Source organism: Pseudoliparis swirei, chromosome 18 (assembly GCF_029220125.1).
Source record: "Pseudoliparis swirei isolate HS2019 ecotype Mariana Trench chromosome 18, NWPU_hadal_v1, whole genome shotgun sequence".
Taxonomy (NCBI): Eukaryota; Metazoa; Chordata; class Actinopteri; order Perciformes; family Liparidae; genus Pseudoliparis; species Pseudoliparis swirei.
The window spans coordinates 17,861,907-18,002,424 of record NC_079405.1 but is presented as its reverse complement, the minus strand read 5'-3'; the positions used below and the strand labels follow the sequence as shown (position 1 = coordinate 18,002,424).

The following is a 140,518-nucleotide window of genomic DNA, read 5'->3' as shown; positions in this document are numbered from 1 at the left end:
TTTATCATAAAGTTTGAAGGAAACTAGAAACAAAACACAGTCAGTCAATAATACAACCATTGTTTTTGTTCACTTCCTCAGATCTTCCAGATCATCCAGCTCATCATATTTATTCATTAATGGTTACATGTACATGAAATGCAGTTGCACTTTATATAAAAAACTGCTGTTTGTAATAAATACGTTACATTTGAGCTTGTCGCGTGGCAGTCCTTTCTCCAGCACTGAGAAGTAACAGGACACATCGCGAAGAAAGACCCCACCTGAAGATAAAGAAACACAGAATCAACCAGTTGACCAAATTGGAAACCTTTGTTAGATTACTGAGATTTAAAAACATGACTGCAAAGTGTTTCCTCTAACACCATGGATCTTATTGTTGTATGTAAAAAGAGATCAGGCTTTCAGATAGCGTTACCTCCTCTGGGCAGAGGGCTCTTGCTGGACGCAACATGCTCCACATGTTGAAAATAGTGAAAAAGACGTTGGCAGAAATCTGCAGGGAAGTCATCCACCTCTAGGTAGGTCTTGAGAAAAAGACAGAACCCCTCTGCATCCACATACTATAGAAAGAAATTAAACTCATTGTCGGGAAACTCAAGGTTAAATGTCATTTCAAGATGCTTCCCTCACAATTGATTGGAAAGAAAACGATTACATTTGGGGAACCAAGGAAAAAAGAGACTAATTAATTAATTCCATATAACTGGTAAGTATGTGCAAAAATGTATTTGTAAAAGTAAACTTAAATGAAAAAAAATGGAAATAACTACCCTGTTAAATAATAGCGAGACATGTATTATTGATCTGTTGCATGACTCACCTCTCCAAGGCTGTGCTGGACCAGCCGACCACCAGGTTGAAACTCCTTAATCACATCTTTCACCCGAAGACTGCTGTCTGCAAAGAGAACATCAGGAAGTGGATTCAAAATCAAAGAGGACATGAACAAATAATACAATTATTTCCAATTTTTTTCAGATATTAATTAGTTTCGAACCAGACCAATAAAAAGAAAAATCCTGTAAAACTGGGAGCAGAGAATCTTAGTAACTAGCTCTTTGTCTATTTACCATTTGTCCCTCACATTAATCACAAAGCTACTGAGAGATACAACGGGAAACAAACAGGAGTTCATCACGAATTGTGGACATAAACATACTGTTTGTATATACATTCATTCTGCGCTATGCTGGTGGAGAGGAGCGGGTGTATTATCCTTTCAGTGCCCCCCCCCCCCCCCTACACACACACACGCACACACTAAAAGCCTACATACCCATTTAATTTCATCCAAAGCCTCTGTACAGCGGAATATTTGTAGCTTTTTTGCTTCTTATATTTGATTGTGTATTAGCTTGACGTGTGTTGCATAAGCGTGCACCTATTATTTCAGTTTTTGTGTTGACGCTGAATGGTCCTTAGAGGAGCTATACGGAACAGTTTTGTTTTGAGGAACTTTCTCTATCATTTATTTCAACACCGATGTCTAGTGACAGCTGCTGCTTTCACTCTCTGAACATTGATTGACCTCTCAAAGGACAGATTCTCAAGTTGGAAAGTTGGAAACTCATTAAAGTAGGGCGACTATGGTTCAGTGGGAAGCAGGTCCGTCTTTCAATCAGCAGGTTGGAGGTTCAATCCCCGCCCTAGTCGATGTGTCCTTGAGCAAGACACTTAACCCCGAGTTGCTCGCTGTAGCTGCGTCTACGGTGTATACATGTAACAGGATTGTAAGTCGCTTTGGATAAAAGCGTCAGCTAAAATGTCATGTAATGGAATAAAAGTAATTCAGTGATCAATCAGATATAAGAGAAGTCTGCACACCTGATTCAATCAGGACACACTTGTGTCTCCTCTCTCAGGATGTGTTCTGTATTTTGCACACAGGGACGGATATTCTAGAACGATTTTTGTGCTTTTGTTTCTCTTGTCTTTGCTTTTTTCCTCTACCTTCACTCATCACAGATATATGCATTGTTTTTCTCACAACTTCTGTGTTGTATAAACCTTTCAGATATTTTTACTTAAAAATAATAACACCATGCTGTTAAAATAGTAGCCAGCCTGTAGCACAACTGCTAGGTTTGTTTGCTTTATAACAAACAACATCATTAATAAGCTCTTAATATGTTTTTTATCCAAATATTAATATTAATTTGCAAAGTCAAATAAATGTATATTTATTTCTGAACTGTAGTGGAGTTGAAGTAGAAAGTTGCCCAAAAATGAAAGACTCAAGTTGAGGGTGGAGCAGGTCGAAGTGAGCAGAGGCGCATGTTTTGCGGTCTGCTGTGTGTGTGAATAAAATGTCGTTCAACAAAACCTCTTGGTGCCTGGCTGATCCTTGGAGCCTTTGGGGGAAACCCACGGGTAGTGGCCCGGAAGCTGCTACAGTGGAGCCCAACGTGGGGCCCCCTGGAATAATGCTCCTGGAAGGGATGCAGTCAGATCCGGAAGAGGAGCTGTTGGACAGCTTGGGGCAGATGCTGGCCCGTATAGAGGAGATGCGGCGGGCAGAGGCGGAGGAGAACCGCCGGTTCCTCAAGGCCCTCCTGGACCCGCCGGCGCTGTGGCTGAACCCCGTTCCCCAGGACCCGTCGGAGCTGCCGACGCCCGAGTTCCAGGACCCGTCGGAGTGGCCGACCTCCGAGCCCCAGGAGCCGTCGGAGCTGCCGACCTCCGAGCCCCAGGACCCGTCGGAGCTGCCGACCTCCGAGCCCCAGGAGCCGTCGAAGAGGCCGACCTCCGAGGTCCAGGACCCGTCGGAGCTGCCGACCTCCGAGCCCCAGGAGCCGTCGAAGAGGCCGACCTCCGAGGTCCAGGACCCGTCGGAGCCCCAGTACCCGTCGGAGCTGCCGACCTCCGAGGCCCAGGAGCCGTCGGAGCTGCCGACCCCCGAGAACCAGGACCCGTCGGAGCTGCCGACCCCCGAGGTCCAGGACCCGTCGGAGCTGCCGACCCCGGTTTCCCACGTCTCGTCGGCGCTACCGACAACCCTTGTTCCCTGGGACCCGTCGGTGGAAGGCCGACCCCGGGCCCCGGCGGCGGCGCCAGCAACCCCGGCTCTGTCTCCATCCCGGCCGGTCCCAGCGCCCCGTTCCCCGTCCCGGCGGGCTTCAGCTCCCTGTCCCCCCGTCCCGGTCGACCCCAGAGCCCCCACGTCCGGAGCCCGGTCCCCCAGAGCCCCCACGTCAGGAGCCCGGTCCCCCAGAGCCCCCTCCTGCCGAGCAAGCTCTCATGGGGGGGGGAGGGAGAGTAGGTTAGGCCGGATGGAGCCCCAGCCTAAATCGGGTGGTGGGGAGTGTGGCAGCTGTCTCTAATTTGGCCTCGGCTGCTGGTGATTGGCAATCAGTCAGCAGCCGAGGCCGCCCTCATAAAAGCTCCCAGTTGAGGGTGGAGCAGGTCGAAGTGAGCAGAGGCGCATGTTTTGCGGTCTGCTATGTGTGTGAATAAAATGTTGTTCAACAAAACCTCTTGGTGCCTGGCTGATCCTTGGAGCCTTTGGGGGAAACCCACGGGTAGTGGCCCGGAAGCTGCTACACATATGTTATGTGCCAATTACATGTTGATGTCGTTTTAATCCTAGTCATCAAAGTATATCTAGCTGTCAGATAAATGCAGTGCAGTAAAAAGTCAAACATTTCACAACACAACACAAGTAGATATTTTCATAACATGGAAACAATTCACTGTGTGCACTTAGTTACATTTCACCAATGGAAATAAGTATTCTTTATATACACGTATGAAGTCATAAGTAAATATAAAGGCAGTTGTACACAATTATAAATATTTATTGATTTCCAAAGACAGATTGTGTTGCTTGTCCCTCTCCCAAACCAAGGAATGAGAAAACTACCTCCTCTGCTGGTCTATGTATGTTCTATGTGCAGCATTGACATGCCTGTATTATTAATAACTGTTGAAATAAAGTTAAGTGAGAAGATGCCACTTACATTCCATATAATGCTCCAGCTGGATTAATTCCACGGGAGTCAGAGACCCTTCTGTGTCGTCAGACGAGGCCATGTTGACAGAGCTGACAGAGCAAAGAGAATTCAATGACAGGGTGTCACGGAGATGACATGCAGGAGAACAACACTAGGACAACCTTTTAACCTCAAGAGAGGCTGCAGAAACAAGGAGGTACTCTTTTGTTTAGTAGGTGTGTCACAATAACTGGTTTGACGCCATTCCTTGGGTTGCAAACAGTGAGTAAACACGACGGTGTGTGAAGACAGTGATCAACCACAGTGTCTGGTTCTAGATATGTAGACAGTCTGGGGCTTCAAGTTCACGAATCCTAAAATCAGAACCAATAAAACTCACTGTAGCACATTCAATACATAAGTTGTGTCATGCTGATTTTTAGTGACACCCTGATAATCATGGACATGTCAACCGTTTGTGACAAGATCTGACAAGACGAGGATTTGCCCACACGGTATGTTGACTAATACCATAATAACAAGCTCTATTGTGAAGGCTGCCTTCATACTGTATGACTGTCACCAGCAGAAAATACACCAGCCTTTAGAAATATGAATTGTACTGGTAGCCTACATGTGTCTACTTATCTTCTCTGCACAAGTCTCTTATCTCACATAAAAAGCACTGTCAGCTCAATCAAAAGTACTGTACACCGAGGCAATTCACAAAACGTCAAGTAAGGCCAATCTTTTAAGGGGCAGGTTTGGGCTCTTATTTGAGGTAGCCCATCTGAGTGAGTGACGAGCACGACTTGTTGCTCTCTAGATGCTGCACAGGTGTTCAGCCATCCACACAAGATAAGGGCAGAACACTAATAAAGGCTCCTTACCGTAATTATGTTCACCTCGGACCTCAGCAGAGCTAAATCAAAAGCGTCCCAAACTCGGAGCTTCACAACACGAACTTTGATATGCAAGTTGACGGCAGCTGGCGCTCGTGGGGAAAAGTCAGTCGCGGTATTAGCGGATAGAAAGGATTAAGAAGGAGGAGCTACTCGTGACATAATTACAGGTAGTGGTGCCGTCACGCGTGTGTACGCACTCAAAGAAACGTAATAGCCACGCACACGCTCGTGCGCATGTGTCAACAAGTTAACACACTTTCTAAATGCTTTAAGCCTCAAAATGAGGTCCATGTTCTCTGGTTTTCCGCGTTAACGGACCGAAAGAGCATATTTAGATGATTTCAATATTATATACTAACTCATAAATAATTATAATTATAATTATAACAATAACAATAATGCATTTTATTTATTTTCATTCAAAAAGAATATCAGTTCTACAGAGCCAGTAAAAACAAAATATAATAGCTAAATAGCTGGCAGTGATTTAACACAAAGTAAAAAATGCTTTCCTGAATAAAAAGGTGTTTAGGCTCGTCTTAAAAGAGTCCAGTGTCTGTGTTGCCCTCACGTGGTCAGAGAGGCGTAGCCTATGGCCTGACCGTCAAAGGTGAGATGAATTATGAAGGATAACTGAATCTTGTGTGGAGTGCCAACAAGGATGGCTTCGGGTTTGCTCCTGTTTAACTGGAGAAAGTTGTTGCTCATCCATGCGGTGGGACATGACATGGCTGCAGTGGGCTTTGGGGCAGTTTTGAAAGTAGTAGATAAAGATGTGTCGTCAGCATAACAGTGGAAGGACATATATGTTTGCTGATGACACGACCGAGGGGGAGCATGCACATAATGAAGAGGATGGGCCGATGACCAACCCTTGCAGAACACCACAGGAGACAGAGAGCAGTCTGGACTTGCATCTTCCCAGTGAGACATAATCAGTCCTGCCAAAAAGGTAGGACTGAAACCACTTGAGTGCAGAGTCTGAAAGTCCAATGGTGGTGTGGAGGCACTCTAGGAGGAGAGAGTGATCCACTATTTCAAATGCAGCAGTCAGATCCAGGAGGATGAGGAGTGAGGGAGATCCTGCATCGGTCGTCATTCGTCACCTTGAGTAAAGCTGTTTCAGTGCTGTGGGCTGAACGAAAACCTGACTGACATTTGTCAAACAAGTTGTTGTGTTTGAAGTGGTCCTGAAGTTGAGAAGCAACTACTTTCTCTAACACCATGGACAGGAAGGCCAGGTTGGAGAAAGGCCTGTAATTGGCTAGAACCTCCAGGTCCAGGGTGGGCTTCTTGAGAAGGGGACGATTGAGGGCAACCTTGAGAGGTGGGACACAGCCAGACTGAAGGGAAAGGTTAACAACCTTGATTATGAGAGGACTGATTGGCAGGGTAAAAAAAGCTTACAGACGAGGCCGTAACATTTTAAATTAACTGTCATGTTGCCAATTGCCATTATTTTATATCAAATTATCAAGACAAGAGACTGTAAATTGTGGGGAAAAGATGTAAAGAGGGAACAGAGTCATTCAATTCAATTCAATTCAGTTTATTTGTATAGCCCAATTTCACAAATTACAAATTTGTCTCAGAGTGCTTTACAATCTGTACACATGGACATCCCTGTCCAAAAACCTCACATAGGATCAGGAAAAACTCTCAAATAACCCTTCAGGGGGAAAAAGTCATGCAAATATGCAGGACCAGGAGTATGAATAAATAGACCAATCATTTGGACTCAATGAAATGGACACTTTATTTGCATATATGCATATAATAATGTAATTGCAATACATTGTGGTATATATCAAATTAAATATGTGCTAGTAATTGCGTAATAATATTTCAACTGTGCATCTATAGAGCAAAGTAATGTCCCAAAATGACGTGAAATATGTAAAGTGATCACCTGAAATTATGTTTTTCCTTTTATATAACATGTGAAAATGATTTACATTTGACATAGGATCTGGAAATCACATATCATGTTTATTTATCACATGTGAAATGTGTTTATTGTCAACTCCCGTCGACTTACTGTTTACAGTCTTCTTCAGGAAGTAAGTAGGGTTTTGACATTATGTTTAATTACTGTAGCTGCGTAAAAATACCTTCCAGACATGTTATAATGATGTGTAAAAAAATACTCTTACACAAACATTTCTTATTTCCTCCTTTAAAAAATCCCAAATTACATATATTCACATTCACATACCTCCAGGATCTACGAAAAAGGCCATTATTTGTTTAAAAAAAGATTTAACAAAAAAATGCAAATTAAGTTCAAGTAGCCTACTGGACTCAAGGTGTCGCCTATACTTCATGTGCATTTGAGGTTTTAGATTTCACAATTGCGTAATGGACCACGATATGCTACCAAGCTTTAGTTGGGATTTCACCCATCATGCTTTTACACGTAGCGTTATGTCTTGAACTCAGATTTAAGATGAGCATTAACACGACTCCCTTCAGCAGATTCATTTGAAAACAGCTTTATAGTGTTAAACTCTGTGCATACAGTGTTTTTCACAGTGAGCTAAAAAATCCAAGTTATGTGAAAACAAGCAAAACCAAATGTTATAATAAGAGGGGGCTTTGCCTTTAACATGACAAGAAGTCCTTCAAGTGCTAAGAATGCAATCATAATAGATGCTGAGCTCACAAGTCAACGGATCCATCATTACAATTGAGTAAACTTCATCTGTTGATGACCGTAAATTGTTACGTCAAACTTCGGTTTCCAAAGGTCAAGAACCGAGGCGGTAGGCGGCGGTAGAGGGCTTCAGTTACAATTAACAGCCGCAGTAAATAAGTAGATGAAGAAGCTCTTCACGCAGGTGTTTACGTTTTCCCACTTCCGTAGCTGCCTAAAGCGGAATAACGTTACTAATCCAACGTTAAATTCCGAAATTTGAGAAGAACCCCACGGTCACGTTTCTCTTTTTTTTAAATAAGCATGAGAGATGCCTGACAGATAAGTGTGATCAGGTCGTGTTGTGTCCGCTGCAGCGCTGTATCGCGAGCGTTCCTCGTCTTTCGTCGCAGGCAAAGCTAAAGCTAAAGCTAGCGGTGTTGGTAGCTGGTCAGCGGCAGTTGGCATACTTTAATAAAAACACCTGATCCGCATTTTATCCAGCGTTAATTATATATACATATATCAAACAAGGCAGTCATGGCCACTCGGCGTCTGACCGATGCCTTCTTGTTAATGCGGAACAATTCAATCCAAAACCGGCAGATATTGGCTGAGCAAGTGAGTACATACGACCCCCGCCTGAGTACACGTAGCAATGCTGCGGTGAGTGGTCTGCATCGTTTTGACATTTTACTGTGTGTGTCATATAGCCAGTCAGCTAGTCAGCGTTACTAGATTCATGTGAGTGCTGTTAGGAGATGCTCGTCGTTACGAGGATTTATACGCCGATAGTGATTCACCTCGGGACTCAGTGCTTTATCTGGCTCAGGGGGGTGATGGAGGATTGGAAAGGGGGGTGCAGGCAATATTGTTAAGCTGCTAACAGCTTAATGTCTACAGCACACGTAAACAATGAAAATTAAAGCTATGTTTTACTTGGTATTCCCCATTTCTAAGGTAAAAGATACGTCTGTAAAGTGTAATGGTGTAGATAAGGTGATGTGCATGTGCTATGGTTACTACATAGACATTTGACCTAATCTAGATGTAAGTGTGCCTGTAACTTGTAATTCATTGTTCCGCTTGAATATAGCTGGTGTTCTTCAATACTTATTAACTTATTAATATGTATGACACAAACTCAAGCTGTGGAAGAATCCTGGAAACTACCGCTTGTCATTCAGAAATACAAATAATCATTGAGTTGTCTATCTTTAGCGGATAGATTATGAAAATGTATGACATTGACAAAGAAACTATTTAATGTTGCTCAAATCTGTCCAAATACCCAATCCATGTTATAAAGCAGAGAGCTAGGGCTGATACAAATCCAGCAGATATGATCAGCGCACCCCTATATAACATATTGTCATTATTTGCATGTGCACTGTCATTCCCATTGTGGTTTGTAATACTACGAATCACACGGTAGTCAAGGCTGTGTCCGCAACACATTTTTGAAGCGTGAGAATGAACAGTTTACAGCTCTCTAGTGTTTGTGCTGGAGTTCACCGAACGTCTCTCGTAGAAGACTCGAGACGTACGGTGAGCTGTGCATACTGCCGGGTGCAGGATGAACAGCAAGCAGCTGCAGTGTGTGCATGACCATTCACACTCAGTTGAGAAAATGTTAACCAGTTGGATGCTCCCTGAGGTAGATGTATTACTGAAAACCTGTACACCCATAGTCACTAAACACAAGGATGGCCCACCAGGTTAGGATACATTTCCCAAAATATGCTGCTGAATTTCACCCACTGAACTTGACTTCCTCTAACCTTCATTTATTTATCCTCTGGTCAAATGTCTTTCATCTGCCTTTTGCTGATGGCTTTGAGAGGCTGATCGTTCACTGACACAAACACACCGACAGAGTGGAGAGCTTTTATATGGCTGTGGCTCCTGGACAGACATTGTCCGTAGTGCAATGTGTATGAGACAGTGTGAAGGTTGGGGTTTTACCTCAGAGCGATAAGTAAGTGGGCACAGAGATGGGAAATCCAATAGTAATGCTGTGGCCTGGCCCTCCAGAGCTGGGAAAAGTGCAGGACGGTGCAACTGCGATGTTCATCAGATTCACTGTCTGTAATTTCTCCAACTGAGAGAAAAACACTTTACTGATTCATTAGTCAGTCACCTGCATCTTTACTTGAGCTACGTCAGTAAATGACGCAGTTATTGTGGACCAGCCCAGCCATTTGGTTATGGCGGGAGCTTCTTGGCTCAAGGATTGATTGTTCAGGTCTTTTATGGTGAAAAACTTTAGTGGCTTTCGACCAATCGGTCTCCATCATGATGATATACTTTTCTACAAGCCATTGACAGCTAAAGAACTATTAAGTTCTTTAGCTGTCAATGGCTTGTAGAAAAGTACATTCTTAAGAGTATGGTAAAAGATCTCTACAGATCCTAGAATAGAGCTGTAATTACAAGAACATCTGTCTCCTGTGTCATGTAGCTCAAATGAAGATCAAGAAATGTGACATGAACAATGATGTTTGTAGTCTAATATCTTACTTACAGTTAAATAACTGACTGTTTAGTTTATGTTTGGGATTATTGTCCCTGTGTATTATATGTCCATCCGTGTTGCAAACTTCTAATTTCATGGAGAATATGTTGTTGTTATTATTATTATGTTGGTATTATAAGTGTCCAAATTATGAATTCATTACTGATGTTTTTTTAAGCAGAGGGAAAACCTGAAGAAAAGCAGCAGTTTGTTATAGTTGTCCAGCAGTATGTTACACTCGTTTAATTTTACAGTAGTGCAATCATGCTGCGTATACATATCCACAGACTGATCAACTAAAACTATTTAGTTTGCCATTAGAAAGTGCAGTCCGCTTGCTGAAGCAGTTTTAAAATAACTGACTTTTGCCATTAGGCGACTCAAACAAGACACATGAGACATAATGATCTAAAACAAGGCAGTGTCTTTTAAATGTATCATGGCATATTAACTTCAAGCTCATTTTAATTTTATGTTGAAGGTGATCAGCCATTCTCTCTTTTTTCTCTCTCTCTCTCTTTTATTCTTGCTGCTTCTTTCATCTAATGTTTAAAGTGGAATTATTGTGCAACTGGTTTCTGGATAAATAATAATAATACATTTATTTTATAAGGCGCCTTTCAAGGCACTCAAGGTCGCCGTACAACACATTAAAAACAGTTAAGACAACCGGAGAGCAGCGGCAGCTAAACGCGCCAGCGTTCACTCCCGGAAGTGACGTAAAGGATGAAAGATTACAGCACAACATGAGGGCAGAGAGGAGAGGAAGTAGGATTTATCTTTGCGTTTGCATTCTAGTTTTATACTTATGCACAAACACGCACATGCTTGGATTTTATTTTAACGGCCCTGCTGTACAGACATCATCAGTCTCATTCAAATTAATTACATATTTGGTTGGTGAATATTCACTTTAGATTTTTTCCAGGGCTCACTTTCTGTTATTTTTGTCTTCTCTCCGTTTCTTCTTCATCTATTGGATGGGACCAATCTGCTGTCTGCCGATCCCATTAGGAGCTTGATGAGGTAATGTTTATTCCCTGTGTGTATAAAGTACATAAGATGCATTCAATGCTTCTCCATCGTCATGATCATGTTGACTTATGTTTTAATCAAAAAATATGTTTGTTTTAAGATGGCTGATGATCGAATGGCCTTGGTGTCAGGAATTAGTCTGGATCCTGAAGCAGCCATTGGAGTGACAAAGAAACTGTCCCCTAAATGGATAGAGGGGATTGATGAGGTGAAACAAACGCATGGGGTTATTATATAAATATAAAGACCTATCTGTAAAAGTTTGACCAATACAAATAAAATATTTCTATTTATTGGTACAAAAGCTCTCAAATGCAGCTGTTATAATCCTGTAATCTTAAACTGGTGAAGTCACAGTTTAACCATTGGATTTCTCCTTATAGATCCAGTATGAAATTACACGGGTTCGGCAAAAGATGAAGGATTTGGCCGTATTCCATGACAAGCATATGAATCGACCCACACTTGATGACAGTAGTGAGGAAGAGCATGCCATAGAAATCACTACTCAGGAGATTACACAGGTACAATCATTTACCAGTTTAGTTAATATAGATGATGTATATTTTTATAGCTAAAACATGTTTTTACTTGAGCACAAAGTCAGAAGAGGGTATGGTATTGAATCTTGACCTACTATGCTCTGATAGTTTAAGGGATTGAATGCAATCTATATCTGACAATATTGAATGTTAAAATGAAACATGGAGTTTGTTTCTGTTCGCTCACAAAGTTTCTGTTCTTTGCAGATGTTTCATCGATGCCAGCGAGCTGTGACGGGCTTGCAGTCTTGTTGTGGTCACTGTACCGAGCAGGAGGAGAGGCTATTGAGAAACGTGATCTCATCCCTGGCACAGAGCCTGCAGGAGCTGTCCACCAATTTCAGGCACACACAGTCCGGCTACCTTAAGCGTAAGGACTGCAGTGAAGCTGGGACTCGCCTTCTTGAATTCTTAATATCACTGTTGCTTTTCATCACTCAGGTCTCTTTTATCTTATCTTTAAGATATTTGCATGCCATCTAAACATCATGTCATTTATTTTTATCCCAGGTATGAAGAATCGTGAGGAGCGATCAAAGCACTTTTTTGACTCTGGACCATTAATGGAAGCGGATGAAGAATTGGGTGTATATGACAAGGTGACCAGCTTTTAAAAAATCCATCACCATTTCTTTTGGCTCAGGCGTCATATTATATATATATATATATAGTGTGTGTGTGCGTATTACAATAAAGAAAGCACAACTTCATCTTTTTATAAACTTGATTATAGACGAGAAAACAAACGCAGTTTCGATGTGCACTACTTGTTGTTGCAGGTTCCACTGAGTTATGTACATTTTTATTTAACTTTTGGACATACTGTAATACATTTTCATTTTTTAGTCACATATTAATCCCTACTTGAAGACAGGACAGGAGGATATCTACCAACACATACCAGTGAAATTGGAAAATGAATCAAATGACTCGTGTTCCATCAAAAAATAAAAATAAAGTTAAGTCCATTGACTTATTCACTTAAACCCATCGCTGAACATTTTCAAGGGCAGCGGGTGCTGTGCAGGTTGATGTGCAGGTTGATATCTGTTTGCCTTTGCTATCAAGGTTGCGTGGTAAAATCTACGGAGTGGAATAATTACTTGTTTTTCTTTTACATTTTGACATCAAATAAAAATTTATCTGTACTTTGGTCTGAAGTAGTGTAAACCGGTACATGTGTTGTTGCTTTTGGAGTAATAATCAATAACCTACTTATTATTTTTCACTGCAGGGTTTCACAGACGATCAGCTGATGCTGGTTGGCCAGAACAGTGTCATGGTGGAAGAACGAGAGAAGGAGATCCGACAGATAGTGCAGTCCATCTCAGATCTGAATGAGATTTTCAGGGACTTGGCTGGAATGGTGGTGGAACAGGTATTTGAGTCGGTCCTGACACGCTTAACCCTCCTGTTACCTTAGGGTCAATTTGACCCCATTCAATGTTTAATGTCGGTGTTCTTTCGGGTCAATTTGACCCCAGGCTGTTTTTCACTGTCTCAAACATATAAGAAATATCAACTTTTTTATATATTTAAAGGGCTATTTAGGTAGTCAACAAACAAACATAAAGTACCTCACACTTAAACTTGGAAAACAATATTAATTCTAATAATTTTCTGGAGGTTTTAATTTCTGGGGTCAAATTGACCCCAATGGTAAAATATGTCAGTAAATATAAAGGTAACAGGAGGGTTAAACAATGAATGGGGTCAAATTGACCCTAAGGTAACAGGAGGGTTAAGACATTGTTAGTTGGACTCTATTCATAATTATGGCATAAGTCTAGTCACTTGGGTTCCCAAGAAAAAAGTTCTGGTCTTTCACATAAAAGCGTGTGGTTGTTAGTGAGTTACCCTAATGTCTCCAAAATGTAAAGTATCCTTTTATATTTTATACATTTTATATGTTGCATTTGTATCAACACAGCGTGATTGAGTGATTTAGTTTTGTGGCAGTTCTACACCAAACAACTAACATGCATTCCTCTTGTTTGAAATGAAGACTCTACAACTGAAATGTTCCTCTGCTAACAAAAGTCCCTCCTCTTCTCCATCTAGGGCACCGTTCTTGACAGAATTGACTTCAACGTGGAGCAGGCTTGTGTGAAAACGGATGATGGACTTAAACAGTTACAAAAGGTAACGCAACAAAACGCAGCTTTCAGCATGCTACAAGACACAATTATGTTATGACTCAATTTGTTGCACGATGATAAGCAACTGAATGGTTTGCCTTTTTTATTAATTAAATTGAAAAGCAAATGAAATGCAATGTCTTACTTTTTATTTGTTCTTTTTCTTCTTTGCAGGCAGAACAGTATCAGAAGAAAAACAGAAAGATGCTGGTCATTTTGATTCTCACAGTCATAGTTATTGTTCTTATTTTTATTCTTTTTGGAACAAAGTTTTAACTATGCATTCCTCCGGCGTTTGTTTTCTGTGTTTGTTGTGCATCTGTGTGGACATATTCTACCCCAAACAAAGCTGTCTGCCTTTTCATACCAGGAAACGTTGATAATAATTCCTCGTCTCTTTGCAGGTGCACTTTGGGCAGCTTGGAGATATTTTGTGGTTGATTTTGATGAAAGAAAGAAACAATCAACAATCCATCTGAACTGTGGCTATTTCATCAAGTGACTGGTGCCCAAATGGCCAAGACTCTGTCGAACCCCACTATGTTGACATATGTATTTGTCTTAAAGGAAACACGCTGTGTGGTGTATACAAATGGACTAGCAATGTCTAAATGCTAAAGCGGCGTTTTCTGCTTGAACTCAAAGCATGAATTGTGCCGTTTGTTGTGACAATGCATAATTTCTGCCCAGTATCATTGCAAACATGATATTTCTGTGAGGAAGATGTGACAAGAACGAATGTTTCTAAAAGACAAATATGCAGTAGATCTCATTTCACTGCAAATTGATTTTCATTCCTACATTACATCTGTCTCGGCTCAGTATTTTATCTTGAGAGGCTAAAATAAAGTGTTTTGTATTGGGACAGTACCAAATATGATTAGAATTGTGATTTAGTACCAAAAATATTCCTTTGGTGTCAGGACCACGGTTTCTTTTTTTTATCCCATTACTGCACAATTCCAAAACAATATTGAAATCATTGTTAATCCATTGTCCGCCTCAGGAGGTGGTAGACAGCCATGGACCTTCTCCAATTCATCCTGTAATTTTAAAATCATAACTGTGTCACACCGTATGCACTTTTCCTGAAGTGCTCAATTCAAAACACTTAATTGTTTGTTTGTATGGTCCTTGTTTAAAGTGCTACCTTTTTTAACTCTTGCAGTTTGCACATATTGAGGCCTGAGTGGGGAGGGGGGGGTTAAGTTAAGGATGTAATACTACTTTCATTTGTATGATGAAAATAATTATTTATTTTTCAATAGCTTCAAATAATCAAGAGGTCTGGAGGTGTTCCGTCTCTGGTTGAATGACTGTATATTGAGTTGAGTGTGTCTGTGCTCTCGACCCAACAGTTATTATCGACTGAGAAAACTGTTACGTAATCCAACACTAGCAGACGTATGAAGACATTATTTTTCTTTTCAAATTGAACACATTACTTTTTTTTTGTCTGTTGGAAATTTCATGTTCTTGTGTTCTATAAAGACTGACGAGCAGAAATCAAGAGCTTTATTTAACATATCTGTACTCGACTCTACACTTTATATAGCTGTTAAATCATCTTTGTCATTGATGTAAAGTTGTGTGAAAAATATTTATGTCTTTGTGCTTACATTTTGTTTTCCCAACGGGTGAGGAGACCAACTTATTTTCTTCTGTTTTTAAATAAACCTGGAACATGATGGTGTTTTGTGTTTTAGATTGTATCATTGATGCATAGATACAGATGAAACATTTTATTTTAAATTATACAAGTTATTTTTCCAATTGTTTATGTGCATTACCTATTAAGCAGAATTGGAAAACATTTCACAGTTTCTGCTTCACACATCTTTTAGCCATTAAATATGGTTTTGTTTTAGACTGATACAGAGAAATTAAGCAATTTGAGGATATCCACTTGGATTAATGTGATTCACATTTTTCAATTGACCAAGTAAATAATTGGTAGATTCACTGTACATTATCTTTAGTTGCCGGTTTACTTAAAAGTGAGAACATAAGATACCGTTCTGAGAGCCTCTTTTATCACTCAAATCAGCAATATGAGATAAAAGGTTTTTATAAAGTTTTATACAACTCTTCTTTGTCAAAATATGTTAGTCATGCTACATATTGCAGACTGCACCACACTGTTAAAAGATGCAAATTGTCAATACTGAAACGTAATTGAAGTTAGAATTGTGTTTCCTTCCCTTCTCTAAAGAGTATTTTTCCAAATATTTAAAGGTTTTCACAATTATATCAATAAAAATGACATTTTTAGCACATTTTTAAGTTAAATTGATACCATTCATAACAATCTAAATTCTATATTTCTTTGTACAATGCATAATACTGATCATATTGATTCCAGAGTTGATGATTGATAACATTGGACATACATTAAACCAATCAGTATCATAACATGTTAGTTAATATACTTTACTGCCTGTGACTGCACTCGGTTGTGACCACAGTATTTTGTTTGCCAGATTGGATCATATTTCCTCAACCTTAACTCATAACATACCTTAGGTTAACAATATAAGAAAAACAAATGTGTTGTGGTCAATAGAATTATTTTATTTTTGAAGACATAACAATTGTTCATCAAGAACCATTTGGAAACGGACAGGGGGCCTCTCTGGTGCAGGAGCAGGTGAGCACTCTGGTGGATCGTGCCAGGCGTATTGCAGATTATTTGATGAAGGCCCAGTGTACCTTTGATGGTGGTCCGCTCTTTTGGAAGCAGTGTGCTTACTCTGTTGGTCTTCCTCCACGTAAAGGAGCTTGACCTCTCTCCTCTTCTCTCTACTTATGGATGAATTTTCATCTCTCCATTGCACATTATTAACTCTGCTTCCTCCCCGGAGTCTTTGTGACTCATAGGGTCCATTGGACCTGGCTGGGTCTGATGCCATGGCCCTGCTGATGCCCCGCCCACTCCTCCTCTCTACCTCCATCTGCCTGATGGATCATGCAGGTCTGGATCGTGGTCCATGCCTACTACCAACTATTCATACACTCTGTCATACTCATTCACTGTGTTGTACCTCTGTAATGTTTCCTACTGTACACATGACATCTATTACTTCTGTCCATCCGGGGAGAGGGATCCTCCTCTGTTGCTCTCCTGAAGTTTCTTCCCTTTTTTTTCTGTGAAAGGGTTTTTGGGGACTTTTTCCTGATCCGATGTGAGTTCCTGGGAAAGGGATGTCTGCCAGTTTTGTTTATTTTGTGTCTGTTTTTGTATGTTGTCCTCTGACTGGTTCAAAGTAGGCGGGGCTCTGTTGGAACAAGGTGTCTTTACATCCTGCATGCACCAATGAGGGTTCAGCAACATTATATTTAAATGTGATGACATCTTTGGGATTGCTTGCCAATTGTATGTTCCTAGGCTGTTGTCCATCAAATTGGATCAAACCACACCCACACAATCCTGATGAAGCAGATTAATTTAGTTTAATTGATACACTTTTTAAATGTTTTTTGTTCTTGCTAATATTGTCATGACATTTGTTTTTTATGTTTATGTTTTTGTGGCCTTTAAGTCAAAGTAACACCAGACCTCCCTCCACACAAGGTGATGGAGTCTGTCACACTTTTATTTACCAGCAGCTTCAAAGCTTAGAACAATGCAAAAACGGATGTTCTCAGTGATCATGGATGCCGTCATTGTGGATTCATTCACATTTCTGTTTTCTGTGCATTCAGCTCAATCTGGACAGACGCAAATTAGTAAACAAAGTTCAACCCCTGCCCAACTATTCTGTCAACATCAACATATTGCCCTCCATGCAGCCTGCTGTCTGTACGTACTTCATCCCCTCTCTCCTGCTCTCTGCTGATGTACAGACTTTCTGTTCAGAGAAGGAAAGCCTGTTTGTTACGCTGGAGAGTTTCAAAGAAAGGGAGACAACCCGTCCGCTGCCCGTCTCTCCCTCTGCTACAGTTCAGCCGACAAAACAACAGATCCATATCTCAGTGTAGAGCCTGGCTGCCATCACGCCGGGTGTCACGGGTGTCATGCAAAGTGCAGATCACTCATTTTGTGGTCATTCAGGATTATTATTTATAATTATAAGTTAGTGGCGATGTTGACCTGGGTGCCTTATGAGATGATAGGAAACCAGTCAATTCCAAAATGTTACAGTTGACTGTCTCTTTCTTAACTAAATTGTTTGTTTTATACATGTGGAAAACATGTCAAAAAACGTTACATTTGTTTGTATGACTGTAAAGAGGAATGATGCAGCTCAAGATGTTCATTCTAAAAACTGCTAAAAAATTCCTCATTGGTATTTGGACATGTTGACTGGACGAGAGGAGGATGGGCTACAGTGACAGGGGAGTGTGTGTGTGGGGGGGGGGGGGAGGGAGTGGGAGGGGGACTGACAACTATGGTCCTTTTAAAAGAAGTTGTCAAGTTGTGACTTCGTTAGACCTCACATCACCTCATGAGCAGCAAGGACTATAATCTGAAAAGGTATGTTTTATCTAAATTGCAGGTAAGATTTTTTTATATATATATATATATATATACTGTGTATATATAGCATTATATTCAACGCTAAAATATGCTTTTGAGTCTCGATCTTATGCATGTTAAGAACATAGTGATCGTTAAATATATGATCCTTTTTATGTTTCATCCAGAAGATGGAGTTCTGGTCCGAGAATCAGGGACAGTCACCTCTATACTCCAAATTTGGTACTGTTCCTGGGAGAAACTGTACACATAGGTGAGTCCAGTGCTATTTGAATCACTGTAAGCATGAGATGACAGTGTGTTGCCTTCTTTTTGCTTGTTTGATAAACTTATTTCAGTTCTTGGACATCAGCATGGTACCATAGTGATGCAATACAAAGATGCTAAAAGAAGCAACTTGTCATGAGTAGATCTTTTTCAACACATACAAATATTAAATGTGATGTCAAAAATGTTTTTAACATATTTTTCATTTCTCCCCCAGCTACCATGACAGACATCAGGTACCTCATTCCCCACTGTACTATGGCGAGCAGCAGGATCAAGCCAGGGAGTCCAGATACTGGAGTGTACCAGGATCAAGGACAGGAGGGGCTCCACAGGAGTACACTAACTGGACAGACCAAGAGCCGGCCGCCCCTTCTTCCTCTCACTTCCCTTTTATTCTAGACCGTCACAAGCAGCACCAGGACCCAGGAGACAGAGAGTGGACAGCAGCTCAGAGTGCAGCGAGAGAATATGAGAGGGGCTTTCTGAGGGAGCGGTGGCAGAGGAGGTGGGACCACTCTGGTCCTGTCCGCTACAGGGACGTTTCTGCTAAGAGGAGCGACAGCAGCTATCGCGAGCTGGAGGCTTGGGCAGCTCGATACAGTCATTCACTTCCGAGGAGGAGACGTATAGAGGCAGAGTTGAGGGGCGCCTCTCAGGGGCTGCTGGAGAGCGGCTGGCCTCCAGAGAGGGACAGCAGGAGTGGAACAGATCCTCGACTGGCAGCGCTGCAACAGGTCAGACAATCTGCAAGCATCAGAGAATCAGGACTGGGGTGTGCTAGAGGAGGCAGGCAGCAAGCTCCGACCAATTATCCATCACAAACTCCTGCCACTGACACCAGCCACATGCTGGACATGAAAGAAAAGTCTGACTACCAACGGAGGATGTTCAGCCAACCTCCTGGCTATATTGCTCCCCCTCCCTATGAGAGCCCACATAAAGGCTCACCTGTACTGCACCACTGTGACACCAGCTGGGAGCAGAAAGGTAAGAGACAAACCAACTGGTCACAGCCCAAACTGAGAAATCAGGGTGTGTCTGCAGATCTGTGCGATCACAAAAAAGGAGAGAAAGAGGAGTTTACAAAACCAGATGGGAACCGAAAAGGCTTCCTATCGCTTGAAAGACTAACGCACAGACGACAGGAAACAGATGCTTTACAGGGAAGTATACCTTTTAGTATCCAGGAAAAACACATAGAGCGTGAGGGTGTGTTGTATGAGCAACAGCCACAAGTGTTACAAACAGTTGAGAATAAAAAGATAAATGAGGAACTGTCCCCCAAAGTCATTGAAGGAAGGGAGTTCAGAAAGTCAGGTGGAATGACCATATTCTGCTTGGTGTCTCGAATAGCAGACACCACAGAGACGCCATCTCTGCCACCTAGTACTTTACAAACAAACACAGTATTAGGAGGTTTTACGATATGTCTAAGGGGCAGTAGTGGCTTTAATCAAAGTCACAAACTTGCAGATGAGGTAGATTTCAGAGCACCAACACTCACAGAACCGCAAAATGCTTCTCATGGGAGGAACGTCAAAGCCAAAGAGAAGGAAACAACAACCTGCATAGAAAGTGAGATGTTTAAGGTTAATTTATCAGAAACGGCAGAGACTGATATTGTGTCCCCAGAAAAGGTAAATACAAGTAATGCTGATTCTACAACCAGAATGGTTGCTCAGCCAGTGCATGCAGTGGCTGTGAAATATCCTCTGTGGAGGGAGCCGAGTATTACAAGCAGGGCTGAAACTGAGAGTTTGAAAGCGAACAGCGAGGAAGGAGAATCAGATGTTCTGCAAGACCAAGAAATAAAAAATCACTCAATTGAAGTTGAAGTAAGAAGACTGGACATCAAGCCAGACACAGAATCTAAGGACAATATGGGTCTTCTGGTTATCAACACAACCTGTGTTGTTGTTAAAATGGAGCTGATTCCATCTCTCAAGAAAGAGCATGTTCACTATTTACACACCAAACACAGTCAACTTGATACTCAGACGACGGTCTCTCCTGAGTGTGTCCAATCAAACAGTCTGAATCAGGAAGAGACCACTGACCAAAACACAGAAACAGACCCCCAACGCATTCATGAAAAGCCTGAGACCAAACTAGACTCAGATCTTATGGAGAAAAAGGCACACGAGGGACAAAGTGAAATCTCTTCCTGCTGCATGTCCTCATCTCCAGTTTCTGAAAGGGAAATGTTGGAGGAGCGAGCTGAACGGATCCTAGGAATCCATCTGCATGACTGCATCGCTAAGCAGCAACCTGAAGATGCAGCGTCACTTCTGGACTGGGAGGTTGAACCCGCTCCAATCAAAGATAACGACATTGAGGATGCATTTGAACAAATGCAAGAGGACACAAGCAACGAGGAGCAATTACAGAGTCAGGTAGAGGTTGGCCAAACTGAGAATGCTGTGTGTTTGCAAGAGAATGACGAGACCAAAGATCATGCGGCAAATGAAGGTGGTGGGGATGTTGCAGTACATCAGGATCACGTGTCTAATATGTCTGAAGAGAAAGACATTGTCTCTCAACTCAAAACTGACATAAAAACTTCACCTGAACTAGAAATAAATGAACATCCTCTGCTCAAACCCGCCAGTGAAGAGGGTTCAACTGAGCAGGAAGAAAATGATACTTCGTCTCACCACTCCCAGTGTCTCAGTCCACCAACCAATCTTTCGGATTCTTCTTCATTGTCACCTTCCCTTGCCCTTTGTGGCTGGCCCTCGGGTTCTGACCGTACGCCTCTCTTGCACATCTCAGAATCAAACAAAGAGGAAAGTCCTGATACAGAGTTGATTGCCCTCAATTCTGCAGAAAACGTGGCTCCTCACCTTGAGACCTCATCTCTGCCTCACACCCCACCACTTCTTCATTCTGGATCAACACCCTCCACCCTCCATACAGACCAATCCCCAAGGCATTCTTCTCTTGATTTTATTGTTGTTGAGGACCATGATGAAGAGGGTGAAACATCACATGTAATAAACAATGAGATCAGTGAAGCCTTTGCCAAAGACATGACAGAGGAGCGGGTGTCGGGTGCAAGTGGCCAACCAGACAATGCTGCTTGTGTAAAAAAGAACAATGTCACTGATGAGCAACACACAAAAGAAGCCGATAAGGATCCCATAGACCACACTATGGAAAAGACTCTTAATATAGAAGATGCCAAAGAGGTTGACATTTTGCAGCAACAATATGAATGTGTCCAAGCAGAGGAAGTTGCTTGTGTAAAAGAGAGCTATGTGATGGTAGAGCAGGGACCAAAAGAAGACAAAGAGGATCCTTCAGATTTTTTGGAACAGACAATATCTCAAGAAAAGGTGTCCGACACTCAAACTCAAACAGGGGTCAACAATCTGCAGCAACAATATGATAATGAAGAAGAGACTTTCATGACTGAGAAGCAATCAAAAAAAGGAGCTGATGAGGACCAGCAACTATCCACAGACACTCAAACTCAAAGAGACAAAGACATTTTGCAGGACATTGAACCTCAGACAGAACTCTCTCACTCATCTCCTCCCTCATCGTCAGAATCAGACTGCGAGGTGTTTCAATCACCTTTGGATGTGCTCTCACCCTGTGACCTTTCTTTTCCTCCACACATCTAACGAGTCAGAGGCAGAGTTTGTTTCTCTTCTGCCCTCAGCCAGTCCCGCAGCTCTAAATCCTGAAGCTGATCCTGCTGCTGGCATCCATGAAACAGACCCTTTTTTTATTTACCTGGACTCTTGTGAGGAATCCTTTCAGTTCCCATCTTCCTCTTGCACTGATTCTCCCCCAGTCCTACCTTCCAGCTCTTCAACTCCTCCTCCTCAAGAGGAAGGTGGAGATGTTGACCCTGAATTAGACCTCAAAGAAGAGCCCCAGTATCCCATGGCCCTGTGGGATGCGGTGAATCGCATTCGGAAACATACAGCGCCAGACTCTGAGAATGAAGAGGAGGAAGTGAGTGAGCTGTGGGATCCAGAGAGTGTAGGGGAGGGCATGCGCTGTCTGGGTGTGGTTGCAGGCATGGATTCTGAGAAGATAGTCTTTGATGGAGCAGGACAACGTGCAGTTTCAACAGAAGAAAGTGTTGAGGATGATGAGTTTGGACAAATCCAGGAGGATTCATGTGATGAAGAGCCAGGCGGACATACTAAAGAAGACACACTGTCCTGCAGCAGCACCAGCAGCCACGGCTCTGGGGACACCATTATTGTTGCAGACGAGGGCGAGGTTGAGGAAACGCAACCTGGACAGAAAAGTATGGCAGGGAACGACGAGGAGTTTCAGACGGAGGGTGAGCGTTGCTGCGATGCTGAAGTAAAAGATGAAACTGCAGGAGAGGGAGATAGTGATGGAGACGAGAGCGTCACACACGTGTCTAGTCAGAGGGAGGACTGTCAGGTGGAGGCGACGAATAAAACAAGGGCAGCGAAAATGGCGGAAACAGAGAGAGAAGAAAACGAGCAGGTTGATTTCATGCCCTCAGCGGTCTCAGAAACACTGATTGAAAGTGAGTCAACTGGATAAACATTGTTCCAATTCATGTGATTAAATATTTATCAAATGCATACACTGTACATTGGTATTGTGCCTAATAATGCGCTGATAATTAATGTATTTTATAGTTTCAGCGTTATCTTGGAGCTTTTATTTTTAATGGATAAGAAATAATACATTTACTGTTGATATCGAAATGCGGCATCAGGGAAATCTTTAAATATTTTGTTGTAAAGCAGACCTTGTCATAACTTTTCCCCAAATATTTCCACTGTTTTCAGAGAGGTTAAGGGAAACAATAGGCTGTGAAATCATGGAAGAGGTTATAATAAAGAAATCATTATTGGGAGTGATTTCATGGTGTAGTGATATTTTTTACAAAAAACTAATTAATTATTCTGCATTTTAAGTAAATAAAATAATGGATTGCATTGACAACATGCTGTGGAAAGTTGGAAGGTTGTTTTGTTATCTGCTCTTTACGAATGTCAAGAATGAACTTTCACTCTTTACGAATGTCAAGAATGAACTTTCACTGATAACACAAGTCCTTAAGAAAAATCTACTGAGGAAGATTACGTTTTTCAACTGAACTCTAGTGATGATTGAGATGTTAAAAAAGTCTTTTAAACTTCTTTTGCTATGCAGTTTTTAAATTACGTGATGCTTTTTCCACCTAAAATTCAATATTTTCTTTTTTTGTCCGGCAGACCATTATTCTAAATACAAATATTACTTAATAAATGATCAGCTACTGTATGTGTCCTCTCCTCTCAAAGAAAGCCATTTGACAACAGAGCCCTTTGAATATTTGCGTAACATTACTCAAACATAATTGGTGTCAAAAATGCAAAAAATGAATAAAAAACAATGGGTCAGAAACATCATAAAGGTGTAACTCATTGCCGGTTTTGATTATCTGTCAGCTTGGTGTGGGACTTGTTAGTCAAACATCTGAATGTACTGGAATGACGTATTTTAGTGATCATTCTGATTTATCTCTATTGAATAAAGACAAAAAAATAACTGAGGATTTATTTATAAAAAAGGAAATATCAGAAAAATATTCATGCGAGAATTTTTTTTCTTACATAAAACAATTAATCATACCAAAAATACTTTAATTCTAAATCAGCAGTACAGCATGAGGACTTTACAACCAAGTATGCTTCTTTAATCAGACTCAACTATCATATTGTGGATGACAGTGCCCTCAAGTGGTGTTCAATTCAATTCAGTTTATTTGTATAGCCCAATTTCACAAAATACAAATTTGTCTCGGAGTGCTTTACAATCTGTACACATAGACATCCCTGCCCCAAAACCTCACATCGAATCAGGAAAAACTCCCAAATAACCCTTCAGGGGGAAAAAAGGGAAGAAACCTTCAGGAGAGCAACAGAGGAGGATCCCTCTCCAGGATGGACAGATGCAATAGATGTAATGTGTACAGGACAGATTTAGAGTTAAAATACATTCAATGAATATGACAGAGTGTATGAATAGTTCATAGTAGGCATATTCCACTGGAGTTCAGTTTTACTAGACGGACTAAAACTGAACTTTACTCTTGACGCTCAAAAGTAAAAACAAAATGCTTTAATCAAAACCATAAGTCCACGGGATCGCAGATGTAATATTTATTGAAAAGTAGAGTAGTCATTTGCCTACTCTTGAAGCTATCAACTATTGTTATATCTTAGATATAAAGCTATTTTCTGCTCAGGGTCAGCAGGGCAGCATGGAGGGAAAGTAGACCTTTTCGGGAACAATGAGTTGACATTTACCCAAACACGTCAGCCTATTTACAATTAAAAAATGTGTTAGACCAAAAGGAGTCTTTCGGAGTGTTGTAAAGTGTAGATGCTGCTTAAGTCTTCAAAGTTAAGCTTCAATTCATACTTTTAGACAAGGCAGTGGTTGGAGAATTGTTCAGAACTTTAGAAAGATTCTTCTGTCCTTACATTTTTTGGCTTTGCTTTAAATTCAATTCATCAACACACCGTTTTCTAAACTGCAATTCATCTTTACATTAAGAGTAACAATACCACAGGGCTAATGGGGAAACAGGATCAATGTTTGAAGAGTGCAACGTTACATTTGTTCAGCAATAAAGGCATCCGTCACCACAACATGGAAACTAATTCCACTCAAATCATCTTCATTTCTGATCTTACATAATGTGTTTTTAATTTTTACCTAATGAAATATTCAACCAGAACAAATTATTCCTGTTAACTTAGACAGTTAAATACAAAGTGGTGATCATTACAAACTAAAAATAGAACTGAAAGTATAATTATGCATCAAATTGCTTTCATTGGTGAGCGGGCAGTGTGGTGATCCATTCACTATGAATAAAAACCACTAATGACATCACTGGCTTTGAGAAAGACGATATCAATGCAACTTAAAATGGACTTAAGGACCATGTGACCACATTTAAACCTGATCTCTGTGAACTGTGTCTTAAATTAGAATGTTGACTGTGTATACACAATTAATCCTGTAAGAAATCCTGTACACACTGAGAAGTTTAACTTTTTTTACAGTTTCCATTTTATATGAAGAGCAATTTAAGGCTTTTATATGACACGCAGAATATTGAGAAAAAAAATAACTTACAGTATATAAACAAGTGACAAGATAGTCCAAAGAGATGCAGCTAAACTGGGAAACGGGTCCTTAAATTGTCAGAGATCACAGGAACAAGAAGTATCTTCAGGGGGATTTTCTATTATCTTACATAATAATTTGTATACATCTCTTATTACTGCCATGGCGAACCCGATGATAAAGAGACAACTGAAAACAGTACACTCCGGCTGAGAAGAGACAGCAGCCGTGGCGAGATGATATCAAAGTTCATCGTGGGACATTTTCAGAGCGTGGTCACAGAGGTCTGCAGGGCACACAGAATAAGTAAACAATTAATTGAAATACAGTCGCTGGAAGGAAACAACATAACATAAATGTGTAATAGCGTGTACGACTTTAAAATACATTCTGCATGTTGAGTATTAAACACACCTGTCCTCTTGCTGCAGAGTTTGTCTTTGACATTTTCTGTCTCATGAGCGAAGAATTCAATGACTTCATCTTCATGCTGCTCAACAGTTGTTTCACACTGCAGGAATACGTTTGGAAAAATAAGATTACAAGCTGCACACATCACTGATTGTTTTACATATTTTGGCTGTGGGTTGCATAAAAAAACCCATAAGATTGAATAATAATAGCAGGACAATGCAAACATATAATGGTGCATTTAAGATTAATTTGTTGATAAATTCTACTTACTGCAAATTGTAAACTGCCTGTAACTCTGGAATCCAGCGTGGCCTCTGAGAGGTCCATGGCCTCACCACTCCGAGGCCTTATCCTAATGTAGGATTTCCTGTCTGTGGAAGAATCTGTGCTCTCGCCGTAGTCCCCCATCCTCTCACACACAGTCTCCATCAGCTCAAGAAGGTTTCCCTCTGAGCGAGCCAAAGGAACCTGGTGCCATCCGAGGTCATAAAAATCTCTCTTACCAAATGTAGTAATAATTACAACAGTCAGGTGACATATGAGTGCCCTTGTCTGATTTATGTATCTCTACTCTCGCAATCTAAAGCTAAATAAAAGTTATTCACACCATAGTATACGGTGTCAGACACTATTCAATTAGCACTCAAAACATACTGAGGTTTGATATTAAGCCCGCATTGTGGCCATCTGGCTGTAAATTAGTATCAGAAACAGGGCTGCTGTATGATTAATGTGAAATATATTTTCTCAATTAACAAAGAATCTGTTTGGTCTATAAAACATTAGAATCAGTGGAAAATACCCATCGCTATATCAATGTCCTAGACCTAGAGCACAGGGGTCATTACCAACTGTCTTTTGTGGTTCAATAAACAGGCCAAAACCCAAACATATTCTGTTTACTATCATTACAAAAAAAAACTTCCGAGAAGCTGAAAAAAATCGATAAATAAAGAAGGAAACGCATGTGCATCACTACTTCATTGTGCACTATAGTGTAGAAGTGGGGCTGAACGTGTTATGACGTAGCTGTACTGCTGCCGGCTCACCTCTCGAATGGACTGGCTGCCGTCTGGGTTAATCCGGAAGGATCCCGTCTGAGTCATTTTCTTTAGGTCTATTTGGGAGATGGCCCATTCCATCTCATCGACCAGAGCCCTGCACGCTGCAAGGAGCAGAGGGAGAAGACACGTGTGCATCAGGACGTCCTTCGTCCCCTGGCCAGAGAGTGAGGCTGACAGACACACACACACATACCTCCACATCTGATGTCCTGTCCTTGTCGGGCGGCCTGACTGACGCTCAGGAGGAGACACACAACCACACGCGACGTGAGCAGGACGGCCGCTTCCCTCATCTTGCATCTGAACACAGATTTCAACACAACACAGAACATCAACCGGCAAAAGAAACACTCAAGTGACTGTAGAAGAAGTTCAGCCAACATATCATTTATGTACAACTAGCGCGAACCAGAGAAAGATTCCCGCGCAATAACACACATTGTCACCTTCATCATCCAACTTACACGTTTCTGGCAGTGTCTTCCGAGTCCACCTTTACCTTATTACACGCTGTTCCATCGCTTTCAGTGGAATGTGGTGACGTATGCAACGGAGCTGCTGGACAGGATGGAGGCCGCGCTCCAGACAGCGCCCTCACGTGGCCCGGAAGATGCAGCGCGCTCAGTTGTAACGTTACCACGGCAACCTCGCAGCTCAGCAGAGACATTTTGCCGGTTTTTCGCGTTATCGACTGAACATGTGTGTGCATCCGTAACACAGGGCTCTCAAGTTTTGAAGACAGGCAAGAGCGACATTTCCATCAGCACCCCCCCCCCCTCTGATTGGCTATTGTGTAGCCCATTTCTTTTTTTTGATTGGCTGATAAATGGCACCTCACAGCAGAACTCCAGGGGAGCGCTTGATTCCTCCACGGTGAGGGCAGCGCGGCCAGCTCATGTTGGCGCGCTGCGGCACATTAAAACATTAAATAGCCGAGTTTTTTTCAGCGTGAGAAATACGTGTGGCGGGAGTGCGTGACTTAAGACCGAAATGCGTGAGTCTCACGCTCAATGCGTGACACTTGAGAGCCCTGCGTAACATATTACATGTAATTGGTTTTACACTTTAGATGACAATTATGTGCAGAACCCTTTAAAAACAGGCTATAAACTCGGAATAAACTGATTGCCCGAGTGAGTTTTGAAAGTCAGACAATACTGATAGAAATTAGTCCAACATGTGGGCTGTGATGCTCATTGTCATTGGAGCTGTCCGATCAGAGGGACCCAGCAGTAGGACAAGCAACGGTGTACAATGTCTGGATCCTGAACCTGAAGTAGATACATGATTCATTTTGATTTAATATATTGAAAAAATCTTGTTGTGAAATATCAAAAAGTGAAGAAATGCATATTAGATGGTAGGATGGATAACACAATACAGTCCACCAGCTCTAATAACCACTACTGAGAAAACTACTTGGAACACATTCTCAAAGTCAACAGCATAATAGCATAAATACATTCATTAAAACACTGTTGTTAGAAAGTAAAAGTATTTTTTCTTTTTATTGAAAAAAGGCAATAATATAATCCACTATCTCAAAAGATCTTTATAAATGATACCCAAAATACACTTCAGGAAGGAATGTCTTCCTTTTCACTAAATAAACTAATAGAGATTCAGAAACAACCAAAATTCATAAAAGTATTTTTACTTTTTATATTCAACAAGAAAAAAGAAAAAAAACAGATGGCAAATCATATAAACAACAGATATGGTGAACAAAGAAAAGCAGAAAATCAAATACTGTATCATACTGTTAAATTAAATACAATAAAACAATGGACACAATTTATATAATTTACAATGAAGCACATTGTCAGTTTCCTTCCTGGCAATGGAGCAAGAACCATTTTTTTATGGCAATCAGACACTTGACAGTGCAACACATTATGCAGTAATCAATAAAACATATGGTATAACTGTGGACATTACGTTTTCTATACATTTCACAATAAGCTATTTTATAAAATGGCCAGACTTACATTCTTTGACCAAATGCATGTGCCCTGCAGAGAGATATGTTCACTGAATGTTAAGTCCTCCAAACATCATTGTTTGATTTTCTGCTGTGTCAATGCTGCTCCAATATGTAAAAAATCCATCAGAGTGGCCCACTTCTTTTGTAATAAAGGGCTGGTTTTTTTCTTGTTTTTCCAACAGGGAAATTACTTATTAGGTCTTTTTCACATATGTATAGAACATTATTAGTCTTACAGAAAGTTTGTTGGCAAATGTAGAATACAATGGCAATAAGAAAACAAATTTGAAAACATATTAGACTGTCAAAGCTACGGTCAGCCTCTCTACACCTCAACCCTAACACACATATTCTTATGATTGTGATGGTTTTACTTGTGTCCTACAGTTGTGTACAGCAATGTGTGATTATTGTATTGATTTATAATTGTTTTTGATTGGAACATGTGCTCGAGACCCAAGAACATAGGCACAATGGTGGAGGCACTGCGGTCGTCTGCACAGTAATTATAACATACAAGTGCAGTTCAGTGTTTGGTCAAGGAAAAGGTGGTTTATTTATCAGCCCAAACCAGCAGTCCACAATCATAACTCTAAAGTGTTTTAATTATGTATTCTATTGTTTGACATTAATAATAATGTTCCGTCTATTTTTTTCTTCTGCTTTTTACATAGAATACTTATCTTATTTTCTAAAAAATAAAAGTTTTTGAAAAGTTAGTAAAGTGCACAAAAAGAAAGTCTGTCACCATTAGAGGCATTTTTATATTAGCACTCTATTGCAATCTTGTCCATATTTTGTACAGTAACAAACTCTCATGAAACTATTGGTACACCAAAGTCAAGTAACAAAAAGTATCTTGTCAAGACACAAGGAACACTGAGATACAATTAACATGACCAATGCTGCTACTCATGATGCAACACATCCCTTCTCATATTTAGCGTCTACTGTATCTCCCATATTAGCACCATATAGCCAACTCTTTCTGTAACGTTATGCACTTTTGCACACATCACACCCTCACGGAAATTTGGCTTAATAAAAAGAAAAAGGTTGACGACATATCCCCCAAAAGCTGAAGTTAAAGAAAATATATGTTTTAAACCAACCAGACATTTTAAAAAAAACAATAAACTACACAAATAAGAATTAAACAAAATGGCCTCAGCTTGACTGAGGACATTTTGAAGAAGAAATAGATACCAATAGAAGATACCAAATTATTAGATTCTAATATGTGAGAACCAATAAATAAGTCGCCTGCGACTGCCTCCAACTATCTTAAAGGGAGTGTCTGCTGCCAGTGTCTTTGTGAGAGACTACCACCAAGTAGTGGGGACTTAATTCAATATTAAATTTTTTTTATGACTGGCCCTGAAAGGATACGGGAAAAAAGGTTGTACGACCATATCCAGCATGAAATGACATAGAACTGTCACTCCTTTATATAGTATAATGCACAGGTGTGACTAATGACACATACTTTCTTTATTTCTCAAGTGTCTAAATATATTTACTAGAACAATTTGTTATACTAATCTTAGCATCTAGATGATTTTTTATACATCACTTAGATGTATCTTATCTGAATATAAGATGGAATAAATGTCAGCTGTGCAGTCCAACAAATGCAAACAAATTATTCACATCATTTGTAGTTTAGTTTTTTTTTCTGAATAAAACATACAGCATTCACATCCAACTTTTTTCTTGTTCTCACTGAGGATGTGTGACAATGAAAAAATCTGATCAAGTGGCAGGCTGGTGACCATATCTTCCATATCTGTCTACGGCATCTTTCGTAAAGTACTGGCTGAAAACCGACATCTGAGTCTCTCAGAGCAAGACCCTGGCATCTCAATAACATGGACTAGTAAGTTAGTTATTGTGCGATTTCTGAATGGAAACAATAATATCATCACTATCGGGTTAAACATGATATATTGGACCTTGAGGGGAGATTGTTTTGCAAAAACTTCATGTCAACTGTCACAATAACATAATTATTTCAGGCATTTAACTATTATTTGCGTAAACATCATTTAGCCGAGGTTGCTGAGAAATTTGCGATGGAAAACATCAGTCATTCGATTAAACTTCGGTGTCTGTACCGCAAAGACACTTTAAAAAACCTGTTAGGCACAGAGAGGTGAATACAAACACATACTGGCCCAGCTTCAGTGGTCCCACGCTTCCGTCGGGTCATCAAGCCAACATTTCATCACAATGCCTCCTCCTAGCTCTCAACCAGAGTATCAGAATCCATGTCAGTCAGTAAGTAAATGTCTGTGTGCCGTGACATCTGAAAGAGAGCGAAGAGATGGAGGTTCGGTCAGTGAGGAGAGAGCTGCACACAAGAGGGTTGACTCAACATAGAAATCAGCTAAACATCATTTTCTCAATCATGAGGACAAAAATAAATGTCATGAATTTGCCAAATACTTCCCCATTCTGCTGACATGAAGAAAAAACAATAGGCCTCAGCGACTTGCGAGCTATATATGTGTTTATGACAACATGTACAAGGCAATCTGTGTTACTGCAGCTCTTTTTATATTACTCTACATAAAGAAACTGTATTCTTTTTTAAGGGAATATAAACCTAGAGAGTGCAGAGACACAGAATGACGAGTGGAGTATTATATTGCAATTTAAAAGAGACATGCAAAATGAAATATATAATATTTTTTAATAATAATAAAAAATCACAAGCTATGCTGTGTTTTGATCAGGGGTAAATAGGAAGCAATCAGGTCACAATTTTAATTTGATTTATTTTACAATTACAGAAGTCGCTCACCTTGATACTCTTCCAAACTCAACTTTCCTCATTTAATTCTGAAAAGTCCTGCATAAGAGCATTGCTATTGCCTGCCAAAATGTTTTGTAAAAAAAGCATTTGGCCCTTTGATTACTATACAATTAGCAGGTAGTACAGTAAGGCAAGTTATCAAGTGTAGTACTTTATTTACTACATCAACATCTTATGAACTGCCTCAAAACAGAAATCATTATCGTCTTTTAAAACTGCCATGAGAAAACCTCCATCCTCAGATCATTTTCTAGTTCTTTTTTTCAAATACAAGATTTGATTACCTCATAATATATTTAACATTATTAATGTATTAATATTATATGATTCAGTCCGTTATTTCTCTCTTAAAAGTAGAAAAAACATAACATAGTAATTGCTCTCTTGCAATTCAGACAGAAGACGCCAACAAATGTCCATATATCCATCGTTTCCTGTTTATTTTGAACACACAGGATGCTTTATCCAGTAGCAAGGACAAACGCTTATTCATTCAACCCCGAAGAGCATAAGAGAGATAACTTCAGTGAACACATAGACGTTTTCTCTGCAACAGTTCAAACGTGCTTGGACCATGCTTTTCATTCGTCAGTGAGGGGTTGATATGACACTTTATGACGTAACAGCCTGAAAACCTCGAGAGAAACTTCATGGACGCTTTTGAGAATTCTGACCCAGAGCATTGCACCTGCACCCGATCCACCCCACTAAAAGGTGAACTTTTAATACCGACCTTCTGAGCTCTTACTCGGATTAATTTCCACATCAATCAGCTGCTGTTCAACTTCTTATGTTTAACCATGTTCGACAGACTGATACAAGGCAGATTGTGTGTTAACTTTAGTCTAAGCTGAAAATCTACTACTGTCTTACACTAAATTATGAGTAATTTATTTTTCCTTTGAATTGGTTTATCAAATGTGTCAACTATTTAGCCTTTATTTTGAAGTAGGTCTGCAGTCCAACGAATTTGTTTTAAAAATGTAGAGTTTATATTATTGATATTTTTATTCTCAGTAAAAGAAACACTTAAAAAAGTAAAATATGTTGAGAGAACAAACAGTGCAAAGCTTTTTGATTCAGATCAGGAGGTCTTTAATTAATCAGTGCAGGGCACACTAGCTTCATTACAGATGTATTTGCACCAGAATAAGAAACACATATTGTCTATACAATTATTGCTTTAGAGGGTCGAAAGATAGATTACAGTAAGACCCTCTGAGATTTTGAGGGCCATAAGTAATTTTGTATTTGTTTTTTGTTCTCGTTTGGTTTCCAGTTCTCCTTTAAACACAGCTTTCTCATGACAACTACAATTATGATTATGTTAAGCTACCACATAAGAAGTTCCTTTCCTTCTGTGCAATAAGTCAAGTTTACTTTCAGAAATTATGTATTGCAATATGACCTTTATACTACAATAATTAATTATGAAGCTTTTAACCACAGGCAAACAATACTGAATAAAATGTGCGGTTCAAGGAAAGAATATGTAAATCAATCCTATGAATTAGTTCTTTGCACAATACTACAAACGTATCTTTCGTCATACTCATTTAAATCCACTGATGAGCTCACTTCAATGTTGATCAACCCGAGTCGCTGGTATCAGGAATACTTAAGCACTAAAAGAGGATGAGGCTGCAGTCATATTATGCTTCACTTCTTTGAACGAACTCTGTTCACTAGTGTCAACTAATATTTTAAAGCCAGACCAGGTGACTTCTCTGACAGACTTTTTTAGATAATAATGGTCCTCTACTCAAGACAGTTTCAATCAAATTTGATCTTACGATTCATTGCTTGTGTTGATGAAAAGAAAAATCCTTCATTACAGACTTGGTTATATGGAATATGGACTTGTACAGAACAAAGAGAGAACTGGGACATGACAAATACAGTATTATGCATAATACTGAAACTTGCCACTTTAGCTTCTGAGACATATTAGACAGCAATCAGCAATTATATTACATAAGAAAATCCAGTGAATTAAACTGCTACAGAGACGGTACACTTAAATGAGGTAATGGATTGTGTCGAGTGCAAATCAGAACAGAATGAGCATCGTCTCCTTCCACCAGGGCGTTATCTGGTGGAACAATGTAAGGGGACCTGATGCAGCATTAGTATTATTAGCATTAGTGTGCATCTTGGGGAACACAGGAAAGAATCAGGAAAAGAAGATAACAAAGATTATTACTTTTGTTAGATACTTAGGTCAGCTGTATGGTAAAAATATGAGATACATCAAACAGTTACAAACCGGATAAGTTCAACAGCACAAAGGAAATGCAAAAGCCTTTATTATTGCGCTGAAAAAGTGGGATCATTTATATCTTTATGTGCTGCTCTGCTTCTCCCACACTCAATTTCCCATTAACCAACTTGTAGTCTTGTTAGATTATGTCTAATAACATTAACATTCCCTTTCTCGACGACCAAAGTATGTGAATTGGGAATGTGTTTGTACAAAGATGCAATGAAAAAACAAGCTGAACTGCTAGTTGTTCTAGTCTAGCTAAAACTTTATAAAAATTGTAGAAAATCTTAGAGATAGACAATGTTGCACAGACCACTCATATCAGAGTATGTCACTTTCTAAGCAGAGTAGGTTATAGTTGTTGTGTTTGAAGATTCTAACAATTACTGATTTAATACTGATTTATATTTGCTTAGAAGTCTTTTCAATCATCCAACAATGGTCTTGAATTTGCTGTGCTAGGGAACTATCAATTTGGTTTACTGGATATACCATAGAACCAAATGATGATACCCAGCCCAACATAACATCAACAGAAAAATGTTTTTTCATCATCCTATATGATCTATAAAAGTATTGCTTGTGTACAGGGCTCAAAGTCTCCATGAGGAAAGAGGAATGCTGGTGGTTACTGTCCTGTTCGGCTCTAGGAGTCGTACTCAGACTGCTCCTCTATGAACACAGCAGGTGGATTGCTTACCCTGCTACCAAAGTCCAGGCAGGATACCCCCAAGGCAACCAAACAATGCCACACCTGTAACCGAAAGAGGAGAGAGAAGTCAAGACACAACACGGTTTGTTCACACTTTTTTTAACCAGGGTTAAGTGTACTATAAATACATCTTTTGTGCAGCAAGAGCAATACATCCATATACAGCTGTAAATTACATAAGATTCATACTCTTAGTAACCAGGACTATAGTTCCTCAAATAAAAATGCTCTGCATTAAAAAGGTTAAAAATGTCAAAGCAATAAACCCCAAAGAAAGTCTGAGAAGTGAATGTAAAGTTGCAGTAATCCGACTCACCAGGTAGCCTATGAAGGACAGATAGGCCACGGAGAGCAGGGCAGCGAACACGTAGAACAGCACACTGTTCAGCGCCGTCACGTAAACCACCACAAAGTACATGTTGATCGCACAAACCACCAGGATGACGATGCCTCCGGAAATCTTCCACACCCTAAAGAAACAGGCAGTTTATTTAGACCATTCGGAAATATTATTTTCAGAAATGAAAAGTCTCCTGGAAATACTTTCTTCGAACAGTAACACTAGCTGGGTAAATTCCTACTTTGCATAGCTCAAGCTTGGAATCAGGTAAAAATAAACTTGTCTTTAACAGTCACACCCATGACATTGTGCAAACAAGTTGCTTTTTATTCATCAATGAATATTCAAACAGACTTTTATCAAAACAAATACACCAGCTGGCTGTCAAACTGAAAGAGATTTACATGTTTCACTTCTTCACTTTCGAGCTGATCTGACTTGGACCCTAAGACACATCCTGAAAATACAGAGTATGGAATTAATGATATAATAAAAGGTCTACGTTTCACTCACATTCCGTTTGCAAAGTCGTTCATTATGGATGTCAGACTGGTGAAGGTCAGAATTGGGATCAAAGCAAAGGGAAGCTGTTGAACAGAAAGAGAAGGCATGGTGAATATTTCTACAATATTTTGCCCAACACGTTAAAGATTTTCTTCACCGTATGAATAGCGAGGGCGTAAAAAAAAAAAAATTCTCCTGACCTGCATGCTTTGAAGCACATTGAGGAAGTCATTCATCCCCGTCAGATGTTCAACGTCCTGAAAAATGGCTACCAGCAGTGTAGGTGTGATGGCGATGGAGCGAGTCAGAAGCACACGGGCAAAGCGGGACCACCGGAGGTTCAGGAAACCCTTTGCAAATCCAAAAGTAAAAACATGAGCATACACTCATTAAAGCACACCCCTTTATTAAAACCCATTTCCTGCTATACAAACAATAGGCACTCTTACCTCCATGACAAACTGCCCAGAGTAAGTGCCTGTCATCGTGGAACTCTGTCCAGCTGCCAGGATCCCGAGCGCCCAGATGTAGAGGGCTGCAGGGCCAAAGAAACAGCCCAGGACCACTCCCTGAACACGCAGACATTCAAAAATTATCAATCACACATGTATCCATCATCATTTGACAGAGACTTGATTCATTTAAGTTCACATTTGTGTTTTCTTCATTTATATTTTGTGGCAATGAGCCCCCATCACCCATGATTTCTTCAATTCATCTGCCTGACTAAACCAATTCTTAGGACAGAGGGTGTTGACATTTACCGGAGTTTCCTCTTAGTTTCACATCTTGTATCTTTATCAACCTTTTTGAGTACATCATAACAGAAAACGCCTGCCTTCCCATGAGGTGACCCACCTCCAGTGTCCTGCTAGTGTGCAAGTTAGTTTAACAGAGGCGTGGCTTAATGAGATATAATCATTAATGTTATTAACTTCACCCGTTTGCTGTGACAAAAGTAACCTGTGCACAAATTCTTACAATAAATGAATATCATACAATATGTAAACTACACCAATTGTCACAATATCTTGTTTTTGATGCACATATTGCATCATTTTTTGGTAGCATAACATGTGTTGATTTATTGTATAATGAGAAAAAAGAAGAAAAAAATACTATAATGAATAGTATATAACAAACGTTACACAATAAGTACAACAAATGTATTATGAATTGGGAGACAGCTCAGTCCTATATTGATCTCCAGCATGTATGAATGACCATCATGTCACGTTGCACCTCACCGTGAAATGCTTTGAGAGGCTGATAAAGGATCAAGGACCCGCCCTTCCTCTCCTCGCTTCCTCCATTTGCAGCTTGTTCTTCGCGATTCTGAGATCCTTGGATGATGCTGTCTCCCCTGGTACTGCTCACCACACTCTCTCATCTGGGGGCTATGAGGGGGGGTGTGAGACTGCTGTTCATTGTATAAGTCTACATAGTCCACCATAGTCTGGCAGGGCAAGCTGATTGAGGGATTGAGCTGACTGAACACCCCCGTGTGCCCCCCCCTGATCCTGACCGCCAGGGCCACAGGTGCAGGGGGGTGGGGTGGGCACAACCAACTCACCCTGACCACAGATCCCCAGGGTTCAGCCCAGCCCCCCCCCCTACTCCTGTACACACATGTGGCCAGGTTCAGCTCAACACCATCATCAAGTTTGCGGATGACACACAGTGTGGTGGCCTGATCTCCGGCTGGACAAACACGGAAGGCCTCACCTGAGGAAGAATTGTCTGCCGTCACTCAAGGACAACAGCCTCCTCATGAATGTCACCAAAACTACCAAGCTGATTGTGACTTTAGAGAGGTTTTTAACACAACAGACTCAACACTGGGGATTAACGGATGGGACTGGTGAGGGTGGTGGGGAGGGTGGGGAGGGAGTCCATCAGTCCACATCTGACATGGATCAACAAACACAGACAAACACAGAGAAAGGAGGTGCAGCAGGCACCCCTACTCCTCTACCAAATCAGGCAGCTGAGGAATTTAGGAGCCTTCTCCTTCCTACCTTCTGTCCTTGAAGAGAGTCCTGTGGAAGCATCCAGCCTGGTTTGGCAACCGTCTGCTCACTGCTGAAGGTTGGACAGGAGAGAGTAGTAGTCGGCTACGCTGCACTATTGAACTACACTCCAACCCTGCAGGACTTTGTAACCAGGAGGGTAGAAACCAGAGCCGGCAGGATCATGAGGATCCTCACCACCAACAACAACAACCACACAGCTGCACTCAGGCAGGCGCCCGGCGCCCCGCCTGCAAGAACAGAGACAGAGAGAGAGAGAGCGAGTTTTCCTTTCTTCACTGTGAACAGGCCATGAACCCTGACCACCAGGACCCCCACCACACACCACAACTGCCCCTCTTAGGCACACACACACACACACTTGTAGTGTAAATATTGTAAATATGTTGTTGTGTTTTTGTGTGTAAATTGTACTTGTTGCCCTTGCACATTCTTCCTGCTGATGCTTGCTTTATTTTTCACTGCACACCCTGTGTGTGTATGTGACAAATAAAACATCTTGAATCTTGAATCTTGAAATGTCTGTAGATACATAAAAGTACTGTGTCCCTTTTCTGTGTGATCCGATTATATAAACGGTATAGAATTTGTACTATAAACACTAAAATAAATGTGCTGTGTCGCAATTGGGATATTTCCGTTTGTACACCTCTGTGTAGTACACTGTGTACACTATGTACTTACTAGCGGATACTCATAATGCACTGCATCCAGCCACACTCATCAGTGTGAACACATTCATTCACCAACAATATTAAGTATAGGTAGAGAAGAGCGTACATTGAGACACAGCAATGTTTCGACAAACGGGAAGTAATATTTCATCTAACGTCAATACAGCAGTGATTTATTGTTGTGGTGGTGATGACCAAACATACCCCTTTGTAGATGTCCACCTCCAGCGTGTCGTTGTTGAGAGGGAAGAGATGTGCGTGAGGGCTGCCGGTTGCATTGCACTGACTATTCTGCAACCAGGAACACAGACGCACGTTAAGTCACAAGTTGAGGCTCCGACACTTTGTGTCAACAGTAATAATCAAAAAACTATTATAGCACTGTGTTTCAGAATCAGCAGTAAAGAGAGAAATATTCTTAATGTTGCATACAAACCATTTCAATATTGGTTCTATTGAAGAAGGCCTGAGCAAAGATCGCTACGACAAAGACGTTGATGAGGAAGGAGATGAAGAGAGCAACAGTTGATTCAATGAAGTAGTACTTGTTGGCTTCCTTTACTTCGTTCTTATTTTTGCGATCAATATCCCGAGACTGGTAGATAAGGAAATAGACAGAAACACTCAACTTTCATAAAACACACACAATTTGCATTAAGAATGTTTTAAGATGACATTGATACCGCTGATCTTATGCTATAATGTATACTGTGTGTTAAACACAGACAAATATGCTTCAACCGTTCTAAATTATATCAGAAATTTGCATGGAACAACTTACAAAAACTATGTGATAAGTCAAAGGTTGTAAAATCTGAAAGAATTAACGTTTTAACAGTTTTGGGGATTGTGGCAAGGTCTAACTATTTTAACTATTTTCAAACAATTATGTTGATTATTGTTTAAAAAAAAGAACCTCTTCCCTAACCTGTATTATTCAATCTGTCAAATTACTTTTAACTCGACAAATTCTTGTCTCTCTGGGCAAAACAAATATTGCTCTCACCTTGACCAGCGCCGAGTGCAGGTAGATGTTGTGGGGCATGATGACGGCTCCGACGATCCCCACCGCCTGCTCCAGCTGCACAGGCCCACAGTCGGCACAGTAAGGTACAAACATCCCCTTCAGCAGCTCCGCTTGATTTGGCTTTACCAGCACATACTACGGACAAAAAACAGTCAAACATGTCATGGTGCCATAAGCGCTGTGGGAAAAATCAGCTGTCAACAAACACTTCATACTAATTATATTGGAAATTTTAGGAGACAGTTACCTCGTAACCAAAGCTGAGAGCCATAACAGTGATGAGAAAGCCAAATAAAGCTTCAAGTTTCCTCAGGCCTGCAAGGAGATAGAAATCAACACAGTATCAACACCGGGGTGCACAGTTTTCTTAAACATTGTCAAATAACAAGTGGAATATGGAGGATCAATACCATATTTGTCAAGAAAGAGGAACACAAATGTGTCTGTGATGGTGATCAGGACTCCTGCCCAAAGTGGAATACTGAAGGAGAAAGAGAGGAACTACAGTGACTCCTCACCGTTACAGAAATACACTCTGTAAATATCTCAAATGTTTGCAGTGGTGAAGAAAGTACCTGCCCATAGACAGAAGGTTGAGAGCTATGGCACAGCCAATGACCTCCTGCATGTCTGAGCCAATAATTGCCAGCTCCACCATCAGCCAAAGCATGACCCGAGGAACCTGAACAAGAAAATTAAGATTTAAGACACTATGGTCGAGTAGCAGATTGTATCAGTGAGCAGAGTTTAATCATCTCTTTATAAACTGAAACTTTACTCAATCCGATATATACTTCTCATTTTTCGACAAAATGTAGGAATATGAAGTAAAAAAATGTGCCGCTCTTCTTGACAATCTTATTTTGCATACAAGTCCCTTGCATAAGTAAGAAGAAAGGGGAAGATATGTGATATCAATGAGGAATGCTCACAGTTGGATATTGTCGGTTGCAGACTTCAGCCAAGTGCATCCCGGTGACGACCCCGAGGCGGGCAGCTAACCTCTGCAACAGCAGCCCAATAACGGTGGCTCCAAGGAGAATCCACAGGAGCTGAGACAGAACGATAAACATTAGTTAGATGTGCCAATTTCTTCCTCTACTTCAGCAGACACAATTACAATAGCTGCACTGCATACATGTTGGTCTCTTTCTGCTCCAAAGCCGACATATAAAACCTTCCTCAAATATGGAATGAAAAAAGCTCAAAACAGATGATGCTGTATAATCGTTAATGTTTTGTTCTTCATCAACAGCCAATATCTAGCAAAGTAAATTGGCACAACAAACATGTTTGGTTGGGAGGTCCACATAAACATTCCTATAGCTTTATATATCACCTTAAAGCCAGCTTTAGCTCCAGACTGCAGGTCAGACTCAATGTTCCCTGGATCCAAGTAAGCAATGCTCATCAGAAACCCTGGTCCAGTAAACGCCCAGAGTTTACGAAAACTGAACACCTGAATAGAGGAATACAATTAATTGTATTTTACTTCAAACAAACAAAATCTAAAACACGACAATGAGTAAAATCATTAAACTTATCAGTCAAAATTATAATCAAAGCTACATGTACAGGATTATATATGAACCAACATTTCTCCAATTGTGCTGCTTATGTTCTATGGAACAGTACCTGGCTGACGTTGCCAGGAATGACCACCTTATCTTCAAAGTATGTGGAAAAGGGTTCATCCTGCGCCACTGGTGAGGATGGAGGAGAGATGGAGCTGTACTGGTTTGTCTGGACTCCATTCTCCTCAGGGGAGTCCTCTAACAAAACCAGAGAAGAAAAACTATAATGAGTTATGAAAGAAGAGCAAGAGGAAAAACATACACTACCGTTCAAAAGTTTGGGATCACTTAGAAATGTCCTTATTTTTCAAAGAAAAGCATTGTTTTTTTCAATGAAGATAACATTAAATCAATCAGAAATACACACTATACATTGTTAATGTGGTAAATGACTATTCTAGGTGGAAACGTCTGGTTTCTAATGAAATATCTCCATAGGTGTATAGAGGCCCATTTCCATCAACTATCACTCCAGTGTTCTAATGGTACATTGTGTTTGCTAATCGCCTTAGAAGACTAATGGATGATTAGAAAACCCTTGAAAACCCTTGTGCAATTATGTTAGCACAGCTGAAAACTGTTTTGCTGATGAGAGAAGCTATAAAACTGGCCTTCCTTTAAGCTAGTTGATTATCTGGAGCATCACATTTATGGGCTCGATAAGACTCTCAAAATGGCCAGAAAAAAAGAAGTTTCCTGTGAAACTCGCCAGTCTATTCTTGTTCTTAGAAATGAAGGCTATTCCATGCGAGAAATTGCAAAGAAACTGAACATTTCCTACAGCGGTGTGTACGACTCCCTTCAGAGAACAGCACAAATGGGCTCTAACCAGAGCAGAAAGAGAAGTGGGAGGCCCCGGTGCACAACTCAGCAAGAAGACAAGTACATTAGAGTCTCTAGTTTGAGAAATAGACACCTCACAGGTCCTCAACTGGCAGCTTCTTTAAATGGTACAAAACGCCAGTGTCAACGTCGACAGTGAAGAGGCGACTCCGGGATGCTGGCCTTCTAGGCAGAGTGGCAAAGAAAAAGCCATATCTGAGACTGGCCAATAAAAAGAAAAGATTGGTATGGGCAAAAGAACACAGGCATTGGACAGAGGAAGATTGGAAAAAGGTGTTATGGACAGATGAATCCAAGTTTGAGGTGTTTGGATCACACAGAAGAACATTTGTGAGACACAGAACAGGTGAAAAGATGCTGGAAGAGTGCCTGACACCATCTGTCAAGCATGGTGGAGGTCATGTGATGGTCTGGGGCTGCTTTGGTGCTGGTAAAGTGGGAGATTTGTACCAGGTAAAAGGGATTTTAAATAAGGAAGGCTATCACTCCATTTTGCAACGCCATGCCATACCCTGTGGGCAGCGCTTGATTGGAGCCAATTTCCTCCTCCAACAGGACAATGACCCAAAGCACACCTCCAAATTGTGCAAGAACTATTTAGGGAAGAAGCAGGCAGCTGGTATGCTGTCTGTAATGGAGTGGCCAGCATAGTCACCAGATCTCAACCCCATTGAGCTGTTGTGGGAGCAGCTTGACCGTATGGTCCGCAAGAAGTGCCCATCAAGCCAATCCAACTTGTGGCAGGTGCTTCAGGAAGCGTGGGGTGAAATTTCAACAGATTACCTCAACAAATTAACAGCTAGAATGCCAAAGGTCTGCAATGCTGTAATTGCTGCAAAAGGAGCATTCTTTGACGAAAGCAAAATTTGAAGAAAAAAAATTAATACTTCAAATACAAATCATTATTTCTAACCTTGTCAATGTCTTGACTATATTTTCTATACATTTTGCAACTCATTTGATAAATAAAAGTGTGAGTTTTCATGGAAAACACGAAATTGTCTGGGTGATCCCAAACTTTTGAATGGTAGTGTATGTGTCGCTCCATCAGGTGCTAAATGCAGATACAGTCTGTCAGCAACTCAGATTTGGAGTTCTGATCATAATTCAGATTAGTTAGGAAAACATTTTTCATAGCAGTTTATTGCTGAGATTTGGGGAAGTGACGCAATCCCTACAACAACGTGCAGTTGACCATGCAACAGGATTTGAGTAATCCTATTTCATGGCTCCATCCATGTATGGGAGAACCTTAAGTAGCCCGATACCAAAAATAGAAGCAACATTTGCCCCATTAAACTTTTGGTCTCGTAAATAAAGAATCATTTCTAGACCTTTGCAGTGCTGCAAGACAAATACGTGTGTATTCAAGTGACAGTTGAACCAACACTCTGAACCCAACCCTAAACTCCAATTGTACAAAACTGTAAATATTTACTTAAAAACAAAGTGTAAGTGGGACCGGACAAAATAAGATTATCTTCATATTTAACAGAGATACAGCAGATGCATAAGGAATATCAAAATCTTTACCAATCAAAAATAAACCAAACAAGACATTTCAAGCTTCATTCATACATTTACAAAGAACAACTAAAGCTTTATTAATTTTTCTTTCTGATAAATGTTTAACCCAGTCTCTAAGACTTTTCTGTATAGGAGCTTGCAGCCATTTGTGGCAGTTTAATGACCAGAAGCAACAAATGGGAAGACCTCACTGGTGTTCAGCTAAAAGCAAGTCAACCTCAACTGCAAAACATTTATGGACTATGAAGTAAAGTAATAACCTGCAATTGTTTATCAGAACACAATAAAAGGAAAAGGATTACATACAAGAGACCATTACATATCTATATCATCTTTGTATTTATACCAGTAAACGATGTGTATTACTCACTGAGTTTAGACTTTTCATTCTTCCCTTCCTACATTTACAACTCACTGCTGGTCCCAAAGTCCACTGTTCCTTAACAATGATTCTGCTTCTATACAATTCAGTCTTAATTCACCCTTTTTGTGACTAGATGTCACAACATCAAGCCTGCATCCCGTTTCTAAGAATAACCCACAAGGAAAGAGAAGCACAAAATGCACACCTCGACAAACACTAGCCAAACTAATGCTTGCGGGGGTTGTCAATAAGACACAACCCCAAGAACAAATAATACGAAGAGTGACCTTTTGTGGCTTTTACCCTGTAACGATTCACACAAGCAGTAAAAAAGTTCACAAAAGAAGCAATGAGATTTAATAGCACTTAGATTCTCAAATAATTCCAGGGAATAAAGAAAATAAATCTTCCTTTTTAAAAATGTGTTTGTCAGAGTATGCATTGTTTAATAATGACACTGTGGTTACGTGCATTGAGAGAAAATGTACATTTCATATGTGTTTTTAACTGCTCAAACAAGAGTGTTTCACATTGGAGAACATGGCAGCTGTGTCTGCAACGTGATAATCATGTTTCTGTTATCTTAAGCAGTTACCTTCAAGGAGGTCTCCTTCTTGTTCGGCCGTCATCCCTGGGAATTTGATGGATAAATTTCAGCCTCCCTGAAATAAGACAACAACAGTTACATTATCTGAATTAAGCATAAAGACATGAATGTTGAGGGTAAAACAGTAATTATCTGGGAAGTGACGCTTTGCTTTCTGAAACAAACCAGCATTGAGCTGGAATTTGACAGAGCATGTCTGACAGATTTTTGTCGTCCTTTCCCCCAAAAAAACATAAAAATTGCGAAGTCACAAAAATGACAAAGTGACATTAACAGCATTGTGGAAGGTCACTAAATTAACGACAGAAACCTTGAGTTGACCATTTCCATCAGAGTTTCACTTCCACCACGTACATCCTTCCTCTCATAATATCATTAGTACCGGTACTTCTTGAATTTACCACCCAAAAGATGAAATGGAGTCCAGCCAGAATTTTTTTTTCTAACCCCATGTTCTGTGAGACGGAGAGCATAACCACTCAGAAAGCACGTGACTATGGATCATATGATACAAAGGGCATGCTGAGGCTGCAGACAGAGCAGCTTTCCCAACAGTCAGTTTCCATCAGAGTCCGACTTCCTTTAGTGCACAACTGAACATTTGAGCTGAGGTCCTTGAGCCGAGATTAGAATTTGCGCAATCTTAGAAATTAGCAAAATGTGATACATTTCTTGTATCGCGACCACAAATGATTATGTCAAAGGAATCTTTTTTACTAAAAAGGCAGGGATATTCTGATTTTTAAAAAAAGTGAACTGGCTTTTTTTTTCTATGAAAATGCTAAAAAAAAAGTTCATACATTGATCTGTATACTGCACTAAACCAAATTAATATATATATATATATATATTTATTTAGAATGATATTATTTTTGTACTTGTTGGCAGGACACTTCAGTTTTCTGCAAGTCTTAAGACACTCGCTTATTTGTCATGTGTCCTCGTGAGTTTTGTTGAGGCCTCCTTCTGTGGGTCTGGGCCAACGTGCCTCTCCTCCGTGGCTCCTTTCACCTGTTGAAACGGTGCTTCCTCTATACCTGCTGCAGCAAGCGGAAGCTGGACATAGCTTTGTATTTCTTTTGCTAACAGATCCAATTGTTTGTATTCTCATGCTCATTATTGCCAGCGACAGAGCCGTCACCTCGTCCATTTTAGTCTCCCTGCAGATTTTGGCCAGCTTTGCTTCTAGTGTTCCACTAGAAGCCCGGGGACTGGGGAGGACACACACAAACTAATCTCTGCTTGACGCTCAACGACTGACATATCTTTTTCATTATCCTGTTGTCAAAATTAATCACGCGACAAAATCAAGACTGTTTGGTGTCCTGGCTCCACACTGACATCAGGACAGCACAAAGTCTCTCCAGCTTCCGCCAAAAACTAAAAACACTGCTTTTCCGATTATATCTTAAATAAAAAATGATGAGCACTTAAGTGGCATTTACTTATGGTTTTACTTTCTTGAAGAAATGTTACCCTCTTGATTCTTGTTGTTCCGAGTTTGTACTCATGTTTGAATGCACTTATTGTTAGTGGCTTTGGACAAAAGCGTCAGCTAAATGACGTGTATTGTCATGTCAAACATGCGTCCCATTATCAGACAGGATTATTATAATTACTCCCCTGGTTAGACACTGAGCTACAGTTATAGCATCAGCTTTGGCTGCTGCAGGCTTCCACCCATCTGCTGACTGTCAATCACAACCAAAACATATTGTTTTGGTTGCCAGTCTGATTATGTCAATGAATTAAATATTGCATTAAAGTATCTCAAGATTTGATCTTGATGTGACAATAACAAACCAGCTATCTTCCTAAACTAGTACAAATTGTCCTACAGTGTAATACCGTTGAGATTTCAGCAGGCACACATGATGATGAAGGGCTGTTCAGCTTCATCAGTTTGCTCCAATCATTTTTCTCAACGTTATTCAAGTCTCAACAACTGTCCTTAATCTCCAAACAACCATGTGTCTCACACACACACCACCATAAACTAAACTCCAATAACAGTTTATTCCGCCAGCCTTGACACTCTGTTGCATGGATCAACATAAAGAAGTATTTAATCTTTTCTGTGAGGCCAGTGGATAGCAGGTTTACTCCAGTCCTGGATTATATATGCCTTTGAATGTCAGCACTAATCTTGCTCAACTCCATGGCGACCCTGTGCATGCGGTGAGAAGAGACATTTAGACCGTTTCCCAGCAGCTAAGAATGTGGTAAAACTGAATCTATATACTATTCTCAACATGAACTAATGACAGCACTAGCATCACAAAGTTCAGGTATTCAAACACATTTCATCAACTGCATGATTCACTTTAACTTTACCAAATGTTGTAAAGTTGGATTGGCCAAGATTGAACATGTAAATGAAAAAGTGGAAGTCCTTGTAAAAATAACTTAACTTTGTCATTCATTCATCTGCTTCCCCAAAAAGCCTGGGCCTCATGGGACACCATAGGGACCTAATCTGCACTGAACAGCTTTAATAATCACTAAATCTATGACAACTCCCAAACTGGCAAATTATCTAAAATGTTACACCCCTCCAAAGTATGGCCCTTGCAGGCTTTTATACTCCTCGTGAAAAAAAAAACTCGACAACCGTAACGCTAAAAGTTTAAATGGAAGAAAGACGATTCTAAATGTTAACCAAGAATCATATATGACAAAGTAGAATTTATTTACAAATATTCGTACTATTTTCAAATTTGGACTCAACAGCTCCAAAAAACACAAGACCCTCCAGGTCCAAGAGAACCCGGCTCTGTTCAACACAATAAACATTCAGCTGCTATGAAGGTTTAAAGAAAAGTCATCTCTGGCTTTGCAACACTAACTTTGACACACGAAACAAAACGTGGATTTTTACTTTGACTGGAACTACATAATACATTCTGTTCAAGGCTGGATTTTGCCATTAAGTGCAACACAAGGGTGTATTATCAGAATGCGGTCTGACCTCAGTGCAATTCATAATGTTGAAATCGTGAAAATACATTGAACATACTTGGTCACGTTAGTCAGGAGCTAACCAGAACGTGTGGCGTTTGACCTCTCGTCCTGATAGCTCACCATCTGGTGATGTGGCTGCAGTTGAACCAAGTCGCTTAAAAATAAACCAAGCCTGCCCGTTAATCAACCGCGTAGATATGTGAGCCAGCAGCCTCCATCACCTTCACACCCTCCCAAACAACCCGATGACATAAACCCGGTTTCACCAACACCGGCACAGACGAGCTACTGTTACTATATCAGTGCGATTGAGCTAATACGTTGCCATGAGTGTTAGCTGTTTGGTTGGATCAGCTGCCGTTGCCCTGATCAAAGTATGAAAACGTTCTTACCTGAGTGTACTTTACGGGAGGGTTGTGTTTGGACAAGTAGATCTGATTTTAAATTGACACCATGTGCGTAAACTTGAAAGTAGCTAAATAGCACATTGTCAAGCTAAATCCTGGCAAAGTCGTGTCTTTCCATGTCAACTGTAAGTTCCAGAAAAGTCAATGCGCATGTGCAGTAATATAACTGTTCTGATTGGTCATTGAGTTCTACACAGGGGAAATATATGCCCTGGATTCAGCCTGCCAGGTGGTGCTGGCGGTCTTTTTATTAAATAAGTGAACGATACAAACTGTAGCTCGTGTTAATATTTCAAATTAAACAGTGTACGCCTACTTGGATAGGGGTTCTTGCTTAGCTGTATTTATACAATGTATCCTTGCAGGATTAATAAAGTATATATTTATGTATCTATGTACCTATGTATTTATGTAGTTATGTATGTATGCATGTATGCATGTATGTATGTATGTATGTATGTATGTATGTATGTATGTATCTATCTATCTATCCATCTATCCATTTATTTTCCTATATGTGTTATCTATCTAATGTTACAATGACCACTTGTCCGATGGTCCATATTTGTATTTATACAAGGCTTATACATGTATGAGAACGACATGCTGCCAGATTCACAATACAGTTATATCTAGATTGTTTTAATAAACATGTAACGAAAAAAACAACGTAGAACAAGGACAAGTAAAACAAGGACAAATATTTGGCAACTTAAATGCACTCAAATCCCGTTTCTTTAACTCTTCTCGCGATATTCTGTTAACTGTGGTGTCCGGTAACTACACATTACAGCTCAGGAGCTAACTCGGCTCAAGCTAGGCTAACTAGCTGCTGCAGAGTGACATGTAGTCAACTTTACACTCCGTTTCAATGAGGGAGCTTCCAGAGTGATTGGGCCATGGAGTTAAGAAAGATCAAGGACCAGGTAGCAAATACAACTTAACGCTTGAACTACTTTTTAACACCGCTGGCTATTCATGTTTGCAAAATGTCGAGCAAAGTTTGCTACAAAGCTAACGTCAGTTAATGTTGCAAATTATTTGCCACGGAACACTATACGTGTAAGTTATATGTTCGATGTTTAAATGTAGTAATTCACCAGAGTTAGACCCCATCATTGGGCTCTCTGGTACATGAAGTCCAAACCCTCCAAACTTTTTGATCTTTGCATTGATCAACATTCCTCTTCTATAACTGTACGTTTGCATTACAATATATGTGAACACATTGTGCCTAGTCATTGCAACACTTTCTAAATATTCGTAATAAGTGCAGGATATTTGCATGATTTAAACAAGTAACGTTACGTTCAAGTTTTCCTGTTCTTAAGTCAAATAAATGTCGATGCAATAAACATGCGCTAGGTTGAATGTGGTGTCCTTATCTTTACTGAAGCAGATTGTATCATTCCAATTTATTTCTCAAGACAACATGAACATTTGCTCCCCCCTTCCCCTGAAATGCACAGAGAATAAATGTGTTAAAGCTACTAACTATTGTGGCAAGTGAGACCAACTTTTCTTGCAGTATTGTCACACGTTTAATGTTTAGAGCATAGTACACAGGACAAGTGTTGTCTCTCTTTATACTTTGACCTGGTCATATATTCTCTGGTTGCTCCTTTTAGTTAGTGACATGCATGTCATTGATTCAAAAGACAAAGGGTTGAAACCTTCTTATTACATCCAGTTGGGAAACATCTCCTTAGTCTAGTTAATCGGGCCAGGATTAATTCAGTCAAAGGTAACATGATCCTATTCAGCACGATCAAACATAGGGAGAGTTTGTATGATTACATTGTACACTCTTTACTCGGACATGTAAAACATGTTTGGCATCTCAGCAAAGGCGCAAATGTCTTTATGACAGTGGGTTTCAAGAAGTTTGCTGATGATGATGTTCAGTTAAAACTGTGTTTAATCGCTGATTCTATGGTTTTTGTTGCTGTATGCAAAGCTATTATCACAGAAAACATAATGACATGAATCTAATTTTGACATGCATTTGTTTCATGCTGCCTTTTGTCTGTCACGTCTCTCTTTCAGTCTCCATTGGTACAGGCTATATTTAGCCGAAATGCAGAAGAAGTGACATCTTTGTTGAACCAGGATGAAGATGTCAATTCACTGGTAATATTATCCCGCATTACCATTTTTGTATTTATTATTTTTTTAACTGCTAGTTAATTTAAATAAAGTTAAATAAAACAACCTTAATCAAACCTTTTGGGCAATAGTTGAAAAAAGATAAAAGTGCATGTTAACTGAGCACAATATAAGAACACATAATGAATGTAATGCAATATTACGCTAAAATATGTATAAGCTATAATATTATAAGCTAAAATATGTTTTTCTTTGCGCTCAGGACGAAGACCAAAGCACACCACTTCATGCTGCTGCCTATTTGGGCGATGTCCACTCAATGGACCTTCTTATTACTTCAGGTAGAAAACTCATTTATCTCACTTTGGAATATGTTGGATTAAGTGAAAAGCTTATCAATAGCTACATACCCTTGAGTTGTTGGTTTGTTTTTCTATTAATCAGCCTTTCTATTAATTATAACAATTAGTCAAGTACAGAGGAACTGAATGTTATCCAAACACTCTAAAACAAATGACTCGCTCTGCTTTTCCTTTCTGTTACAGGTGCGGATGTCAATGCTAAGGACCAGGGTTTGCTGACTCCTTTACATCGAGCAGCTGCCTCTCGAAATGAAGTATGCTTATATCTCACTTAGGAATAAGGGGTTTTCAAGGGACTTAACCACCAGATTGTAATGTTATGTTTGTCTGTGAATTTTGTGTTTTTCCTTAGAAAGCCGTTGAGCTGCTACTAATGCATAGTGCAAAGGTCAACACACAGGACAAGTACTGGCATACACCTTTACACATGGCAGCTGCTAAGTGGGCCACAGGCTGCGCTAAAGCTCTGATACCACATGTGTGCAGCCTGGATGTTGCTGACAGGTCAGGAAGGACACCTTTGCATTATGCAGGGCACAGCGGTCATGGAGAGGTAAAGTTGATAGCCAAAGACCTCTTCCTGATCTAAAGCTAAAATCAAACATATGTGTTTGATGCTAAAAGGAGGATTTATTTTTGTAGTATTATGGATAAAAGGAATTTGTCTGATAATATGTCACGTTTTTGCTCCCCTTTGTCGCCAAATTTTAACCAGAGCCCCGTTTTTGTGTTCACGGATGTTACGAGATTGTTGTCAAGATAAAATGACACAATCCATTGGACTATAGGTAGCGATAGAAGCGAGAAAAGCTGATAGACACTGGTTGATCCACTTATATTTCTGCAGATGGTGAACTTGCTCCTGAGCAAAGGTGCCAATGTGAGTGCCAAAGATGAGAAGGAAAGGCAGGCAATCCACTGGGCTGCATACCTTGGTGAGTGGCGTCATTTGTCTGAGAAACACAAATATATTATCAGTTTTTACCCAGAATGAAAAACTATAAAACATCAAATGTTATGCTTGTATTGGATATGAGGGATTGAACAAAAGACATATAATGCATGTGTAGATTGTGGTTGTGGGCTTAAAACAATAATGTTAGCATTGAGCATTACACCACGTGCAGAAATTCTTAATTTTTCACAAAAGATAAATAGGTTATTTTTCTGAGGAGCAAGAATTAAATATCCACCTTTGTTTACAGGGGATGTTTGTACCTTTGTCTGACTTGATGGGTCTGACCTCATTGCACATTTAATTGGTCAAGCAGTGAGTTTGATTTATATGGTTGAATCTTAAGTTAGCTCTAAAATAGATGCATTACCAAATTTATTTCTGTTAACAATATTTGATTGGCTTGGCTTATCAGCACAAACTCAGTCTATTTTCTTTAAGACTGGTCATTAACAAAACAAAGTCTGTTTATCGAAATTGTCTTGTATGCTAATTGTGGAGAGATTGCTGCGCTGTGCCTGCATGGTGGAGACATGTAGCAAATGTTCAGCTCTTTCAGGACATGTGGAGGTCGTGAAGCTGCTGGTGTCTCACAGTGCTGATGTGATGTGCAAAGACCAACGTGGTTACTCTCCGCTCCATGCTGCATCCGCCAGTGGACAGTTGGACGTGGTCAAATATCTATTGAGACTGGTGGTGGAGGTAAAGAGTCATATCACGATAAGAAAACTCAAATCAAAACAAATTATTACACCTGTCATGTATTTCCTGTACTGTCTGTTTTGGCTGCAAAGTATTAGTAGATTCTTTGTATCGCATTGTCTTTGCGTCAGTCGGAATCAAAATGTCAGGAAACACCCTGCTCAATGACAAAAACACAGCAGTCTGATTATACGTGGTTTGATATACGATTATACCTCAATGACAGGGTATCCTGCAGAGCTCCAGCCTTGGTTTCTTCTTGACCCTCGATCATGTCACTAATTATGCTGCAGCCTCATCAGGAATCAGATTTGTGCTGATTTTATCAACATCTGGTCACATAATACATCTCTACACTCACAGCTGAAGCTAATATAATCAAATAAAATATCCCTTTGAAAAAGCCACGTCTTTCATTTTTTCCTTATTTTTCAAAAGGATATCGCCAGGCATCATCGACAAAACCTCTTGACTCTTAACACGGATAATACACTTCAGTGTATACTCATTTGTTTTTCTCCTTTGTCTCTCAGATTGATGAACCAAACATTTTTGGGAATACAGCGCTCCACATGGCCTGTCACGCGGGGCAGGACGCTGTGGCCACTGAGCTCGTGAACAGTGGTGCCAACATCAATCAGCCCAATCACCACGGCAGCATGCCGCTGCACCTGTCTTCTGCCTCCTCCAGCGGGGTGCTGTGTCTCGAGCTGCTCATCAACAATGGCGCTGATGTCAACGTGCAGGTAAAGAGCTTGTTTTTTGGGGTGTATGTAAAAAGAACAATGAGAAGAAATCAGTTTGTTTTAACTATCAAAGTAATTGTTAGGATAAAATGAAAAATGTGCAGATTATCATAAATGATGTCATTCTTTTAATGAAACATGTTTACATTTTCTCTGTTTAACAGAATAAAGAAGGGAAGAGCCCTCTGCATATTGCTGCTATGTTCGGGCGCTTCACAGGCTCCCAGATTCTAATCCAAAATGGTAGCTCCACATTATAGTCTTGTAGCACATGATTGATTCTGAATAATAAAGTGGTGCCCTCCCATTATATTCTGATTTAAGGTATAAGAGCACATGCTCAATTCACTCAATCTGGTTTTCTTCTCCCTCTGTGCACAGGGGGGGAGATTGACTGTGCTGATATGTTTGGAAACACTCCTCTTCATGTTGCTGCCAGATATGGTCAGGAGTTGCTGATCAGCACTCTGCTGACAAACGGTGCAGATAAGACCACGTAAGACTGGCCAAACTAGTCATTTTGCAGTCACGTTGCAAAAGAAAAGCATTGATACGCAAACATGCAGACAGGATCCAGTAATATTCTGCTTCCTCTTGACAAAATATTTTTATGCAAACTCACTGTTGATACTTTAACATCCAAACCGACAAATTCCAAGTATTATCCAGAAAGCTGTATCCATCTCATCACACACTAAAGTAAATCATCTTTGTAATGATCTCTGTAGACAGGGGATTCACGGGATGCTTCCACTGCATTTGGCGACGCTTTACGGATTTCCAGACTGTTGTCGAAAGTTACTGTCCAATGGTGAGAATCTGTTTGAGGCATAAAGCTGTGTTCTGCAATTTATCCTCCACCCTTTTTAAAATGTCATAAATAAAACGACAAAAAATGTTTCCGCTTAACAAATTGTTATTTTTGCCCGTGTGTCGTTCAGGTCAGTTTTACATCATGCCGTCTCAGGTCCTGTCAGCTGGGGATGATATAAACATTTTAGACGACCACGGAAGGACCTGTCTGCATGCAGCTGCCTCTGGAGGGTGAGCGCACGCAACACGCAACACACACACAAGCACACACACACACACTTGCTGTTTAACTGTCAATAGATGTATAGTTAATTTGTGTCTTTCTTAATACAAATAATACATTGAATTTGATATGAAAAATGCAATAAAATTAGACGCTATACATTTCCCCCCAGCATTTTAAAAGTATTAAATGTTAAAATGCCATGTCTTTTCTTGAAACACTGCTGACTACTGTACTTATTTTCTCTCCTAACAGGAATGTTGACTGTCTGAACTTGCTGTTGAATAGTGCCGCTGCTGATCTGGATGCTAAAGATCATTTGGGAAGGTAAGCAGTGCTGAATACCTTGAACTCAGACATTAACTTGATTGTTACCTGATGACTCAGCTGTTCCCTGTTGCACCTTGCAGATCCCCTTTGCACTACGCCGCAGCTAACGGGAACAGCCAATGTACGATCTCATTGGTGAGAGCCGGCGCTGATGTCAATGAGCTGGATCTGACGGGCTGCAGCCCTCTGCACTTCGCTGCAGCTTCACACACCTTTTGTGGGTGAGAGAGCGTTTACTGTCATTTTCATTTCTTACTCATTTTACTTTGCAAGGAAAACATCCTGTGAACCGTGTTTTGTTTGTTTATCTTGAGTTCCTTCAAGACAGTTTTAAATGTATCAGTTTTTTTCCATTGCAGGGAAACCAACTCTGAGCCCGACTACTGTGATGAAAAGCAACAGGAAGCCTCTCTGTAAGACATTTATTTCGTATCATATCACACATATTTTAAATTCGAAAGTAGATGAACTTTTATCTTTTTCAATAGATGTGTTATGTTCTGCAAAAAGAGTGTAAAAGAGCAAACCAGAGATTTGAGATAAGAAAAAGTCACATCAATCTGTGCAACTATGAGATCAAATAAAAAGAATATCAGACCTGTATTAGGTTGGACGATGTAAACATTTGTAACTCTTTGGACACTTCATCGAACAAAAGCTTGATTTTAATATAACAACGCATTCAATTTATTTATTTTTTGGTATACTTGATATTTAACAACCAATACACACACTAATAATCCACAGAAGACCCGTGTTTCATTTAGCGGAACTCTTCAAGACATTGACAAATGAATGTTTATAAAAAAAACTTTTCTTTGATTAATTCTTATTGCTGGAAGAAGAATAAAAACCCAGACAGAATTCTTATTGTTTTGCTCTGTGTGTTCAGGTGTTTAGACTTCTTGCTTGACAACGGGGCAAACCCAACTCTGAAGAACAGTAAGGGTTACAGTGCGGTCCACTATGCAGCAGCTTATGGGAACAAACAGCACCTGGAACTGGTGAGTGGTTTCTTAGATTTTTTTTTTAGGTTTCTTTTAAATCAATTGCAGGATCGAACCAGTTTCAAATCTTTTTCTCTCTCACAGCTCCTGGAGATCTCGTTCAACTGTCTAGAAGAGGTTGAAAGTAATATTCCAGTCAGTCCTTTGCACTTAGCTGTGAGTAGCACATGATGGCAATTATTTCACTGAAAAAGACCTGACTTTTACATGATCACATGCCTTTGACTCTACTGTTATTCTTTCTGCTGTTCCAGGCGTATTATGGTCACTGTGAGGCACTGCGTTTACTTTGTGAGACATTAGTGAGCCTGGATTTGCGGGACATGGAAGGCAGAACTGCCCTCCATCTGGCTAGTCGGAGGGGTTTTGCCACATGTGTGGAGGCGCTGCTGAAGCATCAAGCCTCCTACACACTGAAGGAGCACACGCACAAGCGGACGGCTCTCCATGCTGCAGGTGTGTGTGTGTGTGTGCGTGTGGTGTGTGTGTGTGTGTGTGTGTGGGGGGGGGATCGTTATGGAATTTGTTCAAATATACAGTATACATTTGGTTTTAATGTGGTCTTGATGATTTTTGACGGACACTGTTATGATAATATACTATAATGTGTTATGATTGAGAAGTTGTTAATGTACATTTTACAATGATGTTATTACTTTCATCATCTATGTAATCTCTGAACTGACATTTTTGTTTTCACTGTTTTCCCGCTGTACAGCTGCTGAGGGCCAAATGGACTGTCTGCTGTTATTGGTCAGTGGGGAACAAAGTGCCGACATCATCGACAGTCCAGATACACAGGGACAGTGAGTCACATTTTATACTCTGATTTTGTTATTATCGGTTGATTAGGTAAACACCTGACATGTGCAGCATCTACATTTTAAAGCATTTAATTTAATTTGAGAATAAAACTATTCCTAAAAGTGTTATATTATCTTTTTAAAGTATTATAAAACAATGACTTAAGGTGCTGCTGATTACAGACATAGAGATGTGAGAGTCAAAGAGTGAACACCTAAATCACTGCAAGCTCAAATTCAAGCTCAAAGCATGAACATTTTGTTGGGTTTTTACCATAAAGTATGGTGCTTTAATGGTTGTATGTAATTACCTTAAATGTGGAGTCTGTGATTCTTGAGAAATATTGTTTATATTTGAACTCAACACCCAAGCAAATAAGTATAAAAGATTAGTTTTACTGCCGTGGCCTTTTGCCTGTTCAGTGTACAAGCTTGAGCGCTCCCTGTTGCTAATTGGCTTAATAAGAGTTTAATGAATTTGAATCACTCACTGCATTTTTGTCAACACATTTCTTCTAAAAGCTGCGAACATGTAATGCAGTCGGGTCACTCAACCCACCGAAACTCCAACCAATTTATATTTTGCTGACATCAGAGAATTATCTTCTGTTTTATTTTTGTCAAACGCAGGACGGCTCTCATGCTGGCAGCTCTGGGACGTCACACAGACTGTGTCCACATCCTGTTGGAGAAAGGAGCAACGGCAGATGCTGCAGACAAAAAGGGCTTCACTGCATTTCACAGAGCTGTAAGTACTTGCTGTACTGGCGTTTATGTTCCATGTCATTTTTTAACGGCACTTAATAATGTTAATGAGGGATATGCACCTTTCCAGAGTCCTGGATCTTCCAGATGTTTTTCTTTTCTTTTTTTCTCTCGACTCAAATCTTGTGTCTTCCTGCTGTAGGCCATTTTGGGCAGTGAGGACTGTGTATCTGCTCTGTTGGAACATGGGGCCTCTCCTCTGTGTAGAGATTCTAAGGGAAGGACCCCGCTGCACTTCGCAGCGTCCCGTGGACACACAAAGCTACTTCAAACGTTGCTAAAGGCTGCTATGAAAGCTGACCCTCTAGACTCCATATTGGACTTCAGAGGCTACACACCAACCCACTGGGCGGCCCACCACGGTGAGTTGTCAGGGAAATAGTTTATGTCGAATGTACTTGGGTCATTCTAAGAAATGACTTGTTTGATTGAGGAATGAATAGAGCAAGTATCCTGAATACAGATCAAACTTAACGGTAAAAAAACAAACATTTAGGCATGGATATTTATTATAGCTGCACCGGCGCAGTCTCTCAATAGTTTTTATCCATAGCATTATTTCAACTTTTTAATTATTTCTCTCAGTTTAGAGCTCCAACAAGGAACTTTCATTTGTGTTTATTTTGGTGGTCCCTGTGGACAAAAGCACTGAACTTTACTGGTAGAGGGCTGAAGCTACCACTTCCCCTTTCATTTCCCTGCTCAGTCCTGGTTCTGGTTCTCCCGCGCCTCCATTCCCTCCAGCGGGCCCAGCAATATACGGCCTGGGCCTCCGGCAGCATGGGGTTAGTGTTTGATCCCAGGAAGCAGGGGGTGAGCTCCAGGTCACGTCGTCACGAGCTGCTGCTGCTGGATCAGTTTCTGTCTCCTTTTGACCTGAAGGAGTAACTGATTAACCTTGCCGAAAATTGTTTCGTCTGAATCAAAACTCGTTGACGGTCATTAACAATGTTCACCATTACTATTGATGAATAGCCAGTCATCCTGCTGATGGACTCCATTGATTATGTAGGTCGTATAGTGGCCTTCATAACCAGTTAAAAGTTCCTTGTCGTAGCTTTACACACATGCCTGTATTGTTGACCACTTGTGTTGAGATACTGTATCATCATTTTACAAAAATCTTAACAATAAAAATGTGTCCATTTGTGTTGTGTGTCTGTAGGGCGTGAAGGATGTTTACACATTTTACTTGAAAACAAACTTTTTAGCAACCAGGAGGGGAATCTCTTCACCGCATTGCACTGTGCTCTGTGAGTACTGTAGTACAAGTCAATACATACATGTGTTTATTGTATGTTATAAAACAATACATGTAATGATTCGCGTGTCTTCTGTCGTATGCAGAGTTAATGGACATGATGTTGCTGCTGGACTTCTGGTGAAGACTGTCGGTCCAAAACTTGTTCACGTTAGCGATGCCAAAGGAAGGTGGGTTCTGTTCTGAGCTGTACTTATCATAACAGATCTAGTTCATGCAGCACTACAGGTATGAATCAGTCTAAGGATTTTGTACATTTTGAAGTTTTAGGTTTATTTTCAATTCAGATATGCATGTACACAAACATATTCAATCATATTCAGTTCATTTTGTATATCACAAAATTACAAATTTGCCTCAGAGGGCTCTACAATCTGTATGTGTACAGATTGTAGAGCATATGGCAGCATATCTAGGGGCTGGACCAGGGCAAACCTGATTCAGCCCTAACTATAAGCTCTGTCAAAGAGGAAAGTCTTAAGTTTACTCTTAAATGAGGTGACTGTGTCTGCCTCCCGGACTGAAATTGGAAGCTGGTTCCATAGAAGAGGAGCTTGATAACTGAAGGCTCTGGCTCCCATTCTACTTTTTAAGACTCTAGGAACTACAAGTAGTCCCGCATTTAGTGAGCGTAGCTCTCTAGTGGGGCAATATGGTACTACAAGCTCCTTAAGATATGATGGTGCATCACCAATCAAGGCTTTGTAGGTTAAGAGAAGAATTTTAAAAGTGATTCTTGATTTTACGGGGAGCCAGTGCAGAGCAGCTAGTGCAGGAGTGATGTGATCTCTTTTCTTAGTTTTAGTGAGAATACGAGCTGCAGCATTCTGGATCAACTGGAGGGACCTAAGAGATTTATTAGAGCAGCCTGCTAATAAGGAGTTGCAGTAATCCAGTCTCAAAGTAACGAACGCGTGAACCAATTTTTCTGCATCTTTTTGAGACGAGATGTTCCTGATTTTTGAAATATTACGTAGATGAAAGAATGCAGTCCTTGAGATTTGCTTTACGTGGGAGTTAAAGGACAAGTCCCGATCAAAGATAACGCCGAGATTCTTTACAGTGGTGTTGGATGCTAGGGCAATGCCGTCTACAGAAACCACATCACCAGATAATTGATCTCTGAGGTGTTCTGGGCCAAAGAAAATAACTTTAGTTTTGTCAGAGTTTAACATCAGGAAGTTGCAGGTCATATCAGTATGGAACTCAATCTCTTATTGAAGTCCATTTGATCCACACAAATTTATTTTTATGCAAATATTTTTTTTTAAAGGGTAATAATATTGTATGATATTTAAAACATAGTCATTAACAACGTATGTAATCCAAACAGCAAGTATACTCTGTAAAATGTGTGTAAACTTTGTGTAAACCTTTCTTATCTTGAAAGGGACAAGAAAGTTCTTTCATAGTTTGGAGAAAGATGTCCTTGAGCTGCATTTTCCTGTTTATGTTGTGTGTGTGCAGGACTGCGCTGCATGCAGCTGCTTATTCAGGAAATGTCGCTGGGCTCCAGCTGGTCCTGGCCCAGGGAGCAGAAGTCAATGCTGTGGATCATTGTGGATGCTCTGCTTTGATGGTTGCTGCTGACTATGGACAGACTATGGCTGTTGGTATGTGATTGAAATTCATGTGGTCCATGTCTTTTAAAATGTGTCACTGCTACCGACACCTGGCAAACCTTAAAAAAGAGAACATGTTCCATGTTTTCTGCAAGAGATACTAAACGTCCCCCTTTTAACCATCTTCCCCCTCTAATCATTTGTTTTCAAGACAATTTAAGACGATAATTTAAATGTGTCCTTTTTGGATAGGCAAACTGTTGTTGTGACTCTCATAGTCCACCCTCGTGAATACACCGAATAATTCTGTTTCCCTCTTGCACGGATTAAAAGTTGATAATGTTTGAAATCTAAAGGTACTTTTTCGATGTGAAAGGTGTCTTATCTTCTGCATTTCAGAGTTCTTGCTCCACAAAGCGAAGCCTGACCTGACCCTGGTGGATGTCAATACTAATACTGCCCTTCACTTGGCCTGCATCAAGGTCACGTACACAATCACATTTACTGTATGCTTTCAGTGGCAAGCATACAGTAAAGGAATGCTTGCCACTGCATTTCCTAACAGGAAATTACATTTCCAGGAAGATGTTCTAAGTGATAAAGTGCTTTAGCAATATTGTACAATGTGTTTTACTCTGCAGGGTCATGAGATGTGTGCCCTGTTGATCCTCGGAGAGACCAGTGACTCCTCCCTCATAAATGCGACAAACAGCACTCTGCAAATGTGAGTTGTCTAAAATGGCTTACCGGCCGTGCTGTTAGTTGAGAATACAAAATAATCAAAACTGTGAAATGTCGAAAATACTTGGATTGGATTTTATGAATAAGGAAAAGAACTAGTAAGGATTCAGAAGTTTCGTGTTATAGGACACATTAATTAGTCTGCATTTAAAGAATGTATTTTTGTGAGATGAACTGAATTTGTTGCTATATATATTATACAGCTTAAAAGGGCAGGCCATTGCAGTGTTTTATATCAGAACTTTTACCCAGAAAAAGGATTCAAAAAACGCTCTAATGTAAAAAATTTAAAATGAAAACTCGAAATGCATTTTTTAAGGTGATTTATTTTTTCAAATCTATTATTAAAACGAAATGCATTCTGATGATGACGGTGAATTTTCTAAAGTTATGACTGAATATCAATATTTTAAAAAGCCCCCTGATGTCAACGAGAACGTTTTCTATGTTTACAGTATCGACTCGCCTGCCATAGGCCCCAGGAACACTGCATGATATTTATTTTGATGGATTATTTAAAGACTTCCCTTTCTCTCTCATGCAGGCCCCTTCACATTGCAGCAAGGAAAGGCCTGGCAACTGTAGTGCAGGTGTTACTAAGCAGAGGGGCTGCAGTCATGGCATTAGATGAGGAAGGTAAGCAGGAATAATTATATTTCTATAACACAATACCAAAAGCGGTCCGTTTGCTGAGGGTCACTGTAGGATACTTGTTCCCTGTTGGCCCTCTGCAGGCCACACTCCGGCCCTGGCCTGTGCCCCAAACAAGAACGTGGCAGACTGCCTGGCGCTGATCCTCTCCACCATGAAGCCTTTACCACCCAGAGAGGCCGGCGCTGTTCCGGCCTCCCACTTCAACCCCATTCTGAAGAAGTATGGCATTTCATCCACCTGTGGGTCCAGCGGTAACCTGTGTCCCGCCTAAATCAAGGTGCCGCACTCGAGGGTACTGTGGGCCTGCGAGTGAAATTTCATCCCAGTGCAGCCCAAAGTGTCCACACATTATCACACATACATGTCTTCAGGAACATGTGTGGTCATGCATAGCTTCTTCTCTTGCACGTGGTGACAGTGTCATATGCAGCTGCATGCACACCATGTGCTTATGCAACAGCAGCTTCGATTGCTTCTTTGAGATCTAGTCTTACACACTTCTGATATTAGCAGGCTTTTTAGATTACTATCTTGATTTGAGCACACACATACTTATTTTAATGAAGTACTAACCATTGAAAAATAATGGAAGTTTGAACAAGCCTCTCCCCTCGAGCCCCGTCCGCTGTCAGTATTTGCTTAATTTCTCATTAACCGACAAAGCCTGAAATTATCAATGTTTGTCTTCAGCTGATGCAAGTGCAAGAATACTCGTATGATTGAGTGTTTGTTTTACATATATGTGTGTGTGTGTCTGTAGGAGCTATTTTGCATAATGGGCATTGCTTCTTAATATACTTGTTTTAAAATATCTAACGGGTGCTTTAAACCTTTTATGCAATTAATAAGACTCTATTTTTATATCCTGTCCAGAGTGTAGCCGACAGTTCACTGATATAAATAATCTTATTATTCAAAATATGTTTTTAAATGTTTTACATTTCAGTTTAGTAAATTCACAAGCATGTGTATCGTGGTAGTTATATAGTTTACAAAGTCTAGTATATATTATAGTTCTTGAAAATGGAGCTAACATTTGTATTATCTTGAATTTCCCAAATTCTTGAGAATCAACCTCAGGTCACGACGTACTGTACTGTGGGTGCAATAAAAATGACATTTTTAGCTGCATGGTTCATGACAAATATATAACAGTTGGATTATATTTCAGTTAAACTGATATGAATCACGCAGGAAGAAAAAGAACGTTCACTGAGCGTTAAAGTCTTTAGTAAATGTATCTTTTCACTACATCTGCAACTAAAGATTAATTACATTTTTCATAATTGTAACTTTTCATAATTATAACGTTTCAAATGTCCAAGCTGACTTATTTAAATTGATTGTTTTTTTCTGATCAGCAGTCGAAAACCCAAAGATATTTAATTTACATAGAAAATCCGTTATAGTTAAAAAGATAAATCCAGAATATATCAAATAAATGTTTTGCTTGATGAATTGGTAACATTTAAATTATTAAATGGTCAAGGAATATTTGTTGATCAACCAGTCAATTTTACTTCTGATGTCGCTGTAACGTTGACTGTGCATCAGAAACTGCTTCCATCTAATGCCACTAACGATCTCTGAGAAACACTAGAAAATAAAAGTGTCTAGTAAACATGTCACAGAATTTATGATTAAGAGAAAATAACTTGGCAACCCCCCCCCCCCCCCCGCCCTCCAAATAAAGTGTTTTTTAATCTTTTTTTTTTTTATGTGTACATTGGTACGAAGATGTCATTGCATCCCTCTTTTAAAATAAGGTTTTTATAAAGGAGGTGTGCGTTAAATGTTTGTATTTCCAATTTGAAATCTGTATCCACACAGACTGACATTTTCCCCCTTCTTAATTATTATTTTGTTCCTAGTAATGCCTGCTGTGTCCACTTAAAATGGCTTTAAACTTATTTGCACTCTGACATGAAAGTTTACAGTAAGATGTCCACCTTAGGTTTATGCAAATATGTAACATTTGCATTTTACAACTTTTGGCTGTAGAAGTATCAATAAACGCTAGAATCCAATTCAGTTTGAGTGTGTCGTTTCTTGTTTCATTTGGGTGAAATTACTGGGAGAAAATGGTTTCACATTTCTAAATACAAGTTTCAGTGACATTTCTTGAATAATGTTTTCCTTTAGGAATTGCTCTGTTGCAGCTTTTCATGTGAACAAACTGTCTTATGTATATTTTACTGAGATTTCAGGGTGTAACTCCCAACTTGAATACTCAATACTTCACATGAGAGAAAACAAATACATCACTACAATGAAAGGTTTTTTTGTAATGTATTTAAATTTCCCATTTGAGTGACATGAGTTTTTGCACTATGTTGATCTCAAGCAACACAACACTGCTAACCCACATCTTAACAACAGTCCTGCAGCTGTACAAGCAAATTACTGAACAACTTTTTTAATGCTTTCAAAAATCGCAGAAGTTAATTTTACACAATTGAGTTTGTCTAGCTGTGTTTAAATGCACTGATTGGACTTGATTAGGAAAGGCACACACCTGTCTATATAAGACCTCACAGCGCATGTCAGAGCCAATGAGAATCAAGAGGTCGAAGGAACTACTCAAGGAGCTCAAAGACAGAATTGTGGCAAGGAAATAAAATTTGAATTAGATTTTAGGAAGTGGCTGCAATGAAACAAAGAGTGAAAAATGTAAAGGGGTCTGAATACTTTCCGTACACACTGTATGTGATACTGAAGGAATGCACTGAAGCCAGCTGAAATAAAACACAACAAACCAGCATAGTGTAAACTAAGAAACTACTTTGATGATCCCCCCACCCCAACACCTGAGTTGGTATTTACAGTTACAATGTACAAATATGAAAAACAGCAAACAATGAAGGGTACAATTCAAATAACTAGAGGAATGACCCCGTTTGGATGCTTTACATTTAATGAAAAGTCAAACTAAATCCTCAGAATATTTGCTTGAATGAATATGTATTTCAACAATAAGTGTTTGTTTTGAATAATAGATTGTATTATTACAACTAATCAAACATTATTGATTTGGAGACCCCTGCCATTCCACATCATGTTAAGTGTGCACACAGTAAGATACAAGTAGTAGGCTACTGTCCAAGAGCCATGATTGCAGGATATTTGCATACAGTTGCATTAATATTACATGTAAATGTTCAAAGACAGAACGAGATGTGATATAATTTGTATTTTAATGAGGTAACGTTTATACAAAAATATTTTTTTTAAAGGAGAAAAGATGTATCGTGTAGTTCTGGCAGGTCGCCGATAGAAGCACCAGTGAACGACAGTGGCTCGCGCACTTCACCGTGCCGGTCTCACGCCGATAGCTGCCTGAATGACTGCCTGTCTGCCTGAATGACTGCCTGTCTGCCTGAATGACTGCCTGTCTGACTGTCTGATGGCAAAGATGGCGGACGTGGTGCTGGAGTTTAAGGCTTCAGCCGGTGACTCCGAGCCGCAGAGTCGCCCTGTCCTGATCGTCGGACAGCAGAGCAGCCTGCAGAAAGTCGGATGGAGCCAAGTGAAAGGAAAACTGCAGCCGGCCGTCAGCAAAGAGGTACGTATTGTGAATGATTAAATTCATGTTGTTAAGTGACAGCTGACGTTAAGCTAAGCTAACACCAGTAGCGCTAGCTAACGTTGAATGAATGTAACGTTCACCACTTGGGCACGTGAACTGGTTCCGGGTTTATGAGTCAATTCTGAAATAGTACCGAACTGAATTCACTTATTATGGTACAATGTATTGGTTCATTATTTATACTATTGGTGAGAGTTATTGTTTTGCCGTTCGATTAATTTAAAGTCTTAAACTCGGTGGCATCCAGTTCAAGTAACGTTAACTCTCATAAGTCGCACTGACGTGAATCAGACCAAACCACGGAAGGACAGTTGCATATTTATTAGGGTGCAGTTTTGTCCCCATTGACTGAAACTCAGGGGCCTTTAAAATGTGGGGCACTTTTTTAAACTTGTCAAATAACATTTAATCTTTGTTAAAAAAATAAAAATAGGCTTACAGTGTATGAGCAATTGTCATACAAATTGCAATAATAACACTATTAGGCAGTAGTCTACAAATTCAAAATCATTCAATTGTATTATTTCTTTTGGGTTATTTATTGTGATTACCTTTTTCTAAACAACTATTAACAATTATAACTTATTTCTTTGTTTTTTATAATTAAAAATTATATTTATTGATTTGTTTTGTGTACAGTACAGGCAATACAGATAGGACACACAAAGAACAAAAACAAAACGCTTTTAAATTATCATAGTTATTAGAGGAAATTATACACCTAGTGATATTACAGGCAAAATTATATTTCTTCGGGGCAGTTTTGCCCTTTGCCCTCGTGTATTTTCGACCCTGGACCAAACGCGACAGAGATATGGTTGTGCAAAGATGGCAGTCGCACTATAAAGAGGGACTTAAGAGACTCTGTGAGGTCAAGGAAAGGAAAGTGTTGCTGTTATTGCCAGAGCTTCTCAATATCCCCTGACAATCATTCACCAATTTGATTGTTCTTCCTGTCAGAATCTAGTTCGTCCACATGTTCAAAGGTCTTTTCCTCACATGAGCTGGTAATTGGGACATTGTCTGCAAACTTGGTGACACTTTGAAGAATCACATATTTAAAAATCCTCCTCGCATTGTCCACTCGCATTCCAGTTGCTTGTGGTCTGTCCAGATGTTGAGCATTCATCAAGAGTGAGAGCTCTCTACCTTCCACACACTAATCTATGGAGTGATTGCCCTGGATGTCTGCGGACGAGGCACAAATGACAGGACCTACCAGGAGTCTATGAGGATTTATTTTTGTTATCAAGAGGAATGTGTAAAACATTTTTAAAGTAGGTTCCGTCTTCAAAATTGGTTTAAAACAGACCCACATGCATTCTTCAAAGTCCAAGGTGATAAATTCAACTTGCTTTTATTGCCTGGCCAAAAGTCTTTAGTGCAATTAAATTCAGTATACCATCTCATAAGACGCACACAAAAAAGTCACTTATCAATTAGCCCGTTTTCTTCCATGTTTTCTCAGATCTGGCAGGCAGCCCTGAGTGCTTTGAACCCAAACCCCACGGACAGCTGCCCTCTGTACCTCAACCATGCTGTGGTGGCCGCCCTTCCTTCACGGGTCAGCAGGCACAACAGCCAGTCTTCTGCCCTCTTTGTGTCCCGTCTGGTCCAGTCCTGCCTTCCTGGAGGGAACAACCGCTGCATTGTGGTCAGTATCTTCCGTCTTAGTCGTTCTTGCTTGTAACACAACAGTTGTAAGATGTGGGGCATATTTCATTTTCCTTTCCACCTCCTTAAGGAGCCCTTTTAGATCAGGATACTATCCTGTCTATGACTCCTTCTGGGAGCCCTGTGGCCCTTGAATCTGGGTCATTAAGTAGAAAGACGTCTTGTGTGACCGAGTGGCTGATATGAGTGTTTCTTTCATCTCCAGATGGTGTGTGAGCGTTCAGACGTGTTTGCGTGCTCTTGTGCCATTGCCAGGACTTTCCCCATTTTCTCTCGCCGCTCTACATCTTTGCGCAGGGCTGAGAAGAAACACGTCACCGTGGAGATTGTGATTGTCGGGCAAGAGAGCAGTTCTCTTGGAGTCGCCGAACTTAAGGTATGCATCTATCATTTTCTTTTTAAAGCAATTTGTCAGTGCCTTGAAGACGCTACTTTGAAAAAGCATGTTTGTAAACATCTGTTGTTCATGTTGGCTGCAGTCGGCCATAGCTGAAAGCTTTTCTTCTGTTCAGTGTCTCTCCAACGCTGCTCATGGAGTGAGGTTGGCAGCTCGGATTGTGGACACACCATGCAATGAAATGAATACAGATCACTTCCTAGATGTAAGTGAAACTATTTATCTGTAACTGTTGTTGAATCTACTACGGTCACTTGGTTCCAGTTACTTTGCTGCAGCCCCCTCTCACAGAAAATCATTGTGGTTTCAGGAGATAACGGCTGTGGGCACTGATCTTGGAATAACTCCAGTGATCATTCGTGGAGAGGAGCTGAAAAAAAGAGGATTTGGAGGTACTGTGTCTGTAGATGACTCCCTTGTCTGTGATTATTTTGACAACTTGCCTTTTCAATAACTAATTCAGATTTACTGTATGCTGCCTTTTTTGATAATTTTTTGTTGTAAAAAAAAAAAAGCCTAAAGTCGTTTAAAACAAAAGCAGCTAAGTATGCTCAAAATGTTGATAACTTCATATGTTCCATTATCCATGCCGCTTATCCTATTTAGGGTCACGGGGCCGTTGGAGCCGATCATGACATTAGGTGACGGCAGGGTTCTCCCTGGACCGGTCGCCAGTTTATCACAGGGCACATGTGGAGACGAACAACATTTTACGCTCAAGTTCACACCTACGGGCAATTTTAGCGTCTCCAATTAAGCTGCACGTCTTTGGATTTTGTGAGCAAGCCGGAGAACCCGGAGGGAACCCACGCTTCCACGGGGAGAACTTCAGTTGTGCAACTGTTCATTTAAAAACTCAAACTCAAAAATATTTTGTGCCTAGATACATATTTACTACCACGTTTTTGTGGTTGATGTTCATATAGTGTTAAGAAGATAAAAATGAATTCTCTTTGCATAAGATAATTATGCTGAACTCCTAACTGATTTTATTACACTTTGCCTCAACATCTTCATTAAAGCCAGTGTAACTTTATCCTTGGAATTCAAATTATTTGTAAGATACTTATGTTCAATATTGGGGAAACTGGAGGTCTTCTATAGATATGTATATCCATAAAGATCCAAGAGATGACAAATCCTATGGTGCTTACAATGATGTATCTGTTTGCCCTCTCTGTACCTGGTCAGGTATTTATGGAGTTGGCAAGGCGGCCGAGCATCCTCCTGCATTAGTGGTGCTGAGCCACAAACCAGATGGTGCAACCCAAACCATTGCGTGGGTGGGCAAGGGCATCGTGTATGACACTGGAGGACTCAGCATCAAGGGGAAGGTATGCATCTCAAAATTTTTTTGTCATGGTCATGTCTTTGGGAAAATCACTCCAATAATGATCTAGTTCAATCAATCTGAGGATCATTCCTATGGTTTAGCTCTCCGCATGCAACTGAGATTAACATTAGATTTTGACTGCAGGTGTGTGTGAAAATGTGCTTTTGTCTTGTGTCTTATATAAGATTTGCAATGTAGGAGATATTGGGCACTAAAGCACATTCATACATGGTTTCATCAATTTATTGCACTTGTAAAGTGTGTTTTAGTCACTAAATCATGGTGTTATTTTCATTCAATTGTAAACTTTATTTTACAGCATGGTAATCTGCTTCACTCGAACAAACAAAAGCATTGTGCGCTCCAAAATGTGTTGTTGTGCCGCTCAATTTGATCATATAGACTGAAATAATTTTACGGCTTGAACCACACAACACCTTCCGTGTTCACCGGCAGTGCCACCACAGCACAAGATGTTCGGCCCCCTTCACTGTCCGCCTTCAAAATGCTGAACCCTTCAGTCGTCTTAGTGATCATCGAACATGCACGCCGCGACACCCCTGATCTGTTAATCTTTAAGCCTATTCACAGCAATCTGTTCACATGTTAACACGTAGTCGCCATTGCATGCACGTGTCATGCGAATAGAAAGACAGAGCTTACTTATTCTGCATGGAACCAGTATGTAAAGCTTTCTGGCTGTAAATACATAGACTCCTTGGTCACTCTGCAGGTCAATACGTTCTAGAGATGCAGCATCGGAGTGACATCAGAGATGAAATCTCCTTCAATCACATAAATACGTAAATATGTTTTAATTTATTTTATATCTAGACCTCAATGCCAGGGATGAAAAGAGACTGTGGTGGAGCTGCTGCCATTCTGGGAGCTTTCAGTGCTACTATTAAACAGGTGAGCTTTTGGATGAACCCCCCAGCAGCTGCCACCTCCGATTCTCTGCAGAAGAGTCGTTTGAATCCTACTCTCCTCTGTTTGCTCAAGGGCTTTAAGGATAACCTCCATGCAGTGTTTTGCCTCGCAGAGAATGCAGTTGGACCCACAGCCACACGACCTGATGACATCCACACTCTCTACTCTGGAAAGTGAGACTCTCTTTGATAATAATATTAATGTGTGCAACTGATTTTAATGTTCCATGCTAAATCAAAAGAAATGAAGGTGGGCAGTGGTATAAACAAACTAATGTCATTTGTGTGTCTTTATCCTCAGGACTGTGGAGATCAATAACACTGATGCAGAGGGCCGGCTGGTGCTGGCTGATGGAGTGGTGTATGCCAGCAAAGACCTGTCGGCTGATATTATTCTGGACATGGCCACACTGACGGGGGCACAGGTGGGTGACGGCCACTTAGAGACTGTTGTTAAACTGTTAATGGCAAATATGTACTGAAGTATAATTTTTTTCCGATAGAAATAGACTCAAAATATTGGCATGGTTTTATTATCAACATAGCCCCTGATGGGACCAGAACCAACTTGTCTTTGTATTTAAAACTTCTTTTTGTTTCCGTTGTCCAGGGGGTCTCCACGGGGAAGTACCACGCAGCAGTGATGACCAACAACGAGCAGTGGGAGGTTGCATGTGTGCGCGCCGGCCGCAGCAGCGGAGATCTCGCTCACCCTCTGGTCTACTGCCCTGAGCTGCACTTCAGCGAGTTCAACTCTGCCTTGGCTGACATGAAGAACTCTGTGGCAGTAAGTGACCAACTTTAAGTTCATCTAAACCAAATGCTTTAATAAGGCCTGCACGATATGTGGCAAATCAGCAATTTGCACTGATATTGTTGAATATGACTTGCGAATAATAAACAACTATCGAAGTGTCAGCTTGATTGTCCTTTAAGTTTTGAACCTGATTAGATATACATATTTTTGTATAGATGTATAACTAGGCAAAATGTTTCTTGAGCAGAAACACAACATTAGTTATTACAATAAGTCACTATATAAACTCTACATTACATTGCATCTATTCTTTGTGATGGTAGTTACATGAAAGCTCCTTAGTCTGCATTAAGACAGAAACACTGAATTACTTTATTACCTTGTCAACAGCAGCACATCCCTGTTCCATTCCTTCCCTTCCACCCTTCACTACTAGTAAGCAGTGTACACTTCACTGCTTCCTAGCTGGCACTAACGTCATTCAGAGTCTCCACGAAGAGGCGACTCGACCAAATTGCTCACAGTTTGAAACGGTTCGCCGAGCTAACGGCTCTGCTGGTCTCAAACCGTATTGGTGGAGCAAAGACTGCAAACGGAGCAGATTAAATTACCCATAGCCATTTTTTTCTTTCGCAGTGTGTTTATCACTCATGTATATATTGCAAGTGACGATGAAAGTGAGATTCATCGTTCAGCACTACATTTACTGACACTGACACTTGTTTTTTTACATTTTCCAATGTAATAGCTCTGTACTTTGCATCTCGCGTATCTTTTGCACATTGTGCTTGGTTCATTTAATGTCGGCACAGGCTTTTGCTCCAATGTACAGAGTTTCTTGTTTTGCTGAAGTTTTGATTTGTAGTAAATCTGCAAACAAATGGGCACCATATTTTGATTTGGGACGACAGCATCGTCTGTGAACTAGCACTTTGAAAAACTGCAACAGAAGGTAGTGTATAGATTACTACGTATTTCAAATAGGACTGATTTTATAATGTATTATTGGGGCTTGCTGATATTAATCATGCTTCTCTTGTTTTGGTAGGACCGTGAGAACGCCCAGAGCTCCTGTGCTGGCCTCTTCATTGGCTCCCACCTGGGCTTTGATTGGCCGGGTGTCTGGGTCCATGTTGACATGGCCTCTCCTGTCCATGCTGTGAGTAACTCTGGGTTTGGTGTTGCTGATGGATATTATGCAATCAGTTGGCACTCAGACTTTTTACCCTGGTGCCAATTATGTAATGACTTGATTTTAGTATTACATACTATAATAGTATAGCTATTTGCATACAAGAAATGCAACAGAAAGCATTACAATATGGAAAAAATAGACATGAAATGAACATAAAACAAGGAAGATGATATAAAAAATAAACCTACGTAATAAAATATAAATACAAATAAGATTGAATTAATAAAATTGCACAACACAAGATGGAAAATAAAACCCACTGAATGAAAAATAATCTAAAAATCGGTCCCCATATTTGCAGCTTTTGAAGGAAGAAAAAAAAAAGCAGCGTGACTGCTTTGTGACTCAATTACACCTCATATATACTTTTACAACTCTTTACAACTTTTCTGCAGGTGTCAGGATTGTGTCAGCTTCTCATGTAAAAAAAGTTGTAAAAAATCCGTTGCTGTGTCATGATCTTGTGGTTCAGCTCGTAAAAAATAGAGTTTAAAGTAATCACTTATGCTGTGCTGTGTGACCTAAACATACACATCTATCTATTCTTATCACCAGTTCATTGTTTTGTCTAAGAAATAATTCAACAAATTCCTTGTCGTAACATTTTTGAGGATTGTGTTTTAGACCGAACATTGTTTCACGTTTCAGTCACATTCATTTTGGATGACCGTTACCTTGAGAAGAGAACGGGTAGGGTTATGGCCATGCAGCTCAAATCTTATCCTTGTTTTCTGTGTTTGCAGGGAGAGCGTGCCACAGGATTTGGCGTTGCTCTGCTAATGGCGCTGTTTGGCCAGGCTTCAGACGACCCCATGCTGAACCAAGTGTCTCCTCTGGGCCAAGCCGCCAACATGTCGGGAGACCAGATGGAGCGTGACTGCAAGAGACGCAGACTGGTGTAGGAGACGCAGACTGGTGTAGGAGACGCAGCGGTTTACCTCCTGACCGCACCGCTGACAGACCGTTGAAGAAAGTGCTCATCCAGTTAGTTCAAGAGTTTTTAACTGTGATCCAACTTCCTGTGTTTGATAAATCCCACTGAATAAATCTGTCAATCAACAGAACCAGGTGTTTTGTATAATGTATTTGATAAACCGTAGTCACCATTGATTATTATGAAATATTTTGTATCTTTGATACATTATTGCAAACTAAGGCTTATAGCATACATGTTTGTGAAAAATACTGCATTGGGATCAGTAAAGCTCTTTTTGTTTTTTGTTGACCACTGCGCTTTGTTTACTTCTAGTTCGTCTAATTTCTGAACCAAACTTGTGTAAGTGCTTACTGGTAATGGTGTTCAATGTTGTCACATGAGTAATTGATAAGCACAAAATACATAAACAAGTTGTTGACCAAGTTCAAGTATTCGACAGAGTTCTGCTCATGTATGATGTTACGCCACCCTTGTGACAATCATCTATTCCTGCCATCTGACGTGTGAAGTGAAACGCTGACGAAGGTATCTGGAGTCGAGGGCTGTGGAGCAGTTCTTTGGAGACATCCACCTGCTGAGAGACTCAGTTAGAAAAGTGGACCCTAAATTCAGCTCCTTTTTTCTTTTCCTCGGTCAATAATTAACTTGCACACTCCAAACCTCAAGTTGTATTGTCCTTAAATTCAATGTCAGTATGTCGTAACATGACACCATGGATGTTACCTTTGCCAGATTCACTCGTTTTATGAACACTCGACATCAATCGGTCATTAGTTACATGTTTAGACTCAAACAGACCGTTGGCATCAGAATTAAATAAAACTAATTCTAAGTGTGCTATTGCAGGTAGCTACATAATGTCCATTACCAGGTGTTAAGGGAGTTTGAGTATCGGAGATGAAAACAGTTTATTATGGATTATCAAACAAGAACAGTAATCAGTCAAAATCACCGTACTATTGATATCACACTGATGGTTAAATCAAATTGAAATGATGCAGTGTTACATTATAGGCCTATTGGATTTTATGTCTATAGAGGGGGCTTTGCCTTTATTAAAGCAAAACATCGGGAAAGTCTTGCGGAGAAAGGACATTATGAAAGTTGTTCTGCGTGTCCTCTATACAGTTACGGGTTCCTCTTCAGGGGCGAAGCACGTGTGACTTCCTAGTAAAACATGTGATTTATTGGTCACGTGACCGAAGGCACCGGTTTGTCTTCACTGGATATAAACGTAGAAACAGTTCAGTCTGTCTCTGCTGCCGACTCACTCTCCTCCTGAACGTTACTTACTTTGTTAAAGAACGATTTCAATTCATCTCGGAGTTGAAGATGTGTGGGCCGGGTTTAGGTTTAGCGGTCCTGTTTTCAGTCGTGCTGTCCGGGGTGAGTGCCGGAGTGTTTTTCAACCAGAAGCAGCCGTGCTATGTCCGCTCAGCGAGAAGAGACGACTTTGGACAGATGTAAGTTGACATATTTAAAAAATAAAAAAGGTTGAGAAGAATTACGAAGCATCAACTTGTTAGCGGCGGGAAACGTCTCTGTATCCAGAATGAGAGCTAAGGTTAGCTGTCGATTTCAAAAACACAACAGCCAAGATTTTTTTTTTTTTTTTTTGTTTTACCAGTATACATTACGTTACGAGCGTGAAAGCTGTCTCAAAAAAAGAAACGAACTTCCGGTGAACGTGATATGACGAAACACGCCTTTAAATACAGATATAGTGATAGACTGAAAAGCACTTCATAAAGAAAATAATATATATATATTTCCAATATTTGATATTTTTTTGAGCAAATCTGTAAGTTGACTCTGCTAGGCCCATGATTATTCTCATGAGATATTACTGTGTGTTTTTTTGAAATTCAATTCAAAAGTTAGCGAGAAACAAATATTAGAAAAGGTAAAACAGTCTCTTGTTAGGGTGACCTCTGCTAGGTCTTACTGTAGATTTTTTGAAAATTCACTTTAAAGTTAGCGAGGCACTTTCAAAAAAAAAAAACACTGCAGTCTGTTAAATGGTGACTCTGCTAGACCCATCTTTAATAAATATGATTAATATTATAATAATTGGATTTTTTTTAAAAAAAAAATCTGACTCTTTTCAAAAGAGGTACACTGCAGTCTATATTACTTTTTTTTAAATAAATTCTTTTAAAGTTAGAAGAAATAAATATGATTAATATTATGGCAATATTGAGATATTACTGTGAGATTTTTGATAAATTCACTTTAAACTTAGCGAGAAATAAATATTCTGAATAAATTCACTTTCTTAAAGTTAGAGAACAATATTTATTTTTATTTAATCTGAAACTTTCTCAAAAAAAGGTACCTGCAGTCTTGTTATTGTGACCTCAGCTAGGTCCATGAATGTGTTTTTTTTAAAAATTCTTTAAAAAAGTTAGCGAAAATTTAAAAAAAATCTCAAAAGACTTTCAAACTTTCAAAGGTACCTGACCTCTTGTTGTTATTGGTGACCTCAGCTAGACCCAATATTTTGTAGATTTGAAGAAATTCAGATTTTGAAGTTATTTAAATTAAAAAAAAAAAAATTAACACAAACACTACTAAACTTTATTAACACACTGACCTTACTCCTCTCTAGAAAATATATATCCTTATTTAATTTGTATTTTCTCTTTTAGTCTATTTGTAAGTCTTACTTACTATTTGTCACTTGAGATGTCTATCCTTTTCAAATTCAAGAAGAAAATCTGAGACCCTAAGGTTTAGAACTAGGTAGGTCTGAAGTTAGTAGCCCCAAAAAAAGTCCAAAAAGGTCCAATTTGGGCTTGTTCTCTCTTATATGCAGAATATGCACAAATAAAAATGGCCAAAATCCTAAAAATTATTAAATTCTAAATTGAAATTGAAATGCAGATTCAGATGACAGCTACAATGATGTTGTGATGACATTTTTACCAAGTTAATTGGCTTAACAATTGTTAATTTGACCAGGACTTGTTGAGGGTGTGTGATTGTGTTTAATCTGAGTTGTGAGTTGTTTTTTTTTTTTCTTTTTTTTTTTTTTGTTTTTCTAAACATGCTTTTTCTTCTTTTTCAGGTTGCCCAAATGGGGCCAAAAGGGGCCAACCATGTAGGCTGGCAATATATAGTACATTTTTCATTTGCCCCAATTTTATTCAAAAAACAAGTTCCCAACAAAGATTGAGACATTAAGTAAAAAAACAACAACAACAGCATAATTAACATCTACTCATGATAAGTAGTCATAATATGGCAACAACTGCACCAATAAAATAAAATATAAAAATAGTTAAAAACAAAAGAAGATTTTTTTCTTTTTTTCTTTTTCTTCAAGAGTTTTAGTGTAGTGTATTTAAGTGTTAATGAGGGAAAGGTAAGAAAAGGAAGGGTGGCTGGGGGGGGAAGTCAGTGGGGGGAGAGTGAGTCAGAGTCAGGCTTGCTCTTCCTTGCTGCTTCCAGGGTGGAAGCAGGTAAACAGAGGGATGCAGCCAATCAGCTCCTCAGTCTCTCAGATGATCTGCTGCAGTCTGGCTCAGTCCTTCTCTGTGGCTGCAGTGCATTGCAGATCAGTGGGTGAGGAGGAGGAGAGGATGGATGATGATGATGTAGTGCACCATCCATGCACCATGGTGGTCAGGTTCATCAATTCAGTCAGGAAGAAGAACCCGCTGCCTTTTTTTGATGGTGATGATGTTCATGTTCTCCCACGAGATCCTGTGTTATTTAGCTGATATTCAGATTTGCTTAAAATAAATCCAAATATTGTCATAATATTAATCATATTTCTTTAATTATTCAAAATTTACACAGTAATATCTCATGAAAATATTCAATGGGTCTAGCAAAATATTCACATTAACAAAGACAAGACTGCAGTTTTTTGAAGAAACTTTTTTTTTCACTTTAAATAAAATAAAAAATAATCATATTATATTAATAATATTTATTTTTTAACTTTAAAGTGAATTATTTAAAAAAAACACAGTAATATCATGAAAATATAATCATGGACCTAGGAGTCACCAATAACAACAAGACTGCAGTGTACTTTTTGAGAAAAGTTTCAGATTGCTTTAAATAAAATCCAAATATTGTCATAATATTAATCATATTTTACTTCTTTAAGAATTTATATTCAAAACTAACACACAGTAATCATGAAATTAATCATTCAGGTCTCACTGAGTCACACCATTAAGTGTGCAGTTTACCTTTTTTGTTTCAGATTTTTTTTAAATAAAATCCAAATATTGCAATAAAATAAAATTATAATATTGCAATAATTCTTAAAAGTGAATTTATTCAATTCACACACAATTATATCTTCCATAAAATATCATATTCATATTCATAGGTCTGTAGACCATTAACAGTGTACCTTTGTTTTTTTTTTTTGAATTTGCTTTTTCAATTTATTTAAACACACAAATAATATTAAAAATTATTATTATTATTTATCTTTCTTTGAATTTAAAATGAAAATTATTCAAAATCTCATGAAAAATATCAATATTCTAGCAGAGGTCACCATTAACAAGAGACTGCAGTGTTTTTTTTTGAAAAGTTTTCAGATTTGCTTTAAAAAAATCCAAATATTGCCATAATATTAATCATTGATTTCGCTAACTTTAAAGTGAATTTATTCAAAATCTACACAGTAATATCTCAACCAAGAGAGGTCAAACAACACTGCATTGTACCTTTTTTTTAAAAAAGTTTCAGATTTTGTTAAAAATAAAATCAAATATTAAATAATATTAATAATATTTGTTTCTTGCTAACTGAATTAATTCATCATTCAAAAACACACAGTAATAGAAGAATAATAATCCTAGCAGAGGTCACCATTTACAAGACCACAACCACATTTTTTATCAAGAAACTTAAATACAGATTTCAAAAAAGAAATATCAAATATTAATATATTACTATTATTTTCTTTATGAAGCTTTCATTTAGAAGGTACCCCATGAATCAGAAGTGAAAAAGTCTTCTTTTTTTTTTGAAATTCTAAAGCAGAATATCCAATATTGGAATAATTACTTTATTTCATTATATCTTTTAAAGGCGTGTTTATCACATTCACGTTTCGGAAGTTCGTTCTCTTATTTTGAAGACAGCAGCTCACACCGTCGTACCGTAATGGTATATATATGTGTAAAAAAAAAAAAATCGTACGGGCTGGCTTGACTGTGTTTTTCGAAGTGGCGGCTGGCTTGACCGCAGTCTGTCGATGGTCGTGAACGACAGCTGATCAACTCGAGTTAGTTTTGGTTTACCGTTAATGTCTTTCCTGTATTTGTTAATACTTGTGGGGAAATGAAAATAACAACTATAAACTACAAATCACGTTATTACTCTATTATAACTCTACAAATCACGTTATTTCTATCTAAAAATCACGTTATTACTGTCTAATAATCACGTTATTACTCTATAACTCTACAAATCATGTTATTTCTATCTATAATCACGTTATTACTCTATTATAACTATAACAAATCACGTTATTTCCATCTATAAATCACATTATTTCTATCAAATAATCACGTTATTACTCTCTAGAAATCACGTTATTACTCTATAAATCAGGTTATTACTCTATAAATGACGGGGCTTAGTGAACTAACTACACTTAAAGGAAAACAGCTGTGTAAATTCCCAACAGATCAATAATCAACACTGACACTTTGTCATAAAAACTGCTTTGTTAACAAAGATACAAAGCACAATATATCGCATTTAATGTTACAAGATTATGTTTTTTGTGCAGTTGATATCCCAACATTATGTGAATGCAGCTTTAAAGCTATCCAGTACTCTACATAACGGGTACATAGTATGATGAAGAATAATACTAAAGTCTAAGATACACATCAGGATCAGCCCTGTATTTTAATGTGTTTATTTCTAAAGTAGAGTACAGTAACATATAGATGTATAACTATAATCCAGGCTTAAATAATTAGTAAATTAATTGGTGAGTTGATTGACAGAAAATGTATCTGCACCTACTTATTATTATTCCAATCCAGATTTAATACTTTTTTGATATTTAAAACAAATTAAAATAAAGTTGCTGCTTAAGAACTCATGTATGTATCACCTTTTTCACAGGACCGCTCCTCGTCCTCATGAGTATTTAAACATTTCTGAAGTGCCCAAATCATGGGACTGGAGGAACATCAATGGCACCAACTATGTGAGCACAACCCGCAACCAGCACATCCCCCAGTACTGCGGCTCCTGCTGGGCCCTTGGCAGCACCAGTGCCATGGCAGGTATGGACCAACAATACTTTCCTATCAGGGACGTAAAAACATTTACTCATTGTAGTTTGGTCACGGTGTTGAACAGCAGGACCGCATCTGACTGTTCAGACAGATTATATATATATATATTTATATATTCATAGGATGGGCATTCCACTTCCTCTGTACAGAAGTGAGAATGAACCAACTGTCTTTATGTCTCAACACCAGCTGTAGTGAATTTCCTTAAATCTTGAACAAACGTCCAAATGGACTTAAGGGATGGACTGATTTGATTCAGGTGGTTAATGGTCATGGTCACTGTGGCCATACAAAACAATTTGTTTTGCCATAGGTCAAAAATTCTTATGCCATTTGTGACAATTTTACACAAATGTCTGAAAAGATAAACCGATGATCTTTTGGACAGGCATTGATGTAACCTGCAACCTGGAGGAGTCATTGTTAATGGTATACTATACTACAACTAGTATTGTCATTTTCTATTACAATCTGTACTATGTCTTGTCTTAAAAATCCATAAAATAGTAAAACTTTAATGAAAAACCTATCCTAGTATATCATTAACACGTTATAGTAAGCTATGTCATAAAAGTCTTAGGATAAAATATTGTATAATATGTCATAAGAAAAGTTCAAAATGTCTTCGTAAAGTATGTTCAATTAAAGTAAAGTAATCATAATTACAAGCCATACTATAGTGTGTCATGAAAAATGCCATAGTATTGTATGTCATACAAAAATAATTGCATAGTATGTCAAAAAAAGTAATGGTAGAGTATACTATTTTACCTTTTTCAAGAGGTACGATAGTATGACATTTAAAATGTAGTATAGAACATTTAAAATCATCAAGGAATAGTATACCGTAGTACAGTTTGCCATAAAAAGGGCATAGTGAAGTGTAAAAAACTAAACCATAAGTCATTGTATAGTATTTCTAGTAAAAAAAGAAAGAAAAGGCAGGTCAAGTGTCAGAACAGGTCATGGTATAAGTATGTCATAAGTCTGTTATAGTAAAATGTGTCATAAGAAAGTCATAGGAAAGGTTGTCATAAATGTGATGGTATATGCCACAAGTCATAGTGGACAATCAAAGTCATGAAAATGCCCTTATAGAGTATACCATAACAATATCGCACTTTGGGGTTTCTCTCCCACCAGATCGCATCAACATTAAGAGGAAAGGAGCGTGGCCGTCTGCCTATCTCTCTGTCCAGAATGTGATCGACTGCGGTGATGCCGGCAGTTGCCATGGAGGAGATCACAGCGGAGTTTGGGAGTACGCCAACAAACACGGGATCCCAGATGAGACCTGCAACAACTACCAGGCTAAAGACCAGAGTAGGTGTACTTCAGTGCACAAAGTAATGTTACAATCACCGACCGACCATGTCTTATTCTGCAACATGTTCTGTGTCCCGCTCTAAAGAATGCAAACCTTTCAATGAATGTGGCACCTGCACCACCTTTGGAGTGTGCAATATTGTGAAGAACTACACCCTGTGGAAAGTAAGAGATTTTGGAAGTGTCAGCGGGAGGAAGAAGATGATGGCAGAGATCTACGCAAGAGGACCAATCAGGTGTGCACCTTCTTTTTTTATTAAGAGCAATAGGCAGCCGCTTTGTAACGGATTTATTAGACCGCTGTGGAACATTTGATTATGGTTTTCTGGAGCAGCTCACCACTTGATGATTTCACTAATTGTTTCACCTTCACCAAGTAATCTGTGATGTTTGTTTTCTACAGCTGTGGGATTATGGCCACAGAAAAACTGGATGCCTACACTGGAGGTGTCTACTCTGAATATCAGGAGGATCCTTCCATCAATCACATTGTGTCAGTGGCGGGATGGGGAGTGGAAGATGACGTTGAATACTGGATTGTACGCAATTCCTGGGGAGAGCCGTGGGTAAGTCGTTATCAAACAGAACGTCACGCAGTGAACATAGTAATGACTGTCGGCTACATGATCAAAATAAATACCCTGCTTCCCGACAGACAATTTGCAGCGAGTCGTTTTCATTCCGTTTACAAAAACATGTCACTTAAAGCCCCCTTAAAACACTTACAATTCAAGAACAAATATCCTAGTTTTTAGTTCTCTGATTTGACCAACAGGCCATGTTCCTGGAGCATACGCAGCCAGCCCCATGTCAAAGCGTTCAAATACTGCTTAACATTGTAATTCCAAAAGTAAGACGTGACATCTTCAAATTGATTGTTGTTCAACCCACAAACCCAAAGTTATTTAACTTACAATGACAAAAAAAAGACAAACAGTAAATCCTCACAATTTACACGTCACTAAACCCGACTGCTGGGCATCGAGCTATGAGAGCTCCGACACCAAAGAGGCCACTCTTCAGTCACAAACTGCATTCCCTGAATTAATATGATCTCACTTTCGATAAAATGCTTGTACACAACACTTCATCATTACTAGCTCTAAATCTATAAAACCAGCCTGAAAATGAAGAATTGCCAGTGGTCTATGGAGCAGAGCCGTAAAGTTGTCCGAGCTGGCAGATGCTCTGCTATGATTGGCCAGCCTGCATCCGATGGGCGGGACACAGAGAAGTGGTCAATTAAGAAACTGGATGTAAGGAACGTTTTGCTTTTTGGCTTGAAAAATGATGACCGATTAATTCCCCTTATTCCCCAGGGTGAGAAGGGTTGGCTCAGGATCGTGACCAGTGCCTACAAGGGAGGAAGTGGAAGCTCATACAACCTGGCGTTGGAGGAGGACTGCATGTACGGAGACCCAGTCGTCCCCAAGGCCTACCTGTAGAGGAAAGCAGCCCCCGTGTCAGAGGTTGTTACTGCACACTCGTTGTCTTCCTGTCAGAGAAACTTTTTTTATATTTGTAAAATGCTGATAAGGGAATAAGTTCAGATTTTTGTCAGATATATATTTTTACACAAAATAAAGGGTCAAATCAGACCTGATTGAATCAATGCAACTAGATTTGTTTCCCCAAGAGGACATTGACAGCTTTTTAGAAATTACGTTTTCAATGTTAACGACTATTTATAATTTGTTCTCGACTGCTGTGAGTCTTCAGTGTGGCATTATTTTATTTATAAAATTGCACCTCACCCTGTTAAAAGAAACGGTCAACTTTAAAGTTGACCTTAAATGCACTGGCAGCCGAACTGTCATTTCCTTTTTTGTGTTCACATTCATCACACGTCGGGAATTTTAGAACAATTGCAATCTTGTTTTGTTTTTGTCAATATAAACACTTAAAAGTGATCCTCAACCCAAAATATGTGCTTTGACTTTGAATCACTGCCTCTGTAGGCCTGAAACATGCTGTAAAACACTTCCTATGGCAACCTGATTATATAGTTTGCCCGTTGTATTTGCTGTCAAAATTAAATGAATTAGCTCTGCACTGTGCATATGAATGGTCTGATTTAGCTCTGTACGTGGGGTTTCAGAGCTTTATCAATATTCATTGACATCAGACATGACAGATGCAAAAAAGCACATCAGGTTTTTATTTAAAAAACACTTGAACAAACATGAAAATATAGAAAATCAAATATACAAGTGAAAAAAAGAAAACGTTTAGCTGCATCTCCAGAGGCTTTTCCTTCAACCAGTCGATCTACTTACGGTACGTTTGTTACCGCAACAGAAACAAATCGTTCCCTTGGTCGTACTGAACTGTCCATCCCAAGCTATGTGCTTCAACGTCGAGCAGAGCGTTTGCTGATCACTGATCTTCTCTGTCGGGTCTCTCTTTGTACAATCTCCAACAAGTTCACTATCAGTTAATCATGATGAAGTTTGACTTGCAATGAGCTGAAAGAACAAAGAATGAATTATCTATCTGCACATGTTTCTAAAGGAAGTTTACAAATTACAAACAGTTAGTTTTGTTCATGCATATACTGATCAGACTTGATCACAATACTGAAAACTTGAAATCTCTCTCCAGTATGGCATTGTACCGACATAAAAAGGTAAGCGCGTCGTTTACCAATGAACTCGGCTACGGGGTCGTGATCGCCCTCTGTGCGGATCGTCCCTGCGATGCTGTCGTTCTCCAGGATGGGCAAGAAGAGCTGAACAAAGTCTGATGTGTATGGAGGTGCGATCACATCCAGCACCTTCAAGAGAGACATATTTCAGTTGAATTACTGAGTTACAAATGATTTAAGATGCTGTTCAAGGTCTGTTTATGCAAGTGATATTCATAAACTGTCGTTAAACATTCCAGTTTTCAATTATTATTATCACCCGACTAAACTTAAAAGACTGCAATGACCTTTTTTGGGAGCAGCAGAAATATTCATTTGAGGCCAATGAATGATGCATTTAAGACTAGTATTAACTCTAATTTAGCTGTTTTTGTCTCAACCAACTGCTGAAGGAAATATCTTTAGCTGCTAAATACTCTCATGATGACGAGATAACTTTAAGGTGTTTTCATTTAATTTCTCAAATTATTACATACGTACGGGTGAGCAAAGCTGAAATCAAAGCATCTTAGATTGATGAAACTTTGATGAAGACCATCCTAGAGCCTTGAGTGTATAAAACATAGTTGGACAGGATCTGCAGGCTCCCTTTACCTTCTGTGATGGAGGGAAATACTCAAAGTAATGTACGTTACCAGAGTTCCCTTCCTTTCCCAAGATGCATCTCTTAAACGCTAATCTAGATCAGAAGGAAGTGTTTACCTCAGTGACAAAATATCTAATGAGAGAGATGTCTGTGTTGAGTTTCTCCAGACACTTGCGAATGTAACCAACGACAGGCAGTACGTAGCCACGGCTCAGCAGATGAACCATTCGGTCAAGCAGAGTCTTCTTCAACTCCAGCTGAGGGGGAGATGGAACCAACACGCTGTCAGCTGAGGGGGGACACAGGTATACTGGGATAAGAAGCGTCACAGAAACACGAACAGACCTGCTCCATGACGTCCAACTGAGAGTGCTCCGTCTCAAAAAGCTTGATGAGCAGTTGCAGGACCTGCGGGTGGAGCAGCTGGTGACACGTACAGATCTGTGTGGAGGAAGCATTCATTTAGATTTTAACTGCGGTCTCAAAACACGTAAAGAGTAATCTGATATGTTGTACCTCGTCCAGCAAAGCTAAATGTACTGGAGTGTGGTCCGTCTGCAGCTGGAAGTACCGCGGCTCAGACACCGTCCAATCCACCCATTTCAAAACCCCCATAGCAACTACTGGAAACCTGAATTCAAACACACAGGAAGTGAGAAGGGCTGGATGGCGAACCTCAACTCGTTTGAAATACAACTTAAAAAGGGTAAGTGGTGACTGAGAGGCGTTGGAAACTGACACAAGCTGTCACTGAGGGCATTAGCTTTACTTTTCGAAAAGCTAATCTATTCCCAATTTAAATCACACCTAACTAATTTGTTTATTATTTTGTTTGTTTCATTTTATTAAACGGTATACTTGTTGAACATGTTGGCACTCAAAGTAATTTAAATATATACTTGCATCAGGCTTATCTGGAGATTTTTAAAGCGATGAATAACCATGTTCATTCCTTCCTGAATGTAATAATAATAATACATTTATTTTATAAGGCGCCTTTCAAGGCACTCAAGGTCGCCGTACAACACATTAAAAACAGTTAAGACAACCGGAGTATTGTGGAGTATTACGCCAGATCAAACTTATATTTACAAGTCGGATCAGCTAGTTATCCCTTATGTTTTTCTATGAACTTTAATTTGATTAATTATTTTCCCAAGCATTCACAATCCCATCCAATTGTATTAATTCATGTTTTGCCTTTTGCAACCATCAATAGACCATAATATAGAAAAACTCCCCCTCTTAAAATAAGAACAGGTTGCAGGCTTTTGAGGAAGGAGATCTTGTCGTCGACTCACCGGATGCACTGGTACAAAGTGCCGAGTTCAGCCACCAGCTCTGTGGCTCCTTTGTTCTCATTGCAGCACAAGTTGTGCACAGTCTCGATGGCCTTGGACGTCGACTTCAGCTCATCTTTATTAATGTTGACTCGCTTGTTCTGGGGTCAAGCAGAAAGAAAGGCGTAACGAACGTTAGACCGGGAGGTATAAAGAAACAAAATGAGCATGGGAATTATGCATGTAAATAAGAACTTTGCAATACTTTCCTATCTTATGGCAGTTTTCAGTTTTAACTGACAGTTAAATTTAGTCGAACAACCAACCAAACTTTGTGTTTCCAACTTATTCAACATAATAGACCAATATCTCTGCACCTTTTTCCACGTTTCAACCACACTGGCAGCGTAGGCCAGGATGTGAATGTATTTGTGTTTATGGTCTTGGTTTATCTTTGATCCCGCCTTAAACAGTGACTGCATGAACAAGTCCAGAAAGGCAGGCACTCTGATCTAAAGACAGGAAAGATAAATATGTCAGCACCGTAACCAGCATGTAGTGGATACCACCAGGGTCAAAGATGCTCCGTCCTCACCAGCTCCACAGGAGGCGGGTCCATGCTGCTGAACATCTTGAACAGAACTGTGATATCTGCAGGATTCAGGGCTCCTTTAGACAACATGGCCCCCAGCGCCTGGCAGGCCCGAGGGTAGGCTGCTGCCGTGCCGAGCGCGAGGGTTATCTGACTGGCATCTTGACCTCTGTGATACAAACCACAACCACAGAATCACCACCTGATCACTTTATCTTTATCTTCAGGGTGAGATTCTCGTGAAAAAAAAAGACAAAGTTACATCTCATGCGCTGACTTCTGCACCTCCTGGCCGATTCTTCGAACAGCTGAACCGCCTTGTTCCTCCTGAGAGAGGATGGACATCATCGCCTGGGCAAAGAGGTAGGTGTGCTCGCCGTGACACACCATCTTCTACAGGAGAGAAGAGAACAACTCTGAATAACTGAGCAAAGATTGCCACATGCCACAAACAGAGGAACAGAAAATCACATTTACTGACTCACTTTTATGTAATGCGGTGTTAATTTAACACAGTTAGGTAAATAATCAAGAAAATAATAATAATGTCTATAAAATGTATATAGAATAGAAAAGTAAATGCTGTTCTTACTCTTTTTGTCAGACAGAATGGTCCAAAATGGAGAGATTCCATTAACAATTATATAAAATGTACTAATATGACTAATCGTATGATCATCGTATCAGTTATTAAATATCAATCATGCAAGGGTTCAAAGTTAATGTTCCCCGAAATAATTTTTTAAAATATCTTATAGAAATGTTTGTCCAAATAAGTGGTTATAAAACAACAACGTACATTGTCCTGTTTAATCTCTGAATGAATCTGGATAAACTGCCGTTTTCAGGATAATTGAAACGTTCACTTGTGATCCAGCATATAACCTCACAGCAAATTCTGGCAGGTTCTTCTCCAGGTTCTCTTCTCCTCCATCCAACAGCATGGCCAAAGATGTCCTCAATACTCGGGAGAAAACCTCCAGCTGCTGACACGCTGTGGACACACTGGTGATCTCACCCTGATATCCTGCATCTGAAATGAGCTGAACACACACAAAGTATGTGACCCACACAGAGAGACTCTTCTGAATCATCAGTTCACGTGAACAAACCAAACCAGTGCTCAACCCAACATAAAAGAGGCTTCTGCAGTTCTACGTATTGATCTTTAAAAACTATTAATGATTTTGATGTGTCAATTATTCATTAGTCTACAGAATATCAAAACAATGACCAATGCCCATCACAAGTTACCAGGATACAAATCTTAAAATTGCTACTTCTTCAGTGATATGAAACTTTGAAAACATATTCAATGGGCAAACCTTTTAGTAGATTTAATTTGAAAATTCCCATAACAATTATTTTAACGATTATCACTAATTTATTTTCTAATTATCTGATGAGGGGAGTAATACAATAATATGCTTCCCTTCATTCTTACTTTTACAACAAATTACTAAAAGAGATCACATGTTGGTTACTTCAAATATTTCATATTGACAATCTCCACTCTAAAGCATAATAAGCACAACGACGTCTCCTAAACATCTTCACTGCTACGACCACCAACCACCACCACCACCACCACCACCACCACCGCACCTTCACAGTGAAGTTGAGCATCAGACAGTCTGGATGAGCCTCTGCCAGCTTATAGAAGAGATCTCTCCACGTAGTGTGTGCTATCATCTGCTCGAGCCAAGCAGGAGTCTGAAAACACAAGAGACTGCATTGTTTTGATTTCACTTATATGTAACAATGACAAATGAATATTTGTGCACAAGATGTTTCGGAAGAAGTTTTGTGATCACTGGTATTTGTAAAATGACAACCTAGTGTTGAGGAATCTCACCTCTCCCTCAACAGTGAAAATAGAATCAGCCTTTTGGGGGTCAAAGTGTTTTATCAGGAGACTTTTGAGGTGATTTTCTACTCGCTCTTGGACCTGAGCAGGCTCTACACCTGCAGTCAAAATAAAGAAATTATAGATGAATGAACGACCACCAATGGGATGAGATAAGAAAACATTGAAGGATCCTGTAGATTTCTACCTACCCATCTGGATGAGCCACTCTGCCAGCAGATTAACAGTCTGAGCCACAGCAGAGTAGTTTTCAGAGAGAAGCTGGATGACGTGTTCTGGAGAGCCACCCGATTGGAAATACCTGCGAGAAAAATCATGAAATGCTCAGTAAGGAATCATGACTGCTCTCACCTCACAAACACTGGTCCTCCTGTGCAGTTAATTTGGCAGTCTCTTTCTCATGTTAAAATGTTGATGTTTGTTGACGCAGATGCTTACGTTTTAAGGGTGTTGAAGATGGCAGGCTCCATGATGTAATCCCTGCTGGAAAACTTCTGAAGGCAATCTTTCTGGATTTTCCCATCATTTTCCCCTTCCACATAATCCTTCACAAAGGAGGAATGACAGATGTGTTTATGCTTATGTGTATCATTTCCATACGATTAGAGTCATAGGACTGAATTAACAGATACGAATCACCTTAAAATGTAGATTAATGCTCTGTGTCACAGCTCAATAAAACGTTAAACTTAGCACAACTTACTATATGTGTCCATTTTTAAATATGTTGTACGGCGACCTTGAGTGCCTTGAAAGGCGCCTTATAAAATTAATGTATTATTATTATTATATAGGGTCCTTCTTCACGTACTCTCTAATTTAATGCATGCGTGTTCCACACAAGGTGCTATCGAGCAGAAGTCGTCTGATTTGACTTATGCAGCCGACCGTCAGAGGTTTGCGTGAACAACCGACCTCCCGCGCCAGTTTACAGACGGCGACACGCTTCAACAGCACGGAGCGAGTCAAGGGGGCTTCGTAACAGGACCGTGCAACTTTACCGTCCATGTCCACAAGCTGTGACAGTCATCTGGCTAGGAGAGCGGCTAGGCTGCAGAGATCAAACCAAGAGGACCACATGTGTGGACACAACGATGCATCTGGACATCAGCTGTGTGCAGGCTGACTGTCTCTGTAGTATTGCCACAACAAGAAGAGAGCAGTGTACACTTACAGCTAAGCTAATGCTTCTTAGCTAGCTACCTAACGTTACACTCCGACCAGCAACAAGTCGTCATCTCACCATGGGACCTTCCCCCGTGCCTTCCCAGTCCCCGCCGCCGCCACCACCGCCGCCGCTATAATATTCCTCGTCCATGATGACGGGAGGAGAAGCTTTGAACTCGCTACAAGAATCCAACTTTATTATATAAATCTTGACGTGACTTTGTTTCACCAATGAGCAGCTAGCATAGCTAGTTAGCTAACAGCTAACAACATCAGGAGGAAAATGGCGTCAGGCCACGCCCCCAAAATGAACCCGCTTGTCTAACCCCTGAATTTGGCCTGTCAGGCAATCCGTTAACTTTGAATGACAGCGTCTTTATAGTATTAACAAAACAGAAAAACATTTTAACCAAATGATTTTTGAATGATTAATAATTAATTCACCTCCTTTATGTGATTAACGCAAGAACCTGACGGTAAAAAAATACGGGTCTAAAGACTTCTTTAAACATATGTAAATTTAGTGAGATCTACGTAGCCTACTCCATGTACTTATTTTGTTGTGAATAAAAAGGAATAATTTGTGTAAACATGCCAAGGTTGTCCCCTTACTGAAATTTAATAAATGTTTCTGTTATCTAGCATACCTCACGGATATAAACATGTTGGGCAAAATAACAGACCTGTCAGGATAACGCAATAGAAATCAACAGCACCACAACTACAGCATGCAAAAGGACACTACAGTTGAGTCAACACTAAACTGTTAAACAGATCAATAACTGAACATTATAGCCTAGATGGAGGTAGAATGTATTACAAGATTAGCCTGCATTAATTTTAGATTGGGGTTCTTAAAACTGACAACTGAGAGTGTAGCTCTGCAGTGAGACCACTAGAAAACTATTAAGGATTTACATAAGGTTACACATACTCCGTGTTACATCAGTCAACTCAACTTCAAAATATTCTTTCATTCAAAAAGTTTGTTTGGCCACATCCAAATAACCAAAGATACAAAATTAAAGACATCCAACATGCAGATGTGAATCTCTTAGAATTTACTGTAAATGACCTACTAATCCATTTACAGCAACTGGGAAAGTATCAAGTTATGTTATGTGGAATTAAACAGTTTTGTTTTGCAAGTACACACATTACTTGCAGAAAATAGGAAGTTACCACCATGTGGATGAAAAAAAACGAATTAAAAATATTCAGCGATACTTTGATATTGACTAAAATGTGAAGCGTTTCTGTAAAAACTCCACAGGGTACCTTTAAATATTAGTTTTACTGGTCGGATAAGAAATGCTGAATGTGAGGCACTCATATTGGATATTTAGAAATAGTTATAAAAAGAAACTGATACATTATTTAAGATGGTGAAACATGTTATATCAAATCTCCACAATATAGTTGTTAGCTTAGTATAAATTATTAAGTTAAAAAAAACATTTCATGTATGTGGTCATTTATATACACTGATTGCATTGTTTTCCATTTCATGGAAGAGTGCTGTGGAAAATATTTTATAAAATCATGTTTTTTCTCAATTGACACAAATATTCATTTCCCCATTCACAGATTTAGTTTCCTGCGTTTTGATTTCCTAAAATAGACCATTTGAATGAAATGGTTCCTCTTTTACAGATACTGTTGAAAGAGAAATTAAAAAGGCATCCCACCAAAATCTACTGCAGACAACAAATGCAAAATCTTACTTGTACCGCATTCAGCACTATATGATTGACGAGGTCAGGCATATGGGAACAAACTTTTTTTAATTTTATAATGCAAACTGCGACATATGAATTATATTATTTACCCAAAAGCAGAAAAAGGTCATATACCCGTGGCAAATAAATCACACAGTGTTAAATCTAAGTCCAACACAATATTTTCATCTAAACCATAAATGGAAATCCACCCTAAAACAAAATGTACATTCCTTTGATGTTGGACAGTTCATTCTTATTTTGTGAACATAATTAAGTCTTAAGCAACGCCAAGACCGTTTTTTTCCTCTGCAGACAGCGCAAAAGGAACCAGACTTAATATCAAATTCAGTGTTTTGTTGTGGGGTAGGGGCGCAAACCTTTGCACATATGGATCAAATAGCTCATATAGTCCTTGATCTCTCGTTTCCAATTCAAATATTGTTCACAAATATTAAATTGAACTGATCAATATTAAGGATTCAAATGTGAATTCCTCAGGTCTTTGTTTCAAGGCATTCTATCAAAGAATTTATAAGCACAAATATAGCTCAGGTGAAAACTGAACCTTAATTAATCAGTTCAGTTATTGCTTAGATAAATAATATTTACTCTACAAGAAAAAGATACATTTCACATTGTTCAGATGTAAAAAAAAGAAAAGAAAGAAAAGCAGTTCTAAAATGTGATGTCAAATTGACTTTTTTTGGTTGAAAAATCCCTGCGCTGTTAAAACATTTTGTAATTTTGTACATCTGCATCAAGTCTTGGAAAGTTTCAGAAAGGATTAGTTGATTGGCTGAAAAACCAGCCACGTGTCAAAAACAGTGACAGAAGTCTTTTGTAACTCTGGGGAAAAAACAGTGAATAGCACCATTTTAACTACGAGCAAGCCAGAAGGTAAAAGGGGACAAGCCACAGGAGCACACAGAGTTCAGGTGTGCACTTAAGTGCTGGGGTTCGCAACAAAAAACGCAGCTCCGTCAAAGTCGCTTTTTGGTCTTTATTCTCCTCGGTCATAGTCTGGCTGTGTGCAGCTGATGCAAACATAGTCATCTTTCTCTGCTCGCTCAGCAGAAAGTCCTACGCAGACCTGGTGGAACCACTGATTGCAGCTGCCGTCACATTGGACCCAGTTTACCTGAGAAGCATTAAGATAGGGGAAAAATGTTAACACAATAAAAGATATAAATCAGTTAAATCTCCTGCATGCAGGCGTTAAATAGTCTGATATAAAACAAACCTCGTCGCCCTCTGGCTCTCTGCACCATGGTGCAGCACACAGCGAGTAGTCCTCCTCTGAATCTGAAGCAGTGGGGTCAGACAATGGGTGTGTTGGAGAACACGCCCACGTGGTGTCTTCGCACTTCTCTTTGCTCTTCTTGGACTTCTTTTTGCGGATCTTCTTGGCCTTCTCGCTGTGCTGCGAGTCAGAGCTTTCCTTGCGCCGCTTGGTCCTTTTGTTCGGACTGTTCAGCACCTCCTTTTTGAGACCCGAAACGCCATTCTGTGTTACGGCATAAGTATTATAATAAACATATCAGAATTAATGCTCTCTCATAATAAGTGAGATTGAGAATATTATCCACGGACAAAATATGTTGCTGTGGTCCTCATTACCTTGTTGTGGTGGGGGCTCCCTCTCTGTGACTGTTGGTCCTGTTCTGTGTTGTTCCCACAAGGGGCGCCATGAGAGAGCAGGGGGACCAGTTTGTACAACAGGTATTTGTACAGCTGCTCAGTTTCAGGCAGAGTGACCTGCAGGAGGAATCCCTCCACCATCAGCTCCTCTAGCTCAAGGCCGAGTCCTGTAACAAATATTGTAGTTCAGAGGCAAAATAAAAAGGAATAATGCAAAGTATGCATAGATCCAGAATGCTTAAAGCTTTTATACTGACCCTGGAGTGGAACAGACTGGTGCTCTATATGGAAAAATGAACCGTTTATTCCCTGAGTCAGATGTGAAGACATTCCAGGTCCAACTCTCCCCTGAAAAGATAAAGAATTCAGTTTATTTTGTATAGCACAAAAGCACAAATTTGCCTCAGAAGGCTTTACAATCTGTACACATGCGACATCCTTCTCCACAACAGCAAAAACCTTCACAGGGAGAAAAAGGGAAGAAACCTTCGAGAGAGCGACAGGAGGATTTCTCTCCCCCGATGGACAGAAGCAATAGATGTCATGAGTACAGAATGAACGTTACATCACATTCAATGAATATGACAGAAATGATTCATATAATGAGTTGTAGGCATGAAGAAAAAGTTACAACTACCAAAAAAGTAGCAACAGTGGATGTAATAGAATACTAATGATAATAGAAGCAGTAATGGCAATACTAATAGCAATGATAATGGCAGGTGGTGTCACAATTAACTTGTGTCTGCTTGACAGGGCTCAGTGTGTCTACAACGTCAACGTCACCCGTAAAGCAAACAAACCCTGTGATGGTGCCGTAAACACATTCAGAGACTCTTGATGTTTCCACTGACCATCTTTGACACTTTCTTCAGCACCTCCTCTGTGCATGCCTGCTGGACTCGGTGCTGCCATCGCACCGTCCTTTCGATGAGGAAGCGCAGGGCGTCCCCTTCTGGCAGCCGCACACGAATCCTCTGCAGCGAGGCCAACAGAGGCAGGACCTTGTCCAGGGGGGGTTTCCTCGACCATTGGCAGAGTGGGCAGAGCCAGGCGTGGCCGTACTCGAGGTTTACCGGTGTCGTAACGCAACCGCGGTGGAAAACGTCTCGACAGAGCTCACACTGCATCATGGCACCCGAAGGGGCCTTTTGGCAAACGCAAACACCAAGTGCACAACAGTGTTCAGCAGGAACAAGCTTGGACTCGTTTGAAGCACGCAGCGCCAACAAGATGTCCATCTCCCTCTGGCGGACCTCAGCGAGAGTTGCCATCTGTGAAGGTGGAAAATGTAACTCAATGAATACACATTAAATAATAATGAATATATGCATTTCTTTATGTAAAGAATGAGTCGCAGCATTCATGTCAGAAAGCTCCCAGAAGTGAACATTGTGTTGTATTATGCCATATGTTTTTAAATCATTTCGTATTTATTTGGGTGGTTGTTGAGCCCAACTATCCAAAGGTCCCATATTGTAAAAAGTGAGATTTTTATGTCATTTTGTTTTTTTCAAAACACTAAATCCATTGAGAAATACACAGCCTATTTTCAGAAACTTAGAAGCTTTGAAATGAGCAGTCAAGATTCCTGTACAGTTTTTGGTGTCACACCAATACAATATGTAGACTGTAAATATTCAAAATATGTCCTTTTTTTGGGGGGTTGCAGTGTATTTTAGGACAGTAGAGATTCTTTAAAATTCAGAACAATAACTGTTAAAACGAGATGAAAAATGCAGCTAGTTCCCAAACCCAACTTCTACTGTAACTGAGAAAAGATCAAATTCTGCATTCACACTCACGGCAGAGGCAGAGTCCTTGCTCTCAGAGAGCGCTCTCTCCACGTCACTCAGAGACTCCAGTTTTGTTGGAGATTTTTTACTGATCTGTGAAGCTTCTTTTGCTTTTTTAGATCTCGACTTCTGATGCCCGGTGCCTACATCACATCTTGGACAAAGCACCTGCGAATATATAGAATAATAAAAACATTATATATTGGTCCCGTCATATAGCTTAAAAAAATAACATCGTTACTAACAGCCGTTTTACCTCAAGGAGAGAGAAAGGCGAGTTTTTCAGTAGGAATGTTTTTGCCGCGCTCTCCTTCCAGGTCTGAACGTCGCTGACGAGGACCTCTATCCGACTGAGCGGTTCGAGCATCACCGGGATGCCCTCTGCTCTGAGGAGCAGCTCAGAGAGGCTGTCCAGCACAGGAATACGTCCACCGAGCTGCAAACATGCACACACAGGATTTTTATCCAAATTCAACAATCTCTGACCATCTCAGGCTAAATGTTAAGAGCCGAGAACATAAAGCATGGTTTAACTTGCAGTATATTTCACCTGAAGTGCTTCGGCTTCATGGAGCCATTTCTTGGCCTTGGTGACGACGTCCTTCAGCTGCAGACAATTGGGCAGATAAGCAGGGATGTTTTCTACCTCTTGTAGAGCGGCATCAAGCGTTTCCATGTTGCGATGCGGCCTGTGAAGAGACATGAGCTTTATTACACTTTACATGTTCAGATTTTAGACAATGTCTATCCGATGTGAGGTCCTGGGACAGGGATGTCGTAGGTGTACAGATTGTAAAACCCTCTGAGGGCTATACAAACTAAGACTGAATTGAATGTGGGAGTGTCACTTTATCTTTTATCTTGTCCGTTCCAGTTTTGAGTCCTACCAAAATAGGACGTAATTGTTGATAGATGTATCTAAACTTCCAGTCTCAGATCATATGCGGTGCTTGCTACGGTAGAGGCTGGTGCTTTACAGTGTGTCGTCTCTGTGGGGCCCTCGTAGGGTTAAACACTGTCACAACACCACGATCCTCTTTATCCAACATGATCCAGCGCTGCAGACTTGGCACATTTCACTCGGCACCGTCTAAAGTTAAAGCTCATTTCACATTTTCTCTGAAAACTACATTTACAAAACAAAAAGTAGTAATTCACAGTTTAGAACTACAGACTTTACATTATTTTAATAAAGTTTCAGTGCCCAAGTTCACTACTGGAACCAAACTAAGTTGTTCCTGAATTTGATTAGGAACGGCTTATGAGTTAGAGAAGAGAAGAGTGGGTAATTTTGTTTATGTGTAATGAACAGTCTGTCATTGTAGTTTATTATGTTTTTCATGTTAAAAATGTATCTTATGCTAAAACCTTTACAGCCTTTTCTTATTCTGAATCATATTTTTAACAGTGATGGACAAAATCATAGTGTCTGACTTTGAATGCGGTATATGGATCATACTTTTATTAAATGAGTGAGTACTTTATCCTTTTTTTTGTTTCCACATAAACCACAGGGAGGGTGGGCAAAAAAAGAAAAGATAAGAGCTATGGCCGGACAAACCAAGGCCCATTGCTGCCCAGTGTCCTCACCTGGCTTCCATAAGGCTGAGCACCCGCTCCTCCCACTGCTCAGACACAGTCAGCAGCTCCTGCAGACGAGCCATGGCTCTTTCCACAGAGCTGTGGGGGGCCAAACCCACGCCCTGGTCTATCAACCTTCTCATGGTGTCCAGGCAGAGGCTTTCTGGCCGGCTGCTGGCTTGCTTCACAGCCTCCAGCCAGCGGGCCTGCTCCAGTCTCTCCCGCAGCAGGGGCAGCTGGGGCAGCTCCACGTCCAGGCCCAGGCTCTCGTCCAGCAGGCCCTGCAGCTCCAGCGTGCTGGGTGACTCATCAGAGAGGAGACGCTCACTGCGCTGCTGGAAGTCATCCACCCGGGTCAACAGGTCCTGGAGGTCACATTCAACAGGCATTTAGGGACGGACATTTGACTCCTCAGACAAGACCACATACTAACATGAAGCCAAATTCACTCGTTATGTTCAGACATTATTATACTGCATATAATGTGAAAATGTGATGACACAGAAAAACATTAAAGTGAAAAGCTTTAAATTAAGTAATCAATTCAATTTAAGATTTTCATATAAATAGGTTAATGTTTCTATTCCAAACTGTTGGAGCCATAATGTAGTTTTGTTGCTTTGAGGGAAACAGCGGGTGAATTGGGACATGCAGTTCCTACATTTGAACACAGAGCGGCACAGTAGCATTAACAGGCATATAGCTAAGTGCCTGCTAATGGGAACAGGTGTGGATAGAAAGCAGTTTTCGACCGTGGTCACATCACCGTGGTCGCATCAGTGTGGTCCCGTGTTGTGCTGTAGCCAACATGTAATGTATTGCAAGGGTATTGGACATCACTAGTTATGCTTACGGAGCACAGATTAAAGCGTTGAAAGAGACACAGCGCACTGGACATTGAATTTGTTTGTGGCAGAATGTCCAAACATGTTCTACCATTCGCCCCCTTGTGGTTTTGAGACTTAGATTGGAAAAGTGTTCGGCCTCCACACAAACCATCTAACCTTTAGTAAAGGAGCTTGTCTGATGTTGCAGGGTAGGTTGTCAAACTGTCGGACAAAAGACCTCAGCTCTTCAACAGTTAGATCGTTCTGGTTTTGAGACTTTCCTCCTCCAGAACGATACCTAAAATACAAATGTAGAAAAGAAACAACAGATCTATAAATATCAAATGACAGAATTTTCTGAAACAGCGAAGTTAAACCAAAAAAGTAATGTAGTCTCTGAACTACAATATTGGAGTCTTAAAATTAAAGTCTGCATTCCATCACCTTTGTCGAGCAAGTTAAAATTGTAAATAGGAATAGTAACTGAGCCCTGATAGCTCCAATAATGATACAATAGACAATAACAAACAACAGTAACAATACGAAAAGATAACTAGAGTCAACATCACAACAAACCTGTTTCATTCAGTGGAAAACTGTAATTTCCAATAAAAAAAAGTTAGGTGTGAAAATCTCTTAACGTCGTACCTCGTCTGCCTCTTTCCATTCAGAAGCTGTTGGGCCATCACAGCAACTTTATCAGCCTCTGACGCGACTGTGCGAAGCTGATCCAGGAGGCGGATTTGTGGGAACGCCTTTGTTTCTGCCTGCTCCACCAGGCTGTGAAGCTCTTCCAAACCTGAAAAGATAATATTACAAACTTTTAGAAATAAATTGAAGAGTTACAAAAATATATATATATATTTAGCTTTTCCCAATTGGCGAACCTCTTTTCCTTCTTCCTTTGTTCTCCAGGATGTCCTGCACACTAAAGAGCCATTCCTTATAGGACTCGGCACGCAGCTTCACTGATTCCATCATCGAATACAACTCCTCCAGTGTAAACTTGTAACTGCAGGGAAAGACAGAAACGATGCAATGAATATGCAATGACGACTGATGATTTTTCAAGTTCCAATAAAAATAAATGTCTTTTACCTACTGCCAAATGACAATTAGAAAACACAAATTGTATATTTTAAGAGCTATTAGGATGTTGATGTTTTAAAATCATCTTATGAGATACTTTTAAAAAAAAACTTTTATTCAGACAATTCAAAATAGTACTAAAAACAAAGCACATGTCAAATTCAGAAGAGAACAAATGTGATCAGTTGTTGTGGTTACTGAAGACTCACTGGAGTGTAAGGTTGCTCGGAGGACAGGAGCAGAGGTCCCGGGAGTGGTACAGACACACCATCTTGCCAGGACTGCAGGCACAGGTGATGCCAGACAGGTAGCAGGTGGTTCGACACTTGCTGCACTGCCTCTCCTCATCAGGGAGAACTTCATAATCAACTTGTCGAGATTGCACCACACCCTGGGGAAAACACATGCCCAGAAAAACTGGAATTTGAGCTGCAGTGTAGACAGAGGAACTAAATGAGACCTGAACAGACAAACAATAGTCTTAAAGTACTCTCCAATGTATTCTAGACGACGTGATTACGCGTGTACCCACTTGGCTATAACTGCCCCAGAGAAGCCAATACTACAAACTAAATAAAAAATGAATGAGATTAAGATTTGTATTTCTAACAAGTTGCAATTTTTCAAATGCGTTTTGTTTCCATATTTTAGACCATTGAGAAAATAAAGTAACTGTGTCCTGTTAACTCACTTTACCTCCTGGATGTCAATCATATGTGCTGAAATATTAAACCTTCCTCCTGCCATCATTGAAAAAAAAAAAAAAACAGATGCAAAAGATCCTTAACCCTTGTGTTGCCTTACGGTCATTTTGACCCGAATCAATATTACACCCTCCCCCCGCTTTAGGATTAATTTGACCCCATTCAATGTTTAATGTCGGTGTTCTTTCGGTAGTCAACAAACAAACATAAAGTGTCTCACACTTAAACTTGGAAAACAATATTAATTCTAATAATTTTCTGGAGGTTTTAATTGCTGGCGTCAAATTGAACCCAAAGGGTAAAATATGTTAGTAAATATAAAGGTAACAGGAGGGTGAAACATTGAATCGGGTCAAAATGACCCAAAGGCGGGGGGAGGGTGTAATATTGAGTCGGGTCAAAATGACCCTAAGGCAACACAAGGGTTAAGACAAGACCTCCTCACCAATTTATTAATCTTCTCTCTCAGTTGTTCTTCTTCATGGACCATGACCGTCATCTCCTTCTGCACTTTGGATGCCAGGTTGACATCCATCGTGTCTGCTTTGTAGGCCATGTTACAAACCATCTCGTCGTGTGAGAAGACACAGTACCTGCTCAGCTGGCGGTAGTGTGCCACACATTTACGGCCGATGGGCATCTGTCAGAAAATACATAGACGGGTTTGAGTTTAGGACAGATTAAAGCCAAATAATTAATAAGACCAAGATGCTTCTCTACCTGAATATCAGATTTTTATACCAGAGGCCTATAAAATTGTTTTTAATCCTGTTTAGTAAAATATTTTTGGATGCATTTTGGCACAATAGGTCTTATACAAATACAATTATAAGAATTTTTTTCACAACTTTTGTTTTGCACCATTTGTTAAAGGCATACTTAAATATCTCTGCTGGAGCAAAACCTATTTATCAGTAAATTATAATAAACAGAAATCCTACTACATGAACAACATACTTAGTTTAAAATGATCTTTCTTACCCAGTCCATGGTGCAAAAGTTGACAGCTTCGGCAAAGTTGAAGCCCTGGTTGAACCCACTGTGGTAGGCTCTGGGAAAAGTGATGACAAACTCCCCGGCACATTGGTTGGTGCGATAGATCTAGTCATCAATAAGAAAATATAAATGAAGAAATGACAAGCTGTAAGTATTATCATTTGTTATAAGGATGATACTGAGACTGACCATGTTGAAACAAGCACAGTTCTGATGGTTATTTAAATGTGATGATTAATAAATGAGCAACATTGAGAGCAGGTTACCGGGACGCCGTTGTTCATCAGCGTGTTGGGATTCATGATGGTGACCAGCTGGTGAAGGAGGTCTTGCTGGGACTCAAATAGCTCAGGTGCCAGGTTCTTCATGACCGACTCCAGGTGCTCTGCGGCATAACCAGGAGCCCCATACCACGTCTTTGGCTCCCCCCTGCAAACATGGTCAAAACCATCAGTAAAAAACACTTAACAAGTGCTACCACACAATGTATTTGAAGCATGAATTGGATCAACAAAATGCATTTCCTGTGAAAGAAATTGCTGGTTGTGCAAGAGTCAAACTTCTGCATCAAAATCACCATAACAGATACACAAAAGAGTTTAGAGTGTGCACTCTACCAGTGAAGATAGTTTATGGAGTAGCTCCAGTGGTCCTCAATATGCCAGCAGAAGGAGGAGAAGCACATCCCCACATACAGCCAGGGTAACTTCATCCCGCAGATGTCGGCTGTAATGTGATTCAGCACAGAGGATTCCAGCACCGGCATGTTGTTCAGGTTCCAGCCGCTGCTCAGGTAATGCTGCAGGTCAGACACAGGTCTCAGTGAACTTGACTTCTTAGTGAAATAAAGCCGAGTCCAGCAGGTGTTGTAGTATTCATCACAGGGAAAACTGATCACATTATTTGAGTGCCATTAGTTTTTTCCCAGCAACCAGTCAAAAACCTCCATTGCATTAGGAAATACTATGGTTGTTTTGAAACACCCAACATCATTTGTAGTATTTCAATGTTATTTTCCCTTTAATGAAAAATGTTTATGAAGTATTGGGGGCCAGGCGGTTGTCATACAACGTTTGGTGCTATACTTGCACTATAATTCATATAAACCCAGGTAATCAATTTACATGTTGAAGCCATGTGCACATATGTGTATATATATATATATTCTTAGACAAAAATAAAACACCATGCTCATAACAGCAGACAGATTGTACCTCATCCTCAGGGGTGACTTCAAAATAGCTGTTACTCAAAGGAAAACCACTCCCAAACTCCTTGGAGGCGATGTCTGCTCCGTACTCCACAGTGACGTCCTCCTCAATGGTGCTGACTAGACGCCAGAACTCCTTCTCCACTAGCTCCGTAGGAACCATCTAAAGCACAAAAGGAAATGCCATGTCGTGATTGGGTGCCATATTCACACTAGTCTAAAACTGAAGCTAGTTTGATCACAAATTCAAACAGATTAAGAATAGTGTCTTAGTGTTTTCACTGGACACATGTCAGAATATATCTGCTGGGATCAATGACAACAATATTATCTTTGTCAGGAATTAAGCGAGACAACAATTTACATCTCAAACTAGCTGCTCATTAAATCGTCTCCATCGTTTCCAGTAAAGTTCAAGTTAAATAAATTTAACACCGTCAGCTGCCTTGGCTTCCTTCTCTCATTGGCCATCGTGGTCCCGCTCAGAAAGCACAAGACGAAATCGTACAGACTTTAACTGCCACCACAAACATGTTTGAACTTAATCAGCAATCAATGAATTCATCTGGACAGAACATCGGTACCAATCAAGGGTCAAGACCAGATATCTTCCGATTGTCAATGGGATGAAACGGGGGGGATAAAACACCTAAAACCCCTGTAGTCTGAGGCTGGCTTGAGTAAAATAGAAACCACTTGATTATCAATGAACATGTGATGCAAACTCACATGGACTGGCATGTTAAAATAATCTGATTTGAAGGAATCGGCCATGTCTCCAAAAGACTGGAGGGTGTAGCTCCTGCTGGCCTGCTCAAAGCCAAATGCAACAGGAGGTTTGCCACATTCCTGTAAAATAAAAAAAAAGGGGGGGAAAAAAAAGATGAATGGTAGGAAACACTTGGCGTTGTATTATATTTGTGAATATCAAACAGATGATTTTTCTCTTGCTCCCTATCTGCCAGGATTTAGCTGCCAGGGGATTTGCTCACCTGAGCCAGGCACTTGGGACACCTCCAGTCGCCTTTGGGAACGTCGTGGAGGGGAGGCATCAGACAAAAGATGTGATAGCTGTCATCACAGCCGTCGCACAACAGCAGCCGGTCCTCAGCAGTCCCTTTGCCACAAATAAGGCACATGTACTGGTCTATCTGAGGAGACATAATATACAGCATGGTACAACACTACAGCATGGATACATGCGTTTTACTGGTGGACTAATGTGTTGTAAGCAAACATTTCAATACAAAACAATATACTTACTTTACTCGAAGGACGTCTCTTTTCTAATAGAGTTTCTTCGTAATCTGCTGGATGCTCATGTTTAATGGGCTCCCGTTTCACCTCAGTAACCACCGGTCTCACTGAAAGACACAGAGGAAGGCTCAATGGAAGCTTTAAGAATCTCCAATAATGTCTCCGATCACATCTGACACAAACCCTCTTTTCCTCTATAAACCAAGCAGCTCTGCTCGCTTCGTCCTTACCAGGTTCTTGTTTGCCAACATACGTTCCCATCCTCCTCCTGAGATTTGGACGATTCTCACAAACTTCCCCTGGTTCGGTTTTAAAACAGCCTCTCTGTTGAAGTCACAGTGAGAGTCAGTGAGAAACAGAGACATAGAACAAGGCCCTCCATAAGATAGGAGGATTACTCTTTTAAAATCGTGACAACTGGTATAAAAAAAACTAAAATGTAGCTGCACTATCAAAGTGAAATATAGCCACAGTCGCAATATAGATTGGTAGAACTGGTTGTCCTTTATCTTTTGTGCGTATTATGAATATAAACTTTTACTTAAAAACATCCAGATTCAGCAACACACATCATAAACATAATGAATGACAATGTCAGCGAGAGAGAGAGAGAGAGAGAGAGAGGACTCACTTCAGATCTCATGCGTTTCGCACGGCGAGCAATGCTGCAGGTCTCCTGAGGCTGGACAGACTGCCGCTGCGGCAGGTCGTGAGGGGTGTACTCTTTATCTTTCGTGTCATTGGTCAAGGTGGCTCTCTGCAAAGACAAGTTGGGGAATGTAAGACACGAAACACTGAACTACCCAAAGTAAAAAACTAAGTGCAAAACCTAAAAAGTCTCTTTTCTTTTACTACATTTAAGCCAAATGAACCCAATCAGACAGACACTATCCAAATATATAATATCAATATATTAATACGATCTCCTTTAACTCTCTTTATTAGACCTCTTTAAAAAGACACCACTTGCCAGAATCATTCTTTTGAAGGTATTGAGTTGGAGACAAATCTTAAGAGTTTGTCAAAAACTCAATACCTGGCCCTTTTCTCAAATGAATACCTCTTTTGCTAATGTTTCTATTCACAGGACCGGACTAAGACTCGGTCAAAGCCCCCTTTTAACAAGACCCATTATAATGTTGTCAACTATAATAACACAGTGTGTATTGAGTTGGTAGAGTGAGAGTTCTAGTCATTACCTGTGGCTTAAAATCATTAGAGTGATGGAAAAAAGGCACGTAAATTGACAATTAATTCTTCCGATAAACTACTCAATTTTAAACAATTTGTTTAAAACTTCTAGCAACTGCTGCTCTAGTGGGAAAAGAAAACATAAGCGACGTACAGGCTGATTGCCTCCATTCTGGAACAGGTTGTATGGGAAGAGGATTCTCTCATAGTGCGCCCGCAGATGAGAGCCAATAGCCTTGCCTGGAGCAAAGCCCATCTTGACCGATATCTTAGTCCAGCGCCGCTCTCTACAGACGGCGTCGAAGCCTCCTTCTTCATTCACAAGCTTGGAAAGAGAACAATTATGCATTTAGTCTGCATGTTATCTTTATCAAGGTGAATTTGTCCAGATTTGAAAACCAGCAAGGATTTGCACACACTTTATTTAGCTGGTAAAGATCCAAAATCTTTCTTTCCACGTGAGGGATTTTCAGAGTGCATCCTTGAAACTCCCAGAATTTTGCTATTTGGTCCAGGAAGTTCAACTTGACTCTGGTCTGAGCCTAAAAGCACAGAGAAACAAAAGATAACAGTTTAACAAGGATTTAGCAGATGTTTTAAAGCTTTAAACTGTTTGTCAATATCTCCCAAGCAATACAAAGGCAGCAACATTTCATCAAAAACTTCAGCTTGAAAAGTGCAAGAATAAAATAATCATGACAGGATTTTTTATTCACCAATTACATGGACTGCATTTTACACGTCTTACAAAACATAATACATGTACCTCCAACTCATTAAGTCTTTGTATCCTTGGTGTGAATTTCAGTCTGTCAACATCACAGGCAAATGGTGGCTGCCATTCCTGAGGGAATAAAAAAACATTTCATGAAGCAAAATGACCCCAAATGTGTTTGTCACTGAACGTACATCATGCTCAACAAGGCCCAAAGTAAACGAGAAGTTTAAGTCAAACCACTCAAAACAAGCCTCCTTCAGGGATCAGGCGGGTGTTATGGTACTTTATATTTTTTCTGACTAGATCCCATGAAAACCCAAAATGTGTATGGCCCTCTCAGCCTGCCTGTGGCTCACAGCTGCAATTGAAGACACAAGTCTTTACATTATTTTGTAAATACAGGTATAAATTCATGACCAGATTTTAAAGTGCAAGTTATTTCCTAACGTCACTCAAACCGATTACATTTAGTCTTTGTTGCAGATTATTTTCAGTCAAAGATGTGGTGTTTGACTTCTAGCTCGTGTGCACAGCTGCAGGACAGTACTGTGGGATTGCTCTAAACGTTTTCCTTAAACAAGTAAACTATTCAGAGTACCAGACTTTACTTTTTTAAAATACAGGTTGCAGTATGATTTCACAGAGTTCTTGACCCAAATAAAAATGGTGAAGATGTAAGAGATTTTGACTTGCACAGAAGCGTGCTATTTAAAGATCTAACTTCTGATCCTCTTTCCAAGCATGCCTGTAGTCAACACAGAGTAAAAATCTAAAACAAATCCCAACTGCACACGCAGATCCAAGAGACTGCTATTATTCTAGTAATAGGGGGGGGGGGGGGGGTACAAACATGCATCCAATAATGGCTGATAAATGTTTTGCATGCACAAAACTACATGGGAAATAAGATTTCCGTGATTTTCATTCAGCTGCATTATTAGGGATGATGTCAAACTAACAATTAGAATTAAAAAAATTTAACGTTTGTCTCACCTATGAAATAATGTAATCATCCCAAACATTTCACAATGCCGCCTGTTTCTATGTTTAACTACGCCATCCGTCTCACTGACTGAACACTGACATGTCTGGCATGGATGCAGTTGCACACCTACTCACACAAGACCACACAACTGCCTGCAAGACTAGAACACGTGGTGTCATTGAGTCAAATCCAAAAATATTTATAAAATACATAAGACTGAAGTGCAAGAAGATTATTATAATGGTTATGCTTTTTATAGCAAAAAACACAACACAAAAAAAACATGAAAGATGTTGATATGCTGTCATATGTCATGAGAGACCGATTTTTACTTTGATAGCTAAAGAGAGGTTATTATTATGGACAAAACTCTAAACATTTAGAGTTGAAATAATCCAGTATATTTCTTAAAAGATTGCCAATAGTCAATTCTGAAACAGACAGAAAGGTTTTCTGACAAACTGTGTTGAGTGTTAAAATGAACACAGAAGTCTATAAACTCTGCATACATTTATAAACTGAAAATGTGCAAAGCCATATCTGCTCTGCAACAGCATTAGATCATTACCGTGTCCTTAATGGCTCAGATTCTGGGCTCAACACCGTGTTTGTGCTTTCAGAAAAACCAGGCCACATACCAATCTAAATTAGATTAACTGAATGGGTTTGTTGCAGCTTTGTTGGCAAGGTAAAGATTGTCTTCCAATTAGATAACTAGTCTCAAGCAATAACTAGCTCCCACCTATCTACAACTTAGATTTATAAGATTTGCTCTAAATTTGTTTTAGATGATTTCATATTGAAGTATTTCTCCCAAAGCTCACATCTTAAAGCCAAACCCCAACTAACACTACATTGTTGAATGTGCCAAATTGGCATTTGAGATGTGGTGAAGAACAGATTATGTGACCTGCCTCGGCCGAGCATAGAAACTAGGCTAAAGCTCTGGACCCAATTCAACCATCACAATATTTATTAAATGGGTACAGAAGCACATCGTTCATTTTTACAATAGTCAGCATTTTCATTATTACGGATCACTTGCTGCACACAATGTTAATGTGGGATTAGCACTGAGAAACATTAAAATGTTTCACACAACATCACATCTAGAAAAATCACAGCACGTAACATGTACACTGTATGAACCTTTGCCATACAGGTCTCCAAGATGATGCACCTCAATTTTGCTTTTGTAGAAATACACTCTCATGAGCTCAGATTCATATTGCTAAAGGATTCAAGATTGTTTTTTTGGCTCTCAAACCACCCTGGAGCCACATTTTGGTCTAAGTATTCAGTAGAAATATTGGTGCATGACACAGGGCTTTAAACAATAGTGCACAGTGTCTGACACATGTTGGGGCTTGACTTATAAAATGTGATTTTATTTTCTCTTCTCCTTTTGGTACATGCATAAATTAATTAATTTATATATATATATATATATCTATATATATTCAAGAAGCAGGCAATATATTTGAATGTTTCAGGCATGCTGCTTTCTATTAAATGTATTTCAGTAACACATAAAGAATGGCCCAGCATTTTAAAGATGCCAGTACAAACTACTTGCAGTGACAATTTAAAAAGCGGTTCAGGCTAAAGTAGTAGGCTGTAGCTATGTCTCTCTAGTATTTCTACATGACAAAAATCCATTACCGAAAAAAGCAGTAGAAGAACAACCAACAGCTCCTTGGTCTAGCTGGTATAAAGGAAGACCTTGACTATCGACTTCTAATCTATGATCAAAGCTTTCGCCACTGCCCTCTTGTGTACATGAGCTGCGCACTTTCAACCATGCCTTCAAAAGAAGGTTTCTTTTGGAAGAACAAACACCAAGCAGTCCCCCACCCGCCCTTCTTTGGTTATATTGCAGCCCTACTCGTCCGGTTTCGCCTGTAAACAGGCGTATAAACTTCCTTATTTAAGCCATTATGGCAAACAGATTACATGAACCAATGTGCATCCATCACCTCTAAGTTTTTTAAGTTATACATTGGTAATGGCCAACAATTCAAGGTAATATTATTATTATTACAACATGGGAGAATCCATTCCATTATAATTGATATTCCAGAGAATGTGCCCTCTATCTGATTGGCGTGGAAGCACCGTGAACAAATATCTTCCCACCACTTCCCAACATAATCAAGATCATTGTAAGATACATTTCAATTGTGTGCATTTTAAATGTCTATTGCAAACGTTACTTCCTCTACTTTCTGTCCTGACAATATCGGACTCATGCGACATGTAAAGAGGTGTGGATTTTGGCCAAAATAATCCGTCAATCAGAAGAAAAAAACCAAATAATGTCCGACAGTTGCTCTTATAATAACGATATAACGATATTTTGCAAGTTAGCTTAAAAATAAAATAAATAAAAATAAACACTGTCAACAAAACTAATCGCGTTCAAATAAGTTTCAAAAATGTGAAAGTTCCGATTAAAAAAAGAGAAACGTAGTGTCCGTTGAGTCGTTAAACCGTCTCTTCTCTCCATAAACAGTTGGTCACCGAGCACGTACGTAACGTTAGAATCGTTAACGTTACGAATCAGACAGCTGCAGCTTTAAACGGGCCTGATTAACGTTAGCTTGGTTACCTCATACTGTCTAAATCCTTCAATCCTGTCGGGAAAGTTGATCTACACATTCAACTAACTGTTAAAAGGCAATTTTCTAAATATTAGTTTGAATCTTGGCGAGCTGATTTCCGTGCGACCAGTCCAGGAAGCATTTCATTCTACGCTAACGTAAACACTTTCCATCACATTTGCATAGAGGCCAACTTCAACGTCTGAATTATTTATTTTTTGTTGAAATTATGCTCTTAAAAGATGACTGTTTTAATAAATACACGTCCGTGTGTTTGGACGTTAAAAACTTGATCAAGACACCGTCTTCATCATCCGACAACGCTTGAATTCGTTGTTGCAAACACAACACTCCAGGCTCAGGGCGAGCTGACAATTCAACTCGGAGCCGCAATCCGCCATGTTGAAAGCTGTCTAAAACACAACTTTGGCTGCTAAATTAACAACAACAACTGAGGCCAGCACACTACACCACACAAATAAAAAAGCAACGAATAACTATTAAATTAAAGAAATACTCACCGGCGGCGGTCGAACCTTACAGATGCCAGTTTTCTCTGCAATGGGTCGTATTTTGTTGATGTACGCAAAAGGATCGGCAAATTCCTCCCAGCTGGGCTCAAAAACAGGGCACTCCGGAGGAGGAATGAACTCATTCAGCTGTGGTTGAGTCATCGTTGCATCTTCGTTGTGACTCCAGCTGAATTGTTTTCAAAGGGCTTCTTCACGCCTAATATAAACTCGCTATGAATTTCTCGTCATTCAGTTCATGTCCACTCTCCACTCATTGAACTCAAAGACGAATTATCTAGTTGGAGACGTGAAGTGACAGCAAGAGCTTGTGTCCCTCCGCTTCAAAACGTAGACACTCACAGGCTGCGATCATTGTACAGACAGTTGTTTACTGTGCTCGCGACCGCACCATTTCACATTTTATTTCACAGGCCAGGACAGATTATCTGTATTATTTATTTTACGACATTTATACAGCTAATTTGTCTTATCTTTGAAGGAGTTAAATGCCATTCGGACAGTGTAAGAGCAGAGTTAACGCCTTCTACAATATTTACATTTACTTTAATACTCTCATAAACACACTATCGTAGAGTTTTAACTCACACAGTAAACACTTTGTGAGCACAATACTCTTACAATACGGATAGTATAGTGTATTGGTTCCGTGGTTTTCCTATCAGATGATTGCCCGCTTGTTGGGTGAGTTTGATTCATCCACCCGTTTTGTACGCGGATGTACCGTGTTGAGTCCGTTGACATAATGTATTGGTTGGTTTCGGCCTCTCCTAACCCCGCCCGGGTTAGCCGGAATAATGGACGTTTCAGATGGTACCTTGGGTTTTCTAATCAAACATACCTACTAGATCGTTGCGCGCTGACCGGCACTTCGTTTTTAAATGGTCTAGAGGAGCTCGTTGATTGGTAGAATCTACGGTCATATGTTGATAGTTGAGATGTTTATGTTTTAATAACAAGCATTGTAATTACCAGAGAGTGATGCATTATTCACTGACTCCTGAACGCCTTAAGTAAACCCTTTATAACATAGTCAAATGTGATAGTTTGAAAATGTGCCACGGTTCTATTGTTAATTAAGGCATTTACAGTTGTTGCTTCGGTCTCCCAATGTGCACGAAGCCACTTGATAAATAATACCAACATACAGAAAAACACATTGGTTGTTAAAGTGAACTAAAGCTGTCTGTGTAGTGAGGTTACCTATTGTATCTGTCGACATCTATTTGTAATCATAACTTTGTCTTATTTGTAATGTTTGTCAATATAACATTGTAAATCACAATCTTAAACAGGAGCAACAGCTGTATCATCGGCTGATAACCGCGGGCTACCACTTCCTATACGAGTGATTTTAATGTCGCTGTTCTTTGTTTCCTTCGAATTTCCCCATGGTGGATTCTAGACATTAACAGGTGGCCTTCACATGCCAGGTCTATTTCAGTCAACTGTACATATTTAATGATGCTCAAGATCACTCTCGATACAAACAAACACAGATTGAATCACCACAAGCTATGTTTGTTTGTGAGTTGTATATATATGTATTATGTATTGTATTATATATATATATATATACATACACTACCGTTCAAAAGTTTGGGATCACCCAGACAATTTCGTGTTTTCCATGAAAACTCACACTTTTATTTATCAAATGAGTTGCAAAATGTATAGAAAATATAGTCAAGACATTGACAATGTTAGAAATAATGATTTGTATTTGAAATATTAATTTTTTTCTTCAAACTTTGCTTTCGTCAAAGAATGCTCCTTTTGCAGCAATTACAGCATTGCAGACCTTTGGCATTCTAGCTGTTAATTTGTTGAGGTAATCTGTTGAAATTTCACCCCATGCTTCCTGAAGCACCTGCCACAAGTTGGATTGGCTTGATGGGCACTTCTTGCGGACCATACGGTCATGCTGCTCCCACAACAGCTCAATGGGGTTGAGATCTGGTGACTGTGCTGGCCACTCCATTACAGACAGCATACCAGCTGCCTGCTTCTTCCCTAAATAGTTCTTGCACAATGTGGAGGTGTGCTTTGGGTCATTGTCCTGTTGGAGGAGGAAATTGGCTCCAATCAAGCGCTGCCCACAGGGTATGGCATGGCGTTGCAAAATGGAGTGATAGCCTTCCTTATTTAAAATCCCTTTTACCTGGTACAAATCTCCCACTTTACCAGCACCAAAGCAGCCCCAGACCATCACATCACCTCCACCATGCTTGACAGATGGTGTCAGGCACTCTTCCAGCATCTTTTCACCTGTTCTCGTCTCACAAATGTTCTTCTGTGTGATCCAAACACCTCAAACTTGGATTCATCTGTCCATAACACCTTTTTCCAATCTTCCTCTGTCCAATGCCTGTGTTCTTTTGCCCATACCAATCTTTTCTTTGGATTGGCCAGTCTCAGATATGGCTTTTCTTTGCCACTCTGCCTAGAAGGCCAGCATCCCGGAGTCGCCTCTTCACTGTCGACGTTGACACTGGCGTTTTGCGGGTACCATTTAAAGAAGCTGCCAGTTGAGGACCTGTGAGGCGTCTATTTCTCAAACTAGAGACTCTAATGTACATGTCTTCTTGCTGAGTTGTGCACCGGGGCCTCCCACTTCTCTTTCTGCTCTGGTTAGAGCCCATTTGTGCTGTTCTCTGAAGGGAGTCGTACACACCGCTGTAGGTAATTTTCAGTTTCTTTGCAATTTCTCGCATGGAATAGCCTTCATTTCTAAGAACAAGAATAGACTGGCGAGTTTCACAGGAAACTTCTTTTTTTCTGGCCATTTTGAGAGTCTTATCGAACCCACAAATGTGATGCTCCAGATAATCAACTAGCTCAAAGGAAGGCCAGTTTTATAGCTTCTCTCATCAGCAAAACAGTTTTCAGCTGTGCTAACATAATTGCACAAGGGTTTTCAAGGGTTTTCTAATCATCCATTAGTCTTCTAAGGCGATTAGCAAACACAATGTACCATTAGGACACTGGAGTGATAGTTGATGGAAATGGGCCTCTATACACCTATGGAGATATTTCATTAGAAACCAGACGTTTCCACCTAGAATAGTCATTTACCACATTAACAATGTATAGAGTGTATTTCTGATTGATTTAATGTTATCTTCATTGAAAAAAACAATGCTTTTCTTTGAAAAATAAGGACATTTCTAAGTGATCCCAAACTTTTGAACGGTAGTGTATATATTATAGTTTTGCATACACAGCATATATAGCCAGAATCTGTTCATGTAAAAGTATGCACTTTTGTCCCAAACACGCCCATTTTTATAGTATTCTGCTGAACATAATACTCTACAGCCATATTGTGTGTGCTGTTGAAAATGCACCACGGTTCGCTACTAGCTCCACCACCATCACTCAGTGTTTTGGGGGAGTTTTTCTTGATCCATGTGAGGTCCTGGGACATTGATGTCGTATGTGTGCATATTGTAAATCCCTCTCAGGCAACTTTGGAATTTGTGATTCTGGGCTCGACAAAATAAACTGAATTGTCTGCAGACTACCACCAATGTCTCTGATTTGTTGGGGTTCAGCTGGCAAGATATGGGGGGGGGGGGGGGGGTTAGAGCCTTTGATATGTGTATATAAAACAACAATGACTACATCTTGTACATCAGATCCCTGTCTGGAATGAAAGAATATATGTCTTTCAAATAACAAAATCACAGTCCCATTAGCAAAGAGTAGACCTTTTTAAATGGCTGGTTTACCCATGCTGTAAACTGTTTTCATAATGAGTACTTCTTCTGTGGGTATTATGTGCAGGTATCGGTGAGGTCTGTAGGTTAGCCAGAGTAACTACAACAATGCCATGAAGAAATGTTACAACCTAAAATTAAACCAAGTGCCACAAAAACCTCCATGCACATTTGACTAGAAATTAAACCAGTTTATTTTCTCAAATATGATTTGGACGTGCCTCTTTCGGGACTTGAGACCAAGCATGTACTTTAATGACAATTATATAATAAGTAACATGAATGTTGAATGTCAGACTATGACGCTCATACAAAACTAACATGGAATTCCCACCCTGTATCTTTAGGGTACAATCACAATGGGGAATGGACTTTTCTAAACAGTGAGTAATAATGTTTAGGGCTTATGTTAAATATTTAATACTTCATCAAAAATGTTAAGTGAATTCACCCAATTAAGTGAAAATTAGAAGTTCACATATTTTAAAACTGCATTTGTTTAAGTATCCAATTGAGCATAATACAAATGTGTCAATTGATTAATCTGATGTTAGTACAGTACTCAATTATTTTAATGAGTTAGTTGTGTTTTATCTCATAATCTGACTAAAATTGATTATTTTTCCATGTGTTAAAAGACACTGAGATGAGGTAATTTACATTACATTATCCAGGATGGTATTCAACATTAGCTCCCAAAAACATCTTTATTAGAACAGGATGATCATACTGTTGTTAGTGTGGTAGAGGAGAATGAGAGTGAGACAGTCCTTCTATCGTACACATCGGTGTATGTAAGTGTTTGTCTGATGGATTAGGTTGGGATCAACTGAGAATAAATCCATGAAAAGATGCATAGCCTGCCAACACATTTTGTTGAAGTTCATGTGCGGTGACATGCATTTAGACTATGCATGATTCACCCTTTCCAGAGCGACATAGAAACTTTTCTTGTCATCCAAAGAGTGCCAGCCAATCGGTCCAATCTCACAATCTGCACAGATGAGATACTTGATTCTCCCAACGTCCTTAGTGAAGCCCACATTCTCAAAAGTGTACATGTCGTCCACAAACCAGTGGGCGGTCAGGGTGTCCCCGTCCGCTGAGCCCTCTGTGGTGCTGAGGCCGTTCTTTTTCCGCATGGATGGTAGAAACAGCTGGAGGGTGAAAACATAGATAAAGATGATATGAAAACATTTCTGTAAGAACTCAAAACCACTGAGGACCTAGTATATTCATGTATATAGTTAGACCACGCTGGATCAAAGAGATAAACCACCACTGACTGGTTGTCTGTTGCTTTTCAACATGGCCACAATATATAGTGTGCTTTCAGTGTATAAAGCCTGGTGATTTCTAGCATCAGAAGGCACTAACCCCCTTCATATTCAATATTTGGACAGTCTGCCTACTAATCTGAGACCATGACATGTACTGCTATCAAGACCTTTTAATTTGGTTTAGCATTCTCCTAAAGCAATACATGCACGTATGCATGTGTGCATGTGTGTGTGTATGTATGTATGTTCTTTTCTTTTACTGTTTGAACAAGTTCAGATAATTTACTAAAATAAGAGTAGCAACACTACAATGTAAAAATTCCCAATTACAAGTAAAGTAATGCATCCAACATGTTACTTAAATAGTAACATGGCTGTTGTGTTTCCTGGATGGACTGGCGGCCTGTCCAGGGTGTACCCTGCCTTCGCCCTATGTCAGCTGGGATCGTACAATAATAACTCAAGTAATGTAGCTAGAATTTGCATTGAACTCTATTGCATTACTCCTCTTGCTCTCCGTCCCTCACGTCCGTTTGGAATTGGGAAAAAGAGGTTTTAAGTTTGCTGCTCTGCGGCTTGGAATTTGCTGCAGACAGACCTGGGTCTCCGGGAACCGGTCTCCTTAGGTGTTTTTAAAAATAGATTGAAAAGATTGGAGGGAAATTCATCTAGCTGTAGATGTTTTATATGACGGAGGTATGTGCTCCTGTGTAAGCTGGGTTGTGTTGACTTGAGTCTTAGTTTTGGTTTTATTCATGCTGTGATTTTGTTTTTCGTGTTTTTTTTTATATTGTCTGTCACTGTTTTATGTGGAACTTTGTGTGACGTGCTGCTGCTGCTGTCTTGGCCAGGACACTCTTGTAACGGAGATTTTTAATCTCAATGAGGCATTTCCTGGTTACATAAATTTAAAATAAAATAAAAATAACATTTTTTTTTTTTTAATAACTGTCGATAGTTGCATTGCACCACTGGTTTGACTAACACAGGCGAATTAAATACAAATATAGCAGACTACTGACGTAGGCCCACCGCTTCATATCAAACAGCATACCTCTTTCTCTGCAAACACAGCCATCCCCGGGCACAGCACTTTGGATCCGCAGCGTTGACACACGACCGTTTTGCTATTCTTGCCCTCTCCAGAAACCAGGTCGGGCCGATCCGTGCCGTCGTTGGCCTGCTGGCTACTGGCCATATCTAACAAACGGCAGGTTCACTTTGATGCTGATGTTCAGCACGTTTGGGAAACAACGTGTCTTCAACCGGCGCCACCGCACTGAAGCAAGTGGCGTTAACTACCTGTGAGAGCTAACTGGCTTCTGTGGAATTAGAGCAAGATCTGAACGAAACAAGGATGGGGAGCACCAAGCGAGGGAGGACCGGTGTTACAAGTATTCGGAACCTTCGTAGTCCGGAAGTCCGTGACAAAGAAAATCAACGTTTAAATGTTTAATTTGTCTAAAAAATTACATTATGATAATGTTCATGCTGCGCAATGTCTGAGATATGTATCTTAAAGGGTAGTTAGTTAGAAACTATAATACTCACCAATTGTAAACCCCACCCATTGCATTTATGCTAACATCTGTGCTAACAAGGAATACACAGACAACTACATTAACAGTACACTTCCATAAAAATAAGACATACCCACTTGAATAAAGTCAAATAACACGTACCTAAATGTTGAAGAAGAGACAAGGCTGAATACGACAATAAAATCGTAAGGCAGACGGGTTAGCTACAGGCTAGGCTAGCATACTAGTTGTTCTTGAAGTGTACCAGCTACTAAATGCTCTCGTTCAGAAACACATGGATGTGCTTTGGTTCCGCGAAAACATGCGCTTTGGGTGAGAAGTTATGTACGTTCTGTCAACTAGTCGTGTACCAACGTTTGTAAATGTGTTTAAGACTACCTAAAAGTACCCATTCAGAAGAATGGTCATTACATTATTCATTTAGAATTTCATGTGAATCTTTAGCACAAGTATAGCTGTGAAATAAATGAAACTGAGTAAAACATATATATCCCTCTATAGTGAAGTTGAAGTATACAATAAGATAAAATGGGTGCCCCATGTTCAACAAACAGCAGAAATGTGTCCTCTTGGATGGCCCCGATGTATATAAAACATACAAGTGCCCTCTAGGTTTGTCTTAAATTTGAGAAACATGATGCAGTGCCACATATGCTCCCTACAATCTAGAAAATCTTTGCCCTCCAAAACAAAATAAAAAATCTGCCCTGCTCTTCAGACAACACTAGGCCTTTTGCACTTGCAGGACACGGAGGCTGTTTCAACTAGTGAGGTCTATTTTGTTAAAATGGATCCGGGCCTACACATTTCACACAAGGGTCGCGATGACGTCCCTGTTGACCACCTCACACAATAATCTATCAGAAAATGTTCTGATTGATTGAGAACAGTAAACAATGTAAATCAATGTGATTGGTGTGTTATCGTATAAAGCACTAATTCAATTCAGTTTATTTAATCTACAAAAGGACACAGTAATGATATTAATATATATATATATATATATTAAAATAACAACAATGTTAAATGATAGCCTTGAAGGAGAAATGTTATTTAACGGCTTTCTAATTATGTCGGATTTATAGTCCTCATATTCTGGCATTTAAATTATGTAAGGCTCAATTTATTTCAGCAAAAGAATATGTGAGGGAGCATTTTCTAGTGGCATTATTACAGCGGTTGTGTCACACCACACATCTTTCTGCCACAGTACCTGATTTCCAGACAGCAGCTAATCCCAGGAGATATGGGGAGACAAGGAAGATCTGTTGCGTCGCCTCGGGTTGTGTAAAAAAAATTGTTAAATATTTAATAGTATTATGCAAGCACAATATTGGAGGGTTATCAAACACATGATAGACTGCAGATTATGAATCCTGTTGCCATCACAGTTGCTTACTGTCGATGTCATAGACTTACATTGCAAATGATTGACAATTGGACACCATGTTTGTACATGTGGAAAAAAATTTATTACAATAATTTTCCAAGATTACCATTAATAAATATTTATGTTTACATTTCAGTGAAATGTATGATTTATCACTTTCTACACAGGACATAACACAAAGTCAAGAATACACATTGTTTTAGTCTTTGTAATAAAGCTTGAATAAGTTGATCTAGAAAAAGGAGTCTTAAACAGCAGTTGATACAACCTATCCATGGAGTTTTAAGTTCAATAATGATTTGATTGTATATATGGCAAGGAAAACATGAAAAATCAACATCTGGAAATCCTTGAAGCTCCTTTGACTGTTAAGATAGGCTGTTTTATTTCAAAACATTTCCATTAGCCTAAGGCACAGGAATACTAGAAGTTTATATCAATCATACATAACACAATTTAAATCGCATACAGTGATTTAAAGTTTTGAATTTAATAGTATACACTAAGGTGCATTTGATATTTACACCGCTCATTGCATTTGAACTGTAGCACAAAATAAATGTCTCTAGTTCACAAAAACACAATTTGACCTATCCAGATCTGTATATTGTGCAACGCCCAGGAGCTATTACTCTGGAAATTAATCAATGATGTGTCGTCTGACTGAAACATTTAGGCTGGGGAGCTCTTTTAACTTCTACATTTTCTGTGCCATTATGAAATTTACTTTAGTCAATTGAAAAGATGCATCCAAATGCTGAGGAACTTCATTTCAGAATTAAGTTCAAAGAAATTAAGATATCAGTTTGTTTAAGTATTCCCTTAAATTTTGATCATTTTGTTAAGAATTCTGCAGAATATTGCACCTTGTTTTTACCAAATCCATCGATCATATTCATAAGATTTAGGCTCTATGTTCCTTTTATAATAATGTATTGTATTTCATCTCCATGTGATTTTAGATTGATTAGGGCCTTCAGAGTAGTTTTATGGAAGAGCGGGCATGGGTGGATTCGTAGTGGTCCTCTAGGTTTTAACACCCAGGCGCACAATCAGAGTGAGCAAAGTTAGAACACATCTGGTGTGTGTGCAGGTCCTCAAGCACCTAAATGGTCCTGATCACTCTACACCTCACTCCTGGTGGACAGTACATTCATCTTCTAACCTGCATGGAAACTGGGTGGCAGGAAAGGAATGATTTACAGTATGTGCCCTCTGCTACAACACAAATAATACTCTCTGTGCCCTTTGTGCAAGGGTAACAGACTATAAAAGAGGTTGGGTACTAGTGAGCTTCTAAGAAATGACCATCAGTTACAGGAATACAAGATTTTGGTTTAAATCCCATTTTGACCTTACTTGAAATTGTAAACTTCAAGATAAATAATTATTGTAGAAGTAGTGCCTGTTGAAGATTCCCTCCGAAGTTCAATGGCTAGTTAATGCTACTTTATTGGAGCAAAAAAGAGCCAAACAGAAAGAACACCAAAACCCAAATAACATGTAAGCAAATCAGAAGTACAGAAGGAGTATAAGTGACTATATTGAATTCCAGCAGCATTTTAAGTGATTGAGAGTGTGTGTGTGTGTTTGTGAGTGCATGTGTGTGACTATAAAGAAAAGTATGAGTAAGTCACAGTCAAGCCTCTCAGAGTAGAGTGTCGTCTGTGCAGCCTCCCTCGAGGCCGTAGCGGAACTTCTGCAAGTTGGAAACCCCGTAGAAATGGACGAATGCGGCTGCCACAACCAGAACATGAAAAATCTGATGAGAGTGGAACTAGAAGGAGAGAAAGAGATGTTTATGTATTTGTCTCATTCCTTTTCATTTACCTGTTTGATCAAACAAAAACTCCTAATGTCTATAAACATGGCAAACATTGAGTTCCTGCTCAAACATTGAGTTTCCGCTCAGTTAAGATGACATCAAATACTCACCCAGATGTCACACTTTCCAGGGAAATAGCGTTCAGGGATCCTGGCTGCATACAGACCAGCCCCAGTGATATACATGGCACCCATCAGGTAGAACCAACCCATCTGGCCGACTGTGGTGGCCTTAACAAAGCCCTCCTCGATGGTGAAGTGCAATGTGGGGACAATACCGCTAAGTCCAAGACCCATAAACACGCCTAAGAGAAGAATGGACTTCTGTTACTTTTTCTAATTCTTTGAAAAATCCAACATTCACAATACAATTATAATCAAATAAATCAAACATTACAGAGAAAACACTCTAAAAAAGTGCATATTATACTCGATTGGTTAGCACCTGCTCGTGTAGGTCTGTGACGAGGTGTAGAGAACCGGTCCCACTGGGCAACTACGATGGCTGCAATGCCGAGGATACATACAATGGTGAGGTAGATAAGTCGAGGTTGAGGAGAACAATAGAAGGAGTAGTACAGCCAGGGCACGAAGGAGCCCATGATCAGGAGGGCAATGCCCGAGTAGTCAAGCCTGAAGAGAGGGGATGAAAAGAGACCAACAGTTGGGCATTTGGCTGGAAAATCTACTTCCTTTACACACAAGGAGTATGTGAGACGCCGTGTTTGACAGCGTGAGGCCTTACTTGGAGAAGGTTCGGGACACTTTCTCAGAGTGGCAGTAGACTGTATGAAAAAGCCAGGAGAAGCTGAGGCAGAGCACAGCTCCCAGGAAGAACATCCCAAACACCACTTTCTCTTGCAGCGGGGCCATAAAATACACGTTAGGCCGCAGCAGGGTTAATGTGCCCAGACAAATGAATAAGATCAGCCCTGAGAGACAGAATGGGACAGTGTTACTGATAGTTGACAAGAGACAAGCCAGAGTTATCCAGGTAAACGGTATGCTAATAAACTAACATGTCTGTTTGTACAGACGATTAGAATCTGCTGCTAAAATTCAATTGTTACAATTTTTGAAATGTAGTATCAGGCGTTTTATCCTCACCTAACAGGTGAGTCCAGATGTTTCCTGTCTCGGTGTGAATTCGGAAGATGCTCCCAAAACAGGCTCGGAAGGAGGGCATTGGGGGCCGATGTCCATGCAGAAGGTAATCGTTGTCCTTTAGCCACTCTGGCAGGACATGGAAAGGGATAACCCTCCAGCGCCCCTCCCAAACCTGAAAAGTAAGAAATGCCTTCACTCATACATTTACAACTACCATATCTTTATACCAACCATATTAAATATCACATTAAACGCATCTGATGACTTAACATACAGTTAACATATCTTAAAAGTTTAAGTTGTGATCATCTTTATTGAAATGTACATAAAATAAAACAAATGTTCTCTTATGAGTAGAGTTTATTAGTTTCAAAATAACATAACATTTTCCAAATGCTTTAAAGGCAGTCAAATACACACCATAGAAATCTATAATAAATAGGTATTTATGTGAATTGATAAATGTTGATTTATTGTAAGCTTTCTGTGGTTGTCTCCCGTGGTGACTTGTGCGAGCCATTTACAACACACAACATGCGGCGGAGGTGGGATTACAAACCCCACCACATATGACTCACACAAGCTTCATAGAAGTTTAATCCCTGGCTGTTGCTGTTCACCCAGATCTCACCTGTATGTCTATGAACCTCACTGCTAAACTAAATCATATCCCTAAACCTGTTATACACCTTTGAGTAAAACACGGTGTCGAGTAAAGCTCACGTCAACAATGCAATATTTATGTTCGGTGCCAACTTGTGTGATGTCATAGGATCTTTTATTCTCCTTATTTTGTCACATTTGAAGGTTTACCTGACATTTATATCTGCAGTACCTATATCCATAAGTATCTGTGTTTGTTCTTTTATTTTAAAGCTGAGGTTGGGAGCCGATAGGTGAAGCCAGATTGGCTAACATGTGCGGACCTTTTCACACCAATCTCAAACATTTTTGACTGGCAGTTTATCAGATCAAGATCTGGATTGGGGCTGTAAACTGAATGGTACTTATACAAAGTGCTGTGTCAACTAAACTAAGAAGACATGTTTACCTTGTGTACAAACTCCTCCATCTTCTCCATAGCGTGGTGAGCCTGAAGTGGTAAGGTTAAGACCCCTCCCTCGTCATCATCTTCCTCTTCCTCGTCAGCGAGCATTGCGGCTCCCTTTAAAAAGATCCCAAGAGAACACTGAAGCATCTGAGCCACAGCAACTTTTCTTTTTGAATCTTGTGAAACAGCCCTACCTCTGAAAGGACGCCTTTTGATCCTGCCTGTCGCCCCCCTCCCTCCTCCAGCAGTGGCCCGAGCTCCATCAACTCAACATCTGGGACATGGCAGTCCTCAGAGATCCGGCAGTCTGCATCACTTGCAGACCCGTTTCTGCCTGACATAGGGAGACTGCCTGATGACCCACTCACAGCCTCTGTATTCTGCTTCAGATGGTACACTTCAGTTTCCTGCTGAGCAAAAAGGATCAGAGTCAGCTTAAATGGCTAAGTATGTTGACATATACAAACAATCTAACACCAGTTATTCGTAGCTCTCAATGTAGTCGGCACAGCAAATAACTCATTTGTAGAAATATACCAAAAAAAAGAGAGTAAGACAAAAATCTAAACAAACATAATTGCTATCATTTACAGGCAAATGGTGGAAAAACCAACAGTATAGATATGCAGGTCAGATTCTTAGTATGTTTTGTAGCATACAAGGTTGTGTGCAAACATGTATGTCAATATAATAACAGCTGGATTAGGTTGCATACAGTTTATAAGTAGATATGCATGTTATGTATCTTGCTGAGATATTATTAGCCAGTAATTGAGAACATGTATTTATTGAGATTGTTCCAATAATGATTATGTCCAATAATGTGAAGCCTCGTTACAACTGCCGTCTAGAAATTTCACTTGAAAAGGTTTCCGCTGTTCGTAAGTCAAAACCCAGAAAGGTCATTTATTCTAATGGGTTTTTTCTATAAATGTATACATGCTTGTCAATTAGCTAATTAACATGTTGAACTAAATGGGGTTTTATTGATACACATAAAAATGAATACTGAAAATGCTCTATTGGTTTTATATTTATTTTTCTGCAACTGCTGGATTAATTTTTAGGGTAGTTTACTGGTATCTGCCACAATACATAAATAAGACGGTCTTGACAAAAACAGATTGCAATGCCCTGAAATTGCTCAATATACAGAAATGTGCATCTATAGAAGGATACAGTCAAAGTGCACGACATACAATCTGCATAAAGTAGACAAACATAGTGAAAGGATGTTATCTGTCCACGTTAATGTTCAATGTGGACATTGCACAGTAAAATATAGTACAGCGAGGTGACTAGGTAAAGAGTTGTTGCAGATGAACAAATGATTAACCTTTTTAAAAGGATAAACAAGTAGTGTTATCTAACCGATTTAATATGGCTGGTGATTAATCTGGGTCTCATGTTGAATCTGGGTTACATCGATCAGACATCCACAACAAGAGAACAAAGGAGCAGCTTAAATCTGTGCCACCAGACACATTTATTCGGTCAATAATTACAATAGAGACAATATCTCAGATACACGAGAACATATTTACATGTTATACCGAGCTGAAGCCGATACGACGGACAAAACGTTTAACCGAGATTCTGCTAAATAGAGCCAGACGGATGTTGATTAGCACCGCGTCGCACGGAACATGAGGACAACATGTAAACAACCGCAAAATACCGACAATTTAACGGACACTCGTCGTATATTGGAAAGTTGCATTCATAACACAAGCCTGCATTTCAAGTTGATCGCTGGTACATTGTTAAGTTATCAGTTCGCTGATCGCTCATGTATCGTCTTGCTAACGAAACCGTCTAGCTAGCGCGAGCTGTCGCTAACCAGAAGAGCAGACGACACTCGTTTGTGAAATATCTTGCTCGCAGCAAGATATTTCTTTACAATGACGCCGACACATCTAGATAACCTTAGCTTACTTTACTAACATCTACAATGTTAATAAAATAGACACAAGTTACCTGACAAGGAAGCCTTCAAACCAGGAAGGTGAATTATTTATCAATGCGGGAAACACAATCCTTGCCGGAAGTCGAGCGCTTTTCCGTTAAACCAGCCCACACATTTATTTTTCAATATAAAAGCAATCTCACAAGTAACAAACACATATCCTCACAACATATTTAATGTATGACCATATAACACTATTAATTCATCAGATTTATTTGAACTACTTTGGTTGGAAAATCGTGTACATTAACTGTAAGAGCCAAATGTGGCAATTCAATTGCTTTACTCTATATGTACACTAGGTGGCGCTATTATGAGGTCCTGTGCTCGCCTCTATAATCAATTAGATGATTATTGACATCAGGTGTTGGACCGCTTTCGCGGTCAGAGTGAGCAGCTTCCATCGACCTAGATTATGTATAGGACAAATGAATAACCCCATATTAATGCAATATTGAACGTGTCAGTGGATCATGTCTGCAATCGAAGTGTATACAATTCAATTCATTTAAATTCTCTATTTGTATCGCCCATTTTGACAAATTAGAAATGTGTCTCAGAGTGCTTTACAATCTGCACTACAAGCCATATGTGAGCATGAAATACCAGAACCCTGAAGCACCTAAATGGAATTTAGCCATACTTCCTTTTGCTATTTACATCTTTGCTTTTCCTACTGTGACATATAAGAAATGTGTTTCGGAAAAAAACTAATAGTATTGGATTAAATGAAACGCAACAATGCAAACATTACTCTTTATTTTCTTCCACAGGGTTAACATTTTCACAGATTAATCAACATAACAAAATTAAGTCCACTTAAACTAATTCAACTGATAAATAGAAAAGACAGTACAAAAAAATTGGAGAACAAGTTAACATGATTGTGTTTTTTACAACTAGACTAAACTTATTTTTTGCAAACTCAGGTCCATGTCTTCTTTTATTTCAAGTCTGACTTTTCTTTTATTTCAAGTCTGACTTTTCACAGGTCCAATGGTGCATATCACAATAAATAAACGCATAGATCACTGAGAGACCTGTCAGTGTGTAGCTGTTGTTGAATTTGCAGTAATTTGCTCTCATTCTCAAATGATCTACCATCAAAAGCTTGTTTAATTGTGGACTTGATTGTAAATCACATATTAGCACTGAAATTGTATCTGTTCAAACAACAAGAATGGTGTTTAATCACAAACCCTGATATAGATTCTGTTAAAGCTCAGGACATGAACATCTCAAGTGAACATATTACTAGCTGCCAAGCATCAATACTTAAATGTGCTACTTTGTAACTCATGAGTAAATTAATAGCTAGTTTCAACTAGTTTATTAAGTTTATTAGAAATTCAAGTTAACTGGCAGAGCCACAGACACACAAGTATAAAGACAAGACAAATTAGTCTCTAAAAGTACATGCGGACAACACTGGGATCTTAAATTGAAGCAGCTCAAGTTCATTATCATGGTGATATAATTATGGCACAATTATACACACAATTTAGTTAACAAAGGATATGTTACTCATTTGCATTATCTCACAATTAATTGATGTCCTTAATACAGCTGGTGAAAAGGAGCACTGTATTCTCCATCCACCAAACTGCAAAAGGTCTTGAGCACATCCTCACAGAAATGTGCATTCATGGCAGTGTTTGTGGCTACAGCTAGCCACATCTAATGCAGTACTATGTTGTATTATTAAGTACCTACAGCAGTTTTAGTGATGCCTTTACATGTGGCTATTTTGAAATAAATCCCAATTCATCTGAGATCAGCTCCAACAACAACAACCCAAATGTAAGTAAAAAGTAACTTAAAAAAAAGATTCACATTTCTCACAATCTGATGACAATGTGAACTACCAATTTGCTTTAAATTGTAATTTCACTTACAATTGCTATACATATCATAATAACCTTGTAATTAATGACACAGAAATTCTGCTAATGATAAAATGTGTTTTTTGAGAAACTCAATTTTGAGCTGGCAGCAGATTTACAGTCGCAGGTTTAATCAGCCCTCACTAACAATCACTCAATTCAATGCTTAATTTGTAACTGTTAGTTACAATCAATATAGTCGACAAAAACAACAGGCACACTTTACAGCTGTGCTTTAAATCCAAGACAACTGCTCTGCTGTGACTGTCAGAGAGATGTTCAACAATACAGTAACTTTGGTGGCCGTAGTTATTGTTTACTAGATTGTATTATAAAGACATATTTGAATTTCTTTTAAATTCCCCCTCTATGTCCAAATACAGGTAAACATGTATCTTGTTTGTTGGAATGAACAGTTAATTCGACTTGATTATCTGACAACTTCACTTTGGTAAATTGGGAATGAATGCAGTTGCAGCTTCTGAGTTCACAATGTTCAAGGCGGCCTCGGTTTACACCTGACTTACAAAGTGAGAGCCATCATCTACAACCCAGTGTGCTTGAGTGTCATCTGCAGCTCTTTGAAGAGCCCTTCTTTGGATAACCTGAAAGTTAGCACAAAAAACAACAACAACAACAACAACAATACTTTAGTAGGATGCAAAAGCATCTGCAGCTTATTCTCATTCTTACAAGAAATACTGATGTTTTGGTGTATAGTTGTATATACACTGTCTTCTGTAGTATTATGAGTGTGTCATCCATATTCTGCTTTGACTTCTAACTTTTTAGGACTTCAAAGTAAAATTTGACATGACTTATACTTAAAACAAGTGAATAACAACGACCAACACACGATTTCGCTTACACTGGTATATTTAGCTGTTTGCAGTTATTGTATAGTCATATTTGGTTGTAACAAACAACTAAAACATTTCTGGTGCATCTAGCCAGAGTAACAGATATTTATATGTTATCTGAACGGTGTTAAAAATAAATCCACTGCAATAGTTAATAGTGCCTTTCAAAAGCAAATTATTACAATTAATAAAAACTTGCCGTTTGTATAATTAATATCAACTTAAAATATGAAATGTCCTTTTGGCACATACTAAAACAAATTAAAAACGACCTGTGTCTGACAAACATTTTGAAGAAACTTTATTCTGACAACAAACGTCCATCCGCACAGCAGACATCTCTATGACAATATCTTGATATAAGATACATGTACAATACTTCAGTTTTGTTCTGCTCCTGTCTTAAGTAGAGCAGAGTTGTTGCTTACATTTTACTTTTGAATAAAGTAATTTTAAACACCTATTTATCAGGTAAATCAATAAACCCCAAATAGCAGGCTTCAGCTCAAACAAGCCAATTTCCAAACTATTGCTAAATACAAAATGTAATATATTCTCAAGCCGCTTTTGCATGTAAAAAGCTGTGATTTCCAAATATTATTCATACATTAAACAGTCAGACACATTGTGAAAATGTCTGCTTACCTGTTCATGGTAATTCTGATTTTCGTGGAAGGTCGCCTCCCGAGTGGACATGTTTTTAACTCTGACTGCTCCCTGTCTGTCGAGAGAGCGAGACCTCGGGCATTTGAACTGACTCCGCCGGTGCCATGACTTAAGCTGTTCATTCACTACTTGTTGTGGGAGGCCACTGGAGCGGTACTGTGGATGGTCCCATTGAACCGGGGCGGGGGAGAGTCGGACCTGAGGGGGTAACGCCCTCTGTGCTCTTGGGTGGGGCACAGCAGTGTCTTTATAGTAATACTCATATCTGTTGGAAGGACAGGGAGCCTGCTGGGCGTAATAGCTCCGTGCCAAGTCCAGATCATTTTGGTAGACCATTTCCTCATTGTAATAGGCTTTGTGAAACCTGGGGCTGGACTGGTTCCTGGGATTAGGGTAAAAGCCAGTGCATGCGAAGGCTTGAGGTCCATAGCTGCCAACAGGGCCAGAATGCGCTGGTGCAGACTGATATTGTTTGGGCGTATCACAGGGCATCTCCTGACATGGTGAGCTGTTGTAAGATGTAAAAGAGTATTCAGAATTGCTCTCTTCAGAGTTAATGTGGTTTCCATATTCCACCACGGGAGGGAGAGTCTCTGGTAAAGTTATTGCATAATCTGTCAGTCGCCTTCTTGGACCTCTGGTGCGACCACGGTCCTTCTCAGATGAAGATTCAGGGGTGGATACTCTGTGTAAACAGCAGGTGCATTAGTATGGACACTTAGCAAACAAACTCACCTTTAAAAATATTTACATCTCAGTCAAAAAAAAATAATAATAATACGTGCAAAGGTCAATATCATGAATGCAATTTTTTTTTTGCGAACTAATGTTTTATGCATGCAATTTGAAGCTAATCACAGGTTCATGATAGTTGTGTTGCAGACATATAGTACTGTAGATATATTTGAGCTACCTGAGGGAGAGTTGTCTGTGCACTCGCATCTCTGGTGTGGAAGGTGTGCTGTTCGACTGAGAGCGGTTCAGCCTCAGATGGGACGCGAAGCAAGCCTCCAACGGTGGCAACGATTCACTTTTGGCTAGACTGCTGAACACACAAAATACAATACTTCACTTTTTTTTTTCTCAGTTTGTGTTTTTATGCATCAAACAAATCTTTAAATACTTTAGAAAACCCCCTGGTTTGCTTCATGATGACAGACATCAATGGCAGTAATACCAATTATTAAAAATGTAAAGCTAACTCACATGAATGAAGGAGAGTATAAAAGGGTTGTAACGTGGTCCATACTTTGCTATATTGCCTCTGACATCCTGTGGCATTAATCCATTACACTGACACACATAAATAAAACTATCAGAAGTTGGAGTTCTTATCACAGCAATCGACTCCTGAATTCTACCTCTGCGTCTAGGTGCCATTATGAATAAGTAGGATTTATTGTTCTGCATTAATTATTCACTGCAATCAAATAGTTTTTTCCCATCATTTCCAAAGAATAAATCCAGGCCCATTTCACTCAAGTGTGTGTATGTTACTAGTTGCCACACAATCAGCATTTCACGCAGTTTACTACAATCCAAGTAACACAAAACACACATTGCCCCCTCCCCCCCCCCATAGTACACACATAAATGAACAGGAAAGGAGTCATGATGAATAGTTTGTGTTACCTCGTCTTGCTGGAGGAGCGCGACTTCTTGCTCTTCTGGTAAGGTTGGTCAAGACTAGTCTCTGTCCACGGGGAGTGCTGGATCGGAGGAAGGTCACATACAGGGCTTGAGTTTAAACTCAGCATAGAGTCAAGAATCGGATGGGGAGACTGGCTTGGGGTCAACGGCAAGATTGGTGGAGCCACAGATGGAGACATGTAGGGGCCGTCGATGAAGGACTGCGAGGACACAGGAGGCTGGGGAGCATCGGCCTCTCCTTGGTCGGGGAGTCCAGAGGACAGCTGTGATGACTGACTTGTCACCTCTGGGGAGGGAATTTTTTTTAAATGATGAAGTGTATGATACCTGCAGACATTAATTTAATGTTGATACATGTTAATATACTCTATTTTAACATATTCCTTGAGAAAGCATATTTTATAAGGAGAAAACATGAGCACTAAAAGTGTTCATGATAAATGTTCACTGGAGTCTGCTCATATGTCCACATGTTTTATGGTTAACAGTTGTTCAGCTTTCAAACTACATAAAGTTGGTCTTGCTCCAACTCTTACCAACACTAGATTTGAAGCTAAATCTTACCTTCATCTTGCACTACAGAATCAGATAGAGAGCTGTCATCAGATGTTCCCAGATCTGAAAATCAGAAAAAGACACTTAGGTTCACATGTGAAGTATCAGATGATACATTTCTGAGTGACAATCAATTAACTCCTTGCACAGCTGATTAAATAAGGGATTTGATGGCAAACTATCTTCTAGTCTGGCCAAGCGCCTCTCACCGTGTTGTGAAATATTAAAAGCAGGGAGTGGTGATGACCGTCCGTGCTCCAGTCGTAGCTGAAAGGCCATCTCCTGCAGCCGTTTGAGTTTTTTCTCCTCTCTCTTGCACTGCCGTGAGCGGCTCTTTTTAACAGCCTTACTCAGATGATCCTCCTCGCGGAGCTGTCGCGCTGCCTCGTATATCTTCATCTGAAGTGCCAACTCAGCATCCACTACACTCAGTTGTGAGTCCTGTAAAATGGTGCAGTGACAAGAGAGAGAGACAACAGAATGACTCTCGAAACATTGCATGTCCTTGAGGTTAACATATTGTCTAAAAATGATGTTTCTACCTCTGCTCCTCGAGGGAAGCTTTGTTCGTCCAGTTTAAACGCAGCTCCAATACGTCTGCGAATATGCGGAGACTTCTCTCCTAGCAGCAGAGGGTAATCATCTGACAGCCGGCCCGTCAACTCCTAAAACACACAGAAAATATCAGAAATTCAAATGTCCACAAAGCAAGGTTTGAACGTGACAAAAGGGGTTTTTCTTCCCCGTAGGAAAGATCTAATAATTGGTCATTAAAATTAAGATTTGTTTTCAACGACTAATAAATCCTCCAGTTTAGTTGTGCGAATAAAAACACACACGTCTCCTCAGAGTTTATTTAAACTCATGGCAGATTAAAAATTATGTCATTCTGCTTTGACATGTTGAGGCATATAGGTTCATGGAATCTGTTGCACAATTCTGCATTTCCAGAGATTTCCTTTCACAACACATTCCTTCTCCCTGCGTCGAGCATCCGTGTCCAAACCAAAAGCAGAGCACAAATGCACACGGTTACCTATTTCATCAAAGAAGAGTCATAAAAACTGTTAGTTTGAGTCACTCCTAACCAGCCAACTTTGCAGACAGACAAACACACATGCACGACCAATGAGCTTATTTGTTCTTTTCTCACTAAGAGAAGGGAGAGGCATCATGACTCCCAGTAGTTCACCTGAGCATGTCCCAACAGGAGTACCCTGCCCCAGTGCTAACAGGAAAGAATGATCAGTCCTGGGATTTTACCCCGGAGAAACACCCAGAGGAATACTGTCCAGTTTCTAAATGATTCAGTGTGACCATTTTTAGTGTTTAGTCCATTTGTTAATTCCCAGTGCACAGAGACAAAAGGCAGATAATATTGTAAATGAATAGATGACTTCACAAAAGTTTCATGCTGGATTTGTATCCACTCTGTCATGGAAACATTGAAAAGGTGTTAGCCTACTAAACCACTAGGATATCTATTTAAAAGCTATGATACATATAACAAATGTAAACAATATCATAGTAGCCACATTGTAACGTCTAACTCCACAACTCAATATGTCTTAAAGGAAAGCGATGTTTGCATCACTACGGACAGGAGGAAAAAGTAAAAGACCTTTTGTTTCCCCTCACTGGACAGAGACTGGACATAGCCACTGTGGCATTAAGGCCATGTTGAAGCTAATGCAGAAAAAATGGAGAATTCATAAATTTGGTTCACTTTTTCACCAAAAAAATTACAAATCTGCTGGCCTAAAATCCCAAAACAAAACCACACAAGTGAAAAAACTAAACTGTCTGACTCAAACAACATTTTGAAATTCTTAGAGTGGACAGGGCTGAACACTTGTCACTTTGTTTACGTGCAGTAAAATGCGTCATCAGACATCCTGCACTAGACGACTCCACCTATTTATTCTTTTTAAAAAGGCGCTCGGTCACATGAAATATGGCAAGCACACGTTGTAACATCTGGCCCCATTAAGTAACACATAGTTAGATTGTTGTCTTTAGTACTAATACTAGATTTGAATGAGCTTAAATCATCATGATTATGTGGCTCTTTAGTTCTGTGAAACATTTTCTATGTATGCAGTTGTTTTTTTGAACGGTTGATTTTTATATTAATTCCACTTACAGCTTCTCGTATGCAGAGTTTCTTCAACTCCAGGAGGCAGAGCTTCAGTTGGTCTTGGAGAGCCTGGTGTTTGAGCTTCATGGCCCGTGTGTGTGTGGTCACATCCTTCGTATGCGTCATTGGGCTGTCAGAGCCTGCATAATGCAACCGGAAAGAAGCATATGGGTTATGTGACACCTTATCTACTCAACACTTGAGACCTTGGAGTAGGAAGAAATCAAAGTTAGAAATTAATAAGTAAAGTTGAATGGGTACAGCTAACGAACCGTGTGTAAATCCAATACGGAAGCCAAACACTAAATGCTCCCTTCTGCGAAGCTTGTCATGTTCAGTCTTTCTTGGCATCGTTACAGAAATATTGATTTAACTCAGCGGTCATTTTGGAGACCGACAGTTTTGGTGCGATTGAATTGCATTGTATTACATTGTGTTTTAGTAGTCTTTGGCAACTCTGTGAACATATGTAAATATTTAACCACAATGAAAACAAAGTAAATCACACGCCTACAGACCTTTTCAAACTTGACAACATTATCATTCTAAATGGGCCACTTTGTATTTCAATTCAATTCAGTTTATTTTATAAAGCCCAACATCACAAATTACAAATTTGCCTCAGAGGGCTTTACAATCAGTACACATGCGACATCCCTGTCCCAGGATCTCACATCGGATCAGGAAAAACTCCCAAGAAATTTCCTGTTCCATTGTTTGTTAGTCACATGAATAATGTGCCCGTCATCAAGCTCCCTACCATTATATGTCCTCAATGTTGATGGTGATCTTTCCCTGTTGCCTTGTTAGTATTATGGTGCCTTTACCATTGTGATACTGCTTCAGATTAACTCTCCACAACACAATGGCTACAGTCAACACAACGTACCTTTCCTCTTCATCGTTTTTTCTTTAGTGGCATGCAGAATGACTGGCAGGATCTTCGTAACTCTAAACAATGTGCAAGTGTTCAACTGGTGCCGTCTGTGGCCGTGGTGACTAATGACATTAAGATTAGTCTGAGAGCTGTGGGAGTGGCTTCAGGCAAAATGCATTGAGCACCACATACCTTGAGAGATTATTAACAGAATCCCAGCAGGTACTGACAAACATCTACGGTGCGACAGGAAAGAAGTGTGACAGCATCACAATAGGGCAAATAATTCCTCTTCCTAGAGTGACAATCCCCCTATTCTTTGGAGGTCGACAACTTTTCATTGTATGTGGTAAACATCACATGGTTCAATTAAGATGTAAGGAATCCCAGAAGCGACAGAATTAATCAGTGGACACGGCTGGGCGGAGCAACAACAAGACTGACAACATTTTTTGTTTACAAAAAGAAAGAATAATGTTGACAACCACATTTTGTGACGACTATGGATTGTCTTAGCTAAAGAATAAGAGCAACATATTCAAGTTGTAAACCTTCAGTCTATCAAATGTCAGAAAAGGGTGAAAATGCAAAAACAAAAATCACAACCCAACATCAAATATTCAAACTGCTTCTTTAACAGTCCAAAATGATAACCAGCTTTCAGCTTGACATGTTCAGGCTTTTAGCTTTAAAAAATAAATAAATGGTTATTCGACTTCACAAATGACTGTCGGTTAATTTTCTTCTAATTGATTAATAGATAGCTGTAATAGCTGTAATATTACCAACATGTTTAACCGGAAATGGGCAGAATTTCCTCCTGAATAAAATCCAGACTCAAAAGGGAAACCACCAAATTTACACATTGAAACTTGTTTACAGATCTTGGGAAGTTTAACGGCGAAAGTGAAAAAGTTTTGTAATGCCTTTTGTGGCAAGAGGGAGCCGAGTGAAATCTTATTCGAGGCAAATTGAGTTAGATCTGAAGACTTCCAGTATGATCATGAAGAAAAAAAAGTGATAACTCGCTTTCTTTACGTAAAAGAGTTGCTCTTGTTTTCAACTAGCTGGAACCACTAGTTAAACAAATGTGTTGTGTTCTGAAGTGGAGAGTTGATTTAAGAGAGTAGGCTACATCATTTTATTGAGATCTCCGTTTCCAAGATAATTATAGCAGAAGTTTCTAACTCAAAGTATTCTGCAATGATTGTGTTATTCTCTGAAAAGTAAGTAATTATGCTAAATACTGTGCGAAGCGCAAACGATTAAATAATTATCTTTAAATAAAACGGGCGAGTAGTATCAGGAGAAGATTAATGTTACCAACTGGTTTTCAATTTAACAGCAGGGAAGTGCAGAATAAGTAGGTCAATGTCAATTGTGGCATACTATACAATACAATTGTAGATATACAGTTTCCAACCTACGAAAGACAATCTGCAGTTTTACTCATTTCAGGTCTCATGATGATGTTGATTTTTAGGATTCAAGATGTAACGCAGTCAAACACCAAGCCTAGATGCAGTGAACTGCACTGATCATAAATGGTGTTTTAAAGAACATAGTTCGGGAAGGAAGGCCACGCCCCTTACTCAGCCAATCACTCGAGCCCTCGGTACTTAAACACGCCGAACCTCTTCACTCCCTATTCGTTTCTGCTCCGACTTCCCTCCCTCCCGACCCCGTTCCTGTCTTCCCATTTCGCTACGACAGGACTACAAGAACAACGGGGGACTCTGCACCGCCAGAGCTTCAGAAGAGACAACCCCCACCCACGAGTCCCCACCCCCGCCGTTCCCTCTAACCCCCAGACGCCAGCAGTCTCCAATCGCACCCCTCCAACCAGCTCCTCACGACCCTTCTACCCTTCTCGTTCCGGACATAATCATCCCTTCATTCATTTCACAATAAACCAACTGTAAACCCGTATCACCTTTGCCGTGGTCTTCATTGAGTACTTCTGCAAGCTGTTATAACCTGAGGCTAAATTAATGGAGAAACAGGCATGAATGGGCTTTCCTTGTTTTTTTAATGTTTTAAAAATGCTATCAGTGATACTTAAAAATGTTTTACCTGAATGAAGGATGATGCCGCTGTCAGTGTCACTGATCTCTCCGTTGCCCTCCATGTCCGTGGATCGACCCGTTGCTCTTCTTCAGTGGATGACGTTGAAGCTCATCATTTCCTGTAATGTAATAATTCAACTTTAGCATCCATCCCAATGTTCAGGGTTTTTCAAGCATACATCAAACTGATTATCCCAAAAGTCATGGATTCTTTGTGGCAAGGTCTTAAAAATGTACACAATTCTGAATGGATGTTATAGATGAGATAGATAGATATATACTTTTATTAATCCCCAAGGAGAAATTAGTTCTCTGCATTTAACCCATCCTTAGTTATTAAGGAGCAGTGGGCTGCAGTGATGCGCCCGGGAAGCAACTGGGGGTTCAGTGCCTTGCTCAAGGACACTTCGACTTGCAACTAATGGGGAGAGCCGGGATCGAACCGACAACCTTGGGGTTGCAGGACGACCCCCTTACCTCACTGAGCTACAGCCGCCCCCAAATAGTTATACTATGGTTAAGGCAAGAGAGAAATGATATCAAGAAACAAGAACATTGTACTGAGCGAGGATTGAACCGGGTATCCTGTGGTTACCAAACGACCACTCCCCCCATGAGCTATGCGTATAAACTGTATATCCCCATGAATATAACCGTCTACATGATTCGCACCTTCTTTTTCGTTTGTTTCCTCTCTCTCATATTTTACGGTGATACATTATCAGCTAGACCTCTTCATTTTCTAAAAACACGGTAGCAGCTAAGTGGTTTGTTACGTTAAGTTAAGTTACCAAATCTTGCAACCTGGTGATTGAGTGATTCAGGTGTGACTTGCCTTCGTGGCCCTACAGTCAGGTGCAGTCATAGTCTCCCACAGCATGAGTAGTCCACTGTACTGCTGCCAAGTCTAGGGTGTGTGACTGTTTGCATGTCTCTGATGTCATATGATCACCATTATCTCATTCCTTTAGATAAGAGCCGCAGGAAGCCTGAGGCATATATTCAGCTGGTGTAAAATAATAACTGTGAAACTCGTTGGTTAAATTATTAACCAAGAGGTTTCAGGAATGTGGCGCTGGTTTCATCCCAACACGCCAGGGGTAAGAAGCTTCCAAGCAGTCACTGTTTTAGGAACAACTACAAGAGGTGAAGTCAAGAGAAAACTACAAGAGTTGTTTCTTTTACATGTTAGTCTGTCTTATTGGTGATCTATGTTATCCTGAACGTGACGCCTGCCCCAAACAGCTCACATGATTGTGACTGGATCAGATAATTGGCTGCTGTGTTTGCTAAATTAAGGCTGAACAGCTGATGTACAACACGTAAATAACACAACCGACGACGCTGAATGTCGTGCCGTTTCAGTTTAAAACATAAATGTGCTACATTTGCAAAAATGCTCTTCTACAATTGTTGGTATCCAATTGTACTTTTAACAAATAAATTATAAATCACTTCGACTAAAAAGAAAATGTGACCATTCTTTTCTATTTGGTAGGTATTGACTGCATATCTACACACTATAAAACAAGAGGCAGCAGTTAGTGTTTGAGGATCACATAGCGAATCAATTTGACCACAGAAATAATATAAAAAGGTACGGAAATAAATTCAGAAATATAATTTATAGACAGACACACAGAGTCCATGATGCGATTTCAAATAGCTTTTTTTATCCAACCAAAAGTCCAAAATCCGAAGATAGTTAATTTAAGATGGAGAAAAGCAGCAAGTCATTACACAACTAGAACGGGCACTCGGTAGAGCGCATACCTTCGCATATCACAAGATTGGGCATTGAATTATGAACATTGTGGCATTAGTTGCATGCCAATTGGATAAAAATTGACTATGGTAAAAAGAAGATTTTCAACCTTTGACCCGATCGATCCCAAAATCTAATCAAATGGTCCCCGGATAATAACCAATCATCCCACCAAATTTAATGCAAATACAAATAAATAAATAAATAAATACACGGCGATCAAAACATAACCTTCCGCATTTTCAATGTGAAGGTAATTAAGTAATTACATCCATTAATATAGACACAGACAAGCTGTACTTCAAAAGCTGGGTTGTCCCATCATACATCTTAGGAGTGTTTTGAGATTTCAGATTCCACCTCACCAGTTCAATGCGTGCTAATTACTGAAATCCCCTGAAAAAGCAGCAGTTTCCTCCTTCCACTGCAGAAGGATGGACGAAACTGGAACTACTTAAGTAGTTTCATGTACTGCATGTACAGTATCTTGTCTTCAAAACAGAAACAAAGAACGGTTGATAGTCAAACTAATCTGGAACATTTATCTCATGAAATGATTTGTTGGACATATTTAATCGAAAACAAACATTTCTGTTGTGCATTATATTTACAAAGTGGGAACACAAAACACACACACATCCAAAACACAGGTCAGGAGTTGTCCTTACCCTGACGGTACAAAACACTACCTGGAGGCATTTGTTAAAGTCAAGAGTCAGTGTGCGAACCATAGAAAGATCACACCACCCTGTCATCATTGGTAAAAGCATGAATATCGCTATATGAAATATTAACCCAACAATACCTGCCAGATGTTAAAAAAAACGACTTACTTGATAAGAAACTTAAAAAACAGTAAATATCCAAAGAGTGGAAACGTTCACTCGGAATTCCCGACTGAGATGTAAATGCAGAAAACCTGAGCTGTGTGGAGTCTGGACAGGAATGAGGGACTCGCCCACGAAGAAAGCGCTGCCTGGTGAAGAGGAGTGGCCACATACTGAGGGCTGAACACTTGAGTCAGTATCAAATAACTCAGCGCTCCTGTCTGAGCTTGAAACTGTGTCAACAACAATGACAAAGACACTAAGAGATTACCCTTTACCTCACCCCCTTATCAGCGTCCTAATAGACTGTTGATGGCAATCTGTCCTGAAACGTGTGTCCCTTTACAAAAGGCACTATTACTATTAAAAGTAGACACTGTATGACAAAGATAGGGGGCCAAGGAGAAACCAATGAGCAACAGCACATACGTAATTGGTCGGTTTTAACAGGTGAACCAATTTGTCAATTATTCAATGTTGATCGTCAGAAAAATATAGAGAAAATTAGCTGATTTCATTATCTCAAAGATTAAGATGTTTTGCTTTTTTTAACATGTTGTATGAGGGAAAATTGGATATATGTCATTTTTTATTGACCATATTTTGACATTTTATGGACCAAACAATTAATCCACTCTTACAATTTTTTTTGACAGATTAACCAATGATGACAACTATATTAATTAGTAACAAGCAGCAGTGTCTTGTTCAACTGTTGGAAAAACCCCAGTGTCAAAAGCCAAAAATCATGCTTTGATCAATGGAAATATATGACTCTAAAACAGATAACTGATGATTGTTGATGACTCTGACTCTTCACCTCATCGGTTTTCTTACAATAAACTGTGTCAGTGTCAAAGTTCAGCTCTGCACCTACAAAGATCAAATATCTTTATACTACCATCTCTGGGATGTTCAAAGGGCGAGTACAACTTTCAAATGTACTATCTCAGATTTGCAAATAGTCTTCTTAACGTCAACACTTCTCTCCTTACTTCCAGGCTACCAATGCATAGGCTCTTTTGTGGCCTGCCTGTGTCTGCCTCGACTAAAAAGAGGAAATCGCACGGTGGTGGGACAGTATGCATGATTTACTGGGTCCAAGAGGCAGCACCTGCTCTCAAACTGCATGGCTCACATTCATTCTGAATCTCCATATTCGTTTTGACTTTCCAGGAATGTTGGTGCACAGACACGCTGAGAAAAGGTCCAGCAATTCCCAGACACTTAAGCATCAGATCTCAAATGACATGGCACCGAGGAAGCAGCAGCCACAGCGACAAAGCAGCAGATATTCGGTTCAGTGACTTGTATGGTAGATCAAATAAACAGGCAGCATACCAAGTTTGATAATCTAAAATCAGATATAGAGGAAGTGAAGTCATGCAAATAAATAATAATATCTCCTGTTCATGGGAAACTACAGTTACAAGGTTATACCAACACAAATAACAATATAATTGTATTTGTGACACTTTGGAGTTGGCAAGAAACCAGTTTCATCACAACTTTCAATAATGTGCAGTTAAGACCATCATGCTGGTTAAATATCTCCCTAAAACACGAGTGTGTAACACAGCCACTCGTCCTGTGCTGAAGTCGCCTGTTGGTGGATGTCACGGGTAGTTTATATAAACCAGAGGTCCCCACCAGAGAGATAGATATATAGATAGATAGCTTTGTGTAGGCAACACTGCAGCTGGCCAAACACATTCTTTAAATATTCCTTTATATGTGTAGGACTAGACTACTGCTGCCAGTGTGTTGAGCCATCAGCTGCCAGGGATCACACATCCCCCCCCCCCCCTCAGTATATTGCAGCTTGGCTCAACTGCTAATAGAAATTGCGCTGTATGGATGCCTAGATCAAGGTGGTGTCATAAAAGGGTTCAATAAAGTTACACTACTTCACCACAAATCCTAAATCTTTGAAAAGTCAAACAAAGCCATTCTTGTAGCTGCTGCTGCTGGTCCCCCCCCCCCCCCCCACACACACACACACACACCTCTCTGTGCCTTGAACCAGCTTTGGGTTTTATGTTGCCTAAAGGCTTTAATTGCCTATAATAAAGACGTGGAAAAAAATACCACATGTATATTAAATGAGCAAGCGTGCCGAGGTGGCGTGTCTGATGTGGATGACTGAATTAGAAGTGTGTGCGCCTCCATGCTAATTAAGGTCTATTCTAAACTGTGGCCAAGCACGAGACTGCGAACACTGGAACAAGCGTAAACACATCAACACCGCCACGCGCAGAGGAGCCACGTCCAAAGTTTAACCTCGCATATTGATCATGTTTATCCCTGTACACGTTTAGGCTTTTTACACTTGAATTTAATATACAATAATATGGACTCAAACAAAGTTTGGGTACACAGCTTGAGTTTTTAATGACTGTCCCACCAGCAGGTCACGGAGGTTTAAAGGGTTAAGCCACCTCTCGGCTCCTGGTCAAAGCTCAGGAATGTGAAGCGAGGGGAAACGTTTCAATGCACAGCAATCACTAAATAACTTAAATGACTGCTCTGTAGGACACTTTTTATCGCGATTCCAGTAAAACATTATCATTATGTTTCTAATGGGTCTCCTAGAACCATTTTGTAAAAGATGTATCAACTTGATGAGGTCGGTACACTATCAACCCGTTATGATGTCGCACTAAGTTGAATGAAATTGTTCTTCTCAGTTATGTTGTGTTGATGCTGTGCGTTTCTGTTTGAAGAGGATGTCACGAATGTATAGCTTCTCTGGTGTGCTTCTCTTCTACACAACATTTAGACACATACAAAAGTGAAGGGGCTGTCCATGACTTACTCTATGAAGAAAGTATGAAAGATGGAGATAAACTCATTGGTGTACATGCACATACATTAATACAATCAAATGGTACAACAAGCTTCAGAGTTTAACGAAGTGTCAAGTTACGGGAGAGAAAACTATCTTCGGCATCTATTGATCTGTTCCATCACCGCTGACTCAGCTTCAATCAGCGGCTCCGGGCCTCGTCTTGAAAGAATTTCTCAAAGTTTACAAACTCGCTCAGTTGTGAGCTTTTGCAAACGACACGCCACCAACATAAGATCACTTGTTTTCAAAGCGAAAATGAGTTCACTGACTTTCCTGTATGACGCATTCAGGAGACAGAGCTCGTCCCCGTGTGTTGCTCTTACCTTAGTAACGTTAGCTCGCTAGCATCGTGTCTCCTCTGTATCAACGCAAACTGCATCGGGCTCCCACATTGAGCTGGAGGTATACTTCTATGTACACTGAGAAACGAGCTCAGGGAACCAACGCGGAGTCCTCAAGGATAGTCTATGTGGTCTAAAAGACGGGATACATTATAACGCAAACATTAAAATAGCAAGTTACTCCCCAAACGAAACTTTTGTTGCAGAGGCGAAGTAAATCAATGCTGTGCTGCCTCCACGTGCGGTCGAAAACACGACCAACATAACAACATCAGGTTTTTACCATGGTAACTGTGTTTCCGACACCAGACGTATACAAATACACGTGTATCAATTGAGGTTATTGAGATCAATAATTGTATGTCATTTTGATTTAGAAACCATTCGTTATGTTTATTAAATCAATGAATTAACGTATCACTTAAGGATCGGTCGTTGTTGTAATCTTCCACTCTGTTTTAAATGCTAACAATGTGTGAGTTTATTTATAGCATAACAAAATATTCACTTAACAAAAATACTCCCTCGATTGTTCAAGTTGCTATTATTGCGTTTAGTGGCCCTAGTAAGGGCCTCAAGTTACATTTACCACTATAGTCTTAGAAATCACGAACTTAAAATGGGCTCGTGAACGCCGCATGGGTCATCTACTTGTGTGGGCGGTTTGTGGCATTAACCCCCGTTTCATGGTTATTTCGCGGATTTGACACTTAATCATTTCAAACGTGACCAACGTTATGTATTTTATAACCGAGTAATACCACATGTGTTATAAATTAAACTTTAATAACTTCAATTGGCATGATCTTATTTTAGTTTAAGTCACTAGAGGGCCCCAGTGTGTTATATAGAAGTAAACATTTGTTAGCAACCAACAGGTACATCACATGTTTTATGTGACCCAACACCTCTTCTGATACTGTTAGCTTATTTTCTGTGAGATTATTTTCTGAGACTTTTATACTGAAACGTATTATATTTTGCATTAGTGTCTGCTGGTCTCTCAAACCCACTAATCAGCAGGAATCCACAGGTAAAGAACATTGTTGATTTAACACTTACTTGAAAACTACACAACGGTATCTCACTTTGACGAAATACATTCTCAATAATATTATTAAATTCTACTCCTACTTGTCCACTAACATGGCAATGGATACAACAGTTCTTCTTCAAAACTTCTTTGAGTTAAACCTTAGAAAGTATTCCTTAGTTAACACAATCATCATAAATCAATTAGAAAGAGCATAGCCATTTAGATGGACTACTTGATATTTGCTTTGCCGAACCATTTTTTACAGCATGTGACTGACGAGCTACACACTTCGCATTTACTCATGCAGACCTGAAATAGTAATTTACCCCCATGACATGAAAATCTACTTTTGTGCATTACAAACCATCAACAATCTATGTCCAAAGACTCTTGCTGTGGAAATCAATATTTCACGACAAATATAATAAGCAATGTTGTCTTAATGTCTGTGATCTTGGAAACTAATTAAACTGATTATAACTATTTTAAATTCATGATACAATTATTTCTTCTGGTATGTCGGCACATCATTTTTGCATTTTAATGGATTTCTTAACTGCAATAATCTTTTTTTGGAAAACTCTGTTCACCCATTTATGGCACTTGTGTCCAGATTAAGTATCAGTACAAACCAAGGGCTCTTTTGTCTCTATATATTAAATCCTATAAGAGAGACCCAGTCAGAGGCACTGAAACCATTCGAGAACAAGACTTCCTCAGTTCAAACGTCGTCAGCTGTCAGATTTGCTCAGGACAGGCAGAGAGTAATACAAATTAATTAAATAATTAATATATATATAATATTGTATGACACTATTATCAATCATCATACCAGTGCATTTCTATTTCCTATGAATTAAACTTTTAATTTGTAAAAGGAAAGAGGTGTTATTTCTTCTTCGTATAGAAGATGCATAGTCTGGCCAAAGAAATATCATCCAGATAAAAATATATCCTAGCCTAAAAAAGTGTTTGATATAAATTAATAATTGAAACATATCTGTAGGCACCTTATGAATCTGTGGGCTACTTTCCTTTATCCACTTGAAGCTTATGATTCAACAGTTAGAATACTCATTTGTGAAGTTGAAGGCAAGTTCACATATAGAGCTGCATTTACGTTTTGTAATGAGAGGCTGATAACCACTGAAAGGAGAGCTGCAACAGCGCTGTGAGAACATTACCAGATTGTCGTCTCATAGATTACAAACATTTACAGAAACTGGCCCACTGGAAAATACTGATAAGACTGAGTGCCAGGGTCACACCTTTCATTTAGCGTGTACCAAACTGGCAGAATAAGTCATTCAGTTAATTAAAAGGTTTCTATTCTTAACAACCATTCTTTCTTATTTATTTTATTTATTACTCAATAATTCCTAAATTGAGATGTTTCTTTTATGGAGATATTAAAAGTGTCTATATTTAAAATAAACATATTAAGATGAGATACATGTTCATCTTTACTACTTTAGAAAATGTTTCGATTGCTTTCAATCCACTTGACCTTTAACATTATTATTAATAATATAAAATGTTTGCCACACAACGCAACAGTTAACCTCTCGTCATAAATGAAAGCTTATCAGTATTGCGTGGATAAATCAATTAGGTTCAAAACAAAAATAGGATTGTATTTAATCTTGGTTTAGCATTCCAGATCTATTCAGATAACAGCTGTGATCTATTACTGTCACAAGGCTGATGGTTTGAGTCCAATCCCTCGTGTCTGCATGACTATGTGTTCATGAGCAATTCACTTATCCACAGTGCCTCGAGCACTGAACATCAGTGTGTGTATGTGTGTGTGTGTGTGTGTGAAGCTTGTGAACTGCTCTTTTCACAAGTTAACGGTGCTATCTATTAACATGTTCTAATGTACAATAAACACAAACAAACCCTCAACAGTTAGAATAAAGTATACATTTAGTCATCAATGTAAAACAAAGCTGGAAACAGATGCTTCTAAACGTAAAATGTTATCTAATGGAAAAAGAGAAGAAAGAAAATGCAAAGTACTAATAGTATATATATATATATACATATATATACACATATATATATATATGTATATACATATATATGAACACTTTACATGACCCCTTTACCTATATTTTTGTTCGTATTCATATGAATTTACTACATTGTGGTTTACAATGTGTCTAAATATTTTGTAGTTACTGTACACTTGTTTACCACAAATTTATATTTCATATAAATGTATTTTATCCCAATATTTTATCTTCTCCATTATTTTATTTCTTAGATTCTAATTATTTACTTTATTGTTGGAGGGAGCCTGAGATTTATGATTTTCATTTAAAACAACATTTCTCTGTAATCGTTGTGCACGACAATAAAGAACGTAAACTTTAACTGTAAGATAATTACCATTGTCTCACACATTGCTAGAACAGATCCTGTTCTGTACAGTTTTGACTGTTCATGTATGATCATTCTTTAGACAACAGTAAAATACTGATCGCTCTACACTTCTTGTGTTTGTCTCATACACATTGCCGTTATTGGTGATGGTGTTGAAACAGTTTTGTGAGAAAAGCTGTTCAATGTACTTTATCTGAAACAACTTTTTCTTCTAAGTAGGAGAGGGGGAATTCCTGAGTGCCTGCACCCACAACTTGGCACCGCTTCTTATATCTAAAACTACAAATATATGACTGAAAAATAAATGGGCACACATGAACATTTGAAGATATCTGACATTCGCTATCACAAACACATTTATGAATACATTTGATTTCTAATAAGTTAGTTTAAACAGTGCCTCATGCCTCTCTGCCTCCATCTGCAGTCCATTCCTACTACCAACTATTCATACACCCTGTCATCTTCATTGGATACAATCTATTGTCATTGCACAGATACACAGGCAACGCAATGTATTCTCTGCATTTAACCCATCCTTAGTTATTAAGGAGCAGTGGGCTGTAGTGACGCACCCGGGGAGCAACTGGGGGTTCAGTGACTTGCTCATGGACACTTCGACTTGCAACTAATGGGGAGAGC

The 140,518-nt window shown here is 39.6% G+C and overlaps 12 protein-coding genes and 1 long non-coding RNA gene across 22 annotated transcripts in view; 4 read left to right on the top strand and 9 right to left on the bottom strand.

The window, feature by feature from the left end:
- The window catches only part of dgkab (diacylglycerol kinase, alpha b), a 13,673-nt gene extending 8,735 nt beyond the window's left edge, over positions 1-4,938 (bottom strand). The window contains exons 1-6 of the mRNA XM_056438411.1: positions 4,823-4,938; positions 3,960-4,042; positions 824-900; positions 419-563; positions 189-263; positions 1-23 (exon numbers count right to left, since the gene is read on the bottom strand). The exon at positions 1-23 is cut by the window's left edge and continues 27 nt beyond it. Coding sequence (XP_056294386.1) covers positions 1-23; positions 189-263; positions 419-563; positions 824-900; positions 3,960-4,032 — 393 coding nt within the window. The 5' untranslated portion in view covers positions 4,033-4,042; positions 4,823-4,938. The remainder of the gene's footprint in view (positions 24-188; positions 264-418; positions 564-823; positions 901-3,959; positions 4,043-4,822) is intronic.
- Positions 4,939-7,687: 2,749 nt separating this feature from the next.
- On the top strand, positions 7,688-15,392 carry stx16 (syntaxin 16). 2 transcript variants are annotated; one of them, XM_056438214.1, is made up of 9 exons: positions 7,688-8,090; positions 10,999-11,010; positions 11,120-11,227; positions 11,403-11,543; positions 11,769-11,931; positions 12,072-12,160; positions 12,796-12,939; positions 13,623-13,703; positions 13,874-15,392. In XM_056438214.1, exons 1-9 carry the CDS (start codon positions 8,010-8,012, stop codon positions 13,973-13,975), a joined length of 921 nt encoding a protein of 306 aa, XP_056294189.1. In that variant the 5' UTR covers positions 7,688-8,009; the 3' UTR covers positions 13,976-15,392. The 2 variants fall into 2 exon arrangements, with proteins under 2 accessions (XP_056294189.1, XP_056294188.1); XM_056438213.1 differs by having other exon boundaries at positions 7,688-8,135.
- Positions 15,393-24,049: 8,657 nt separating this feature from the next.
- On the bottom strand, positions 24,050-28,597 carry cnpy2 (canopy FGF signaling regulator 2). Its single transcript, XM_056436848.1, has 6 exons — positions 27,508-28,597; positions 27,237-27,343; positions 27,029-27,144; positions 26,250-26,447; positions 25,980-26,076; positions 24,050-25,851 (listed from the first exon to the last, which is right to left on the bottom strand). Exons 1-6 carry the CDS (start codon positions 27,750-27,752, stop codon positions 25,808-25,810), a joined length of 807 nt encoding a protein of 268 aa, XP_056292823.1. The 5' UTR covers positions 27,753-28,597; the 3' UTR covers positions 24,050-25,807.
- A 93-nt stretch (positions 28,598-28,690) lies between these two features.
- Positions 28,691-47,801, bottom strand: LOC130208005 (natural resistance-associated macrophage protein 2-like). The gene is made up of 17 exons (XM_056436847.1): positions 47,661-47,801; positions 44,296-44,362; positions 41,028-41,164; positions 40,732-40,851; positions 40,325-40,444; positions 39,968-40,074; positions 39,803-39,873; positions 39,640-39,707; positions 39,372-39,527; positions 38,802-38,960; positions 38,570-38,656; positions 36,111-36,230; positions 35,862-36,011; positions 35,671-35,744; positions 35,134-35,287; positions 34,806-34,859; positions 28,691-31,332 (listed from the first exon to the last, which is right to left on the bottom strand). Exons 2-17 carry the CDS (start codon positions 44,327-44,329, stop codon positions 31,267-31,269), a joined length of 1,677 nt encoding a protein of 558 aa, XP_056292822.1. The 5' UTR covers positions 44,330-44,362; positions 47,661-47,801; the 3' UTR covers positions 28,691-31,266.
- A 680-nt stretch (positions 47,802-48,481) lies between these two features.
- On the top strand, positions 48,482-62,736 carry LOC130208859 (serine/threonine-protein phosphatase 6 regulatory ankyrin repeat subunit C-like). Of its 2 annotated transcripts, none has more exons than XM_056438228.1 (28): positions 48,482-48,601; positions 49,722-49,805; positions 50,044-50,122; positions 50,327-50,397; positions 50,496-50,696; positions 50,991-51,078; positions 51,658-51,800; positions 52,334-52,546; positions 52,711-52,789; positions 52,928-53,042; positions 53,275-53,357; positions 53,488-53,590; positions 53,838-53,909; positions 53,993-54,133; positions 54,272-54,325; positions 54,805-54,916; positions 55,004-55,075; positions 55,174-55,375; positions 55,638-55,725; positions 56,353-56,470; positions 56,630-56,849; positions 57,653-57,740; positions 57,835-57,918; positions 59,216-59,361; positions 59,710-59,792; positions 59,952-60,034; positions 60,596-60,687; positions 60,786-62,736. In XM_056438228.1, exons 1-28 carry the CDS (start codon positions 48,575-48,577, stop codon positions 60,974-60,976), a joined length of 3,132 nt encoding a protein of 1,043 aa, XP_056294203.1. In that variant the 5' UTR covers positions 48,482-48,574; the 3' UTR covers positions 60,977-62,736. The 2 variants fall into 2 exon arrangements, with proteins under 2 accessions (XP_056294203.1, XP_056294202.1); XM_056438227.1 differs by having other exon boundaries at positions 51,649-51,800.
- A 1,325-nt stretch (positions 62,737-64,061) lies between these two features.
- Positions 64,062-71,640, top strand: npepl1 (aminopeptidase like 1). Its single transcript, XM_056438232.1, has 12 exons — positions 64,062-64,267; positions 65,760-65,945; positions 66,171-66,341; positions 66,478-66,567; positions 66,673-66,754; positions 67,554-67,696; positions 68,530-68,607; positions 68,698-68,798; positions 68,926-69,049; positions 69,235-69,411; positions 70,430-70,540; positions 71,320-71,640. The coding sequence occupies exons 1-12, from the start codon at positions 64,109-64,111 to the stop codon at positions 71,476-71,478; spliced, it is 1,581 nt and encodes a 526-aa protein (XP_056294207.1). The 5' UTR covers positions 64,062-64,108; the 3' UTR covers positions 71,479-71,640.
- Position 71,641: 1 nt separating this feature from the next.
- On the bottom strand, positions 71,642-72,895 carry LOC130208863 (uncharacterized). The gene is made up of 2 exons (XR_008834493.1): positions 72,807-72,895; positions 71,642-72,087 (listed from the first exon to the last, which is right to left on the bottom strand). It is a non-coding gene; the product is annotated as an uncharacterized LOC130208863 (long non-coding RNA).
- Positions 72,724-81,033, top strand: ctsz (cathepsin Z). Its single transcript, XM_056438233.1, has 6 exons — positions 72,724-72,976; positions 77,622-77,785; positions 78,941-79,120; positions 79,209-79,359; positions 79,527-79,689; positions 80,443-81,033. Exons 1-6 carry the CDS (start codon positions 72,846-72,848, stop codon positions 80,566-80,568), a joined length of 915 nt encoding a protein of 304 aa, XP_056294208.1. The 5' UTR covers positions 72,724-72,845; the 3' UTR covers positions 80,569-81,033.
- A 232-nt stretch (positions 81,034-81,265) lies between these two features.
- nelfcd (negative elongation factor complex member C/D) lies at positions 81,266-87,768 on the bottom strand. Of its 2 annotated transcripts, none has more exons than XM_056438229.1 (15): positions 87,336-87,768; positions 86,531-86,637; positions 86,284-86,393; positions 86,081-86,190; positions 85,831-85,938; positions 85,116-85,268; positions 84,488-84,618; positions 84,229-84,394; positions 84,011-84,145; positions 83,655-83,794; positions 82,870-82,984; positions 82,699-82,794; positions 82,470-82,610; positions 81,767-81,896; positions 81,266-81,588 (listed from the first exon to the last, which is right to left on the bottom strand). In XM_056438229.1, the coding sequence occupies exons 1-15, from the start codon at positions 87,408-87,410 to the stop codon at positions 81,554-81,556; spliced, it is 1,752 nt and encodes a 583-aa protein (XP_056294204.1). In that variant the 5' UTR covers positions 87,411-87,768; the 3' UTR covers positions 81,266-81,553. The 2 variants fall into 2 exon arrangements, with proteins under 2 accessions (XP_056294204.1, XP_056294205.1); XM_056438230.1 differs by having other exon boundaries at positions 87,094-87,336.
- A 1,256-nt stretch (positions 87,769-89,024) lies between these two features.
- kdm5ba (lysine (K)-specific demethylase 5Ba) lies at positions 89,025-106,337 on the bottom strand. Its single transcript, XM_056438226.1, has 27 exons — positions 106,094-106,337; positions 102,036-102,113; positions 101,689-101,811; positions 101,424-101,594; positions 100,710-100,835; positions 100,309-100,402; positions 100,085-100,185; positions 99,814-99,972; positions 99,551-99,670; positions 98,826-98,984; positions 98,229-98,410; positions 97,878-98,040; positions 97,597-97,716; positions 97,061-97,255; positions 96,121-96,302; positions 95,710-95,834; positions 95,471-95,621; positions 95,000-95,120; positions 94,005-94,360; positions 92,965-93,103; positions 92,671-92,850; positions 92,424-92,582; positions 91,473-91,892; positions 90,876-90,966; positions 90,598-90,785; positions 90,221-90,484; positions 89,025-90,118 (listed from the first exon to the last, which is right to left on the bottom strand). Exons 1-27 carry the CDS (start codon positions 106,244-106,246, stop codon positions 89,981-89,983), a joined length of 4,458 nt encoding a protein of 1,485 aa, XP_056294201.1. The 5' UTR covers positions 106,247-106,337; the 3' UTR covers positions 89,025-89,980.
- A 3,660-nt stretch (positions 106,338-109,997) lies between these two features.
- On the bottom strand, positions 109,998-112,861 carry rabif (RAB interacting factor). 4 transcript variants are annotated; one of them, XM_056437183.1, is made up of 4 exons: positions 112,784-112,841; positions 112,653-112,689; positions 112,156-112,301; positions 109,998-110,978 (listed from the first exon to the last, which is right to left on the bottom strand). In XM_056437183.1, exons 2-4 carry the CDS (start codon positions 112,675-112,677, stop codon positions 110,730-110,732), a joined length of 420 nt encoding a protein of 139 aa, XP_056293158.1. In that variant the 5' UTR covers positions 112,678-112,689; positions 112,784-112,841; the 3' UTR covers positions 109,998-110,729. The 4 variants fall into 4 exon arrangements, with proteins under 4 accessions (XP_056293158.1, XP_056293160.1, XP_056293159.1 ...); XM_056437185.1 differs by lacking the exon at positions 112,653-112,689 and having other exon boundaries at positions 112,784-112,861; XM_056437184.1 differs by having other exon boundaries at positions 112,404-112,855.
- Positions 112,862-114,091: 1,230 nt separating this feature from the next.
- Positions 114,092-120,055, bottom strand: adipor1a (adiponectin receptor 1a). Its single transcript, XM_056437182.1, has 8 exons — positions 119,992-120,055; positions 118,209-118,421; positions 118,015-118,128; positions 116,964-117,135; positions 116,602-116,788; positions 116,302-116,489; positions 115,968-116,161; positions 114,092-115,809 (listed from the first exon to the last, which is right to left on the bottom strand). The coding sequence occupies exons 2-8, from the start codon at positions 118,353-118,355 to the stop codon at positions 115,681-115,683; spliced, it is 1,131 nt and encodes a 376-aa protein (XP_056293157.1). The 5' UTR covers positions 118,356-118,421; positions 119,992-120,055; the 3' UTR covers positions 114,092-115,680.
- A 667-nt stretch (positions 120,056-120,722) lies between these two features.
- On the bottom strand, positions 120,723-136,640 carry inavab (innate immunity activator b). Of its 4 annotated transcripts, none has more exons than XM_056437178.1 (10): positions 136,438-136,640; positions 130,682-130,793; positions 127,738-127,871; positions 126,137-126,259; positions 125,804-126,035; positions 125,604-125,657; positions 125,022-125,325; positions 124,303-124,434; positions 123,369-124,074; positions 120,723-122,468 (listed from the first exon to the last, which is right to left on the bottom strand). In XM_056437178.1, exons 2-10 carry the CDS (start codon positions 130,734-130,736, stop codon positions 122,376-122,378), a joined length of 1,833 nt encoding a protein of 610 aa, XP_056293153.1. In that variant the 5' UTR covers positions 130,737-130,793; positions 136,438-136,640; the 3' UTR covers positions 120,723-122,375. The 4 variants fall into 4 exon arrangements, with proteins under 4 accessions (XP_056293153.1, XP_056293152.1, XP_056293154.1 ...); XM_056437177.1 differs by lacking the exon at positions 136,438-136,640 and adding an exon at positions 133,273-133,358; XM_056437179.1 differs by lacking the exon at positions 136,438-136,640 and adding an exon at positions 133,273-133,358 and having other exon boundaries at positions 124,303-124,431.
- Positions 136,641-140,518: the final 3,878 nt, after the last annotated feature.

Bases quoted from the DNA above. Each gene is read 5' to 3' on its own strand.
- adipor1a (XM_056437182.1), bottom strand. From the start codon at position 118,355: ATGTCAGGCAGAAACGGGTCTGCAAGTGATGCAGACTGCCGGATCTCT. The intron at 118,129-118,208 runs GTAGGGCTGTTT...ATCTTTTTAAAG, and splicing joins CAAAAGGCGTCCTTTCAGAG to GGAGCCGCAATGCTCGCTGA. The intron at 116,789-116,963 runs GTGAGGATAAAA...TCTGTCTCTCAG, and splicing joins CATCTGGACTCACCTGTTAG to GGCTGATCTTATTCATTTGT.
- stx16 (XM_056438213.1), top strand. From the start codon at position 8,010: ATGGCCACTCGGCGTCTGACCGATGCCTTCTTGTTAATGCGGAACAAT. The intron at 11,544-11,768 runs GTACAATCATTT...TGTTCTTTGCAG, and splicing joins CTACTCAGGAGATTACACAG to ATGTTTCATCGATGCCAGCG. The intron at 13,704-13,873 runs GTAACGCAACAA...TCTTCTTTGCAG, and splicing joins GACTTAAACAGTTACAAAAG to GCAGAACAGTATCAGAAGAA.
- inavab (XM_056437178.1), bottom strand. From the start codon at position 130,736: ATGGAGGGCAACGGAGAGATCAGTGACACTGACAGCGGCATCATCCTT. The intron at 125,658-125,803 runs GTGAGAGGCGCT...TCTGATTTTCAG, and splicing joins TTTTAATATTTCACAACACG to ATCTGGGAACATCTGATGAC. The intron at 124,075-124,302 runs GTAGCTCAAATA...CTGTTTACACAG, and splicing joins CACAGACAACTCTCCCTCAG to AGTATCCACCCCTGAATCTT.
- nelfcd (XM_056438229.1), bottom strand. From the start codon at position 87,410: ATGGACGAGGAATATTATAGCGGCGGCGGTGGTGGCGGCGGCGGGGAC. The intron at 86,394-86,530 runs GTAAGCATCTGC...TTTTTCTCGCAG, and splicing joins ATCTTCAACACCCTTAAAAC to GTATTTCCAATCGGGTGGCT. The intron at 82,611-82,698 runs GTCTGTTCGTGT...TCTCCCCCTCAG, and splicing joins AGTTGGACGTCATGGAGCAG to CTGGAGTTGAAGAAGACTCT.
- ctsz (XM_056438233.1), top strand. From the start codon at position 72,846: ATGTGTGGGCCGGGTTTAGGTTTAGCGGTCCTGTTTTCAGTCGTGCTG. The intron at 72,977-77,621 runs GTAAGTTGACAT...CCTTTTTCACAG, and splicing joins AGAGACGACTTTGGACAGAT to GACCGCTCCTCGTCCTCATG. The intron at 79,121-79,208 runs GTAGGTGTACTT...CCCGCTCTAAAG, and splicing joins CTACCAGGCTAAAGACCAGA to AATGCAAACCTTTCAATGAA.
- cnpy2 (XM_056436848.1), bottom strand. From the start codon at position 27,752: ATGCACACACATGTTCAGTCGATAACGCGAAAAACCGGCAAAATGTCT. The intron at 26,448-27,028 runs GTGAGCCGGCAG...GGATGGCACCAG, and splicing joins GCAGCCAGTCCATTCGAGAG to GTTCCTTTGGCTCGCTCAGA. The intron at 25,852-25,979 runs GTGTGTTTAATA...TGTGCCCTGCAG, and splicing joins ACTCTGCAGCAAGAGGACAG to ACCTCTGTGACCACGCTCTG.
- LOC130208859 (XM_056438227.1), top strand. From the start codon at position 48,575: ATGGAGTTAAGAAAGATCAAGGACCAG. The intron at 49,806-50,043 runs GTAATATTATCC...CTTTGCGCTCAG, and splicing joins ATGAAGATGTCAATTCACTG to GACGAAGACCAAAGCACACC. The intron at 59,793-59,951 runs GTCACGTACACA...TTTACTCTGCAG, and splicing joins TTCACTTGGCCTGCATCAAG to GGTCATGAGATGTGTGCCCT.
- LOC130208005 (XM_056436847.1), bottom strand. From the start codon at position 44,329: ATGACGGCCGAACAAGAAGGAGACCTCCTTGAAG. The intron at 35,745-35,861 runs GTCAGGAGAATT...TCTGTTCAACAG, and splicing joins ATGTGCTTCAAAGCATGCAG to CTTCCCTTTGCTTTGATCCC. The intron at 35,288-35,670 runs GTGAGTGAAACG...CTGTTTCTTTAG, and splicing joins AACGACTTTGCAAACGGAAT to GGTGTGGAAGATTTCCGGAG.
- kdm5ba (XM_056438226.1), bottom strand. From the start codon at position 106,246: ATGACTCAACCACAGCTGAATGAGTTCATTCCTCCTCCGGAGTGCCCT. The intron at 98,041-98,228 runs GTAGAGTGCACA...CCATGTTTGCAG, and splicing joins TCCATAAACTATCTTCACTG to GGGGGAGCCAAAGACGTGGT. The intron at 93,104-94,004 runs GTGAGGACACTG...GTCTCTTCACAG, and splicing joins CTCAGCCTTATGGAAGCCAG to GCCGCATCGCAACATGGAAA.
- npepl1 (XM_056438232.1), top strand. From the start codon at position 64,109: ATGGCAAAGATGGCGGACGTGGTGCTGGAGTTTAAGGCTTCAGCCGGT. The intron at 66,568-66,672 runs GTAAGTGAAACT...TTGTGGTTTCAG, and splicing joins ATACAGATCACTTCCTAGAT to GAGATAACGGCTGTGGGCAC. The intron at 67,697-68,529 runs GTATGCATCTCA...TTTTATATCTAG, and splicing joins GACTCAGCATCAAGGGGAAG to ACCTCAATGCCAGGGATGAA.
- rabif (XM_056437183.1), bottom strand. From the start codon at position 112,677: ATGCAATGGGTGGGGTTTACAATTG. The intron at 112,302-112,652 runs GTGAGTATTATA...GCCGTTTGTTAG, and splicing joins ATGGGTGGGGTTTACAATTG to ATATGGCCAGTAGCCAGCAG. The intron at 110,979-112,155 runs GTATGCTGTTTG...TTCACCCTCCAG, and splicing joins CTGTGTTTGCAGAGAAAGAG to CTGTTTCTACCATCCATGCG.